Source organism: Cyprinodon tularosa, unplaced genomic scaffold (assembly GCF_016077235.1).
Source record: "Cyprinodon tularosa strain WSP-4 unplaced genomic scaffold, ASM1607723v1 ctg520, whole genome shotgun sequence".
NCBI classification, from domain to species: domain Eukaryota; kingdom Metazoa; phylum Chordata; class Actinopteri; order Cyprinodontiformes; family Cyprinodontidae; genus Cyprinodon; species Cyprinodon tularosa.
Genome location: NW_024039253.1, coordinates 501,572 through 613,303, shown reverse-complemented (window position 1 = coordinate 613,303; position 111,732 = coordinate 501,572). Strand labels below are relative to the sequence as shown.

At 37.7% G+C, this 111,732-nt stretch overlaps 7 protein-coding genes across 10 annotated transcripts; 4 read left to right on the top strand and 3 right to left on the bottom strand.

Annotated features, from left to right (window-relative positions):
* Positions 1 to 5,682: 5,682 nt before the first annotated feature.
* pnpla8 (patatin-like phospholipase domain containing 8) lies at positions 5,683 to 16,313 on the bottom strand. Of its 2 annotated transcripts, none has more exons than XM_038303924.1 (10): positions 16,247 to 16,313; positions 13,781 to 14,884; positions 12,868 to 13,017; positions 12,595 to 12,746; positions 10,726 to 10,820; positions 10,438 to 10,609; positions 10,275 to 10,332; positions 9,940 to 10,134; positions 7,139 to 7,334; positions 5,683 to 6,141 (listed from the first exon to the last, which is right to left on the bottom strand). In XM_038303924.1, the coding sequence occupies exons 2-10, from the start codon at positions 14,702 to 14,704 to the stop codon at positions 5,867 to 5,869; spliced, it is 2,217 nt and encodes a 738-aa protein (XP_038159852.1). In that variant the 5' UTR covers positions 14,705 to 14,884; positions 16,247 to 16,313; the 3' UTR covers positions 5,683 to 5,866. The 2 variants fall into 2 exon arrangements, with proteins under 2 accessions (XP_038159852.1, XP_038159851.1); XM_038303923.1 differs by having other exon boundaries at positions 16,179 to 16,309.
* On the top strand, positions 15,348 to 16,039 carry akap14 (A-kinase anchoring protein 14). Its single transcript, XM_038303925.1, has one exon. The coding sequence runs from the start codon at positions 15,375 to 15,377 to the stop codon at positions 15,912 to 15,914; it is 540 nt and encodes a 179-aa protein (XP_038159853.1). The 5' UTR covers positions 15,348 to 15,374; the 3' UTR covers positions 15,915 to 16,039.
* An 8,367-nt stretch (positions 16,314 to 24,680) lies between the features above and the next one.
* avpr2l (arginine vasopressin receptor 2, like) lies at positions 24,681 to 29,250 on the top strand. Its single transcript, XM_038303934.1, has 2 exons — positions 24,681 to 25,595; positions 28,357 to 29,250. The coding sequence occupies exons 1-2, from the start codon at positions 24,782 to 24,784 to the stop codon at positions 28,434 to 28,436; spliced, it is 894 nt and encodes a 297-aa protein (XP_038159862.1). The 5' UTR covers positions 24,681 to 24,781; the 3' UTR covers positions 28,437 to 29,250.
* Positions 29,251 to 32,902: 3,652 nt separating this feature from the next.
* Positions 32,903 to 38,662, bottom strand: LOC119795731 (THAP domain-containing protein 5-like). 2 transcript variants are annotated; one of them, XM_038303892.1, is made up of 3 exons: positions 38,459 to 38,662; positions 34,351 to 34,537; positions 32,903 to 34,210 (listed from the first exon to the last, which is right to left on the bottom strand). In XM_038303892.1, exons 1-3 carry the CDS (start codon positions 38,542 to 38,544, stop codon positions 33,500 to 33,502), a joined length of 984 nt encoding a protein of 327 aa, XP_038159820.1. In that variant the 5' UTR covers positions 38,545 to 38,662; the 3' UTR covers positions 32,903 to 33,499. The 2 variants fall into 2 exon arrangements, with proteins under 2 accessions (XP_038159820.1, XP_038159821.1); XM_038303893.1 differs by having other exon boundaries at positions 34,351 to 34,540; positions 38,460 to 38,592.
* A 706-nt stretch (positions 38,663 to 39,368) lies between these two features.
* LOC119795730 (dnaJ homolog subfamily B member 9-like) lies at positions 39,369 to 46,109 on the top strand. 2 transcript variants are annotated; one of them, XM_038303891.1, is made up of 3 exons: positions 39,369 to 39,508; positions 39,780 to 40,020; positions 44,756 to 46,109. In XM_038303891.1, exons 2-3 carry the CDS (start codon positions 39,804 to 39,806, stop codon positions 45,244 to 45,246), a joined length of 708 nt encoding a protein of 235 aa, XP_038159819.1. In that variant the 5' UTR covers positions 39,369 to 39,508; positions 39,780 to 39,803; the 3' UTR covers positions 45,247 to 46,109. The 2 variants fall into 2 exon arrangements, with proteins under 2 accessions (XP_038159819.1, XP_038159818.1); XM_038303890.1 differs by having other exon boundaries at positions 39,388 to 39,518.
* A 5,707-nt stretch (positions 46,110 to 51,816) lies between these two features.
* LOC119795743 (aldo-keto reductase family 1 member B1-like) lies at positions 51,817 to 57,856 on the top strand. The gene is made up of 10 exons (XM_038303927.1): positions 51,817 to 51,979; positions 52,413 to 52,580; positions 54,534 to 54,650; positions 54,823 to 54,900; positions 55,018 to 55,140; positions 55,241 to 55,347; positions 55,432 to 55,513; positions 55,899 to 55,982; positions 56,111 to 56,193; positions 57,489 to 57,856. The coding sequence occupies exons 1-10, from the start codon at positions 51,914 to 51,916 to the stop codon at positions 57,529 to 57,531; spliced, it is 951 nt and encodes a 316-aa protein (XP_038159855.1). The 5' UTR covers positions 51,817 to 51,913; the 3' UTR covers positions 57,532 to 57,856.
* Positions 57,857 to 57,998: 142 nt separating this feature from the next.
* On the bottom strand, positions 57,999 to 66,674 carry LOC119795742 (aldo-keto reductase family 1 member B1-like). Its single transcript, XM_038303926.1, has 10 exons — positions 66,516 to 66,674; positions 65,416 to 65,583; positions 64,604 to 64,720; positions 64,392 to 64,469; positions 63,133 to 63,255; positions 61,410 to 61,516; positions 60,350 to 60,431; positions 60,116 to 60,199; positions 59,910 to 59,992; positions 57,999 to 58,560 (listed from the first exon to the last, which is right to left on the bottom strand). The coding sequence occupies exons 1-10, from the start codon at positions 66,579 to 66,581 to the stop codon at positions 58,518 to 58,520; spliced, it is 951 nt and encodes a 316-aa protein (XP_038159854.1). The 5' UTR covers positions 66,582 to 66,674; the 3' UTR covers positions 57,999 to 58,517.
* Between the last annotated feature and the right edge of the window lie 45,058 nt (positions 66,675 to 111,732).

Sequence of the window (111,732 nt, the reverse complement as noted above, 5' to 3'; positions counted from 1 at the left end):
AATGTAACTTCGGGCACAATTGTTGTTTGTGTGTGTGGACAAAAATGGGACAAAACTTGTAACAAGCTGGTGCTATATTTACACTCTCATTAATGATAGTGAAATGTTCCACTAACAGCTCATTTAATCTTCACAGATCTCAATGAATCTTGTTAGACAGAGGCCATGTATTAAAGGTCTAGTGGAGGATGTTCTTTTTCTGGGTGGATCATTAAAATAAGTGGTCCTCCTAATTGTCAATCATTCTGGTGATATGTTTGCGTAAGGCCGTCCTACGTGCTCATCCCCATTTTCACTTACCGGTGGTGAGTCTGATATAGTGGAAAAATTGCAAATCTTCTTTTTGAAAGTAAGCTTGTATGAGCGATGCAAGCAGGAACTTTTAAACAGCATGCACCAGGAGAAATGGTACACACTCTTGCACACGTTTAATAGCCATTTCCTCTCGGGTGTGGTTACAGGGTTCTGCATCTTTTTTTTAAGTGGAGAGGGTGGGTCTTTTCAAATATGTGCAAAAATCCTGCACTATACCTTTAAGACTTCTGTCATTTAACACAGCGGTCCCCAACCACCGGGCTGCGGACCGGTACCGGGCCGCACATAAAAAAGTATATATATATATATATAGATATATAATTTATCGACGATCAGAGTCTGAGTGATGTTTTATTTTGAAAAATATTTAATAATAGCGGAATTCTCTCCTAATTAATTCAGTCGGTGCATCTGTGCCTCTTGACACAGGTTAATTCAGTTCAAGACTCATCCTATCTATAACATCCTATCTTTGTGAAGCGAGATTTTCTGCGATTACAGACACCAAAACAAAGCTACGGAGCAGACTGAACATCAGGGGCACACTTCGTCTGTCATTTTCTCCAATTACGCCTAGATGGGACCGGCTTGTTGTTTTATTTTTATGCTGTTTGTATGTGATTTTATGCCAGTATTTTTACTTGATCGTATCCACCACCCCCCTCCCCCCCTCCCCCATATAGCAGTCCGTGGTGCAAAAAAGGTTGGGGACCCCTGATTTAACAGACGATTCATCAATTCTGGCTGATTCCAAAATGTTTATCTGTCATTTTCTTTATAAAAATGGAGGAAACAACCCAAAAAGCACATCAATAAAGACAAATAATATAGATAAGCTACTGGGAACAGAAAATGATTCAGTTAGAAGATCTCTACATCAACTATGGCCGTTTACAAAATAATAAACTAACTCCATTGAGAACACACCAGCTCCACAGGCTGTTACTTTGCTTTATCTTTTACCTACATCTGACTGTTGAGTGATAAGGCTGTAATGTTTCCAAAGCCAGCCTGTTGGAGCCATGAGCACAAGCAGCGTTGATGCAGGTCAAATAGGATGCGTTTGTGTGTGCAGGTGTGACCCCGGACCAACCGACTGGCATGGAGGTGCCAAGCTCCACACCACTGCGCAAATGTTTCTGCTCAGACAGGAGACGAGATGGCGGCCACATGTTTTTCTTGCAGACATGCCATCCAAGTGCTACACGCTCTCTGAAGAGGAGCCTCCACCTTAGCCAAACCTTCGGCAGACGCTGCATGTAACAAAAAATAAATCACTTGAGACAAAACACTGACTTTCACCACGGCTGAACATTTATTGGATCCCCTCCAGGTTTTCTCAGGAGTTAGCTTGTTTAAACAAAGAAAAAAAGATAAATCAGGATGAGCCCATGTTGCTTTGACACTCAGCAGACTTTAGCTTGTTTACTCAGCAGCCACCTTAGCTTCAGTTGATAAACACGGACGATAAGCAGCCTTCAGTCTTCCTCAACATTAATATTAGCTTTATCTCAGAGGTTCTCCGAAAATTACTTTGTTAAGAGGATTGGGACAATCAGGAATAAATGCATTTACTTAACAGGTTTCAAACTGATAGCGGTTTATCGCAGAAGCCGAGATGGCGATATGTTTAACTTTAACTCCTGTTACATTTATTATTGATATTTTGTCACGCTATAAACCCAAATATTTATACATTTTGTCATAATTTAATCCGACAGAGGATGAAGAATGCGACTAAGGCTGACAGTATACAACCCTCACAGTAAAACATGGCGATTGGCATGCTTTTCTTCATAACTTATGGAAGATGATCAAAAATAGATTAAACGACATATTTCAATCTCTATACCAACCTTTTAGAGGCTCCTCAGGACTTGAGATTACTTCACATTTTGGATAAAGAACACAGGTGATTTGAAAGGGGTGACATTTTCCGACTGCTCAGTAAATGCAAATATATTCAAGAATGGACAATTTGATTAGTCGGAGTGCATAAACATAATTTTTTTCAGTGTAAATAATTAAGAGGGAAAGTATTTTTGTTGAAATGGGTTTGTAAGGCGTTTTTGTGGTTTTTCTTTGTTTTTTCTGTAAACGCATGACAGTGTTTGATTAGCCTTTTTGCTCACTGTATATAGTTGCACCTATTCCTTTAAATTGAATTTTTCTAAAAGATTAAAAAAAGGCAGCCATTTATTTTAAGAAAGTTGAACAGAGGGGGTAGATTCAGGTTTCAGCTCTCAAAAACCTACAAAGCTGCAATAAAGGTGATTCCTCCCCACAAAACAAAACATCTCGCCTGGGCAGCCGAGCCAACAACTGCCCCTAATGCCCCCCTTTCAGAGGCATAACCCGTTATTGGGTATTGCAAGCTAACAAAGAACCCAAAAACGACTCAAATTTTCTAAGGGGCGACCCCGTTCTTTTAGTTAAATTTGCACTTTTTCTAAGCCAAAATAAGTTTTTGGGCTACTATATTTAACGCTTCAAATTTAACACCAATTCTGACATTTTTAATTGAAAAAGCTTGGTGGATGGGAAGCGAAACGTCTTCAAACTTGGAATCCAAGTCCAGTGGATTGTTTTTTAAAACTTTTTTGGAATGACTTCAAGGTGTAGATTCAGTTCAAAGCACACAGAGTCCCAATGGATATGTTGACATTAAATTAAGTAAAGCTTGGGTTACATCTAAATGAGAATCATTTTAAGGTCTTTTATAGTAAAAAGTGGATAAAAATTTATGCTTCAAGAATTGCAACTTAAGTTTGTGGTTCTAACTTGACAACAGTGCCTGTAAGGATGCAGAAATTTTCTGCAGTTAGAGCGGAGAGGAATAGAATGAAATGCAATATAGATTTTGTTTTCGTTATCAAGATGAAAGCAAAACAAGAGTATATCAGATGCCGGATTTGCATGATAAATCTGGCTGACAAAATTCCACTTGCAGAAACAAAACATACCGCAGCAGACCGGCTGCGAGTCGTTTCTGCCAGATCGGGGACAATTATAGGCAAGCGTGGGTACACAGAGAATACTGTAAATAAGAAAGACTTACATCAGTTGCTAGGGAACGCCATTGGACCATACAATCCTAACCCTGCTTGAAGAGGAGGTGGTAAGGAGACAGACAGGTCCTGGCACAATAAGCAACGAATGGTGCAGAGATACAAAAGGCATCAACATACTTCTCTTCGCATAAACGATAGGAGTTTAATTTGTGCAGACATAAAGCGTATGTGTTTATCTTTTTCTTTACCACTTTAGGCTATCAACTATTTATTCATAAAATATAAATACTTAATAAAACTAAATTAAACATTTCACAAGCATTCATATGAAATCATAACAATCTTGTTTGGTTTTTTTACAGAGAGAAGCGAGTTGCATCTAAATTTATCTCTATAGAAATACATTCTAAAATGAAAAAGCATTAAAAATGAATAGTATTTTCATTCTTAACATGTTTTTTTATCTAAAAGGTTGCATTTGAAGCATTAAATGATTATACAACTGTAAAAAAATAAAATAAACAGCGGAAAAGGGTTCAAATTTAAGCAGGTCAAAGTAATAGACCTGTGTGGTGTAAAAACAGGCTGTTGTATCTCTGACCTTTACACAGGGATCAGAAGTTAGGATTTAGACCAGATTACTTTGAAGATATACTTGATATAATGCATTTTTTTTTTGTATGCAGAAATTGCTTCTAAAACTTGCATGGCTCGACAGGCTAAGACTTTTCAGCATAAAAAAGACTGCTATTATGCTGCAATCATGTTTCTGACCTTGTTGTTGCATCCAAAAACATTCAACCTGGAAAATTAAAGTTTATTTTGACAGACCTTAGCCTGTAGTATTAATTAAATATGCATATTGTTGTTACATAATGACTTACATATGTTTAGGTGAAATGTTTAATATATATTGTGCAATGAAGTAGTGGCAAAGTAACATTTTCACCATTACATCAGTCTAAAAGCATTTAGAATGCTGAGGTCAGTGATCCTTTATAGGTACAGACAGAATAGGCTTAGGGAAGTAAGAGATTAAGTGGCATTGTTTGGTCATTGCTTTAACATTCAGAGTTTTAAAGAAATATAAGGATTCCAACTATATTTGAGGAGGTTTTTATTTTTATTATTTTTTTTTTAGACATTATTGTGAACCTTAGGGACCAAGTAGAACAGAAACGTACATTTTCCACGTGCAGACCAGGTTTTGTTACAGCAACATTTTCCAAGTAGGAAAATATAAAACTAATAGAAGGAATAATGAAAGACACCTTCAGATTTTAGCAGTTGTAGTTAGGGCCAAATGTTGCTCTGTCACCAAAAGCAGCATTTGGACAAATAATACAGTAAAGTCAATCAATAATAAGCAGAGAATCTGACGTTGCTTAAAGAAAAGGCAATTCATCCCAGGAAGAGAGCCAGCATTGTAGAGTAAAGACTTTATTGTGTGTGTCCAACATAAGCAACAGTTCAACACAGCAAAGGCAAGAAGTGGAAAACCTTTTATAACAAGTTTTATTTTATTCCTGACATTTTCGATCGCTTTCAAATCCTGTTAAGGACTAAAGAAGGAAGGAATCACAACAGTTAGGGTTTTATCACGTTAAACATGCTCAAATTATGGAGACTTTATATAATAATGGGCAATAAGTTGATGCTTTAAGCAGAATAAACAGGCTTTGTAAAGATCAGAACTACATAAGCAAGTTGATTTTCTATGTCCTAAAAATTAGAAAGAGGAACGGATTGTTTCACATAGGAATAAATGTTCTCTCTAGGATTAAAAAAAAAGGTAAACCTACAAAGTGCACAAGTTTTCTTGTTTCTGTTGTACAGTGTTAATAATAGGCAGTCACGTTTCATTTCCCAATGTGCAATTACATATTTATTACACCGTAATGTATTCAAGTTAACAAGGAAGCATGCAAACATCACTTTCAGGTAGAGATTCACTGATCTAGCTCTTCTTGGCAAATATCTACTTGCAGTTTTCTTTGAGGTCCAACCTTCCCATTACAAAGTCTTTCCTGATTGGACTCTCAGGTAAACAAAATGTGCTGTCTGGTCTTGTGACAGTCTTTAGAATGTAAATATTGAGACAGTTTTAATCCATTTTACAGATGGGGAAGAAAAAAGATCCCATTTCTCAGTTTCTGATTGGAGCATCTCTGTTTTCAGGCATTGGTTTAGCGAATGTCCACTTGTAAAAATAGACGTTCTACGTCTATATATTGGGCTATGAACATGTTTCTCACCCATTTTTCATGTTCAAATTCATGTGCAGTGATAATTTTTTTTGTTTAGAAATCAACACTTTTTAAAACCTTAAATCAGCCAGACATAAAATAATCCGTTATTCTTTTCAACAAAGAATCATAGAAAACAATTTAACACTGTTTCTGTCACAATGATAAAATACCAATAAATAAACAGCTTTTAGTGTTGGGTTAATATTAGGTATCATCCCATGTAAACTTCTAGGAATTTATTTAATTCCACTCAAAAATGTGCCACAAAGGCATGTTTTACCTATAAACTGCTCACAGTTTGGATAAGAAAGGAATTCCCTCGTACATGTCGGCTTTCAGCTTGCCCCACTCCGCCAGCCTCTGGATGGCGCCCTTCTCCTGGCCCAGCACACTGGCCGCCTTCTTAAGTTTGGCCTCGTTGCGCTCGAGGTAGCGCTCCCCTTCCCCTTTGAGGAGGTTCAGCTTCTCCTGGCGGCTTTCGTTTAATGGCACGTCCTCGCTCATGTAGGGGTTGAAACGGAAGTAGGTATCTGGCGGCAGGAGGGCGTCCAGCATAGTGTGCACCTCTGAAATGAGACATTCATAGTATAACTATACCAAAATCCACTCTAGATACAGCCTTTCACCTATAGAACTAAATCCTATACTAATTCTAGAATTTTTTTTTTTGTATTTTCTAAGCCAACGCAAAGTTAACATTATTGTACTAGATTCATTTGAGAGAGCACTAAGCTAAACATATTAACATTTTTAGTCACCTGACAGGCAGTGTGCAGCAGCAGGTTGGGGAGAAGCTATACTTTAGCTGGAATACCTCCCATCCTTCAGCAGTGATCATAGCCCCATTTACACTACCCTTTTAAAACCGTGCGGAGATCGGTCCGAGCACGGTAACCATTATAAATCTTTGGGGTAAAAGGTGCGCAAAACTGAACCGGACCGTGCCAGACACAACTGAATCCCGCACTAACATGGTACTAGTTCATCAGTAGGGCTCGGCGTGGGTAAGTTCTGGCATGGTTCTCAGATAACATAAGCAGACTGCATTATCTCCTTACAGTCAGTCTCCGTAATCAGGAACTTTCAGACATTCAGAACTTTCGTAAAAATACTAGCTTCCCAACCGTGCCACACGATTTCCAGTGACAATTCTGCTTAACAGTGTCATGATCCTCAATGTCTGTCGTTGTTTCCTGCGTCTGTCAGCCCTGATTAGACTATCGTTTGTCGTATTCACTTCCCAAAAGCCGTCTGTCAAGTAAATTCACCAAAGGCTGCCTTCTTCGCCTGATTCTCCACCAACAACAAAATATCACAATGAAAACAAAACATAACTTTCTGAATGTTACGGGAGCCGCGCTGTTGCTGGTTTACCTCTAGAGAGCAGTAGTACTGTAGATTGCCACTAGGGGGCAAGGAACCGTGCTAGCGTGGTGTGTAAATGGTCGTAAGGAACATAGTTCAGCTTGGTTAACTGATCCAAGCTCTGCATTGATCGGTTTACAGAGGGTAGGGTATATGGGGCTATAGATTCCAATATAAGATGTTAGATACTGATTATACCTTCCGTATCTGTGGCACTGCTGATGACGTGAGCCAGCTTAGTCTTCAAGCTGGTGTAGCTCGTGCTGTTCTTGCCCACGGTCTCATACCGCCCCGTTCCCAGAGACAACACGCACTGCAGGGGTGTATTGGGCCACAGGCACTTGCACTCGTGAATGGCCAAAGCGGTTGGGTTGTTGATGAGAAGTCCTCCGTCCTTAAGAGGCAGAATAGAGATTAAAGTGAAGAATGGATGTTTGGTTTAAAAACAGCAGTTGAGGCAGATTTCTGAGGACAAACGAGGTGAAGCGGGCACGCCGTCACGGAGCGAGACACTGCTTTGGGTCGGAGATGTGCAACTCTGACGAAAATCAGCTCAACCAGAAGTAAACAAGCTCCCTAAAGCTTGTCAGAAATGACTTAATCACACAGCTGTGTTACTCTGAATTCAACTCGACTCATAAATTGAATTTCTTCCCCGCGACTGCTTGACTGCTTGGAGTGAAACAAAAATGAGGACTCCAAATAAAAGGCTGGACAGATTTAGCACTTTGGCCTTATCCAAGTCTTTCCCCAAATTCATGCCAGGAACTTATTTCCCAGAGACCCGACACACTTCTGATTGAAATCAGATAGAGACTACAGCTGTGAGGACTTATCTTCCTCTGCCCAGCAGGAAAAAAAAAACAGCCTCCATGCCTTTAAAGGTGAAGTAGGGGAGGTTTGTGACTTTTAACACACTAGGTCGTGATCTCAGTCTGCAGGAACTTAAAAACACTGTGATCCTGTGGTGCAATGAGACCCATAGTCGGCTCATTTATCCAATTTTTAATCGTTAATCACTCTGTGACAATAACACTATAACAAACACTTATCCAGTGTTCGTGACAAACGATTGGATAATGGAAAAACAGACACATGTACACACAGATGGATATAAGGATGACAAATAGCCCAGCCAGCTTCGTCCCAGCTAAACCTTTATTTTTCCTTTCTTTATGTAAAGAAAAATTTTGACTTTTACAGCAAAACCTGCCATTTTTAGAAGACTTCTATCAACTACTGTATCTGATGCTGTATTAGTCATTGCATTTGTTTTTTTTAGTGTGTCCATGTGGGTATTTTGGGTGTTTAGATTTCCTGCGGTGCCGTAAATCTCCTGAATAATAACTCTGCTAGGTGCTGAAAGGTAAATGTAAGCTTAACCTGAACAATAGCACAAGCACAACTTATCCATCTCAGACTTTTCATGCTAGTTGTCGTCCGGGAGCAACGGCAGCCATGTGCAAACAGGAAACAAGATAAAAAGTTGTTATACTAAGAATGAGGTGCAGGGTATGGGTTCTTCCTGAAAATGTTTAAGGAAAAAAAAACAAGAGATTAGGATCATTTATCGACCCGAAAATAATCAGGAGGCGCAGCTATAACAGCATTTGCTTTAGGAAACAGCCGAAAGAGGCGATGGGGACCAAACTAATTTAGCTTAAGTAGGTTATCAAAAAAGAAGCTAAGCCTGCAGCCTAATTGCTCTCTAAAAGGAGCAGCTAAAGATATCTGGCCTAATAATCAAACTCCATAGAATGATACCATTTGGCTTGGGCAGCTCCCTGAAGGCATAAACACACTTTGACTAGGAAGGAAGAAAAGACATACATGGTACCCCGAAAATTAATTATTTTGTTAAAACCACAGACTTTGTTTCTTCATTGGGATTATAAGTGAATGCATTCCTGTTCACTCTCCCTTTAAAGCACTACCAAAATAACTACAGTTAACTTGTTGAATCTTATTCTAACATGTGAAACCCTCCGATAAAAAAAAAAAAAAAGATAATGGCACTCACAATACTGACTATACTACTGCTTAAAACATGGTAGTAGCAGCATCATGCTGTGGGCAGGTTTTTCTTCTGCAGAAGCAGGGAGGCAGGTTCAAGAAAAGATGGATGGGGCTCTGGGTACTACATAGTAATAAGACATTTATTACTCACATTTGTCTGCAGAAGACTAATACACAGAAGGCCTGGTTTACATGGAATATGCTTGCAAAGGTTGAATGTTTTTTATCTCTTTTTTTTTCTTTTTTCAGAAAGAAACCTAAAATTTTGTATAGTTAATAAAATAAATCTATATCTTAGAAAATCTGACGTCTCTAGATAAGTGGTTTCATCCATTCGTGAATGGATGCTGCTTGTCAAAGCTGTTTATCCCTTTCACTAATGCATACTTTCCTATCGCGTTTTGTATTAATGTTCTTGGATAAAACATTCTGAACGACATGCTTCTTTAGCATGTGGTTTAAAGGGAGTCAATGACTGTCTTCTGGACATCTGTACAGTCAGCAGTCTTTCCCATAATGGCGTAACCCACTGATCCAGACAATGAGATCATTTAGGGGAATAGGTAAACTAGTTTTCCATTTAGGGCGTGATGACTTGAGTTTCACCCTTTTATGTTTGCCAATTATCAAATTTGCAAGGAAACTACGTTATAATTTCAATTATCTATAAAGCATTATCATTTAAATTACAAGAAATTGTGACCAAAAATGTTTATTAAAAAATATAGGACTTTCACTTCCTGAAATAATTAGGAATATTTTTCAGATGTACCTTTAAACATTGATCTTCTACTTGGTGTTGTTGCAGGTTTGAGTCCAGATAAAAGTTAGCTAATCTTTATAAAATAGAACCAGAATATCTTTATGTATAAAAAAAGATAAAAATAAATAAAAATCATATTTTTTCAAAGGTTTGGGCCATTTATTATTTCCTTAGAGCTGGACTAAACCTTGTCGACCTGTCTACCAGCTCCGTGCTGTACCTGATGAAGGTCTTTTCCCAGAACAAATTCCTGAAAGTATCCGGGGGCGGCAGACGAGGCCCGGATGGCCTGCCACATCTTGTGTTTGCAGTCTCCAAGGTAGTGTGACCTTACACCAGGCATGAGTCTGTAGTTCCTGAACACGTAGGCCTTCAGTGGCAACCCTCTGTTGACTATGGTGCTCACTGCTGCCACCTTGTGGACAAACACAAAAAGTAAAAGAAAAATTATCATACTAAGATCACAGGAATTATAGACGTATATCAGTTGATGACAATCAGTTATAAATACTAAATCAATGAAAAAATTAGAACCATAGAAAAAAAAATACTTACTTTCGGGCAGCATGGGTCCCTCGAACTCTCAATCATACGTCCCTCACCCATACGTTCTCTAAAAGAAGAAAAATAAAATCACAAATAAGAAATAGGTATATAAACTTTCCCTCCAATTAAGAATAATCAATTAACTGTTAGGAAACTAAAACATAAGACTAACTTGAGGATGCCTTCCCACATTTCGCTGTCGTAGAAAGCATGGCTCCAGCCCATCTTCATGGTTCCAACAATGACGTTCTGTTTGAAGATGTCTGTACCCAGTTTCCTGTACATATCCTCGCACTCTTCCAAGGGGATCTGGAAAATCCCCAGCATGAAGGCCAAAATGGCGCCTTTTCCAAAAAGAACAATAAGAACAATAAGAATGTTAGAGCACACAGGATGACAACATCTGGTCGTTCTTGATTGGATGTTGGATTGATGCGTCGCATAAATGGGAGCAGCTTACCTGTACTGACTCCGCAGATGTAGTCGAAGAGCTGATGGATTCGTTTTCCAGTCAGTTCTTCCAGTTTATGAAGAGTCTGCAGGGCCAGCAGTCCTCTGTAACGCAAATGCAAACCTTAGGGCCCTGTATCGCCTTGCCGATATAGCCAGCATATGCCTGACATCCCAGAATCTTCTAAAACTCTGACATACGCTTAACTTTCTATGTATTTTTTCAATTTTGGGCGCATACTTAGAGTATTCATAATGAGTCGAGAGTTTCTGTCCAACGACGGCCTAACTTATGCATTACACATGGCAGGGTAATGCCCATTAATTCGGGACTTACTGTATGTCATGGAGTGCCAGCGTGTTTCAGCATGTTCATAACTTATACAGAATTTCCCCGTAACTTATCCAACATATGCCGGCGTTTTTGCAAAATTTATCGTACGTCAGGCATACGCTCACTAAATCTGCAAGGTGTGACAGGGGCTTTACGTCTCAAAAGATGAACAAACAATATATATTTTAGCCAATATAGGAGAGCAACAGCCGTTTGGCCCTTTAATAAAAATTATCAACTATTACAAAGAAATAAGCGTTTTTTTGTGCCAACATCCAATTAGGAATACATCGTCAGTCATATTTATAAATAAATGCTTCTTTACCAATAAGGTGGCACTTATTCTTCTTTTACAAGCTAGGAATTGCACAGGAGGCTAATATGTCCATAGAAGAAGATTCATTTTGTGTATTGAACACTTAAAAAATAATGCAACCGCTTTTGGCTTTTACTTAACTTATTTAGTTAATTTAACACAATTGTTACACAACACCTAACATGAAACTATTGTGTTAAAGTAACTAAATATGATTAAGTAAAAACCAAAAATGCTGCATTTCCTTCAGTGAATGAGCTACATATTTACCACAAATTTAAATGCTCAGACGATGTTGCTTTTTATTTTTAAGCCACTGCCCTTTTTTTATATTTAAATGTCATTAATTTCAAATACTTCCTTTGTACAATTATGTACTTTTAACACTATTTCACAACAGCCATAACCATAAATGTTAAAATCATCACCAAGTTACAGTTAGTTCAGGGTTTATACAGGAAGGAGGAACTCTAATTTTACTTTCTAATGCTGTTTGAATGCTCTTAGAAATAATTTTAATGCCATCAATAAGGACTCCATTTTTCTCACACACACATTTATATATATATATATATATATATATATAAACACGGCCAAATCCTTCATAATCTTTACCATCGACAGGCTGCAGCCATGTCCCGAATTTCTCGTTTTCCACCACTTATGTTAAAATTTGCATTTTCCCATTCTCTATCTTTTTCTGTGCTTCAAGCTTTTTTTTCGAACAAACGGCTTTAGGATCAACCAGGAGCAGTTCCACGCAAACACGTGGAACCAGTTAAATCTGATATAGCTGACAAAACTTTTTTTTTATTTTTATAAAGCATTTTAAATGCCATGATAACCACATTTAATGAATTTTAATGCCAATTAAGGCCTTAATTTGAAAAATAATAATTTAATGACTTTTAATTATTTTTAATGACCCGCAGAAACCCTGTAGTTTTAAAATGTAAGAATTCCAGGCTATCTTTAGAGGTTCTGCACCACCAGGAATTCAAAATCAACCATGAAAGCATTTTCCTAATTTACTGAAGTAAGAATTGGGTTGTTCTCAATTTTACACAGTGTTATTATGCAGCTGCATTAAAAAAATTATATTATTCTAAATAATTTTCCATGTATATTGCTTAGAATTAGTAGGTACTATTTCAGTTTGGATTTTAAGAAAGGTGTTGGAAAGAAGATGGTTAGGAAAGTGAGAATCTGGGTAAAAAGAAATTGTTAACCTTGTGCCTCCTCCATCTATGGCTAGCACCCTAATTCCTCTGCCTTTGACTGGATCTGTGTAGCCAACCAGCGCCAGAGCTTCTCTAACAGCCGCCTGAAGGGGAAGATCCCTGGCCTGACGGAGCCGCAGCAGACAGGGCAGCAAGTTCTCCTAAAAGACACAACAATTAGAGAGCATAAGAGGAAAATGCCTTTAACGCCAACAGCCATCTGTTTGTAAAGCAAACTGCAGGAAATAAATTAAAAAAAGAAAGGTTTTAGTGAAGCCTTACCTGAACTGCCACTCCTCGGGTCTCTGGAAACTCCAGGAGGTGAAAGCTGAGCTCCCCGACTCGAGTGGTGAGGAGTTCCACGTCAGACACCCTCTGCAGACCCTTTACCAGAGCTCTGGTCCTGTTGTCTACGCTCACTCTGGCGATTATCTAAATGAAACATTATCAACAAAGTAAAAAATGTTTTAAACAGATAAGAATAAACGACCAAAGGTTTATGCTGAAACTACTAGTTAAAGGTATAGAAGAATATGTTCTTTTTCAGGGTGGATCACCAAAATAAATGGGCCGCCTACTTGTCAATCATTCTATGTTGACTACGTGCTCGTCCCCATTTTCACGTGGTGAGTCTGACATAGTGGAAAAATTGCAAATCTTCTTTTTGAACGTAAGCTTGTATGAGCAATGCAAATAACTATTAAACAGAGCGTGCAGGAGGAGAAATGGGCTCGTGCACGCTCTCGCACGCGCTAAATAGGCATTCGGCAGCGGATAGAGGGTTGTGGATGTGCTTTTTTTTTTTTTTTTTAAGTGGAGAGGACAGGTCTTTGAAAAAATTCTAGAAAATCCTCCAATATCCCTTTAGCTTTAAAATATAACTCCTGAAAAATAAATTAAGAACTTACAAAGTCAGCTATTTCATTTTCATTTTTATTTTCTTTAATATTGAAGTTTTTAAATAGCTTTTGCATATTTAAAGAATCATAATGCTGTTACTGAATGCCACCCTCAGCATATTATTCCTACTGTTAAACATGGAAGATAGCTAAACGGGATGAATTAGATCGAACTATTATTCATCTGTTAGTATGACCCAATTGAAGTAAAGATTTAAATCCTACTTAAATAAAGAAAATTGGAATATCTTCATTGATTACGTGGTACATAACAGGCTTTAACATTAAGTTCCCACCTTTTCTCTTTGACTTAGAAGCTGCTGTTTTGCCTTCTCGGCTTTGTCTTCTTCACCATCTGTCTTCTCCACTCCTTTGTCTACCACGTGTTCAGCCAAACCGTCTGTTGAAGACTTCTCTTTTTCCACCGCCAGCTTTTTCTGGTCACCTCGAAGCCTTGGAACCAGGGGAACAATGTAACTTCCAACGAAGGCCTGGACGCTGGGCCCGGGGTAGGACAGGTAGTGGGTGAAGCCTTTTTTAGGGGTGGTACTCGTATCAGGGACAGATTGGGCTGTGTTTTCAGTGGCTGGGATCACAGAGGATGGGATCTCTGCTGACGGACTGGGTTTTAGTGAAAGTGGCGAAGACAGAGGGCTTTCAGGAGCAATTTTCTCTGAAACTGGAGACAAAACTGGAATGTGATCTGCTGTTCTCTGGGTGGTGACCTGAGGAAGTGGCTTAGAAACATGCTGCTGCTGTCTGTTCTCTCCATCTTCTCCTTGTGTGTTTGGGCCAAAGTAGCTGTTGATATGGTTGGACAGAGTCTTGTACGTCTCATCCATGTTTGTGGACAGAGCTGCTGGATGGAACAGCTGCATGGTTTGCTTTGCCACGGTTGTAGAAGAGTTAATTCCAGGTGCGTCTGTGGCAGAAGCTAAAGTAGAAGACGACTTTTTGGCTGCAACAAAAGGCTTTTCTCTGACTTGTTCCTTCTGCTTATCGGTTTCCTCCACTGCTCCATTTTCGCCACTCGTCTTTTCCTTCATTCTTCCAGAACCGCTGTCAGTAGAAGTCAAGGTTTCCACTTTGGGCAGAGCTTTTTCAGCATGGGCGCCGTCAGCTGCAGCGCCGCCAGGCTTGAAGCGGGAGAACCTGGAGATGAGGTCTGCGCCTCCCACTGCCTTGGTTACACTGTCGATTGTGGACCTGAGCCGCGACATGCGTCTGAGGATCCGCTGGGAACATTAGTGAAGAAGAGACTGAAGAAAAGAGGAAAGGCTAAAACGTTTGTCTGGAACGAAGAAGCATCCTGTTATCTTGCATGGCGTAGAGATGCTTTTGTTCCATCTTCAAAAGGAACTGTTATTTGGAAGTAACAACTTTCCTGCAGTCTCCACTTCCTGAAACAAAAACAGAAAGTAGCTTTAAACACTTTTGTTTTTGTGGAAGAAAACCAGGGTACCCTGAAAATAATACCTGAAGAGCATGCAAACTCATTGGAGAAATACCCCAGAGGAATTGAACCAAGGACCTTTTTATTGTAAGTCAACAGTGCTGCAAACTGCACCACTGAGCTGCTGTATTTAAGAAATTATGTTTAAATATACGTTCATCTCAATGATAAACATCATTGAAATGGAAAAGTAACTCAATGTAAAATTAAGTAAAAAAAATAGTGTATGTAAACTGTTCAATAATGCAATTAGTTAGGTTAAGGTTATTAAAAATCTAATTGTATGGAACCTTAGACATCTTATTGTTTTACACAAATAACCCAGCAGAGGACTTTGTATTGGATTCTTTGTCATTCTACATTAGGGTTTAATTTTGTAATAACAGCCTTTGGCCACTAGGTGGCTCTCTTCGATTTTCCCTTGCTTTAGTAACCATATGAACCGCCTTAACAACCAAAACAAGATGGAGCGAAATTCATGTGAAATTAACGAAAAAGCAGAGTTCTCCGTACTCATTAAGGCCTTACAGGAGGAGAGACTTCGCGACAACAAGGAGGAAGTTGATAATGCTTCTCTTTTTACGTCGGACAACATTGAATGGGCCACATGCAAAGACTTTAATATCGAAGTGGGAAAGCAGCAGATCGAGGCGTACATCAAGACCTGGGAGATTCGGTCCTGTTGGATCTACAGCATAGAGTTTTTCCGCACAGGACAAGAGGATGACTTTACAATCTACCTCTACGAAGTCATCTTCATGGCACCGACGAGCAGAAAACCGATCTCGGAAAGAGTCAGCGTTTACTTCGCGGCTGAAATATCGAAAGTGGAGGCCGAAACTCGACCGGTGAAGGTTCGATTCATACTGGAGTCCTGCAGGGTTATACATACTCCAGGGAGGAACAGGTTCAACGAGAAGTGGCTGACGGACATCACCGAAACTAAAGCTTTATGGCAAAAAATGATGGACTTCTGACTCAGAGACTTGATGTTATATAACAGCCATTGTATGGACTTTGTCCTTCTTTCTTCAATCTGAGCAGAAACAAATATAATCCCATTAAAATATAAAGCTATGTTTGAGTAAAGTGTCATGACAGATTGACGCCTGAGAGATAACTTCGGAGATGAAAAGAATAAGGATATGTTTACTCGGTCATTCAAACCATCGTAATGAATAACTTTGTGTAACTGCTCTAAAATATATTAGTCAAATGATATAAACAATCTATCTTCTTACCCGATTAAAGAAAAAATTGGTTGCAGGAGTATTTCATTGATTGTAAAGATGGTAGATTTTGCTCCTACCGATGCTAGCTGTGAAATGGTAAACAGGAAATGGAACCCTTCTTCTTCTGCTTGTGTTTTTTATTGGCGGATGGTAACCAACTTAAGGTACATTTACCGCCACATACCAGACTGGAGTGTGGTTATCAATGATGTCAGAGGAAAGAAAATTTTTTATTTTATTTTATTTATTTTCAAAACAATTTTATTTGTTTCTGCAAATAACATTACAGAGCAACCATATTGCACTATAGGTATTCTTAACAACCATTTTTTACAAACGTTTTCAACAGGTGTAAATTTAGATGTTTACCAGTCAAGTAAACAGTCAAGTCCTCGTTTTGTGCAAAACAAGAAACAGTAAGGAAGAAAGACAAAAAAATAAAATAAAATAGTACATCTATATATGAAAGTTAACGCTAGGGGGAAACAGCTGTCTAAATAAGAAGATTAAAAAGGACAAAGGCTTCTCGAGTTTTGATTGCTTTCTTATTTTCTGATAATTGTATGGTGTCAATGTATTGTTTGAGTTTATGCTTAAAAGCAGTAACGCACGGTTTGGAGCCTCAGAGGAAAGTTATTAATACATATCTCAATGGTATGCACAAATCTGCATAATACAGTATCTATCAATCAACATCCATACATACTCACATATAAATTAGTATGTGTATATGCACATGCGTACACACACTTATATTCTAATTTTAAATTCGATTAAATAATACAGTAATAATACAATAATAAAGAATAAAGTCAACTGATTTCTATCAGAATTAGATTTACTTTCTAAAAGGTTTATTATTGAAAATCATATTTTTCTCTATTTAGTGTTGACTTTAAGTGCTGACGTTCCTGTGAATACTTATTACATTCTAATAATACACGTTCCACTGTTTCCATCTGATTACAGTAATTACAAGTCTCTGTTTCACGCTTCCCTTTTTTGAAAAGAGAAATATTAAGTCCAATATGACTACCTCTTCTTTCCTCCTTTCATTTGTACAACTATTACCCCCCACAGCATTTTGAATTTTATAAAAAAATCTCTACCAGTGTCATTATTATTCCATTGTTCCTACCAAACCTTACAGATTTTATTCTGAATTATAGATTTACGCTCAGTTTTGCTTAAAAGAATACTTAAGTTAATAATATCTGATTTTAAGGCCTGTTTAGCTAATATATTTACTTCTTCATTTCCTTCAATCCCTATATGAGCAGGAATCCTGACAAATTGAACAAAACATTTCTTATTATGAAGCTGAACTAATAGGTGATATATATCTAATAATAAATCTAATTTACAAGACTTGCCCGATTTGATACTTAATAATGTAGCTTGACTATCTGATGCAAGAACTTCGACAGGCATTTTAACAGCCTCACTACTGAGTCAAGATTTGGGAGTTTGTAGGAGAGTTACTGTCAGTTGGATAGAGTTTGGATATATTCTAAGAATAGATTGGTTGGAAAAACAACCAATCTAGTTGGTTAAAACTATTTTAGTTAGGGTTATCAAATAATGTAATGATCAAAATCTGAACAAGCCATTGGACACAGTAGTGTTAAGTAATATTGCTGTCTGTTTGTAAAGGTTACCAATGGCCGATGTTGGTGATGTCTGCAGTAAGACATTGTCTTTCACTTCTGAGGTCGATGGTTCAAGAACCAACTTAAACTTTTGAAAGTTGAGATTATGCTTTAGTATTTTGGCTAATGTGACTAATGTATTGGTAAAAATATAGATTGAGTAAAAACACTGCCAAATTCGATTAGCTCGTTTAGCCAAAAGATTGGTTGAACATATAACTTCCAACCCGATTAAAACCAAAAAACGTGCAAAAACTATCATGTTTGAATAAAAATGACTTTCATTTTGCTCATCATTGCCCAATTTGCACTTTCACTGTCTGTTTGACCTTATTTCATTAAAATAGAGGAAAAACTGTTTACCTTAAATGATTGTTCGCTTCTAAGACATTTTACACTTAAAAAAAACTTACAAAAGATTTTATCATACACACCAATCCCTAACAATGTCAAAGGAAAACACAAGAAAAACAATTGCAAAAAAATCACAGATTTTATTACAAACTGTAGATCTGCACTCCACCAGTAGGTGGGGACATGTTCACACGAAGCCTCATGAACTGTGGGTATTGTTGAAGCAATTTGGCCAAACGGTTCAATGCCTCATGAGGCTTCATCTCACCATCACTAGATAATCCACAGGGTCAAGAGGCAGATCTTCATCAAAGTCTTTGATGGACGGGTCAGAAATGGGTCAGGATCAGGCAATCAGAACACTATTAGTTTACGCTCACACCACAGCCTGAAGTGACCCAAATGCGTTTTTTTTTTTTGCCCACATGTGACCTGGATCTGATCTTTTTAGGCTGTCTGAACAACACAGATCTGATTTTTTCCAATGCGACCCAGGCCACTTGGCTATGTGGTCCTGAATCCAATACGAATCTGATCTTTTCAAATGCAACCTGTGTGTGAACGGCCAGGTCGCATTCATCCGACCTAAACGGCATTAGTAACCGACAAAGGTCACTATTCTGCTTCTTGCTACAAAGAAGCGGCAAGAAAAACAAACACCATGGTGGACGATTATGCGGAGAGCAGTATTTATGTTTAACCATCTTAAAAAGATTGAGGTTTTAAGGTTGGGAAAGATCGCTAGATGCGCTCCAGCACTAAATCCATGTTTACTCCCGTAAACAAGATTCACCTTGGCTTGTGACGTCATTGCGTCCTCTACTGCGCATGCGGGACACTTAAAGGTACACTATGCAACCGGTGTTGATTTTCCAGCGAGGCTCCCCCCAGAGGGCGAAAGTAAAAGTGCACTGTCGTAAATATGCACAGCTGTTCTCCTGGTTTCTCCGTCAAGCCAGGCGCGGTTGTTTTGAGCTTAGCAGACAGGCGAACGCAACGAATGACTAATGCTGCGTTCACACTGGACGCAGCTGGCGCGACAGAAGCACGAGTTTACATGCAAAGTCAATGGTTGACGCGCGTCAAGGCGCAGCAAAAGGTCCCGCGGAGCGTTTTGAGCAGCAGGCGCAGCGCGTCTGAGCAGCTGAAGCAGTGCGTCAGGCGCGTTTAATCATCTGACGCAGGGAGAGAGACACAGCGCTGATGATCAGAGGCTATGATCACTCCTCTTAAACAGTTTATTGACGCCTAAATTAACTTAAAATGCAGAAATCTGCTGGCATAATATGCAGTTTGGATTATTTAGATGAAAAACACCTACCAGCTGCCGCAGTGAACCGCAAGGAGGCGACCCGGCCAGAGGCTGCTGATGAAGGGATTCCTAGGCGCACCGCTGGTATGTGGGGGTCTGAGCGGCTGCGACAGAAAAAATATTGAAGGCAGGATAATAATCTGAATGAACTGACGGCACTGATTACGTTTTCAGGTGTATTTTCTCACTTAAACACATATTAAAACTACTTTATTCCCACTGATCACAGCAAATATAGCTGCAAGGCAGAGAAAGGATAGTGAAGCTCCGCCTAACGTGCGTCAGACACACTTTTGCACCGCGCAGCCAGAGCAGCAAAGCTGCTTCAGCCGCGCGTCAGAACTAACTGGTACAAGCAGCAAAAATGAAGCAGCAGACGCGATTTTGCTGCTTTTGCTGCGTGAACTTAGCATAACTGCACAAAGATCGCCACTGTGCTAGCAACGAGAATGCTTTTAACTGGGGGCGTGTAGCAGTTCTCGCCGTAAAGCAAGACTGACTCTCGCGAGACTTCTGAGCCTGTGGGTGCGGGTCGGTGCTCCTGTAATTGCAAGAGCGGTATTTCCCCCACAGACCACCAGGGCGGCCGAGAATACCTTTGTTCAACCTTAAATTACTCATTTAATCATCCAAAACGTTATGGAACACATTAATTAACTGAAAAATGTTGCATAGTGTGCCTTTAAGCTGTATGAATGCAGTTCACACAGGAGATCACATACAAGTCCCATATATTTGCAAATGTGAACAGCAATGCAAAAAATCGGATTTCACAAAAAAATCGTAATTGAGCATTAAGGCCTGCAGTGTGAATGTAGCCTTAGAAACACCACAAAACTCTCACACCAAAAGCTCAAGAATAATCTGGCACTGGCAACGGCAATGAGCAGTAATGACAAAACAGGCAGAGTTAGAAAGGTGAATGAAATGAGCAATTAAGCCAGTCATCAGTGCCAAGATCATGACACGCTCTTAATAAATTCCTTTCATTTTGTTCCCAAAGAAAAACAGAAATTTCTATTGATGACTTTACTTTCGGTTGGAATAATAGATTGGTACATTGACCTTTCTATTGAGTCAATATGACAAAAGTGACACCAAATTCCTCCCAATCAGATGCAATATGATCCATTTTATTGAGTTGCATATAAATTTGTGCAAGTTCTAACTTTGCATCTTTTTTAGAGACAAATCTCAGATTCCTGTCTTTGTCTGCAATTTCAGACAAATGCTACTTCATATGAACTTTGCTCCCTAACAATAAGCACATCACTTTCCCAAGTGGAAGCTTAATTTTCCACTTCAGTGTACAGTACATGAAATCAAGCCAGCATGGATTATTGCTGCCGGATATTAATAAACTCCACTAGACCAAATCTTTAGGCTTGAAAAGGTACTGGAGCTGGCAAAATGAAGATTATGTTTTCTTTATTTACCATTAATAGAGACAAAAACAGAAATAGTACTAACTTAAATCATTTAAAAGGGTGTCATTAAATATTCAATATGGTGATACAGCTTTATACATCGATTTTACTTTAGGTTTTTATAGATTAAAATAATAAGAAATTAAAAGAAGCTATTTTTGTGCTTAATGTCTATAAGACAATCTGTTCTGAGTTCCCAAGGAGCCATTTTCATACCTGTGTGGAGGAGAAATCTCAACTTCAGAAGCATGCATTCAATTTTTACAGTTCATAAGAAGGGTCTGCTCTTATCTGCGAGATAAGAAACAGCCAGAGTCTTGGTGGGAGTATCAAAAATGAAGGCCAAAGCTCTGTTGGTGAAGCTCCCCTTTAAAGTGAAATTATATAAATGGATCAAAAGACATTCACACTTTGAAAATGTCATGTATAGCTGATTATGCATGACATCAATCCCTGCTCATTTATTATGTGCCTTTTATTTTACTAATTTTTGATTGAAAGTTTTCTGTGTAAAGTGTAAAATGAAAAAGAAAGAAACGGATAGTGGTTGAAAATGAAGGATTTCAAGGATGAGAACAAAACAAGTAGTAAAGAAAAAAATGCAATCATAAAATGTTTTGTTCTTATAAAAAATTTTTGGTGTGACTTAAGCTTTTAAATTAGGTTGAAATCAAGAGTGCTTAAACTACATTTTTAAGGCTAAGTTACTTATTGGGTTAACATTTAGAAATGCGGTTTTATTTAAAAATGAGTTGTGCAAGTAAAGCAAATTTGGAATATTTAAACCTTAAAATATAGATATAAGACAAATCATTTCTTTTGCATTCTGTTGGCATGAAACTGGGAAGTGTTGCAAGATTTTTCCCATTAGCTATGACCTTTTGATATTAATAGTAATAATCCCACATAATTTGAAAAAGATCAAACAGAAAAAAATCAAAATAAAGGTCAATATAAAGCATAAATAAGTGATATTTAATAAGCAAATTGCTAAAAACAATCATTTACTTTAAAAAAAACCAAAACGTTTTTTTAGCAGATTGCAGAATTGATTCTCTACAAAGATGTTCCTATATGCAACGCTGGTGCAAAGTTTGTGAATAATGCTTTTAAAAGAAATATGAAATATTGATCTTTGATGGTTCAAAAGATAAAATTTGGCTCAGTTCTTTGAAAATCATGTGAAAAGAAGAAAAAGAGAGGGAAAGTGCAAATGCTATACTTATACCAGCTCCCTTCCATGAAATAGAGAGCATAGATTAGGTGTAATTTGACATGAGTGGAGTAACTGCTCCATGGTAGCTGCACTGTATGTATATCAACCACTGGGCTGAGATGTGCTTATGCTCCTCTTGTAACAGTAAAGATGGCACAAAAAGCAAGGTAAAAGCAAATTAAGCTTAATTGCATAAAATATTAAAATAAATCAAGATTTTTAGTCATCTAATCCAAACGGATTTGGGATTAAAACTAGATGAGATCTTTTAAATCTTCCAGTTGGTATTTTGCCAATCAAACATCTCCTTAATGGAAAAACTAAAAATCTCTGCCTCAAGGCTCTTAAGGATTTATATTTTCCAATCTTTGAATAGTGATTTTTTTTTAAATGGCTGACATTTGGGCAAATCTATAGTCCAGTAAAAGGCTGGCTGGCGTTTTCTGCCAGGTTTCTATCCCAGAGTTCTCAAAATCATCGAAAGATCTTTTATAACAACCTCAAGTGCAATTAAAGCAAACAAACCAACTAGCCATTAGTGTGATTCAGTAGATTCCCACTCATTTGCCCCTTCAGACGCACGTACAATAAAAAGCTGCAACTTACTGAAAGAGGACAAAAAAAAAGATGTCATTATATACAGTTAAACAAACAGAGATAGCGTTGGTTGTATTGAAGACTGAACACAAAAGGCTTTTATGCACCAAACTAATTTTAGGTCTACTTTGACATCCACCTGATGTGCTAACAATCAGGTTTAATCTACAAGAGAGAAGAGAGATCCAGTGTCCTACAAAACATATCTTATAGGGGATTTCATCTAAAACCACAGAGTTGCGTGCAGTTGTGAAAGAGGTAGGAAAATAGTTTTTTTTTTCTTCTACTCAAGCAAAAAAATTAGATGTGCACAATTATTCACCCCCTTTAATCCGAGCAAAGCCAACCATGGTGGTGGTGCTATTATGGTGTGGGGATGTTTATCCCAGCAGGGATACATGAAGCTTCTCACAATTTGTTGATCAATATAATTTAAAGAGATCCTTAATAAAACATTAGGATTGGGATGGAGGGTTACTTTCCAGGAGGGCTACACTGAACTTAAAGGTTTTTTTTTTTTATTGCACTTGTGAGAGCCTGAACGGGCTCATTTCTAGTTTAAAACTTGCTTTTCTCATAGCCAATACATGCTTACTGTGCCTGAAGTTCCACCCTAATCCCTAAATTCTTCAATTACTGTCTAGAGCAGAGGTCTTCAACAGGGGGTCCACGACCCCTAGAGGGTCCTGCATGGGGGTCGCGAAAATTTTGCTTGATTAGATCATTTTTATATTCCCACCTGCAATTTTTTCCACTATTTGAAATGTCTTTAAATCCACATTAACATGAATTCAACACACTGTAGTAAACAGATAATTGGAGGCAGAAGATGTCTTTCAATCATCAATGCACACATTTAGCGACACACAGGGGCTCTTTCAAGCTGGGCACCGTTTCATTCACAACACCTGTCCCATCAACCAGGAATCAGAATCAGAAATACTTTAATAATCTAAAGGAGGAATTACTTTCGTTACATTACTCCATCTGTAATAGAGTGACTATAGGACCAGTTTGATATAACACAATCTCATACAATATGTATAATTAGGGGGTCCCCGCTCCATCTTGCCAACAGTTTGGGGGTCCTTTGCCTAGAAAATGTTGAAGACCCCTGATCTAGAGCAAGGGCATGTAACACTGCACGGTGGCTACATCATCTTTGTTATTAGTCTTCTGAGGCCTTTTCTTCTGCTCATACACTTTTTCTCTTTTGACCCTCTGCCATTTTCAAAGAACAGCGGTGAGAAAGGTGGGCCTCAATGATTGGCTGAAACCGCAGCTCACCACATATATACGTACGCCTAAAGGCTGATTTATACTTCGAAACCAGGTCCTCTGTGGTGTCCCCCGATCCCACCGCCCCCACTTCCTCACCGCCTCGGCTGTATCTAGACCCACAGCGTATAGCACAGACCACGCTTCAATATTGAGCATAAATCAAAACTGTCTGCGTCAAGCTCACTGCGACACACTGCTGCAGTAGTATAACCAGCCCTTAGACGGCCTTACCTACACATACTTATGTATCATCAGAATGATTGACAATTAGGAGGACCACTTATTTAGATGATCCACCCGGAAATAAAAGATCAACCTCTACACCTTTAAATCTGGAGCAGTGTTTGGGTTTTTCTGTTTAGAGATTATTCATGTATTAAAATGTCTTAGTAAAAGTTCTTAAAACAGATTGTATAAAGTCTATTTTCTGCACAGAATACTGGGATTACATTTCAGTCTTTTGATGATCACAATCATGCAGTACTTTCACACAATCCTAGTAGAGTTTGTAGAAGTGCAAAGCACACATTAACTATATTATTTCCTGCATGCATTAATATTTTTTATTAATTTCAAGTCAATTGTGATCATTAAATCGGTCCTAACGTTAACATTACTCATCCTCCAGCCCCCTCCTTCCCTGTTTCAAAGTCACCACTCACACCTGCGACGCGTTTCAGTGGCGCGCACAAGAATGCTGCTCCCAAAAGGCAAAATAACCAATTTAAAAGATTATTGACCACAAATAAATCAGAAAGAGAAACATTTCCATCCAAATGGATTCAACAAGCGGTAGCAGCGCGGCGTCAGGGGAAGACGAAACCGTCCGCTTTGCGCTTCTCAGAGCCGGAGTCCTGGGGTTAATCTTTGTGCTTGCAACATGTGGAAACCTTTTCTTCTTAGTCACCCTTTGGAAAAGGAGGAAGAGGAATTCTCGGACCCAGCTCTTCCTCCTGCATCTGTGCTTTGCGGATCTGGTGGTGGCATTTTTCCAAGTCCTGCCGCAGTTCTCCATAGAAATTACGCACAGGTTTCGCGGGACGGACTTCCTCTGCCGCCTCGTAAAATACCTTCAGGTGGTCGGGATGTTCGCCTCTGCCTATATGATAGTGGCCATGGCTATAGACCGCTACCATGCAGTTTGTATGCCTATGGTTTCCTTTCTAGAGGGCTCTTTCAGAAGGTACGTCTCCATTGGCGCAGCGTGGCTCATCTCCCTGGTCTTCAGCTCTCCGCAGCTCTTCATCTTCTCCCTCCAGGAGGTGGAAGTCAATCTCTATGACTGCTGGGCGACATTCGTTGAACCCTGGGGGAGCAAGATCTACATCAGCTGGATCACCCTTGCAGTGTTTGCTGTCCCTGCAGTTATTCTGCTCTACTGCCAGATGAGAATATGCACAACTATCTACTTCAACATGAAGAGGAAGGCTCTGCAGTCAGGACGCACAGGCACCAAGGGGGTCTCCAATGCTATGCTCAAAACAGTGAAGATGACTTTTGTGATTATAATGGCATATACAGTCTGCTGGAGTCCTTTCTTTGTTGTGCAGTTGTGGTCTGCATGGAGCCCAAGCAGTGCCCCTACACAAGGTTGGTTTCCATTTTTTTCTACCAGTGCAGGGTTCATTGGGATGTAAAACCCTGGCCTGGAACCAAGACTTTTAATAAATGATGGAATTATTTCTTATTTCTCTTAAAGGTGCATTTTAAACACACATTTTTTTAGGAATTGATTATCTTTATGACAAAAAAATGCTCTAAACCTCCCCTGCAGCTTGTCTAAAATATGGTTAACTTCTTCCTCCTATAGCAGCTTTAAAAAAAAAAACAGTGGTATCTTTGTTAGTCTGGGCAGGTACCAAGTGTTGCTGGGACATGACATCAGCATCTCTATAAAAAATATTCAGTAGCTAATTAAAGAGACAATTGGAAGGTTTTACAAAAAATGTTTAAAATAGCCTTTTTATTTGACCCTTTACGACTAAAACATTGTTTGATGAGCAGACTGACGCCTCTATATTTAATGGCCGATACATCTATGAGCCTATTTTTCCTTTAATGTACTTTGGGCGCTGTTCTGCGGATGTGATGTCAAGCATCTCTATGTTAATTGATATATATTCAAGATGGATTTTGTGAATATTGAGAAGCGACTGGCATCCAGCTCAACTCCATATCAGTGGCGGAGCTAGATGGGGGGCCAGGGGTGGCCATGGCCACCCTTAGCCAATCATTGTCCACCCCTACCATTTTTTCCCCCCTCTAATACAGATGGAGGCAACAGTCAGAACTACATTTTAAGTTATATGGGGTAATGACAAAAAGATGTTCTCTACAAGTCATATAGGAGTATTCAGTGAAATCATAGATAACTATTTTGATAACAACATTAAATAATCAATTTATGTAGATATTATTACTTGTAAATATACATTTTTGGCAGAATGATTATTGATAAAAGTAAGTAATGTCAATGGCAATAACCAATGTAAACTGGATAGGCGCCAGAACCTCAGGGTTAATCTACACCAGGGGTCTTCAACCTTTTCCAGACCAAGGACCCCTAAACTGATGGTGAGATGAAGCGGGGACCCCTTAATTGTATATATTTTATGAAATTGTGTTATATCAAACCGATCCTATTGTCACTGTATGACATATTGAGACATGTAACGAAAGTAATTTCGCCCTGGGATTATTAGATTATTAGAATATTTCTGATTCGGATGTGCATTGATAACTGAAAGACATCTTCTGCCTCAATTTATCTGTTCAATACAGTGTGTTGAATTCATGGTAATGTGTATTTAAAGACATATTATTTATTGGAAAAAAAATTGCACAGGGGGAATATAAAAAAAAAGTCTAATCAACAAAACTTTTGCGACCCCCATGCAGTACCTCCGTGGGCCCCCTAGGGGTCACGGACCCCCTGTTGAAGACCTCCGATCTACACTGTTGCAACATGAAAATTAACAAGCACAACTTCCATATTTTCTAAATAAAGACAAACTATATTTTCCTACAGCCTTTGCTATCAAATAGACCCATTTTATTTAAACATCTGTGCTTCTTAGATAAAAGGTATAGTGGATACAATTCTTTCAGGTTTGAGTTCTGGGGCGAACATCTCTTCCTTTGTCATTACTTACCTACTTTTATCAACAATTATTCTGCATAAAATTGATATTTACAAGTGCTAATATATACACAAATTGATTATTAAGTTTTTATTAAAATAGTTATTTATCTATGATTTCACCGAAGACTCCTAGATGACTTTCAGAGACACATATACATATTTTCTCTTTATCCCATATAACACAAAATATAGTTCTGAAAAGAGCAGGCATTATCAGCTTTAATGTTAGTATACTGATGTGCATAATCAACCACAATGTTTTGTTGTCAAGTAAATGTTAATATATGAAAAATTAAAATGTTTTGAATGTTCCACTTGAGAGTATTACTGCTGCCACCGTCTGAATTAGAGGCGGAAAAAATAGTAGGGATGGCCACAGATTAGCTAAGGGTGGCCAGGGGTGGCCATGGCCACCCTTAGCTAATCTGTGGCCATCCCTACTATTTGTGGCCACCCCTGCCCTGAGTTTCTGGTGCCTATCCACTTTCGGCCATCCCTCAGAGTACATTGGTTATTGCCTGGCTACCCTTATAAAAAATTTCCGGCTACGTTTCTGCTCCAGACACCAGTGGCAGTTCCACATAAGGTGAAAAAAGTTATTTAAAAAAAGCCTTTTCAAATACTGGCAAGTACAATGAGAACGAGCAGAAGAGTGCTGCAGTTCTATGTTTTGGCCACAGGTGGCAGTATCATTTGAAAATGTCACAAAGCTTCTTTAGTAAAATAATATGTGGCAGATCTGGACACATACTCTTCCAGCTGAAGATCCAGTTTACATATAGCTCATATGCCTCTTTCTACCAGGTTTTCCTTCCACCTAACTTTCCATAAGCATAAGCAGGTTCTTGGACTAATGACATTTTGTTAGTCAGCAGTTTTCCCCATGATTAGGGGAACCAAAACATAATATATTTTTTTATTGGTCATCTTCTATATACATTTTCCAAGGGGGTACTTTTTTGAAATCCAGCTAAATTTACAGATATGCTCGGAGAAATAAACAAAAAAAACACTAAAACTGATGAATCTATGCCTTCATTTTCATGGAATACCTATAGTGAATAATTTTTTAAAGGATATTCTTGTTAAATAAGCTTTGCCTAAATGGGTGCTCTATCTAGCTTGTGCATAAAAGACCCTGCTCATTTGGGGGATGTGATATCCATGTTTCATCACATATTTTTTTTCTTTGTGTTTTCTGTCTTGCAGGTCCAATATTTTCAATTATCATGCTGCTCGCCAGTCTCAACAGCTGCACCAACCCTTGGATATATCTGTACTACAGCTGAAAAAACAGGCCTTAAATGAAAGGAGTCAGAAGAAGAGAAATAATTAACAAGGTCTCTGAAAAAATTCCCACCTGTGACAATCGGGGAGAAAACTTTCCATGTTCAGCTGCACGGAGAAGACTTTGAAGAAGAAAGGCACGTTTGTTGTGTTCTCCTTTTGTATAAAAATAAGCTCACGCAGCTTTTCTATGAAACAAAAAGGCATGGATTTAACAAGCAGCGGGAAACGAGCAAAGAAACAACACAAATATATTCCGACATGCTTCATATTTTCAGGAGGAGATGCAATGACTGTGAAGTAGCAAAACTGCTTCCTGTTTGATAAAGATGAAAAAGAAAATGAACTACGAGAGACATTGATTATGATTCCTATCAGCAAGTGCAGATAAACAGGACGCATGGAGGCTAGGAATAGAAACGGACACAATTAGATTGACACATGTAAATGATGAAAAATATAAAATATCAGATTAAGTAATTTTGCTAATGCCATTTTATTTTAACATTTATAAACGTTTTGTCCCCCCCTGCCCCAAGATCATAGAGAGTAGGAATCATTTTTTATTTTCTGCTTCTTTTACTATTGTCTTTAAAAACAAAGAGCCTTTCTTTCCAGAAACATATCAACCTATTTGCATATAAAGACCCATGGGGAACATTGCACATTATTCTTAAATTGGGTAAAATCTGAAAACTTCATCCAACAATTTTTACTCCTGAAGATCTGATTCTTCACCATACATACATTCATCAAAGTTGTTTACTTTGTAAAATCCTTCTAAAGCACAGAGAACAAAAATATTGTCTATAAAATATTGCCTATATAACTATATTAACTTCTATACAATTTCATATCCAAATATTTAAAGAAGATTTTACAATATGTAACAAACAGGATGTCATACCTGCTAAATAAAACATTGGAGAAGTCTGGGCATATTTTATAATAATAATATTTTAATTTATACTGCACTTTCCATCAAAACATCTCAAAATGCTACAGGTAAGAACAGAAAAAAACCCAAAAACATATTTTTTGTCTTTAGATCTTTCTCTTTTCTTCAGGAGAAAACAAAAGCTCTACCCAGTAACTAAAAGACACTCCCAGCATTAAATACAACCACAAATAGCACTAGCAATGCAGTTATTGTCACCAACAAGGGTTTTACAATAATGCATAAGTTTTCAATGTAGCTTGTGAAGGATCAAACTTAAATAAGGACAAAAGGTGTTTGAAAATAAAAAAAAAACAAACAAACTTATATTTAATAGTGTCAAAAATTGTTAACAAAGGCTCACAAGCAATAAAAAATAGCTTAAATAAATAAGATGGATCTGGTCCCAACTCAACTGAGGTCAACTGAAGACGAATCAACTCAAACAAAAACCCAACCTTCTGATAAAGCACATAGGCCACTTAAATAGGGGTGGAATAACCTAAACGTTCCACATGAGGGAGGCACAATATAACAGAGAAGCAATAAAAAAAAAAGTCCATGCAAACTAAAACATAAATAAAACAACTCTAACTTAACACAATTAATTAACTAAGGTGACAAAATAACTAAAGTAAACTAAAACAAAATTCCCCCCTCAGTTCTTGGGGAAGTGGTTTGTTCCTGGATTCTTCCATCTTCAACTGATCTGTATTTGCAGAACTATGAAATTAAATAAACTTTGCGATGGAGGTAGAAGGATCCACCACATAGCTTTAGAGCTTTCTTTTAACTGCTTCCCTAATGTTTCTGAAAAACACCTCCAAGAACCTTAAATATTCAATACATAACAACTTTCTATGGATTTAATCAAGGCAATGAATCGATCTGGTGAAGTTGGGCTGCATTATAACTATGTTTTTTTTGTTACGTATCTATCCCACAATATAATGAAACTTCCACCATGCCTCAATGTATAAAGGGTTATCACATGAAATTTAAATAAGCCATTTGGTTTACTTCTTATCAGTCAATGGATTCTCTTTATAACCTGCTTTTTAATTATAGCACCCATGACTATTGTCCATGGTATCTTGGCTTAATGGTTAGATATAAGAACTCGTCTTATTCCAACAGAAACTCTCAGCAGGCTTCTGGTTTTCTTGGGAATTTTATTTATAAATGATGTCTTTCCATTCCAGCATAGTGTTTTTATTTGCCTCACCTATTTTACACACGTTGCCGATATGTCAGATGATAATCTATCAGGTGTGGACAGAGAAGAGAAACGTCTGATACAAAATGTATTCTTATTTTCATGTCAGGTAAAAAAAAACAAGAAGATAAAAAGTTAGTGTAACCAAAGAGCCTGTGGCATTTTGTTTTATTTCTGCTTTAAATAAGATTAGCCCTCTCATGCAGCCAAAATACAACGGTGACTAACTCCGAGCCCAAGGGTGGAGCAGGGGGAGATAAATCCTGCAGCAGGTTTGTGTTCACGTAATTGCATCGCTTAAAACCATCACTGCAGATTTAATAGGAGAAAGAAGCTTTCTAAGATGCATGGGTTAAAAGGAATACAGCAGCAATTTATTTCTTAAAAGCCTGAATATGAAAGCAGAGTCAAGACTAGAAATAATGCAGCAAAGGTCAGTGAGGTTTCTAAGAAAGTATTCCCACCATACTTTCATTTAGCTTTTCATTACGTTTTTTTTTTCAGATGATGCATTTTTTTTAACCTATTTGCATGTTTGAGGTAGAGTTTTATATGAAGGATGCATAAAATGTTATCTTATGATTCATCCTGAAAGACATCATTAGAGCAGATGTGGCTACAAAGTAATACTGAGTCAATTGAGGACTTTTAATGCAACAGATGATTTCTTCACAAAGTTTTTCTCAAGACCTCGGCTTGACCTCAGCAATCCGCTTAGCCGTATCTCCTAACCTAATCGAATTGCAAACCGGCAGAAGCGGCTCCCTGGAAATGACTCGCTATCTTACAGCCTTGTCATGCTTTGCCGGCATCAATTATTCAAATTTCCAAAGTGTTTAGGCAGAAGCTCGGAGCAAGTCACTGCTGATTGGAGGGATGCAATGTGACATGTTAGTGTATTTATAACACATTTACATCTTGGTCATAGACCTTGCTAAAAAAAAAGAATGCTCTGGATTTAGTCAGGACAAAATAACAAAAAACAGACGTTTTTTGGTACAATGCTGCACAATTATAGAGCATAGATGAGATCCTGAACAAACTAAGGTTGGACCTGATAGTATGAGATGGGCAATCATGACGTCCCAAAGGTGTCCTATTGGATTTAGATTACTTAATTGAGGGAGCTCAATGGTAGCGGTTCTCTTATAATCCAGGAATCTCCTGCATGCTACACATGATACAGGGCATCATCATGCCCTGGAGAGAAACCTAATGGCATCTACTGTAGGGTCAGAGGTGGGTAAAGAACCCAAAACGTTTAAAGCAGCACTACTTCATTATGTCTTTACTCAACTAAAAATTAAAAGTAGCCGTTAAAATAGTAAGAGGCTAAAAGCCTACTCAACTGCTAACTGATCTACTTCTACCCATGATCATAAAAACTGATTTAATTTTTTTTACAAAATATTGTAAAATTGAACAAAATATTAAATAATGCGCATATTCGGGTGTTTCAAACAAAAATAAAAAGATATAAACATAAAATACAGTTACTATACAATAAAACGCAACTAATGATTATTTTGCAAATCGATTAATATGAATATTTTTTCAATGAATCGATTAATAATCAGATAGCCAAAGATTCTTTAAAGAAGACTTTTTGTGAAGTTAAACCAAGTGAAAATAAAGCTTTTCCACTTAAGGAATGCTGGATAGAACATATTGACAAATTAAAAAGATTTATATCTTAAATCCAAAATGTTTACACATTTTTATTTTTTAAATTTTGGTATATTACGGCTCTAAGGGGGTCGCTTTGTTAGTTAAAGGCACATTTTAGAGTCTCTACACTCCAGTTTATGATTATTCGATTACTAAATTAGTTGACGATTATTTCAATAATCGATTAATCACGATTATTCCAATTAATTGTTTCAGCCCAAGTGCAATGAACACTCTTCCAAAAAAAAATTTTGTGTTGTAAAACTTACAAAAGGAATAGTTTAAGTGTGTGAGAAAAGGTTCAATTACAGTAAACATTTAACCAATGTAACCAAAAGTTTGGGATCCGTTGGTCAAGTGGAAGAAATCAATCCAGGCATCTTTAAAAAGCCTAGATCCAGGCCCTTTCTGAGTCAGCTCAGCTGTCAAACTGTAAGTGCTCTTACATTTTTCAAGAAAGGTATTCCTAAAATGTCCAATTCAATACATAAAATGGTAGACGAAGAAAAAGATCAGATTATCGTCACTATGATCATCAGGTTGAGGTAAAACTGAAATTTAAAAGTGCAGTTTCTATTTTTTTGTGCCTAATTTATATATGTATATATATATATATATATTTGTTTCATTTATTACAAATGATATTTGACCAGAAAAGAATAAAACAAACATAGAAGCAAACATGTTTTAATACTCTTCATTTCCTCTTAATAAATTCTCAAACAGCCCTTAAAAGTTGTGAAATTAATACTTTCCCTGACATCACATATAAAGCTTGACAAAAACACACACAAAGCCTTTGGAGAAGAACATAATCAAAAAACTAAAATAAATGAACTTATCAATGACATCCTGAAATTCACCAGTAAGTATTCAATGAGGATAGTTTGGTATAAATAACATCATCCTGTTGACTGGAAATTTAGGACCTTTTTTGGTTTTAATTTTCCTGATGGATATACAAAAATTAACATAAAAGATCAAATCCCCACCCTTCCCTTACCCTCACAAAACAGCACATCATAGAACACTTTCACAATCAAGACAACATGATGAAAATTTAGGACCTTTTATGTAAAAATAAAAAAGTGCTGCTCATATTACAAAAAAAATATACATGCAATTGTAAAGGAGTGAAAAGGGAAACAGTGCCACCATGTGGACATGATTAGACCTGCAGTAATGGGTTACTTAAGCAGTTTTGCAGAAAAAGACAATTCACTAAGATGTAACAAAACACTGGATTAGAGTAAAATAGATGATATGTAATCTTCTAAAATCTTTTGCTTCTCTCTAAAAACAGCCTCATCCCTCTTCAGGAGCACAATCTCATTCTCCAAACAGTGAATTTTAGCCACAGTGCTCTCCTCTCTGCGACCCAGTTCCAAAATCTTTGCGTGCAGACTCAAGATCTTAGTCAACTGCTCATCTTTGTCAGTGTCTGGTCTGCAGTACGAGTGCTCATGGACCAAAGTGTGCTCTCCATCACTTAGCCTTGTCTCTTCCAAAATGCTCCCTGGATGTTTGTCTTTAATCGATTCTAGATTCTGCTGTGATTGAAAGGAAATGCCACCTATATGCTTCTTGTTGGTGGAGGAAGGGCCAAGTGTTTCACATCCAAACAACTCCACGATGGAGTCAGTTTGCTCTTCAGAAGATATCGATGATGTGAGGCAGGATGCTGCTGAAACTCCACTGTCCAATGTTACCTGACAAACAGTAGTGCATGTCTCAAGGAGACTTGACGGACAAGAGATCGCAGACTCTGGTAAAAGAGGGACTTTGAGTAGTGTTGGCGACTGTTTTGTAACAGTATTGTCATTTAAGTCTGGCTGTGTTTCTGGGTACGTTTTCCTTAAAACAAGGGCAATCTTAGTGGGGACAGACTCTGAGTCCTTAGTCTCTGAAGGAAGTCCGTCTTTTGGACTCTGAAGGGAAACTTTGTTTTCACAATCCTTGGATGAAAGAGAATACCGCAGTTAAATCAGGTCACCACCATCAATATATCAATTGTGGATTTATGACACAGTAAATATCACATTTGTAACTCATGCTAGAAAACATATTTTTATCATTTGTAAAAGTTGCTACATACGTTCCCGGTGGAGGGGAAAAGGGTGGGGATGGCCGTATTCTTCAGGTATCGGATACCCCAGCGAATATCAAAGCAGTCCTCACTAAAATGCTCGCTGCATAGATACTGATGTCGACTCGGGGTCCATTCCCCCCTCCTCATGTTGTTCACCCATTTTTGGAGCCTGGGCTTGTCCTGCAAAGGGAAACTGTGAAAGAAGAGAAAAACAAAGGAACTTTATAAATCACTGCAAATATGATGAACTGTAATTAAATAAATCCTTATATGTACTATCCTGGATTTTCTTTCTTTTCTTTAACTTACAGATTTCTTCTAACTTAATATAAATGCAGGAGATAGAAGTATGGATTATATATTCCATCAGGAATTAAACCCATTGTTTTGGAAAACAAAGGATGCTTTAGGTCACTGGTGAGGCTTATTCAGAACATTTAACTTGCAAAAAATGCTTATATTCCATTTTAAATTTGCTTATCTGATTGGAATATTTGCATCCTCTCTGTTCGTACAGTGAATAAAAAGGCAATTCTATGTCTGCATCTATTTATAAAGCTACAAACATGATCAGGAAAGTGGGATCACGAGTCTTGGTTAAACATTGTGCTGGCATGATGGGATGGGGTTATCAGAAGGGGTTATTTTCATGTTAGATGTCATACGAGGATTCTGAGGGATATTGGCTGGGCCTGAAAGGCCCTGGAGACACAGAATTGGTTGACATAGCAACACACTAAGGCTGAAATCTGATTGGACAAAAAAATATGGAAGCAGTGCAGGTAACAGAAAAGCTACAAAATTAAGAGAATGGATTCTTTGAAATAAATTAATACAGTTGGATAGAAGAAAATTAAAGTTTAGGTTGTGAATATAGGTTAGTGTTTCTGACCAATTTTAGGCTGGCATTGGAGGCTTTGACCGCCCACCACTAGTCACATAAGTGGCGTTGATCCCACTGAATTTAGACGTCTTTCTAGCTCTGTGACAGTAGCAGAAAAATCTCAATGTTTTGCCAGGTTAAGAAAAGTGATCTCTATCATATGAAAGAACTGCTTATAAAGAATAAGAAAATGATCCAAGATCTCTGTGGACTTCATGAACATCTTGACAAATTGTTTTCTCAAATTACTCCAAATTAAACATCAGATGAAAGTTGAAAAGTCGTTAAGCAGAAAGTTTGAAAAAAGGATGAAGAAGCTTCAGCTAGAGCAAGATTTCCAGGTTATCATTGAGAAAATGGTCGCAGAAATGAAAAAATTTCAAGCTCCATCCCGAAGAAATGCTGAACTTCACAACCAGTGGAATCAATAGATCCGATGATATTGAAATGTAAGCACAAGCTTATGAAAATGTTGAGAAAAGGTAACAAGAATTTGGAAAAAGAAGCTAACAGGATGACAGGCAAACTTTCATATCAAACTAAAATAGCTAAGACATACAAAGAGGGAGAGAGTGGATTGCAGAGTTGGACAATGTTGACAGAACTTTAAATAAAAGATTCAGGATTTCAAAGCAACTTTTGAACCTTGGAACTGAATAAGTTTGCCACTTTAAACTAAGAGAAGCAAGAAAAAATTGTAAAAGGATTAAATTCTGCCATGAAGAAATTCAGTGACATGAAACAGAAACTTGATCCCTACTTAAGAAAAGATACAGGGCGAATTAAGACCTGTAAGGCTGGAAATCTAGAAAATGATATTTCTGGTTTGATAGCGGTAATTGAGACACACCAGCAAATTCAGTCACAAGACACAAAAAAAAAAGAAAATGCAGATTCTGAAGAAACAAAAATGGTCCCAGTCCTTGATCACAGGGCACCCCCGCCTGCTGACCAACTAATCAAGAAAAAAGAACCTTTAGAGTGAGGTTATAAGTATGACAAAAAGTGTAAGGAACCAGGTGTGTCAACTGTAAATGAAACACACCAACAGATCAAATCACAGCCGGAACATATGGAGATACAGATACTGAATCAGAGGATGCAACAAAAACTGAATCAGAGGATGCAACAGACTAAGATGCAGATAGATAGATAGATAGATGTACTTTATTTATCCCAAGCTGGGAAATTGCAGTGTAGCAGCAGCTTTACACATAGTGACAGTCACAACACAATAAGATAAGAAAAAAGTAAAAATAACATAACATCCACGCGTATTTACATAATAAGGGTAATTTACATAATAAGGGTGCAGTGAACAGCCCTGAGGTGCAGTGAACAGATTATAAATAAGTATTAAAATATGGAGTGCAGTACAGTACAGTGCTGGTTACTGTATGCTGAAACAAGAGTTTATTTTTTATTGTACAGTGTGATGGCATATGGTAGGAAAGATTTCCTGTATCTGTCCCTTCGACAGCGGAGCTGGAGCAGCCTGTGAGAAAAGGTGCTCCGCTGTCTGACCACTGTGTGGTGGAGAGGGTGCTGATCATTGTCAATGATGGATAAGAGTTTATTCAGCATTCTCCTCTCCACCACAGTCTCAAAAGACTCCAGCCTGAGTCCAAGTACAGAACCAGCCCTCCTGATGATTTTATCAAGTCTGTTGGTGTCGCTGGCTCTGATGCTGCTGCCCCAACACACAGCAGCAAAGAAAATGGTGCTGGCAACAACAGACTGGTAAAAGATCTCCAACATCTTGCTGCACACATTGAAGGATCTCAGCTTCCTCAAGAAATAGAGTCTGCTCATCCCCTTCTTGTACACAGCCTCAGAGTTAGACCTCCAGTCCAGTCTATTGTCAATTATCACTCCCAAGTATCTATAGTCCTCCACCTCCTCCACCACCTCCCCCCTAATCCGTAGTGGCTGTGAAGACCTCTTCTCTCTCCTGAAGTCAATCACCATCTCTCTGGTCTTGTTGACATTCAGCCTCAGGTGGTTCTGTTCGGACCACTCCACAAAGTTGTCCACCAGTGTCCTGTACTCCCCCTCCTCTCCCTCTCTTATACACCCTACAACAGCTGAGTCATCAGAAAACTTCTGCAGGTGACATGACTCAGAATTGTACTGAAAGTCAGTGGTGTATATGGTGAAGAGGAAGGGAGAGAGCACAGTTCCCTGTGGAGCCCCTGTATCACTGACCACCACATCAGACAGGACACTGCCCAGACGGACAAACTGATTCTGATGACATAAAGATTCTGATGACATAAAATAGTTTTTTCTTCACATCCTGTCCCTGATTATAATGAAATCATGCCTTTGGACGCAGGGGCGGGGCTAGATGGAGGGCCAGCCAATCATTGTCACCCCTACCGATTGTTTCCCCTCTAATACAGTGGCAGCAGTAATACCCTTAAGTGGAATATTCAAAACATTAAAAATGTTTGTGGTTAATTATACACATCAATACACTAACATCAAAGATGATAAGTACAGAATTCTTGCTCTTTTCAGAGCTAGATTTTGTGTTATATGGGGTAAAGAGAAAATTATGTGTCTGCAAGTCATCTGGGAGTCTTCAGTGAAATCAAAGATAACAATTTTTATAAAAACTTCTCAAATAATCAATTTATGTAGATATTAATGGTTGTAAATATTAATTTTATGCAGAATGTATATTGATACAAGTAGGTAAGTAATGACAATGTAAAAGATTTACGCCCCATAACTCAAAACTGAAGTTTTATCCACTACACCTTTAATTTAGACATTACAGATGTTTAAATATATGCAACTATTTGTTAGCAAAGGAAAGTATAGTTTGTCTTTATTTAGAAACTATGGATGTTTTGATCGTTATTTTTCCTGTTGGAAAAGGGTCGATTGACCCCGAGGTTCTGGTGCCTATCCGCTTTCGGCCACCCTTTCTGGCTACACCCCTGTTTCGACTAACGCAGCAAGACAAAAGAACCTTTAGAGTCAGGGTTTTTAAGATGTCTGACAAAGTGTGCGGGAACCAGGAATGTCAACGATGAATGAAAAACACATTTTTAATACTTAAAATATATTTATATCAGCTAACTGCTCCATTATTACAGAAGTTTGTCTCGAATTTGTACGAAAAAAGGCTGTTAAAAGAATCGCATGGTGAACATAAAGAACAATAAAGTCTAATGGCACTAGTCAAATCTGCAAAACCTATGCCTAAACAGACAGAAAACTTACGGATAGAAACTGATTCTCTTGTTGTGTTGTTTTGATAAAGTGCCCCCACGGTTTCGGCAAAGCTTTACTGCGCAGTAGCGTGGCATTTTTTCTTTAAAACAACATAAAGAGACCTATACATATGAGATAAAAACACTAAACACCACACGGTTATGGATTTTTTAACGCGAAAATTCTTAAAAATGTACACTTCCGGTTTATGGTTCCACAAGATGGAAGTGACGTTCCCAACATTAGTGGGTTGAATCCGTAGCAGGCAGCCGGGGAGTGACCTAGCTGGTAGAGACGTGGGGAGGAGATGTTTGCTGAGAAAGAGTGGCGAACTACCCGGATATAAAAGATAACCTCTATAATGTATTTATTTTTCGGATGTACTAGCTTACAGCCGAACAAAATTAAGTAAAATGTTGTGCTGAGTGACCCTAACGGATCTGAACAGGCAGGCCCCGCATGAGGTTTTGTTAAAAAAAACCGCCACACCGGCTGCCTAATGGTGCGCACCCTCCAAAATGTTACCTAACCGTTACCAGGCAGCTGTGAAGATTTTTTCATTTTTGTTTTTAAATAAAGCAGTTGCAAAACGATTGTAAAACGTTGGAACTGAAATATATATATATATATATATATATATATATATATATATATATATATATATATATATATATATATATATATATATATATACGTTTAAATCTACCCCATTCAAAATATTACATTTATCAGCTAAAACATTTTAAGACGTCTATAAAATTATTCATTAATGGATAAATAAAAATGGCGCCCGAAAACGGGATCAAAACGTCAGTAATAATCTTTGTATCCCTCTACTCTTTTAGTAAATTCTGAAGCTCCACGTGCGCACGGTTTCCACCAATCACAGCCTTCAGAGTCAGTGTGTTCGGAAACGGACCAATAGAAAAGCGAGTCGTGTTGTTGAGGCTCAGGAACGCTTTTCAGGCTACAGCTGCTGAGTTTCGTTTTGCATCAGCTGGAGCTGTTATCGGCGGTTGACATAAGTATCCCCGAGGCTGTCCGTCTCTTCTTTTGCAGGTAATTGCAGGTAAATGTTCCAACTCTCTGATAGGGAAATACAAACACTCTCTATATTATAGGAAGGCTTTATTTGTAAGTGTATGTATCAATAAAATAGTCTATTAGCCTACTATTTATAACGGAAAGTTTCTAGTCTGTTCTGGAGTGTACTCCTCATCAGCTTGTTATTTCTTCCGTTAAAACTAACCGAAGTATAGTGAAAATGCTTTTATTCTCAAAAGTAACCACTGTTTAAGCCAACTTTACGCATTCTGTCCTTCCTTTATAGCCAAAGGGTGTGATAACAGTAAGTATGGCCACAGCTCAGTCCATGCTGCTGCTTGCGGTCCACATTCTGCTCATCTCGGAGTTCATCCTGGCCAAAAGAGACTACTATGATATCCTGGGGGTCCCCAGAGATGCCACGGAGCGCCAGATCAAGAAGGCTTTCCACAAGCTGGCTCTGAAGTATCACCCTGACAGAAACAAGGGCGCAGACGCAGAGGCCAAGTTCAGAGAAATTGCAGAGGGTAAGCCAGTGATTCATCATGGCTTTTCTGTTATGTCAAGGAAGTGTTTTGTTTTCTAGTTGCCCTGCAAATATGTTGTGTTTGTGTTCCTCTTAGGTCTTTGGAAGGGTTTTTTTTTGTGTGTGTGTGTGTGTGTGTGTTTGATAATACATATATTTAGTATAAATAATACCAGCACTGAAACAATTAATCGGATTAATTGATTATTGCAATAATCGTCAACTACCTTAGTAATTGATTAATCGTTAACTGGAGTATAGAGACTCTAAAACATGCCTTTAGCTCGGAGATCTTCAACAGGGGGTCCAGGGAGGTACTGCATGGGGGTCACAAAAATTTTGGTTGATTAGACTTTTCTTTAAATACACATTAACGGGGATTCAACACACTGTAGTAAACAGATAAAAGGAGGCAGAAGATGTCTTTCAGTCATCAATGCACACATTTAGCGACACACAGGAGCACTTTTAAGCTGGGCACCGTTTCATTCACAACACCTGTCCCATCAACCAGGAATCAGAATCAGAAATACTTTCATAATCTAAAAGAGGAATTACTTTCATCGCCTTACTGTAATAGAGTGACTATAGGACCAGTTTGATAAAACACAATTTAATACAATATATATAACTAGGGGGTCCCAGCTCCATCTCGCTATTAGTTTGGAGGTCCTTGGCCTAGAAAACATTGAAGAACCCTGCTTTAGCTGATAGAGCCACATACTTAGAGCAGTAATTACATCAAAATTGTAAATAAAATATATAAACTTTTTGTATTTAAGATAAATAAATAAAAAAAGTTTTCATCCGTTAACCCACTATGTTCTATCCAGAACTCTTCAATTAGAAAAGTTTTAGTTTCACCTAGTTTCATTATGTAAAAAATCTTCTTTAAGGAACCTTTCACTGTCCGATTATTAATCGATTTATCATAAAAAATAATTGACTGCTTAATCCATTTGCAAAATAATTGTTAGTTGCAGCCCTAAATAATACACTTAATAACTAGTTCTTTTTTTTTTTATTTTATATAGGAAAATTTCATAAGAAAATGTAATAAACACAATCAGCTGCATTTACCCAAATGCATTTTGCCAGGCTTTAAAATAGATTTGGTCTGGCATGGGATTAGCATTTAGTTCTGGATAATCTTGATTTGAAAAAAAAAAAGTACCTCAGTTTTTATTTATCATGTTTTTTTTTATCTTTAAAGTGATTGGTGGTATATCATGTCTCTGAAGAAGACTTGCAGTAAGATGAGCTTTGTGTACTGTCCCTTGATTAATGATTAAGAATTAGCTGGAACTTCTGTTCTAAGCTGCTACAATCTCAATTCCTGTAAATTTTTCAAAAAATATTTATTTTTTTTTTTTTCAAAATTGGTTTCTTCTACCAGGATGTTCATCATATAAGCCTTTATCTTTGGCATAGTTACTATTGTAAATATAGAACAAGCCTAATAAATAAAAAAGATTTTTATGGGGGGAAAAAAAACAACAAATTAATCACAATTCCAGAAGAAACCCTTTTCGTAGTTTCACTAACTAGTATTTTTTTTTTTTACAAACATTTTTGCATATAAATATACACAAAACAATTTTACTATTGCATAATTTCAGAAAAACTGACTAATATTTACAACCCGTACCTGGAAAATTCTGGTAATTTAAAAGAGGAAATGTGTATAAACCCTATGATATTAACGCTACATGATCTTTAAAACGCATGTAGAGGAATTACTGTCAACAAGAATTAACTGTGATGTGTGTTATTGCTCAAAGATACACTATATTGCCAAAAGTATTTGCTCACCCATCCAAATTATTGGAATCAGGTGTTCCAATCACTTCCATGGCCACAGGTGTATAAATTCAAGCACCTAGGCATGCAGACTGTTTTTACAAACATTTGTGAAAGAATGGGTCGCTCTCAGGAGCTCAGTGAATTCCAGCGTGGAACTGTGATAGGATGCCACCTGTGCAACAAATCCAGTCGTGAAATTTCCTCGCTCCTAAATATTCCACAGTCAACTGTCAGCTGTATTATAAGAAAATGGAAGTGTTTGGGAACGACAGCAACTCAGCCACGAAGTGGTAGGCCACGTAAACTGACGGAGCGGGGTCAGCGGATGCTGAAGCGCATAGTGCGAAGAGGTCGCCAACTTTCTGCAGAGTCAATCACTACAGACCTCCAAACTTCATGTGGCCTTCAGATTAGCTCAAGAACAGTGCGCAGAGAGCTTCATGGAATGGGTTTCCATGGTCGAGCAGCTGCATCCAAGCCATACATCACCAAGTGCAATGCAAAGCGTCGGATGCGGTGGTGTAAAGCACGCCGCCACTGGACTCTAGAGCAGTGGAGACGCGTTCTCTGGAGTGACGAATCGCGCTTCTCCATCTGGCAATCTGATGGACGGGTCTGGGTTTGGCGGTTGCCAGGAGAACGGTACTTGTCTGACTGCATTGTGCCAAGTGTAAAGTTTGGTGGAGGGGGGATTATGGTGTGGGGTTGTTTTTCAGGAGCTGGGCTTGGCCCCTTAGTTCCAGTGAAAGGAACTCTGAATGCTTCAGCATACCAAGACATTTTGGACAATTCCATGCTCCCAACTTTGTGGGAACAGTTTGGAGCTGGCCCCTTCCTCTTCCAACATGACTGTGCACCAGTGCACAAAGCAAGGTCCATAAAGACATGGATGACAGAGTCTGGTGTGGATGAACTTGACTGGCCTGCACAGAGTCCTGACCTCAACCCGATAGAACACCTTTGGGATGAATTAGAGCGGAGACTGAGAGCCAGGCCTTCTCGTCCAACATCAGTGTGCGACCTCACAAATGCGCTTCTGGAAGAATGGTCAAAAATTCCCATAAACACACTCCTAAACCTTGTGGACAGCCTTCCCAGAAGAGTTGAAGCTGTTCTAGCTGCAAAGGGTGGACTGACGTCATATTGAACCCTATGGATTAGGAACGGGATGTCACTTAAGCTCATATGTGAGTCAAGGCAGGTGAGCAAATACTTTTGGCAATATAGTGTAATAGGAAATATCTGAGTATGAAGAAAAGAAGTGGGTTTCTTTGTAATCTCATTTTGCTGCAACGTTTTTACTAACTTTAAGGGTTTTAAATTACATTACAACCACAAACTTTAATGTTTAATTTTACAGATAAGTTTGTTTTTCACTTTTAAGTGAAAGGAAAGGATCAATAGTTTTATTAAAACCTCATTAATTGAAACTTTTGGAAACAAAATGGCCAAACTAACTTGATTCATTAGATTAAGTCTTACTAGTATCAATAATTACATAAAAATTGTGAAAAAATATAAAGATAAAATAAAAAAGTAGCATTGTTTTATCTTTTTTTTTGTTTTGTTTTTATGAGTTTTTCTAGAATATGTAAAGCAGCAGACTTTTGAGTCTGGAAAGCTAGCAGTCCATCGGTCAGCCAGTTAAAGCCTGAAGCTGCTCCAAGTGTTTTTAATTTCACCGCCTATAAGCTGAACTCAACTGACAGCAGGACAGCAGCAACAATCTGCCGTAGTGACAGGGTGAAAACACGCAAAGCAGAGAGGGGTAATGTTAAATTCGCAGGTACTAAATCTTCAACTGTGCCCCAACTCCAAACCCACTCCCATCACTTGAACCTACTTTTCAGACTTTATCCCTGTTATATCTTATTATTAAAGACACTTTTATAAAACTCAAACAGCAGCTGTCAGGATAGATACCTCTGCAGCATTGGGTCCACTAGCCATAGGCTACCACTGCAGGTCCAAACCTGCAGAGAAATGGTCTATTTCTTACCATGATTCCCCTTTTCCACGGCAGGCAGTCAGGTTATCCTAAGGTCCGAGCTCTCCCTCACCATCCTGCAGGTTTTATTCCAGAAATGTCCGGTCTCTCTGATGTCTTCACTCAGCACAGAAATCTAAATGTGCCAAACATTGGTAATAGACAATCCGTCACTGTGGGCATCGGGGACCAGCATCCACACCTGGTAGCGTTGCCAACCCTCTATGCCCAAAACACATGTACCAGTATTAGTTGTTTTTTTTACCCTAGCAGGTCCAGATGACCATATCTATGTGGAACCAGTGGTGTGCCGGCAGTCTGTGCATTGCCTCACGATAGGGCGGATAGTCAGGAAACACTGCCCTTTCTCTCCTTACTAAGGTTTGAGTTTAAAGCCGAATGGGCTCAAAAGCATAAGCAATGGGATTTAGACACTCAAGGGTCCTTTCAGCTTCATCTTCCATCAAACCTAAATTTGTGTTTTACCGTTTTGAGGTATCGCCTTATATCCTACGCAGTCAACTGCTAGCTGAAGCATCAACCATCCCTGTGACATCACCACTGTGATCTGGTTCTGCTGGAGCTTTCTTCCTGTTAAAAGGGAGTTTTTCTTTCCCACTGTCGCTACAAGCATGTTTAGTGTGAGATGACACTTGTTGTGAATTGGTGCTATATATTTACATAAATTGAATTGAATTGACCACCACTACTGCAACATGGTGGCGCCTTGCCAAAAAATTATAAAAATCTTTTTATAAAAAAAGAAAAAAAATGTTTTTTTAATTTTCCACTTATATTTTTCACATTTGTAATATTATTATTGATAATAGTAAGACACAATCTCGTGAATTAACTTGCTGTGGTTAACCATTTTATTTCCACTTAAAATCTAGTGACACATTATGTTAAACTAAAGATTCTTACCTGAAATCTGTTTCTCTTTCAGCTTATGAGACATTATCAGACGATAAGAGAAGGAGAGAATATGACCAGCTTGGCCACGCTGCCTCATCAGGAGAGGCTTTCAGAGGAAGTGGAGCTGGCGGCAGCAGCGGCGGGGACTACAACTTTAGACAGCACTACCAGTCCTTCAATTTTAAATTTGATGACATCTTCAAAGACTTTGACCCTTTTGGTCAACAACAGCGACACCAACACCAGTTTCACTCTCATAATCAGGCACACCAGAAGAGACACTTTGATAGTCACTTCCAGGCTCATAAGGAGTCTATGAACAGGCAGCAGAGAGCGTTTCAGCAGCGGGGCTTCGGCGGAGGACTGTTTGATGACATGTTTGAGGACTTGGAAAAAATGTTTTCCTTCAACACGCACGCTTCCAGGACTGAGAGCAGATTTCAAGGCTCGGCGAAGCATCAGTGCAGGACGGTGACTGAGCGGAGGGGGAGCATGGTGACCACCTTCACCGACTGCTCCTGAGTTGAGAAGAAAAAACACTCTCCGCACAAATTTCAGTTACGGTGTTGAAATCAGATGTTAATTTATCACTTGGTTTGGCTTTTGTAATTCTTTGCGTATTTCTCTATCAACAAATTTCCAAGCTAGTTATGCAAGCAGCTGTTCTGAAGCAATAACTCAACCACTTTATTGTTTATTGCATGGGAATAAGTCGTAGGACCATCCAATTATCTCTCCACTATTCATCTTTTCTTGTTCATTGTGTTTGCTTCGGTTTATGACTGCATGGCCTGACACTCACGAAAAATTGAAATGATTGCTCTTTTTTCTGTTAGGAGCAGAAAGGCAAAAAAAAACTTCTCAGAATATATCTTTAATACAGCAGTTAATCAAGCAATGCACGTGTACTTTCAAACTTTGAATAGATCACAAATGAACATCTACTGTATTTTACTGCATAGAACTTTCAGGAAATTTAGCTGCGGTCACACGCTGGAAAGTGTGCAGGATGGCCACCATCAACTGTTACCTCATTTTAAGTTTCTTTCTGTAGGAATGCATCTCCCATCACTCAGTCAGGGTAGGAGCCTAACATCAGTCCCATGATAAAGACTGGGAAAGCGAGCAGCAGGCAGCTTATAGTGTTGCTACAGTAACTCATTTCTCAGTCAAGCTGGAAGGTCTGACAAGTTAAGTTTCCCAAACTGATAAGAATGTGCAATATTTAGCACCTTTGATCTTCATGTTGCCTATGATTGAAAGACAGTGCTCTGCAAATGTCATTGTCTAACGTCTGCACTTTGTGTATGATAAGTGTGTATGTGTGTGTGCTGAGTGTGGATTGCAAAATGTTTTAAAAAGTAATTAAAACATGAGAGATCATATATGTGTTTGTATGTTTTTTTCCCCTCTAACCAAAAAAACAATTGTACACATTGCATAAAAATCCTCTATAAGAATTTAGAAATATTTGCTAATTCTGGCATTAAATGAAGATACAACTATAGGGTAGGGAAAAAAGTCAGGTATATTTTTATGCTATTAATTTTATTTTTTTACCTCTGGGAAAATATGTGTTATTACTCTATGTTCAAGCTACTCGTTGTTCCAGAACATACCACTAGAGGTCGCAGTTTTCCAAACCTTAGCATTGCTTTATCTGGAAAAAACCCTTTTAAAAGAGGAAGGTGGTGCCTGGTGATCCTAAACAAATATCAAAACATAAAAATCACGTTACATTATTGTTTTTCTCCAATGTTTTGTCTATTTCACTTAGTATGGCAGACTTATATTTTAACTCATGTTTAATTTCTGATTTCTTTTAGTTGGTCAGGAAAGCTCGGATATATATTTAACCATGACCAAATAAGGGCAATAAAATACAAGTAGCTCTCATTTTGTAAAGCTAAGGAGATGTTTTAATAGAAACATAAGTGAAGTTCAACTTCTAAGCCTCCTCTGTGCTCAGATCTTTCTGCTTTTCTTCTTCTAACCAGAAAGGATGAAATTATCTGAAGGAACTGCACATGACCAAGAGGAAGAACTTTTAGCCTCAAACCATTACAGCTGATTGCACATGAGTTTTAACCTTAAAATCTGGTTATATAAAAAAAAAAGAAATAGGAAGGTCTATGAAAACTGCTTAGTCATCCACACTGTGCCACACCTAAACACAGTTCAGTTAAAGTAAACCAGATAAGGTTGCCACTGCAGATTTTACCTCCTTTCTGGAGTAATTGCGGAGTCATTACAGATCTGCAAACAGGCACTTGATTAATAAAAAACGTCAGAACACACAGTAAAATTCAGGAAAGTGTCATCGAATCAAAGCTGGGACATTTCTACCCACAAACCAGTAATCAATCCAAAATGGAAAAAAAGGTTTGTTTGTTTTTTGACAAAAGCTAAAAATACTTCCAAACTCAAAAACAAGACCATAGATTCTAGTTTGTTTACATTTTGTTCTTTAAGCAACAAATCTGAAAACATGCATACATAACTCAATGCAACCATTAGAAATGTCTTAAACCATGAACATAAGCAGACTGGGTGCTAAAGCAACAGATTTCTGCTAAATCATCCTTCCTCGAATTTATTCCTGATTAAACATTCATAAATCAGGTGACCCACATTTATTATCAGGTATGGCGCATCTACAGCAACAGTTACCCTTCTACATTTGCTGCACATCAATCTACAGGATTAGCTGAGCTATGACGAAACCTTGCATTATTTTTCTGTCGAGTCATGGGATGACTTTGATTTCAGCAAATGTCATGATCCGTTTCGCCCGCACACCTACGCTGGTCGTAACAGTTGTGAGTCTGTCAATCTTTTACCAGGAGCTGGCACATAAAGATGCAGAATAAGTGGTGACATCACAGGTGGACCTGGGTTAAACTCAAATAACTTGTGGCCTCATGCCCGTTAGATATCAACATGGCTTACTTTTTAGACATTTAATTGCCTTATGTTGCGTAAACCCAGTATGTGTGTAATTGCCTGTATGCCCTCTAGAACTTGTTCTAGAAAGGTCAGAACCTTGCAATTGGACCCAAATATATCTTGTGTTTTTGCATGAAATTCTAACCAAATTGCACCATTAAATCTTCTGCATGGTGTTATTGTTTTAATTTAAACTGTTTTCTAAATAGAAACCCTTTGGCGTTTACCATAGGGTTGCAGGTCAGGCCAGAGGGGTTAGCTACCATCGAGCCGGTCAGTAAAGCAATGAGGGAAACTGGGGAGCATGACTGCGCTTCCAGCGGATACCAGAGTGCATCAACTGACTTGGATCGGAATATAATTTTAGTTATGTTTACACCCCTGTAGTAGAATTGAAAATTTCGCAAAGAGAGGCTGATGTAGAACTTACAATTCTGAAGTATTTTTTTTGTTTGTTTAACCCTAGGTGTTTTGCCATTCTACAAAAAATTGAGAAATAGTTTAACGTTTAAGAAAACTTTTTGGCAAAAATATAGAAATGCATTGAGTATTTATTCTCCCAAACAAGGAGAGGGAGGGAACCCCATTTTTGAAATTCTGTCTCAATCTCAAATCCTCACAATAAAGATAATTAAAAGACCTGGCTATGTTAAAAACCAAGGCACTTAAATCCAAAAGGATTAAATTTGAAAGGAATCTCCAAGTGGAAGGGCTGCATCGCTAGCTTATTGACAGGATAGCATTCACTCTTGGCAACATTAATTTTATACCCTGAAAACTGACCTAATCTATGAAAGAATGAGACAATAGAGGGGCAGACTCTTACTGGATCTGTTACATATAATCACTTTTTTTTAGTAATCAATGTGGGAGTCTGTGCAAACCAGCCCAGTTTGCAGCATCGCTTAGTGTTATTCTTCACTTTGTCCCTTTACTGGAGAAAACCAAGAACTAAGCTGTTCATGCAGTAATACTTTTGGACTCTCTGTCTACCTATCAGAATGTTTTCCAGTCTTAATGCTTCTGTCTTTAATTATGTTTCTTAAGAAAGAAATTGTCTTCTTAAAATATTATCCAAAAGCTCCTGGCCTTTGGCTTCTATTTTATTCCATTGCAGTGTGTTTCACTCCTTTTTCACTACCATTGAAAAGTAATCCTGACTCAGAAAACGATGTCTTTACCCAATCCTTTTCCAGATGAAGCTATTGACAGAGCTGTTGCTGCTGTTTTCTTAAAGTAAACTCTTTTCTTAATTTACACTCTCTTTTTAATGTAAACTCTTCTAATGCTGACGGTGGTGGAGCGTCTGGACAGCTTTAAGTTCCTTAGAGTCCACATCTCTGAAGACCAGACCTGGATGACCAGCCACTCCAAACTCATCAAATAGACGCACAATGAGGAGCCTCATGAGGAGCCTGAAGAAGAACCATCTATCCTCATGAACTTCTACCGCTGCACCATCGAGTTTGGTAGGGGAATTGCTCTGCCTCGGACAGAAAGGCATTGCAGAGGGTGGTGAAAAGTGTCAGCGCATTGCCGGGGCACTGCTCCATGTAATCAAGGACATCTACAGGAAGCTGTGTGTGAAAAGGGCTAGAAAAATCACAAAAGACTCCACTGACTCTGAACATACACTCTCCTGACTCCTGCCCTCTGGTAGACGTTAAAGAAGCCTAAAGACTAGAACTACAAGGCACAGGAACAGCTTCTTCCCCATAGCTGTCATGCTCCTGAACGCCTCCTGACACCAACTACAAGGACTGCACGCACCCCCTCCACACACAAACACACACACAAAACAATAACATATGGACTATCCTTACACACGCATCCAAAGATCCAACACCACTTACATGCACTTCTCAACTATAGCTCTATATAATCTGCAACTCTTTGATCTACTATTATCTATCATTATTTATGCCCAATTTATATATATATATATATATATATATATATATATATATATATATATATATATATATATATATATATATATATATATATATATATATATATATATATATATATATATATATATATATATATATATATATATATATATATTAAAGATAACTCTTCCTCACCCATACCAGAAGCCTGGGAGCTTGAGGGTTCTGCACTGTATCTTTGCTGTTCTTAGAAACTGCCCTCTTGGATTCGGTCCAGAGAACTGGATCTCTGGACCGAGATGTCTGATGTATTTTCATGGATCTGCTTTAACCAATCTTCAAGCTTGGGGGTCAGTGCCCCGAGGGCCCCAATGATCACGGGTACCACTGATGCCTTGACCTTCCAGGTTTTGTCCAACTCTTCTCTAACCCCCCTGGAATTTCTCTAGTTTTTCGTATTCTTTTTTCCTGATGTTGCAGTCACTTGGTGTTGCTATGTCAACCACAACGGCTTTCATCTGCTTTTCGTCCACCACCACAATGTCCGGTTGGTTTGCCATTACCATTTAGTCTGTCTGTAACTGGAAGTCCCACAGGATCTTGGCTTGGTCATTCTCTACCATCTTTGGAGGTATTTCCCACTTTGACCTTGGGGTTTCCAGCCCATACTCTGCACAGATGTTCCTGTGCACTATTCCATCCACTTTTTAAGCTTTCCCTGCCAGCATATTACACCCTGTAGTTATGTGCTGGATTGTCTAAGGGGCCTCTTTGCACAGTCTGCACCTGTGTTTATTTATTTTAAAGGCTCTTACAATCACTCTGTTTTTAAATACCATTCAGAGTCAATACATACTGTACATAGTCTCTATGCACATATAAATATTTATATCCTGTATAGCACTTCTGGATGGATGCAAACTACATTTCCGTGCTTGTACTTCTGACAGTGTAATGACACTCAAGTTGAATTCTATTCAACTTGAGTTCTTTTTCCATAGAAAGTACTTCTAGGCAAAAGCTGTACAATTTATATGCGTCTCTATCTTGGATAAAGGTTGACTGAAGCCTCATGCATTGACTGAGCTACTTCAGCCACCTCAGTGTGCTCTTGGAGTTCCTCTATTTTTTAATCCAGTTAGTTATGGTAAACAGACGCTCAGATCAGACCTTTCATTTGACTTTTCCTTATGTTTCAAAGCTGTGCTTATATTCCACTGTCGCCACATGCTTTCTTCATATAAGGGACTGCTCAACTCAACAAAACAGGATTGTCTCACTTTGATACATGGCAAGCAGACTCTTTTTATTCTATTTTTTGTTTACTTGATATAAAGTTTAGATATATGAATATACCAGGTAATGTAGATCAATATAGACTGAATTTGAACCAGGCTGCTTTCAGTTTGATAGAACTGAGAATTTGAGGGTAATTTCAGGGTCCCTTTGTTATCATTTCAAACTAATTGTGGAATACAAAATAAAAAATATACAGCACCAAGCTTTTCTTTTTCAAACTCGGCCTTGGCAAACATGAATGGTACGAGTATACTGACGCTGCAGTAAACACGGTACCACAGAGAGATAACAAAAGCTGTATAATCATATCCTCTTTAATAATTACCTACCAACGTCACTCTGTACAACACTTTACAGCTTCAAATCTGATAGCCATGTTGAAGACATGCATAATGTCCATGATTATCAGGAGTAACTTTTCAACACATTATAAATTACTAGAATCACTATCTGTCCAGTCATCCCATTTTAATGTCTATCCCTGATCAGCTTGATGTATTTTATAGATCTTTGGGGAGTTGTTTGTCTCCTGTTCTGCCAACTCATGATGAAAAACCATATAGGTTATATTTTGTACCCAATGCTCCTATATTTCCATTGTTTTTTAGCACAGCAATGCAAATAAAATAATTTTATCTCAGATCCATTGCATAAAACTCAATCATATAAAAAGAAAGCATTTTAAGACTGCAGCTTATGAAAGTAGGGCATTCTGATTTTTTATTTAAGTTCTAATCAACATGACTTGAGTATCCAACCAGATTTATAGCACCTATATGTTTTTTATATTGATTAATAAATTAAGGTTCTTTTTTTTCTTCCCCCAATTAGCACACAAAAATAAGCCCATCTATACAGTCACACCCTAATTCAGATTATTCCCCACTGCACCACACAAGGCCAAATGTCCACGTTTACTTAACTCCTCCCATTTCAAAATCAGATAAAAAGCTGCATGCACAGTCAGTTGGTAGCAGAAATCTTTGTGCTTAACGGGTTGCTTGCTGATCAATAAGCTTAGACTGAACTTAAAAAAAATAAATAAAATCAAGATGATTCCTGCAGTTACGCTTTTTAATGGAGCAAAGATGCCCATAGTTGGTCTGGGAACCTGGAGGGTAAGACTAAACTTTTCTGTTTAACACTACATGCTTGTCTTTTTGGGTCCCGCCTTTCACAAAATGCCTCTTTTAAGGTTTCAGTGAATTAATCGGTTGTAAATTATCTGTTCATGTATTGAATCTACAGAACTCCTTGAGTAGAATCAAGCAATGCGATTGCTTCACTCACTCTGGGCTTTGCATTATTTGTGCAAGTAGCTAAATATTAACACGTTACTGCACGCTTGCTGAAGTAAATATAATATAAAGTACACATAGCACATGCTAAAAGTGTGGGTTTTATAGTTTTCCAAGTATGTTAAGTTGAAAGAAACAAACATCTAAAAGAGCTAAGATATGGGAATGATTATAACCATCTTGACATGCATGACAACTACTGCTTTACTTTAAAATTGTAATATCTCTTTTTTGTGCATTTGTGTCCCTTCAGGCTGAACCAGGGAAGGTCAGTGAGGCAGTGAAGGTGGCTATAAGCAATGGCTACAGACACATAGATGGAGCTTTTGTGTACGAGAACGAAGAAGAAGTCGGGGAAGGAATCTGCGCTATGATTGAACAAGGAGTGACAAAAAGAGAGGACTTATTCATCGTCAGTAAGGTAAGCCACATAATAGATGCTTGTTTGAGGGATAACATGGTTATACATCATTAAGTAACAACACTATATATAGAAAAAAAAGAATCTTCTCTTAAGCTTTGAATTGTTCTAGTAATTTTAATTATACTGTAGTGCTAATGTACACCATGCAAATAATTCTTCTAGAACTAGAACTGTTTAGTTTATGTCATAGATATTTCTCAACGTGCTACTATTTATCAAAACTACTATGTTTTTTTTTCAGCAGCTAATTCCTTTCTCTTCCATAATGCCTCAGAGCGCCTTTGCCCTCATTGGGAATAATCAATAAATACTAAAACCAAGTTTTTCAACTGGGAGATCAACCCTTAAGACACTGATTCCAGTATTTTTATATTACATCACATTTAAATAAACAGTATTTCCTTTTTGTTTTTTCTTTTTCTATGAATTTTGACTTTACAAAGCTCATGGGATGAGGTTTTCTGTGTTTTTGTTTTTTATTTTATGGCCATTTCCAGGCTTAGAACAAGCTATTCTTGTAACTTTAACATTACATCAAAATTTAAAGTACATCAACAGCCCAAATTTAAGAAACAACAGTAAGCACTCAATCGGGTACTATCATAAGCAACCAGTATTTTCTCAAACTTTAACATGTTTTTTCCAGCATATTTCTTAAGTATTTAAACTTTTCCAGTACAAACCAGCTCAAACAGATGGGGGATTGCAAACCACTGATCTCTATTCAATCACTCGACTGCTGATAGGCTGAAAAAACCTGAGGTCACCTGCTGCCATCTTGGTACTCCATACTCTCATGAAGTCGCTGCATAAGCCTGTAATGTAATGTAACTGCAGTAATCATGTAATCCATACATGTATATTACGTCATCAATTTAGCACATTTGGCACATCATCAGATTGTGTGTGTGTAATAATATTAATATACGACTACAGCATTATTATGCTCCATTAACACACTAATTTTGTTGTGATGAATTTGAATTTGTTATATTACATGATTTATAGACTTCATGGAGTTCATACTAAATATGCAATGTGATGCGTCTAGTTTTTATTACCTTTAATGAGAGTAATCTGCTGATGTTATGAAACAGCAATTATGTGTCAAAGTGATGACTTTATCTTTATTTCAAAAGTCTTAAGCCGCCCTGAAATTGAGAACATCATCATTCGATGCTGTAGCGCACACATTTTTTCCACTCCCGACCTAACTAAGGAGTACCAATATGGCGGCTGTAGTCTTCACAGCAAAGTGTACTACCAATGGGCTATCAGCAATCAGGTGAATAAATAGGGATTAGTGCCGCAAACACATAAGAGGGCTGTTAGTTAGCCTAATTAATCAGGTCCATTAACAAAACTCCAAACTAGTTCCTCTGTGGCTTCAAAATAAGGCTTTCGAACATAGAAAAAACCAGGAGGTCAAAGTTAAACCACATATTTTCATATCAGAGGATCATTATTATAACCAACACTAGAAACATTTTCATGCTGAAAGCAACAGCCCAACGCTAGTTATCATTCTTCCATTGATCTGACTGGAGTTTGGAACATATCTTAAGATAGGCTTCATACATAAGAGTTATATTATATTCATAGGACAAATCTATTAGTAAAATTCTGTTTATAATGGTATTCATCTCTATATTTATTCAGTAGAAACCCATGTCCTGTACTTATGGAACCATTATTTATCCTGCACTTGCTGCTATTGCACTTCTGGTTAGACCTAAACTGAATTCCGTTGTCTTGTACCTGTACCTGTGTAATGACAATAAAATTGAATCTAAAATCTAATCTAATAAACATCTTGTCTCTATTGAAGAGTTTGTCAATCATGTTTTACTTTGACCAAAACTATTGCAGTCACACAGTCTCATGATTGTTTCTGTCTAAGATATTTAATTGTGCAATCAGTTTCATTTTTGTGTCTATTGTGTTTTCCAGTTATGGTGCACCTTCCATGTCCCATCGCTGGTAAGGGGAGCATGTGAGAAAACTCTAAAAGACCTGAAACTCGACTATGTGGACCTTTACCTGATGCACCACCCAGTAGGGATGCAGGTCAGTCCATTAATTAACTTGTGTAAATTGTCTTGGCACTGATTACCTTACATTTTTGCTATTTAACTCTTGTTTTAAAGTCTACAAGTAATTTCTTTGAAATCTTAAGAACACTTAGTCATTAAATCCACAATAAAATTCTGAGTCTAATACTTGTTTTTCTCCCTCACAGCCAGGGGATAAGATCTTTCCAACAGATGAGAACAATGAAGCACTTACCGATGACAGTTCCTTCTTGGACACATGGGAGGTAATTCAAAAAAAGTCACTGAACGAACAAAACAGACTAGTTATGACTAGAAAATGGTCTGTTTTTTTACTTTTTGTTTTTAAAACTCCAATGTGTACTTTTTTTTTTTTTTTTAAGGCAATGGAAAAACTGGTGGATGATGGTTTGGTCAAAGCCATTGGCGTCTCTAACTTCAACAAAGACCAGATTGAAGCTATTCTCAACAAGCCTGGCCTCAAATACAAGCCAGCCAATAACCAGGTGGACAACTTTTTAAATATATAAAATAGTGAAATATCATGTAATATGTGGAAAATATAAAAAGTAAAGAGAATCTAGATTTATAACACTGTCTCTTTAGATTGAGTGCCACCCATATCTAACCCAAGAGAAGCTGATCAACTACTGCCACTCAAAAGGCGTCACAGTCACAGCTTACAGCCCGCTGGGCTCTCCAGACAGACCCTGGTGAGAGAATCCACCATTTGCAGAACTCACAGAAGTGGCATCAGTCAAGAAAACTAAATGAGCACAACTTGTTTCTTTTAAAAGGGCTTCCTCTGATGACCCCCGTCTTCTAGAGGATGCTACCATCTTGGCTATCGCTAAAAAGTACAACAAGACTCCAGCACAGGTAAGACAGGCACCAACAAACACAAGATCAAAAGTTCTTCTGCTCTTCTGTCAGAGACAAAAATAGGAATGTGACTTTTCAATTTTAAGAACATCATGCTTTTCAATGAGACGCCTCACATTTTACGCAAGATTATAGATTGCAGTAGTACAAACGACCCTTAGAAGTACGTGAACAAAATAAATATTGTACTCTAGGGATGCTTTGGTCAGTGGTGTACGATGAACTGAGTGAAAACATTAAAACGCTTAAGGCAGCTGATAAACATCTGAGATCACGTGGCAGAGAAACACGCACACACAAAAACAGAAAAAAAAAATGTTTGTAGTGTTTTAGGGAGAGAAAGGTTTGAAATTAAAATGCTCTTCTCATATTTCTTGTCTAGGTTCTCATGCGGTTCCACACACAGAGGAATGTGGTTGTCATTGCCAAGTCAGCAACCCCTAGTCGGATTAAGGAGAACTTCCAGGTAAAAGAAGACTTATTAATAATAAAACTGTGTGTTTCTGACTCATCATTTATCCGAGGAATTTACAGTAGGATCGGTAATCCCAGCAGTTGGGTCTACTTTTAATATCGACTGCTTCTTTTTTGTAGTTATTTGACTTTGAATTAAGCCAAGATGACATGAAGACTATCCTGGGTTTGAACAAGAACTGGAGAGGATTTCCAGCATCGTGGTGAGTGGAAATAACCAAATATATAGTCTTATATACTCTTGAAATTGTTCACCTTTTTTCATGTTACTACTAAAACCATAAATGTATTTAATAGAAAAAAATAAATATTTTTTAAACTCTGAAAACCATCTGAACACAGCACACAGGGTTAAAAAAGGGTTTCTAAAAAAACTCACCCAAGTTTTGGAAATCTCAAACAGCACCATCAGATTTCGAATGAAAATTGAAAAAGAATGGTACAACCGATCATGAAATTATACATGATGGTGGCAGCATCATGCTGCGTGAAAAGCTCCACTGTAAACATTTTTAAACTGGGGCTGATAATTATCGGATTAATCGATTATTGAAATAATAGTCAACTAATTTAAAAATCAATTAATCGTTAACTGGTCGATAGAGACTCTAAAACACGGCTTTAGCTGAGAGAGCGACCCACTTAGAGCAGTAATTATACCACAATTATAAGAAAAAAAAATGGAAACATTTTGCATTTAAGACAAAAAAAAAAAAAATTATCAAGCTCCTCTATCCATAACTCCGACAAGTTTTAGTTTCCCCTGGTTTGATTTCATCAAAGTCTTCTTTAAGGAACCTTTCGCTGATTATTAATTGATTAATTGGAAATATAATCAACAGATTAATGGATTTGCTAAATAATTGTTAGTTGCAGCCCTAATTAAAACAAATTACAAGCCACTTTATCTTTTATATCTCACAAGGTAATAATCAGTACTACAGCAATTGCAATTTAATTGACACCATCAGATCTTTAACTTTTTATTTTGATCAAATTCCACTAATTGGTGCATTCTTCAGATAATCAGAGGATGAAAAAATGTCTCAATGGAGTTTAGAGCCAGAGAGTAAATAGTTGCTGCTGGTCTTTCTTTGTAGTGTCACATCTTTTCAGCAATCCTTTGTCATCCTCTTACAGTTCATAGTGGTTTTGAGTCATGACTCTCCCAATATGGATCAGGGGCGTAACATTGAGAAATCAATTTTAACCCCTATGTCAATGTCAGCTGATCATTCACTGCATTCTGTCTGTTCAGTTTGGTTTCAATAAAGCTATTCTTCAAAGCCAAATAGGTAAAAACTAAACTCTCGAAGTATGCAAAGCTAAAATCGACACAATCCAAATACCTTGCAACTGTACTTGTGGATCAAAACAATATAAACATGTATATATAGTGACGAAAAGTGGAACGTTCTTAGAGCTTGGATAATGTGCAAAAGAAACGGTATAAAGGGATTGAAATGTCTAATGTTCCTTTTGCTTTTTACCCCAACAGGGCAGCGAAGCATAAAGACTACCCTTTCAATACAGAATACTAAACAAAATGAAGGCAGTTTAATTAATCAACCTTCAATGTGATAATTGCCCTTCTGTGGAGCCTGCAGGAAATCCTACATAAATGTGTTGGTGGATCAGTTAAAAGTAAAATATCTCTGATATCCTGATTTTGAAAGAAAATAGAAATATAAAAGGAGGTAAAGGGTTTAAATAGAGGCTGATCAAATCATGTTGATTAAACAAAATGCAACAACTAAAAGTAACCAGAATGTAAAATTTCTTTTTTGTGTTTTTTTTTATACTGACAATTGTATTTTTTCCCTGTTTACCAAATTTGTTGAGTAAAGACTCCCATTTTGAGATGTATTTTAATGTCTACGAGTCTTTTTTTTTTACTTGACAACTCAGCACCTCACAGAAATGAGACAATCAGTCCTCTTGGGCTTTCAAACAGTCAAACATTAACCTCGAGGTACATTTCTTTTACTACTACAAATAGAAAACTGCATTAACCTGTGACACATTACTTTATTGTACTGCTTCACACGGAACATTACAGGTAAAAGCTGGAGACTGATTCGCAAATATACAAGACTACAAAGCACCATACGATTCATCATAAGCTTTTAGACTGTAACATGCTCAGTTTTCCAGTGGTAAATGCTTGGAAATTAGCAAATTAGCTGCAACTCTTAAGATGCAGTTTGAAGGAGTGTATTTAAATGTGACAGGTCCTGTTAAGAAAGACCCGTCCTTTCAACAAAAAATTGATTTCGCTTGTCCACTTATTTAAAAAATAAATGTCACTCATTTTTAGAAAGAGGCACTTATTGCCCACAACTAAAATGATTCAGTAACTTAATGCCTCAATGAATGCAAGCTGTAACAGCAGAACTTAATATGCAATAGAACAAACAGACAGAAACAGAGCGGGGCAAAAGAAAACAAATCACACCCCAAACGAAAACTCTTCAGGAAACAGAGTGGGTCCAGAGAGTATGGAAGAATAACCGGACTTGGTTTCCTTTCAGAATTCAGTGTTAAATGGGTAGTCCTTGTGCTTTATACCCCTACAGAAAAAAAAAGAAGAAACCATTAACATATATTAGCAAACACCTTATTTAAAAGCCATTTTCTAACTGATTGACTTAATGATAAAGACTAATTGTACCTTTAGTAATATTTGAGACTAGCGTCAAAGTCGATGCTCTGCACATGTGCTTTTTCTCAGTTAAAATACATCAAATTGAGGTAAATTACTATTTTCATTACAATTAGTCTGTAACTGTTTAATATGAAAATTTTCAGAAGTGGGAAGGGTCTGCTGTCTTTCATAGAACCAGTTAAGAAGAATGAAGCACCACTTTTTTAATGTACCAGTGCTAAGCATTTCTCTGCAGTATATGAGAAGCTGTTATCTCCTTTTGAGTAAATCTCAGCGTTTTTGACACCTTAAATCATAAAACTTCAGGTACTTTTTCCAAGTTTGCAATGAACTGGCTGTGTTAGGGGGCTGAATAAGGCAGTTTTCTCCAAATTTGTACTCGTGAAACGTCATCAGCCTCAGCCCTAGTACTGTTCTAATTCGCAAAAACACAAGACTGAGTGCCCAAATGTTGCTCTCACTCCTTCCTCTTTACAGAGTATGCATCAGAGCAGACTTGTGCGTTTTTGACAGCTGTCCCAGCATGCAACGCGGCAGGAGCTCAGATTAAAAGTTCTCTTTTCCTATAAAAGTAAGTTTTAAAATCATTTTTAGATGAGAGCATTATACTTTTAAGCTTCACTATATGGCCCATTTGATGATTTAGTTGTAATTTCAACAAAAAGTTCTGATGTTAAGAGGTAACCGTGGCAACCAGCGTTCCTCTGAGGCTAAGCTCAGCCAGAGCTAACCTTAGCCTTACCGCTGGCTCTAAGTAGTATCCTAAGTAGTTTGTAGCAGAGATATAGACATTTTATAAAGCATAATAAGAGTTTGTTACTTTTATTTTGTTCTTCCCTATTACTAGACTTCCTCCTTAGTTTTTTGGGGATGGTTTGGGTCTGATCCAAACAGTGTAAAGAAGCCTTTTTTTATTATTTTGATAGTGATTGACTGGCAATAATTAGTAATTAATTTACAGGAACCTGTTGGATTCTGTAGATTAAAACCATTCCTACAAAACCTACAGTATATTATCTACTTTTTAGGTTTAGTTAACTCTAAAAATATCACAGCATCTGTATTTTGAATGGGTTTAATATTATGAATAGGTTAGTTTTAAATGACATTAAAATAAGATGACCATCAACATATTTTAAAACAGCCATCACTTAAGGGAAATATTAAATTAAATATTAATTTAAACCAATCTGAAAATAATCTAGAAAAAGGATAAAAAAAAAAAAAGTGTGTTTATATATTTTTTTTTTTTACCAATGCATGGGACAGGCTCTCCAGTTCCGGTTGAATCCTAATATGGTTTTCATTTCCTCCTGGGTTAGTTCAAAATCAAACACCTGATAAAAAAAAATAAATAAATAAAAAGTTTTTTTGGTTTCATTCAGCAAAAACACAAACAAACACAAACAAACTAATGAATACATAGAAAAAAGCAAAGTATATGCTGCTGAAAGGATAACCTGGAAATTCTCTTGAATGCGTTGCGGAGTGATGGACTTTGGGATCACGATCACATTTCTTTGGATGTGGAAGTGGATCAGGACCTGGACAGAAAAAAAGAAGGCAGGAAAGAGGAAGGATGTTAAGCTATGAATGTCAGAGCCAATCAAATTGAATAAATTCCACTTCTTGTCTGATTAAAGATTACTGATGCACAGAAAGAACAAATGGAGAAACTTAAATGTTTTCTGTACCTGAGCAGGAGTCTTTTTATGCTTGTCAGCGATGGCTTTAATGCTGGGATCATCCAAAAGGGAAGGGTCTTCTGGTTTAGCCCTGAAAATCATTTTTAAAAGGGTCAAATATAGCTTTTTAACAGCAATTGAAACAAAAGTACCAGAAACATGAAACAATTTAGTAACCAAGAAAAAAAATCTTTTAGTTGCTGAAGTTTAGTTGAAAAGTTTCAAAATTTCAAGGACAAGGAGGAACAAAAGTCACATGCTGAGGCTAACCAGAGGGAAATGACAAGCCAAATATCATAGATAAATATAGAAATAGAAAATCTTAGTTTAATTACAATATTATGTGATAAAAGTATTTATTATTATCGCTTCTGTCTCTTTTGAAACCACTTGCTAACATGGGTCAACATTATCATTGAATACATTATGTGCACTGAAATAACTGATTATATGTTTCTTTTCCAAATAAATTTTTTTTTTGTTCTTCTATGAAGGTTGTGTTTCACAATGAAACAATTCTGTTACATTTACAAGTTACAATTTTCTCGAGTAACATCGCATTAAGCAAACTGCAACAAAAACTCTTCGTCAAGGTTTCTCGTCATCTCTCGGCTGATAGGATTTTTTGCACATGGTTTGTTTTTCCACAACAATTGCAATTATTTGAGCACAGCTTGAACCTAAAGAGATTTATTTTACATCATTTTCATAGAAACAGTGTTTTGCTGTGTATGAAGGGGTAAACATTTGTCTAAAATTCTCACTAACTAGAGCATCCAACTCTGTCTATGTTCCCAATTGGGTTTCATCTTTAAAACATTTTCAAGGTTAGAATTTTTTACCCAACAACATTTTATAATATTTGGAGGTTTATGATGGAATTCCTAAATCATGTTTAACCCATTTTTGAATGATGGCGGAAGGGGATTGCTTTAATCTCATTTAAACAATAGTTAGAAAGAAATGGCAGCAAAAAAAAAAAAAAAAAAGTGTTTTAAAATGACTGCACAGCCCGAACCAGTTGGCTAATTTTAGCATTGCTTTTATGCAACCATGATGTCCAACATACCAGGGTCTATCAGGGGACCCAAGAGGGCTGTAAGCCGTCACTGTGATGCCCTGGGAGTGGCAGTAGTTTATAAGCTTCTCCTGGGTCAGGTATGGGTGGCACTCGACCTAAAGAAAAAAAAAAAATAGATAACATTCTGAAACAAAAGCACATGTTAGCAAGAGCTAAAGGTACAGAGCTGTGCAAACATAGGTAGTCTGGAAGACGTGCCGAGGAAAAAGGACTTATCTGCATCCTCAACATATTACATTACAACCATAAAGAGCTGCATGAAAAGGTAAAAGCGAAGTTGGAAACGTTAACAATGTGCATATTGTGAGCTAATTTCGTCTCCCGGAAACGGTCTGCAGAGGTTTCTGCCTTCATAGTTGAGCCAATCGATTTCCCCCCCCCCTACAGCTTTTCTGCAGGTGGGATGAAGAGAGGGAACGGATGGTTGCTAGTATGACGAGCTAGTTGAATGCGTAGCCCCATTTCTTCACCATGAGGCACCTACAGCACCTGTCAATGTGGTGCAAAGTGTGGCTCTGACGCTACTGGTCCTCATAGCTGCCTGCTTGGAGCAGCTCAGTTCACAGTTCAGCTGTCCGGGAGTCTGAGTCTTCGAAATGAGAAAACCCCAAGGTGTTTTGTAGATCAAAATGTTTTTTTTTTTTTTTTTTTTTTTTTTTTTTTTTTTTTTTACTATGGACATGGCATACCCATATCTTGAAAGTAGGACAGCAGCTGACACAAAATGAATTAATTTAATATAATCTGGAGTAAGGCTTTTACATAAAAAAGTAGAAAAAATTGAAGCAATACTTTCTGGATGCACTGAATCTATTCATATAGAGCTACAGATATCTTAATATTAGATACTTATTGCAGCTTTTTCTAACAATGCCTAACCATATTCTGCAGTATACAAAACATTTTGTATTTCGTGCAAAACAATTTGTTTTGGACTCAGGTGAATGAAGTCCATAGGTTTACTGTGTTTTCTAAAAGGTTTGTTGCAAACCAATCTTGCCGTTTAGAACTTTGAACAAAAGTCGTCTTCATACCACTCTCCCAGAAAGGTTAGATGTTTAGATAAAGGCTGCACAACTTTCCTCCTTTGAACTGGTGTTATATTGCAATTTGCTGCACTGGATTTTATGGATCATCATCGATGTAAAGAGGGTTGAACATAGGAGACACCTTATTTCTAAGAAAACTCAATAAAGCCAGTCAATTTATTATTTCCTTTTCACTGAAAACGAACTGCCTTGTCTTGGTCTATTATGTAGAATAGCCATAAAATACATTTCTGATAGTGGCAAAATGTAGACAAGTTTTAAGAATATAACACATGGATTCATTGTATCTAAAGTAGCACAGAGGACCTTTTGTCTGGTATAAATCAGGACGAAAGTCAGATGAAGTAAAAAGGGACCCTTTAATCTTATAAGAAAGCACAAGCAGGACAGTGATTGTGAACAATGGCTCTCAAGAAGCACAAAAACATAAGGTCACCTCAGCTAAATGGTGGAGCCTGAGGGTAAGCTGCTGTTGTACATTAAAAATTAGCAGGAGATTTATTTCTTTGAGAAGATTAGAAAAGACAGATACTGCATTTACTCGGATCCCTTCGGAGAGAAACAAACTGGACATGTTAGCCTTTGTTTGAGCATCTGGTGCAACATCATCTCCCAATGTTTGCTGACTGTTAATGAAGAGGCTAAGTTAAAGGCAAGCTCACCTGGTTGTTGGCAGGTTTATACTTCAGGCCTGGCTTGTTAAGGATGGCTTCGATTTGGTCCTTGTTGAAGTTGGAAATGCCAATAGCTTTGACCAAACCAGCATCGACCAGCTCTTCCATCCCCTTTAGCATAAATAACAGGAGAAAATACAAAATAAATACTTGTTTTATTATAAATGACAGTACAAAGCCATATATTGTTCCAAAAAAAAAAAAAAAAAAGCAGTACAGTGAACCCTCGTTTTTCGCGGGGTTTACGTTCCCAAAAGAACAGTAACCTTTACTGTTTTTACAAGTATTATCCTGGTTATACCCCTTGTCCTTAATGATTGCTTTAAATGTATTGTTCACAAACGCTTCTGATCCGGCGGTATTCACAGAGGCGGTCTCTCCGTGCAGAGAAACATTTGTTTTAAATTTGAAATCAGCCCTTGCTGGCATTAAATGCACTCAGGGCTGCGTTAACAACACCCGATGGTTCGGTATCTGCATCCTCCTCCACTCCCCTGTCATGTCGCTGTCAGTTTGATGCAGTGTTCTAGCTTTTGTGCAGGTAACGTTCGTATCCAGCGTAATGTTCTTTTTTATGCAGTCATTAATCCACAAAGCTAATGCAGACTCCACCCGTACCACGATCTTGTTGCGGACAATTGCAACCCTTTTTGCATCCTTAATAAAACTTGCTGCTGTCGAACGGAAGATTAATTAATTCCGTAATAGCGAACTACAATTGCATAGCTTCTACCCTCCTTTAGCATGTCCAGAAGTTTAGCTTTTTCCGCTATAGTTAGCAACTTCCTCTGCCTTTTGGGTCCGAAAATTTGCTCAATTAAATTTTGTAAGCTGTTTTCGTAGATGTATATTAAAATATCAAACTGTAAAGTTATTGACACCCAGTTAGAGAAGAAGTGTGGAGAAAACAATGCACAATACAAATCCATATGCTAGCATTATAATAAGCTTGTTTTTTTTATTTTTTTATTAGGAATGTTGGTTTTAAAATCAAACTTGCTCAAATTAAGGACTTTTTTAAAATAAATTTAACTTTGTTTATTCGTATTCTGGTTCCTGCTCTTCTCCAGACCAAAGGGCCACTCCTAGGAGCAGGACCATCTCTAAGTAAACGGTCATATTAAAACACGCACAGCTCTTTTTTTTTTACTCAAATTGGTTTCATACCTTCTCTTGAAATGCAATATTAGTCTATTTGGGATGTGATGTTTGCCTTTATCCAACCACATTATGTGTTACCAGCTTACCTCCCACGTCTCCAGGAAGTGAGTGTTATCGGTGATGGTCTCTCCATTACTATCCAGGGGAAAAAGATCGCCACCAGACTGTATAATGAAGAAAAAAAATATTTAGCAACTTTTAGAGAAACTTTTCTATGGATCAGTTAGTGTTAATGAACCTACAATGAATTCATGCTTATAGAGATGTAGCATTCACATGTAAACATTTTTTTTTTTACCTTAAAGCCCATGGGCCAGTGAACAAGATAAAGGTCTAGGTAGTCCAGTTTAAGATCACTAAGTGTTTTCTCACAGGCCTTTCTCACAAGGGACTTCTCATGGAAAGTGCACCACAGCTAAAAACAAATACATGTAGAGATCAGCAACATTTACTGTGCATCCAAGTCTTTGTGGCTACGTTCACACTGCAGGCCTTGATGCTCAATACCGATTTTTTTGCGTTCCCATTCAGATTTCCAAATATATGCAACTTGTATGTGATCTCCTGTCTGAACTGCAGTCAAAGACGCAAGTGTCCTGCATGCGCAATAGGGGGCGCAATGACGTCACAGGTCAGCGTGCTCTGTGTTTACGGATGTTAACATGGATGGTAGTGCTGGAGCGCATCTAGTGATCTTTCCCAACCACAAAAACACAATCTTCTCAAGATGGTTAAACATAAATACTGCTCTCCGCATCATCGTCCACCATGGTTGTTGTTTTTCTTGCCACTTTTTCATAGCAAGACCCAGAATAGTGACCTTTGTCGGGTATTAATGCATTCAGGTCGGATGAATGCGACCTGACTGTTCAGACACAGGTCGCATTTGAAAAGATCAGATTTGTATCGGATTCAGGACCACAGAGCCAAGTGATCTGGGTCACACTGGGAAAAAAAACAAAAAAAAACGGATCTGTTTTGTTCAGACAGTCATGAAAAGACCAGATACAGGTCGGATATGTGCAAAAACATCGACTTTGGATCACTTCAGGCTGCAGTGTGAACATAGCCTTAGTAGCAGATATCAAACTACTTGCAATGAAATCTTACCTTGCTGACTATAAAGAGATCCTCTCTTTTGACCACGCCCTCTTTGATCATGGCATTGACCCCTTCGCCCACCTCCGCCTCGTTTTGGTAGACGAACGCCCCGTCGATGTGCCTGTAACCAGCTGCAATGGCTGCTTTCACGGCCTCTGTGACCTTGCCGGGTGGAGACTATCATGAAAAAAATAAATATAAACAACTGGTAGACACAAGTTCCCCCCCCACTATTTTTTGACTGTGATTCATAATTTAGACCCATTTAACCCTTTAAAATATGTTTTTCTAACTCAAAACATGAAAAAAAAAACATATGAAACCTGCAAAAATGACAAACTAGACAAAAGAAGAAGGAAAAACAATAAATGGACCAATAGTTGGTAATATAAATGCATAGAAAAACAGCTAAATGGAGCAATGGATGGTAGAGAAAATAATTCATATGGATGAATAGGGGAAGGATTGATGAATGGATAGTAGGATTGTAGGATGAAAAGAAAAAAAATAGACTAAAGGATGATAAAAAAATGTACAAGATTATTTACACCAAGGGAAACAAGATCAAGTACAGAAATCCTGACATTTTTTTTATTTCTACTCCTTTTCCTCATACCAGAACTGGATTGTCTGGCTGTGATCCTTCAAACTAGTCATGTGTTGTTTCTAAAACCAGCAGATTGTTTTAATTCAGGCTTTTTAACTGTTAGAAAGAGGAAACGGGCTCATGATCGCCTTTTCTTTTAATGCAGTCTGGATCAAAATAGCTGTGATTTTGCACAGTCGCAGTTAACAACTTTTAACTTTTCTTACAGTTTTACTTTCAGATTTTGCACATGGCCTGCATGGAGTCAATATTAGCCACGGTCAGTGCAAGACAATTCATCAAGATGCGCTCTATAAAAGCAAAAATAATCACAAATATGCAGTAAAAATACACTTTAAACACTTAATATGTTTAAAAACACATTCAACTTAAGTAAAACAAACTTTTTTGTTTTGCCTTGTGCGGTGAATTATCTTCGTTATACTCAGCTAGCTTACTAAAACCAGGTAAACGTTTGGCTAAAGCAGATGCAAGTTATTTATTTAGTGAAAAATAAACTTACCTTCCATGTGCCCAGTCCCAGAATGGGCATTTGAGCGCCTGAGTTGAGCTTCACTGTAGTTGCCATTGTAGCAGACGTCGAAGGACAGATCCTGAATGTGAGCGTTAGAGCAGAGCAGAGAGCTAAATGCGAGCATCGGAGATCGATTATTAATGCCTGTTGGGAGACTTCATTGGAGCTGAGCCCCGCCACGCGCTGCTGTCACTCTATTTACAGGTGCTGGTCATAAAATTAGAATATCATGAAAAAGTAGATTGATTTCAGTAATTCCATTTAAAAAGTGAAACTTGTATATTATATTCATACATTACATACAAACTCATATATTTCAGATGTTTATTTTGTTTAATTTTGATGATTACAAATGACAACAAATGAAAATCTCAAATTCATCATATCAGAAAATTAGAATATTACTGAAGACCAATAAAAACAAAGGATTTATAGAAATGTTGGCCAACTGAAAAGTATGAACATGAAAAGTATGAGCATGTACAGCACTCAGTATTTAGTTGGGCCTCCTTTGGCCTGTATTACTGCAGCAATGCGGCGTGGCATGGAGTCGATCAGTCTGTGGCACTGCTCAGGTGTTATGATAGCCCAGGTTGCTCTAATAGTGGCTTTTAGCTCTTCTGAATTGTTGGGTCTGGTGTATTGCATCTTCTTCTTCACAATACCCCATAGATTTTCTATGGGGTTAAGGTCAGGAGAGTTTGCTGGCCAATTAAGAACAGGGATACCATGGTCCTTCAACCAGGTACTGGTAGCTTTGGCACTGTGTGCAGGTGCCAAGTCCTGTTGGAAAATGAAATCTGCATCTCCAAAAAGTTGGTCAGCTGCAGGAAGCATGAAGTGCTCTAAAACTTCCTGGTATGTGGCTGCGTTGACCCTGGACCTCAGAAAACACAATGGACCAACACCAGCAGATGACATGGCACCCCAAACCATCACTGACTGTGGAAACTTTACACTGGACTTCAAGCAACGTGGATGAAGTGCCTCTCTTCTTTTCCTCCAGACTCTGGGACCTTGATTTCCAAAGGAAATGCAAAATTTACTTTCATCAGAGAACATGACTTTGGACCACTCACCAGCAGTCCAGTCCTGTTTCTCTTTAGCCCAGGCAAGACGCTTCTGACGCTGTCTGTGGTTCAAGAGTGGCTTGACACAAGGAATGCGACAGCAGAAACCCATGTCTTTCATACGTCTGTGTGTGGTGGTTCTTGAAGCACTCACTCCAGCTGCAGTCCACTCTTTGTGAATCTCCCCCACATTTTTGAATGGGTTTTGTTTCACAATCCTCTCCAGGGTGCGGTTATCTCTCTTGCTTGTACACTTTTTTCGACCACATCTTTTCCTTCCCTTCGCCTCTCTATTAATGTGCTTGGACACTGAGCTCTGTGAACAGCCAGCCTCTTTAGCGATGACCTTTTGTGTCTTGCCCTCCTTGTGCAAGGTGTCGATGGTCGTCTTTTGGACAACTGTCAAGTCAGCAGTCTTCCCCATGATTGTGTAGCCTATACAACTAGACTGAAAGACCATTTAAAGGCTTTTGCAGGTGGTTTGAGTTAATTAGCTGATTAGAGTGTGGCACCAGGGGCCATCAATTTTGAACCTTTTCACAATATTCTAATTTTCTGATATGATGAATTTGAGATTTTCATTTGTTGTCATTTGTAATCATCAAAATTAAACAAAATAAACATCTGAAATATATGAGTTTGTATGTAATGTATGAATATAATATACAAGTTTCACTTTTTAAATGGAATTACTGAAATCAATCTACTTTTTCATGATATTCTAATTTTATGACCAGCACCTGTATTATTAGTTAGCGGGAATAGAAATGTGGAGGACCAATCCTGCCGTAATTAAAAATAAATACAGAAATAAATAAATGTTCCAAAAATGAATAAGCATACAATTCTTTCTCCCCCAAAATGCAATAAACAAATAAATGTAGGTACAAATTAAATTATATAGTGAGACATAAATATATATTCCTCTTTTAATTAGCTTATTTGTTTATTTGCCTTTGTAATAATTACCTTTATTTATTTATTGCCCGTTATATTCTTCAACTCTATTTATTACTTATTATTACTTACTATTTATTATATTTAATCATTATATTAAAAAAATAAATAAAAAAGGGGAAAAAAATGTTCGAACTGTAAATGTACAGTCATATATATATATATATATTTTATTTATTATACTTTTTTGCTATTTTTCCAAGGCTGTACTTTAAAATTGTCCAGAGAGAGCTGATCAAAATTTATTTTTGTTATACACAATGACAAATAAAATCTGTCTACGTCTACTTATTTCTTTATGTGCATGTTATAATATTTTTTGTCTGGTTTATTCTTTCCTTTGTAAATTTTTACCCTCTTTATTTCTTCCATAGTATTTGTTTGTGCCTGTCGTATTTACATTTCTTTATGCATTTCTGCCTCATTATGCAAATGAGGATGTCAGTGGGCTAGGACATTTAGCAACATTTAGCAACTGTTAGGACATTTAGCAACTGTTTTTGAAAACAATGCTAATATTTGGGTTTCTGAAAAGGCGGCTGCGGCTGCTGACTGGACCAAGCGGGCATTCGAACCGAGCAATCAGCTCCGGGTCTGGTCCGGGCAGGATTGGTCTTCCATATGGGGAAAAGTAGCCTCTATAAATAATCAGAACACACAATGAAATAGGTATTTTATTTTGTCTTTATAATTGTATTGATGTTACAGAACTACTTCAAATCTACAACCTTACTGACAGTATGAGAGCTTTAAGGTCATTACAGATACATAAAAAAAATATTAAATAAATAAACTTGTATTAAAGGACAAAGACAAAGACAGTATCTGTAAATAGGTTATTTATATATATATATATAAAAAATCAAAATTATCCACACCATCCACTCAGATATGGAAGCATATTACTTTCAGATGTCATCCATTAAATGTCAAATTGACTATAAATCACTACTACTCTGTTGTCTTAAGGCCTTTAAAAATAGTTTCCTGTAGAATTGATTTGAAATTGTTATATTATATTAGAATTTATGAATGTCTGTTTAAGCATTCATCCATCCGTCAATCTCCTGCCGCTTGTCAGTGGGGGTCAAAGGTGGTTGGTGCCTTTTTTTAAGCAGTCTATGTGCAGAAGGTTGGGTACAGTGGTGATTCTATACCAAATTTACTGAGGGGGGGCCAGTGTTCTTTTCATTGGGGAATGTAACAAAATAAAAAATGGGACAATAGCACATAATTTAGTTTAAGTGAGCCAAAAAACAAAGGTTGCAGACCCCTGATCTAGAGTAACATATGAAAACTGTGATCTTATCTTAATACGTCTGAGACTTAAAGATACACTGCTTAATTTCTCCATTATTGTTGAAATAGACTGATATGATGAAACATTAAAATGATCCAAGAGGCTGAGCAATTATAATCTCCTGTGTTAAAAAGTAAAACAAGAAAAAGATTTAGTATAGTATAGTATAGTATAGTATAGTATAGTATAGTATAGTATAGTATAGTATAGTATAGTATAGTATAGTATAGTATAGCATAGTAATGTATAGTAGTCAATGTCCCTATTGGCCCCTATCTAGAACCGAGCATTGTTGGGTACACCCTGGACAGGTCACCAGCCCATTGCAGGGCAACACATTGATATACAACTATATACACCATCAGCAATATATAGTAACACATCAATCTTTCACTCATCTGTTTGCACTGTAGGAGAAATCCATGCAGAAAGTGCCTATAGGGCCTAGACCTGGAATCAACCATAGTTTCTTTAAGGGAGCGGGGCTACAGACAGCTTGGTTTTGGATTTTTTTCTGTGATTAAAATGTGGTAGAACTGCAAACCTATCAAGTCAAGGTTGTCGATATTAAAATGCGGAGGAAAAAGTTAATAATTCACAGAACAAACAAGATAACCATGAGGATATTGGAGGAGCTGCAGAGATCTACATGTCAGGTGAGGGAAATTAATGATAGGAAAGTTATTTGCTGTATAGCTTACGTATTGGGCTTGTATGGAAGAGTATTATTTGTTTTTCCATGTAATTAAACACCTCCGGAACAAGCAGTTGCCCTCTAACAGAGGGTGGAGGAGTGATACTCTTAAGCAGAATGTCCTACGTAATTTGATATTGTAAATACAGGTGCTGGTCATAAAATTAGAATATCATGAAAAAGTAGATTGATTTCAGTAATTCCATTTAAAAAGTGAAACTTGTATATTATATTCATACATTACATACAAACTCATATATTTCAGATGTTTATTTTGTTTAATTTTGATGATTACAAATGACAACAAATGAAAATCTCAAATTCATCATATCAGAAAATTAGAATATTACTGAAGACCAATAAAAACAAAGGATTTATAGAAATGTTGGCCAACTGAAAAGTATGAACATGAAAAGTATGAGCATGTACAGCACTCAGTATTTAGTTGGGCCTCCTTTGGCCTGTATTACTGCAGCAATGCGGCGTGGCATGGAGTCGATCAGTCTGTGGCACTGCTCAGGTGTTATGATAGCCCAGGTTGCTCTAATAGTGGCTTTTAGCTCTTCTGAATTGTTGGGTCTGGTGTATTGCATCTTCTTCTTCACAATACCCCATAGATTTTCTATGGGGTTAAGGTCAGGAGAGTTTGCTGGCCAATTAAGAACAGGGATACCATGGTCCTTCAACCAGGTACTGGTAGCTTTGGCACTGTGTGCAGGTGCCAAGTCCTGTTGGAAAATGAAATCTGCATCTCCAAAAAGTTGGTCAGCTGCAGGAAGCATGAAGTGCTCTAAAACTTCCTGGTATGTGGCTGCGTTGACCCTGGACCTCAGAAAACACAATGGACCAACACCAGCAGATGACATGGCACCCCAAACCATCACTGACTGTGGAAACTTTACACTGGACTTCAAGCAACGTGGATGAAGTGCCTCTCTTCTTTTCCTCCAGACTCTGGGACCTTGATTTCCAAAGGAAATGCAAAATTTACTTTCATCAGAGAACATGACTTTGGACCACTCACCAGCAGTCCAGTCCTGTTTCTCTTTAGCCCAGGCAAGACGCTTCTGACGCTGTCTGTGGTTCAAGAGTGGCTTGACACAAGGAATGCGACAGCAGAAACCCATGTCTTTCATACGTCTGTGTGTGGTGGTTCTTGAAGCACTCACTCCAGCTGCAGTCCACTCTTTGTGAATCTCCCCCACATTTTTGAATGGGTTTTGTTTCACAATCCTCTCCAGGGTGCGGTTATCTCTCTTGCTTGTACACTTTTTTCGACCACATCTTTTCCTTCCCTTCGCCTCTCTATTAATGTGCTTGGACACTGAGCTCTGTGAACAGCCAGCCTCTTTAGCGATGACCTTTTGTGTCTTGCCCTCCTTGTGCAAGGTGTCGATGGTCGTCTTTTGGACAACTGTCAAGTCAGCAGTCTTCCCCATGATTGTGTAGCCTATAGAACTAGACTGAAAGACCATTTAAAGGCTTTTGCAGGTGGTTTGAGTTAATTAGCTGATTAGAGTGTGGCACCAGGGGCCATCAATTTTGAACCTTTTCACAATATTCTAATTTTCTGATATGATGAATTTGAGATTTTCATTTGTTGTCATTTGTAATCATCAAAATTAAACAAAATAAACATCTGAAATATATGAGTTTGTATGTAATGTATGAATATAATATACAAGTTTCACTTTTTAAATGGAATTACTGAAATCAATCTACTTTTTCATGATATTCTAATTTTATGACCAGCACCTGTAATAGCATCATTTACATAAATATAATAAAATACAAAAATAAATTGGTATGCTGTAATTAAATATAAAAAATACAGAATGAATGCTCTTTTCAGGACTAGGTTTGTCTGGTCTCCTATTTGAATAGAGATAACTACTAAACCCACTCATATGTTTTAATATTATGTTGGACTGTAATTAATTAAGAGTATACTTATACTTGGGGATTTTTCAGCAAATTTAGGTGGTAAATGACCAAAACACTTTTACCGTACATGTGAAAGACCAAACTACATTGTCTTTTGGCATGAAGGAATCTATCGATACGCTCCATTCTTTTTTCTAAGGCCTTCCGGTTCTTCTCATAAACTTGTAAGGCCAAGTTCAACTGAATAAACTGATTAATCGCCTTTATCCGCATACGACACAGCCAATCAGCTTTCAACCAAGCCTCCACGAAAGCCAATCAGCATCCAAAGTTCATGTCAAATGGCCTACAATCCGCAATCTGTCTGCAACTGAGTGCGCAGGCAGTGGTTGCGCTGTGTGACTTAATTCAGATGACCTTGTTTCAACCCACCTCCACTTCCTCCTCCACCATCGTATCTAAAACTTCATCAGAGTTTCATTCCTCCAGGACTCTTACTTCATTCTGCATCTCATTTCAACCAGTCCGGCAGAAGACCGCCATGTTGAGCCTGGTTTCTTCCCAATAGGGAGTTTTTCCTCTCCACTGTCTCTTCATGCTTGCTCATCATGGACAGGTTCTCTTAACCTGTGTTATCCAAGCTGGACTTCCATCTTCCAGGTCCTTGAGTGAAGCTCTAGTATCAGCTCACACAGTCCACTGGATCTCCCCATAAAGCTCACCATACCGTCACACCAACCAGCAGTCTACAGACTGACCAACTTAATATATCTCCACTCCACCATTAGTTCAGACCTGGGGGGAAACAGCCCTGTTCTTTACTACTGTCCATGCATATCAATCAAAATTCAGCGCCAAAGACTAATGTAACTGTGAACTATCAATACATTTCTTCTGATTGTCTTTTCTCTCCATGTGAATTTTTCAGATTGAAATGAGGCAAGAACAGTTGAGCTGCAATGAATGGCTGAGTCCAAAACTAACAGGATCCAAACATTATACAAGAAGTCTATCATACCTTTAATTCAGACTTCCCTTACAGTTGCAGGCAAACTCTTGCAACCAATGCCACTGTCTCCCAACCAAGCTTTAATTAAAAAAAAGCTATCAAGAGAGTGCCTCCACATTGGTGATCAAAGTTGGTCAGGATTTAAGAATTAATCTACTTTTCTATTTAACAGGTAAAATGTCAAATATTTTGCTTTATAACCCTTTGTTATGGTCATGCCTAAATATTTTGTGTCTTCTTTCACTGGAATCCCATATACTGTAAGGTGCTTCATTGATAATCATGTATTATTACTAACTCGCATTTTTATATCTTTAAGTATAATCCACAGGCTCTAGCAAAATGTACCTTTCTTATAAAAAAAAATGGTATATCATCCGCGAGCTGAGTTATCATCAGGGGATAATCAAATATATTCAATAGCTCAATATCTTGGCTTTTCTTGGGAAAGATCGCCAATAGCTCTGCAGCTGAAATAAATAATAAACGAGAGCCTTTTGCAGTTCAGATCTTCTGGTTGCTTGAGAGAGAGGGACTGAACTATTCATATCCATTAAAGGAAACATGTTTATAATCTTTCACCAAAGCCAATTACTCTAAGTATTTAATTAGGAAGGGATGCTTTATAGAGTGAAAAACTTTGCAGAAAATAAAACAAAGCTTTATCTTCAATAAACCAATTATAGTTTATTAAGTCAAGAATCAACTTAATATTTTTGTGTTTGGACCTATAATTAAACAATCCTCATCTCCTCACTCACCATCTGGTACTCTGGTGCCACCACCAAGGACAAGGGCAGACCGCAGCGTTTCACCTGGTCTGCAGAGAAAGTGATTGGCTGCAATCTTCCATCTCCCTAGGAACTGTACGCCTCTAAGACTCTGAGGCATACAGGTATGGTTGTGGCTGATCCCTCACACCCCAGCCACGAACTATTTCAGACAATTCCCTCTGCCATGAGACTGGGGACCAAAACCTCACGCCACAAGAACAGTTTCTTCCCATCCGCTACCAGCCCTTTCAACAAGGTCTAGAGACCCCAGCGACACTGACACTGCCTCTCTCCCTCACCCGTTCAGGACCTAGAAGCTACACCAGCGTAGCATCTACAGACCTCCTGGGTTACATTAACGCACAGTCAACTGTGTATATACACTCACCGGCCACTTTATTAGGTACACCTGTCCAACTGCTCGTTAACACTTAATTTCTAAGCAGCCAATCACATGGCGGCAACTCAGTGCATTTAGGCATGTAGACATGGTCAAGACAATCTCCTGTAGTTCAAACCGAGCATCAGTATGGGGAAGAAAGGGGATTTGAGTGACTTTGAACGTGGCATGATTGTTGGTGCCAGAAGGGCTGGTCTGAGTATTTCAGAAACTGCTGATCTACTGGGATTTTCACACGCAACCATCTCTAGGGTTTACAGAGAATGGTCCGAAAAAGAAAAAACATCCAGTGAGCGGCAGTTCTGTGGGCAGAAATGCCTTGTTGATGCCAGAGGAGAATGGCCAGGTTGGTGGTGGTGGTGTCATGGTGTGGGGAATATTTTCTTGGCACTCTTTGGGCCCCTTGTTACCAATTGAGCATCGTTGCAACGCCACAGCCTACCTGAGTATTGTTGCTGACCATGTCCATCCCTTTATGACCACAATGTACCCAACTTCCGATGGCTACTTTCAGCAGGATAATGCGCCATGTCATAAAGCTGGAATCATCTCAGACTGGTTTCTTGAACATGACAATGAGTTCACTGTACTCAAATGGCCTCGACAGTCACCAGATCTCAATCCAATAGAGCATCTTTGGGATGTGGTGGAACGGGAGATTCACATCATGGATGTGCAGCCGACAAATCTGCAGCAACTGTGTTATGCCATCATGTCAATATGGACCAAACTCCCTGAGGAATGCTTCCAGCACCTTGTTGAATCTATGCCACGAAGAATTGAGGCAGTTCTGAAGGCAAAAGGGGGTCCAACCCGTTACAAGCATGAGGTACCTAATAAAGTGGCAGGTGAGTGTAGTATAAACATAGCTATATACTATATATTGTATATAATGTATTGTTTGTTTTATGTTGTAGATTTCTCTGCTTGGGATCACAAGGGGACACAAAAGTTGAGAAAGTCTGAGAATTGTATATGAGTTTGAGATATTTTATGAAACTTGATAGGAGACTTAATCAAGCTTTAGTACATTTTATCGCTCCAGACAAAAAAGAGACATAGGAGAAATAAACCTTAGTCTCATATTTGTGTCACACATTTATCTAGGAGAAGTACATGATTTCATTTCAGATTTTCCTTTCCTCTGGGCTGTTTTATTAGTTTTTATGTACATTTTGTGTTTGGTTAAGATTCTTTCCCATGTCTATCTGTTCTGGTCATTACTTGAATCCCCCAGCACCCTCTGCTTTCACTGGTCTCATCTGTACATCACTTTCCACCTGACTACTTTTAATTGTTTTTGTCATGCCTTTTTCACGCTCCCTTTATTTATGTTCTTGGGTTTTCACTGATCTTTCACTTGTTAGTCACATTTCTCTGTTTGGGCAACTATTTCTTTACCCGAGTTCCCTTCTCAGATCGTCTTGTGGCAGCATGCAAGTTTTGAGGTTTTTCCACAACAATTATAAGTCTAGTCATGCTCTTTCCTATTTCCTGTCTATACTTTGGTCCAACTTTAAACAAACCATTGCAGACAGAAAACAAAAAGCAAAAGACTTGTAACAAGACACCAATCATTAACATATAACCAGAGTCAAAATAAAAATATTGTTGTTTAAACCTTAGCTTCTATTGCAAAACCTAAAAAAGGCTTTTGAACTTATGCACACAATCCATCCAGATTGAGTGCATTTGAGCTATTTATGAATAAGCACTGAGCTACAACATCTATTCTGCAAATGAGTCCTGGTCCCTTATAACCTCATAGAAAACCCCTTATTTCTCTGGTAAGAGTTATAAGGTAAATATCACACTATTAGAAATCCCTCCTTCAGTGATAGAGATTATTATTAGACTAGTAGGAAACATTTGATACCAATGCAATTCTTCTGGCCAAATCAAAATGTTAAGGTACAATATGAGGACTATTAGAAAAGGTAAAAAAAGTATGGTTTCGTTTTAAAGAACTGCTGGTAGAAAACTTTTTTTTTTCTAAGAAAATATGCAACATAACTAATAAAATCATCTAAATCTCAAGGCAAAATGAGTCCCCTGTAAATATTTCTGGTCATGTTACACACTTTTTAGTTTATAAAAAAATCCAGTTCAAATCAGCAGAATCACCTCACACAAACTGTAGAGCACTGTCATGGTGGAGTAATAATTAAGGTTTATTTTACAGCCAAAAGACTTGGACACCTTTAGTCAGTCTTAATCCAATTAAAAACCAAGAGACATTTCCGGAAGTGACTAAACTTCCTCTTTCGCAGCGTAGGTGTAAAGTTTTTACACCATAATTTAAAGCAATAGAAATATCCCTTGTACATTTTTATCAACTTTATAAACCTTTATTCATGGCAGTGACTCAGCCAATTACACAACAGCAAAGCAAAGTGAACTTCAACATGGTTTTTGGTAGATGTTGGTCAGAGTATTTCAGAAACTATTAATACACTGATTCTTAACAGTCATAAAAAAGAGAAGTTATTCAGTGACTACATAGATTTTTTTTTCTTATATCCCTAATTTAATTTCTTAATACTCTGGAAAAATAACAAGGGACCCAAATAAAAGCTGCCTTCAACTTGGTTAGTTTTGCTGTTGAACCACTAGAGGGCATAATTACACCTTCAAAACATGTCAGACAGTCCCTTTACCAAGAATCACCAAAAGTAAATATCACATTAAATAGTGACTAACAGGGTGCATAAATTCAGTAAGTAACAAGATTGATCACTCAATTTTTTTGGTTCCTAAAAAAGTAAAAAAAAAAAAAAAAAAAAAAGAAAAAAAAAAAAAAAAAATGAACGCTTACTTTTTATTTGAAAATGGATCAATGGGCTCTTCTTTATGAAGAAAACTGGCTAGGATCAATTACTTGCACAGAGATAAAAGAAGTATACTGTTTTCAATTATACATTAAATGTGACTTTATTCCTGATGTTTGAAGATGAGCGTTATTGTGCAAACCTCAAGAGACTGCTGATGGAGAGCACATGTGACTTTTTTGGGGAAGCAATCTGATAAAACCTCAGAGACCTTTAACTGAGCCATTCAACATTCATAGGAAAAGATAAGAGACGGGAAAGACAGCTGTATGAAAAGATAGAGAAAGGGAAAAACACACACAAAAGGAAAAGTTATGGGAGCTAACAGCCGTCGTGTACCTCACAATGGCTCTCGCTAAAGTTAGAGTCTCTTCTGATCTTCTCCCAGCTGGACACCTGCTTTTCAGTCCGTCTTTCTCTCCTCTGATCTGACTTCAGACACTGGAAGGCCTTTTGACATCCCCCAAACTGTCAAAGTACCCCAGAAATCAAACATGGTCGCATACTGTTGGGATCAAAGACCCGCAGGTAAACCAGATGAAGATGCAGCCACATACAACTTTACCTGAAAGGGAAGGCTTCTTATTTTAAGTCTACGCACAAATGCTGCTTCACTGTACCAAGGGTATTGATTAAGACAAAAAGGAAAAGGGAAGCAACCAAAAAATTTGGAGAGATAACAGAAGCTCAGACGGACTATTTAAGGAGACCTTTGTTTAGATCACAAAGAAATGTTGTGCCTGTTCTTCATCTGACACAGACCAAGCTTCCACCGGCTCTCCATCAGATCAGACAGTCTGCCAGTTACTTAAATCCCATCCCAAAGACATCAAATATCCCCCCACTCCCCACGTCTACCCAACTGTGCTCAGCTAGTCTTTGTCTCAGTTTTTTTTGAGAGTTTCCTGGGTCACAATCCTACCTGTAAATGTAATGTCTGCAATATGTTGCATATTTCTGGGAAATTGTCCCCTCCAAGTAACACATAAAGGACTTTATGTTGACTTACATTTGTTTTAGTTACTGCATTTATAGCCTGACAATTACCCTAATGGTCAAGGTAAGGCATACATCAGTTTTGCCCTAATTGTTCCTAATTTCTAACATTAAAAGTGGCCGTCCACCACATTAGGACTAGCCTTTGCTCTCCACTTGGCCTGTTGGTCCTCAGAAGGTTAATAAATATACTAAAAACACTCCTAAATAGACATAGTTTGGATTAGCATAACATAAACAATACAGCAGGATACGGGAGAGATATCCCCGGCTTAAGTAAATCACAGTGATAAAACAAATGCATTTTGCAGTCATGAAGGAGAAGCAAATCATTTGAACAGATATAAGCTCAGTTGAAGGGGTGTCATTAATAGTCTCTCACGTAAAGATATAGTGAAGTTTTGCGAATTTTTAAAATATTCGCCCTCTCCACTTAAAAAAAGAAGCACATGCACAACCCTGTACCAGTTCCTGAGAAGGAACGCTTATTAAACGTGTGCTAGAGTGTGCACGAGCCAATTTCTCCTCGTGCACACTCTGCTTAAAAGTTGCTGTTTGCATCGCTAGAACAAGCTTACTTTCCAAAAGAACATTTGAAATTTTTACACTATGTCGAACTCACCTTTGGTAAGTGAAAATGGTGATGAGCACGTAGGAAGGCCTTACGTCAACATATCACCAGAATGATTGACAATTAGGAGGACCACTTATTTTGATGATCCACAAAAAAAGACATCCTCCAATATACGTTTAAGTACAAGATTTGATTCAAGATTTGCAGGATCCACATTCAAAATTATAGCTATAGCCAAAATTCCTATTGTTTCTTTGAGGAAGCATAATCACAGTCTAATGGCATCCATTATTTACACCTTTAGCAAATTATGGGAAGAGTTTTTGTTTGTTTTTAATAAAAATTTCAAACATTAGGAAGTTATTGTAATTTGCCTAAGTTGGAGAAGTCACTCTCATTCTTGATGTGTCTCCTTATTCTACGAGGGCTTGTATTCTGATAAAGGCAGTTTCAAAGTTCTTCAAAGAGATAAGACTCGCTGCAGTACTGCTGTATTGGACCTCCTACCTTCAGCTAGGGTTGTTGATGTACCCAGTTTTGTTCATATTTTATATTTAGACCATGGTACTTTTATGAAATGCCCGGCAGGGAGAGGTTTCTTACCTACTTTAACACTTAATGGTTTAAAGTGATTTGTTTCTCTGCTGTGATGAACTGTAGCCTTTTCTCTTAGTTTGATAGCCTGGCTCTTCTCCATTCCACCAACTTTGAAAGTGTTTCCAGTACGGGTACCAACTTTTTACAGTCCTATTCAGCTGTGATCATAACTGATTCTGAGCAGGGACAAAAAAAGGCAGTAATGGTACTGAAAAAAAGTAAAACTTTTGATAAATATTTGCTGCCTTCTTCTCATTACACTACATTTACTGCACTTACCCACCTGCAATATACAATGACACAAATTGCTGCCAAAGGGGCCCTAGAGCTGCAATCAAAGCACTTAAGGTGAAACAAAGGTATCTAAAAGCTACTTAAGAGTAAAATACCAGATGATGGTAAAAAAGAATTATGTCCGCTATTTGGAAGTATTTTCAAGTAAACGAGGACGACAAAAGTAAAGCTAGTTGCAAAATATGTAAATCAAACATCTTAAGACACAACACCACGCTGAACACAAGCAGTTCTCTCATGCCATTGGGAAACTACAACAACCAACTTTGCCGCAAACGCTGAAGAAGTGGGAGAAGATGTCCAGAGACAATCCACACGCAATGAAGATAACAGAAGCTATTACCCAATGCATTGCCCTAGATGAACAGCCATTGAAAATATTGGATTCCAACGTATTCTTAGCATAACTGCGGAATGGGTTGACAAAGATCTTACCCTGCAGAGGGCTGTCTTGCATGCAAAACATTTTCGGGGATCACACACTAGCCAACCATCATGGATGTGTTTGACGAGATGCTCCGGAAGTGGAGAGTTCCCAAAACTTTGATTCATGTTGTGCTACGTGATAATGCTAAAAATATGATCAAAGCCATGACGGATGCCTTCCAATTAAAATACACAAGTGTAACTCTGTTTAATGAGCCAAATGAAAATACAAATTTTCAAATTGATTCTGAGGAGTTAATGGCACTTACCGGTAATAGTACACGTATCTGTACTCGGTATCGGCAAGTACTGCATTTGAAGTACTTGTAATCTGGTATCGGTACATCCCTAATGAAACTTGTCAGAGTAGTCTAATCCACTCTGATAGAGTGAATAATAATATACCAGGATATGACAACTACAAAACTTATAGATGATTAAGATACTAAACATAAGGATGAATCAACCTAGGCTTAAAACCAGCCCTTCTCATGCTGACACAATCACAATGCCTGCAGGATATAGGATAATAGCATAACATAACACAATGGAATGAAATTTTCCAAATATATCATTACAGTTCCTAAACTGTTTGACATATTTATGGATACGGGAATAAGCCGGGATTGGATTCTGTTTCTTTTTTTTTTTTTTTTTTCTGTTTGTTTAGACTTGTGCTTCAGATTTATAAGGGTTACGAAAAGGTCATTTGCTTTAGGTTCGGAATCTTTTCAGAATAAAAATACACTAAAACTTATAACGCTCCTAAATCAGTTAGGGTAATGCTAATAGAATCATAGTGCCCATGTTCCACACTGGAATATTACATTACAACATTCAGTTTGAAACAGCAGAGAGTCTGTGCTGTCAGGGTCTCTGCCAGCAGAACAGTCCAGACAGCGTGTCTAGTTAATGGTACAGAATGTAAGAAAAAAAAAAAAAAGGGGTTTCTATACAAAGTTAGCCTCAAAGAAGTTTTCCCTAACTTCATACATTCCATTTCTTGACAGCAACAGAGACATACGTATGTATTCATGCTGATAATTTGGAACAATTCAATTTTTGACTTTGTGAACGCTTCCAATTAAAAACGCATCGGAATGTCCCATTGAAATTATTGACATGAATTTCTCCGGTTGTGCATGTAAGTTTTTATCTTGCACATGAACCCCAGGAGCTGCCTCACTGGCTCTCCTCAGATGCTGTGCAATTTTTTGGGCTTGATTAACCACTTAGTTCAGTCTCTTAGACACAAGATTGCAGGGAAAAAGCATGTAATGAAGTGCTTTTGAATTTGCATTCTTAAGAGCCTTAACAGATGCCTTGATTTGCCTCTCCCCTTGCTGTTTGTTCTCTGTCAAGAGACGTCTGCTATTTTAACAGTAACGCACACCAAGTGTCCATCCAGCCTCCTCCATATTGCTCCCTCATCAATGTAACTGCAATGAATAAACACAATCAACATGCATCTGAAGGAGAATTTGGAGGCTTTTTTCAATCGCTGATAGCTTGTTCATCATTGTCATTATGCTGATGAGCTTGACCGCAAGCGTCACATTGGAGCCCTTTTTCTCTCTGTATTGAAATTTCCACAGATTTATAAAGCTGACCAAAAACACTTCTGTGTTTTCTTCTTCTTAAACGGTTAACAGTGATGCTTGGTTTTGGACAAACTGTCTCAAGGATTTGAAATTATCATACCACCTGTCTGCTCTTCAAAGTCAAGTTGTTGTTTTTCAATATTAAGGCACATCTGTGAGCTTTTTTAACATATTTTCTTACATTACATTTGCATTACTGGTATTTTATGTAGACCAACATAGAAGGACAGATGCAGCTGTGAATAAATATTATAGGATAAAGAGTTTTTAGGTTTTTTTAAAACAAAAAAAGGTACGATGTACATTTGTATTTCCTTTCTGACCCACCCAGGGCCGTGCACAGAGCTAAAAAATGACTGAGGTCATGAGTTAGAACTTCTAGGCTGGTTCGGCAGCATGCACCCCAGAGATGTTATTTATTCCATTATTTAAATCTGGCCAATTTCAGAGTCTTAAGGAGCAAAAACATCATTGTGAGTTTTTAAAAGGTTCCGCTGTGAATCTCTTCTCTCCTGTCTCCCCTATCAGACATTTCAGACATTATAAACCAGATTTTTATGCACTGAAAAAAATATTTCAACCATTTTTGGCATTTACTTAATCATATTTAGTTACTTTAACACAATTGTTTCAAGTTAGCAGGGTAGCATATAAAAAAAGTAACTAAATATGATTAAATAAATAGAAAAAAACGGTTGCATTATTTTTTCAGTGCATCTTTCTTTTAAAGCTTCTGTCTACAACTGGTTAGAAAGGTGAAACAAAAGACATTCCAGTATAAATAAGATTAGTTGCTTCATATTTACTTGAGCTTTCCCAGACCCTGTTATACTAATATGTTAATGACGGTGCCTAATATAACATATTCCTATTATAATCTTACACATCACTTCAGATATAACGCATTTTATATCCAACTTTCGAAACAGTTAAGGTGCCGTACCTGCTCCTCCTCAGTGCTCCTCCTGCTGCTTGGCCCAACGCTTGGTTCGACTCAGCCTTTTCCTCCTTATCCTGTTTTCCCTTAAGTGAAAAAAATCAACACAGGCAAACACTAAAATTATAGAAATCAAAATAATAGGCATTTCAAAATCATATTTCAATTAGTTTTATTTGCCATTTCAAAGGCAAATAAAACTAATTGGTTTCAGAGAAGCCCATTGTCAAAGAATAAAATCGTCAAGCTAGATATTATTAAGTATAAATATTGTACAAACTAGATAAACATGCAAATTTATTCATGTATGAAAGATAAATATAGGAGTCTACTACATGACAGCATTTCAATTCAGTTCAATTCAGTTTATTTCTATAGCGCCCATTCACAACACGTCATCTCAAGGCACTTTACAGTTCACCAGATCATCAAGTCAAATTGCTTCTGTTTTCTATCTAAGGAAAACCAGTTGATTGCATCGACTCATTGACTCACACTAAGCATGCTTGTAGCAACAGTGGAGAGGAAAACTCCCTTTTAACAGGAACAAACCTCCAGCAGAACCAGGCTCAGTGTGAGCGAACATCTGCCGCGGCCGACTGGGATTTAAGGAGACAGAAGCAAAGATACATAAAAGGCGCCCCCATCCAGGAACCACACAGCCAGGCAGACGAGCTCTGAGCCAGCTCCCATGTCAAAGGATGAAGAGAGCACATCCAGCCAGTCACAGTCAAAAAGAAGATAAAAATAGGGCATTTTGAGGCTTTTTGAAGAAGCATGGTGACTCTTGAAGTATGAGCAAGCTGTCACAGAAAATTATTGAAAATGACCGGATGATTCATTTTGTTTCTGTGCACGACTTCCACAGTCTACTCCTTGCCATCTGCATTGAGTAGACAGTTCAACATCCAACAGTGAGTAACCAATGCTGAATAAACATTTCATTTTCATCATTCGCAATGTGATCAACAACTTAAGCCGCTCTCCACCTGCATTAGCAGCTCAATGTGCTCCTCTTCAAGGGACTGATAGAATCGCGTGGCAGTGGCTTGTGTGTGGCAGTTACCATAGCAACAGTGCATGTTGGCTTAGCATGATTATTTTTTATTAGATAGTTGTGCTAATTTTCGCTCTTCAAATATAAAACACCTCACAGTTTAGTGGGAGACCAAGGTCGTCATCCCATGGCCAGTTTCACTGTAATATATTGTAGTTTATATCACAATTTAAGCAATAAGTAAATTGATAAAATACCGGGGACAGGGCCTCAGTGTCCTCAATGGTAGTTACAGCCCTGCACCCACCTGAATAATCCCCATAGCCACCAACTAGTTTTAGTTTTTTCTTATTTGTATATACAGTCCATGATTTAGCATTGAACCCAATCATTTTGGATTTTTTAGGTGTGACCAAGAAGAAAGCTACTGTTTAAAAAAAAATCACAAGAACTACTGTTTGAAATTTAGCCAAAATGTATATTTTGAAGTTTTTTTTGGGGTGGAACATGTTATACTCATTATGACGCAAAGTGGTGGTAGCATAATGCCTGGGGAAACCTTTTCTCCATGGGAAGATTGAAATAAATCCTAAAGGAAAAAAATCTGCTTTTGGCTGCAAGAAACATGACAATAGCCCTAAAACAGCCAGCCAGAGCTACAAAGGAACAATTTTGAATAAAACATATATATTAGACAACAGACTACAAGATAAAACCTAATGCTAGCTGGCCATAATTCAAACAGCTATTCAACACTTGCTTCCTCCAGCTAGAATGACATACACACATTTTGCAAGGAAAATTGGGAAATAAATTGCAGACTCTGGGTGTGCTAAGCTTGTGAAAACATAAACAAACAGTAGTAACTGGAGAGAAAAAAGGTCCTAAATAGAAGCAATAGTAAATAGAATATTTAGATGTATTTTTTTTGTGGTTAAATGAAAATATGTAGAAAACTAAAACAAGCATCCAACAAAGAGCATCTGCATACCATGTTTTTAGTTGAAGAATCTGTTGTAATTTACTAGGTAAGTACCCTCAATATGCTGTAATTTCCAGAAACAAAAACAAAAATTTTAAAGCTAGAACAAACACAGAATGATTGGAATGATTCTCAGTTTTTTTCTTTCTTCAAAATAATGTATTTTTTATCATGACTAATTTATCACAAATATCGGTTTTTATGTCACTCAATGACTTGCCAGAATTACTAATTATTTCTGCCTCGGGTATGCGGAGGGCTGACGTAAAAGTTTCCCTTTGCACCTCGCTCCGGGGCACTAAAGAAAAAGAGGAAATATAAATTTGGTTTAAATCTAGGCCCCTTTCACTTGCTCATGCTTCCAAGATTGATTCAGACAACAATAGGAGGCACTTCAATTTGGACCATTTGACGCCAAGATCAGAAATGAAGATAAAGCACTAAAGGGCTGCTATTTTCCGTGGACTGAAAACAACAGGTAAACTGAGAACCAGAGAAAATTTTTTAAATAGAATTTCATGCTAAAATTAAAAAAATTCAGCCTGGTGATGGGATGGGTGATGTATAGAACACTTGCATTGTATGCTCATAGTGTGTAGTAAAAATACAAGCTTGTACTTGAATTACAAAATTCTAATATATATATATATATATATATATATATATATATATATATATATATATATATATATATATATATATATATGAAAATGAAAAATTTGAAAAACTAAAGAAATTATATGATTTGATTCTTTTATTAGACAAGGCAAACAAAAGCACTTATTTTTTTAATTGTTGCTGAATAAAGCATGTTTCCTGTTATATCTATCTAGTGTTCTTATATATATATAAATAATAGAATGCTTTCTAAATTTATTTGTGGGCTCCAAATGTTGTTTGTGTTGAATTGCTTATATCAGCTGTTAAATTCTGCAGGTTCTCTCTTTAGATACTCAGGCTGTAATTGGGCATTTAACATCTGTTTATTTGTATTATTTTAATAGACCATGTAGAATGCAGAAGGTTGTCCGAATAACAACACCAATACACCAGAATAGTAGTATGAAAGCCAGCCAGCATCTGGTTGCTTAAAAAACATGCCTGTAAGAATAAAATGCACCACTATAATGTGTCAAAAGATGCACTCTTTAAGTTTCCATGCATCCTGATCAAAATGTTTCAAATCTGCCAGACTCCAGTTTGCTCTGTCAGAGAAGTAAAAGTGTAGCTGCCCTCATTCAGCTAAATGACCACCACTTCAGAGCAACAGGTAGGGTAGGGGCAGCATTATAATACTTTACTCCTTTAGACGGGATTAGACTTAGACTTAGACTTAGACTTAGACTTCTTTATTTGTCATTTTGTATGCACAGGGTGCATACAGAACGAAATTGCGTTACATACAGCTTATGAACGTTGCATTGATATTTCACAATGGCACGAGTTATAGAAAAATACAAAAAGTGCAGCAGTGGTCAAAGTGTGAACAGTGCAGAGGATAAGAGACAGTGTGCAAGTTGCAGTGGTTCAGTGCAAAATGGCATTTGTGCAAAAAATGCGTTATTGAAAAATACAATGAGATGAACAATTTAAAGGGCTAAAAGTTAAAAGTTCAGCAGCATTTGATGCCCGATAATGTGCAATAGGTGCAGAGTTCGGATTGTGGATCAAAGGTTCAACAGTCTGATGGCAGTGGGGAAGAAGCTGTTGCACAACCTGGTGGATCTGCAGCGGATGCTGCGGAACCTCTTTCCAGAGGGCAGCAGGGAGAACAGTCCATGGTGGGGGTGTGAGGGGTCTTTGATGATATTACGGGCTCGGGACACACAGCGCTGTGATGAAATGTCCTTAATGGAGGGAAGAGGAGCCCCAATGATTCCTTCCGCTGTCCTCACCACCCTCCTCACATTCTTCCAGTCAGAAGCTCTGCAGCCTCCACACCACAGAGAGAGACAGCTGGTCAGAACGCTCTCTATGGTGCTTCTGTAGAAGGTTGTGAGGATGGGCGGGGGCAGGCGGGCTCTCCTCATCCTCCGCAGAAAGTACAAGCGCTTCTGTGCCCTCTTCACTAGAGATGAAGTGTTTACAGTCCAGGTGAGGTTGTCCGTGATGTGCACCCCCAGGAACTTTGTGCTGCTGACCACCTCCACAGCTGAGCTGTTGATGAGCAGTGGAGCATGGTGGGGGCGGTTTTTCCTGAAGTCGACGATGATCTCCTTCGTCTTCTCCACGTTCAGGATCAGACTGTTTTCACTGCACCAGTCCACCAGCTGCTCCACCTCCTCTCTGTAGTCCCGGTCGTTGTCGTCCCTGATGAGGCCCACCACCGTGGTGTCGTCCGCAAACTTCACGATGTGATTGGTGGTGAACCTGGGGACGCAGTCATATGTCATCAGGGTGAACAGCAGGGGGCTCAGGACGCAGCCCTGAGGGGAGCCCGTGCTGAGGGTGATGACATCAGAGGTGTTCTGACCGACCCGGACTGACTGAGGTCTGTTGGTGAGGAAGTCCAGCAGCCAGTTTCGAAGGGGTGTGTTGAAGCCCAGATGTTCCAGCTTTCCCACCAGGCGCTGTGGGATGATGGTGTTAAACGCTGAACTGAAGTCCAGGAACAGCATCCGCACGTGGGTGTTCTTCTCCTCCAGGTGGGCCAGGCTCAGGTGAAGAGCAGAGGAGATGGCGTCCTCAGTGGAGCGGTTTCGCCGGTAGGCAAACTGGAACGGGTCGAGTGTTGGGGGGAGACTGGAGACGATGTGTTCCTTTACCAGCCTTTCAAAGCACTTCATCATGATGGGAGTCAGTGCGACGGGCCGGTAGTCGTTGTAGCAGGTGACTTGAGGTTTCTTTGGCACTGGGATGATGGAGGCAGACTTGAAGCATGCTGGCACTGTGGCTTGCTCCAGCGAGGTGTTAAAAATGTCCGTGAGGACACCAGCTAGCTGACCTGCACACTCCTTGAGCACCCGCCCAGGTATGTTGTCGGGACCTGGGGCCTTCCGCGGGTTGACCCTCCTCAGAGTCTTCCACACGTCGGCTGTGTCAAGGCAGAGAACCTCCTCTTCCTGATGTGGGACAGCCTTCACTGCTGGAGTGCGATTTAGTGCCTCAAACCTCCCAAAGAAGTTATTTAGTCCGTTTAGGAAGTCAGCATCAACTTCATCCACCGGGGCAGGGGGCGTGTTGTAGTCTGTGATCGCCCGTATGCCTTGCCACATGCTCCTGGTGTTGTTGGCGTCGTGGAACAGATGCTGGATTTTCTGGTTATGGTTCCGCTTTGCTAACCTGATGGCACGGTTCAGGGTGGCTCTAGCTGTCCTCAGTGCCTCCTTGTCACCAGACTAGCTCCTTGTCACCAGACAATTATCAGTTTTGAAACTGTTTACCTGTTTTTGCTTGCAGTGCTGCTTTTGCAGCTCCATACTACCCCAGACATAACATCCCAAAAATGATCAATCTGGAACAAAACTATATTTTTTCTATCATATAATGAAGCATATGCAATAAAATACAAAAATGCACAAATATGTGAAAATATGTTTGTACACTGTTCATCTAAAATTGTAAAGATTTAATAAATTGGAATAATGAGAGAATAAGGATGCTCACCATTTCCCTAGGTAATCTTAAATTAGATTTACAATTTTATTGTGTTTCATGTTAACATCCATACACTCATATCATTTTTAAGAAAAGGCATTTAAATTATAATAATTAATGGATACACCCCCCCTTACATTTTGTTTATTTACTCATCAGATACCATGCAACTCTGTTAAATACATGCTGCACATGACATTACAGAACCCCATGGTGTCCTCATTTAACTTTTATGGGCACTCTTGTCTTCAATGTTTGTCTGAGAGCAGCTTTGAATGATCAGAATGACACAGCTGGAAAACTTCCCTCCTAAGGGAACTTCCTCATTTCTTTAGTCATCTGATTTTATTTACAATATTTCAAGAAAAACTCAGGACTTCTCTAAATTGCATCACGGGGATGTTGTTTTTTTTTTTTTCTCATTATTTTGGAGCGTTGCGTGTGCAGACTTTGAGCAGAACGAGGGGAAAACTATGTGGAATAAAAATCTGGTAATCAGTGCAGGGCATATGTAGAGGACTCATAAGACAATGACTCACAACTGAGATGACTAAATGTTTCTGATAAATGATCGAATGTCAATTAATCCTAGAAAGCACAACTATGTGCTGAGCAACTATTCAGGAGCTGAGTCTGGAAAATTTACCATTAAGTTCACATCCTTTAATGAAATATATGATTAAAAATGCTGCACACCTCTCTGTGCTGTGTGGTGTGCAGCTGCAGAGAGGTGTGCAGCAAAACGCGTGGGGTGCAAAGTTCTGCAATAGGGTGTCATATTGCAAAACCTAGTGCTACTTTGACATTAAGGTTAGTGCACGACACAATCCTTGTGTTTTGCAATTTTCAGAATCCCCATCTGCCTGAGTCATCACATGTAAGTTGAGTCATTTGGGATAGTAAATGACACAGGCACCATCCAAAATGTTTTTTTTTTTTGTTCCATTTATAGATCTTATGGGCATCATTTTTCAGTTTCAAAATGAAGAAATGGGATTTTTCCCCCCTTTTATTATCTGGAAGAGCTATTTATCACCCTCTTGTGGATGAACTCGGAATGTCAGTGACAATTCAATTTACATTTTCCATTTACATTTGGCTCTTTACAGTAAGGATTTACCTCTTGTAAATCCTTTATGTCCCATTATGGGACAAACATTTTTTTATTTCTCATAATGGAAACAGCTGGGTCTTAAGAAAGATTGTGTTTAGTAACGGGAGAGCATGCATTGCACCTTAGGAAAAATACTCTTCACTGCTTTTTTTTTTAACACATTCTCTTAGACTCAGGGTGAGTATGGTGTTAATTAATAATAATACACACATACACAAAATTGTTGGTACCCCTCGTTTAATGAAAGAAAAACCCACAATCACAATAATTAAAAATTCTATAAAAAAAAAAACAGAAAGTTAGACATTGTTTTTCAACCATCTTAAACAAGACTGATTTAAATAAATAAACTCATAAAACAGGCCTAGTCAAAATAATTTACCCTTAACTTAATATTTTGCTGTATAACCTTTTGAGGCAATTAGTGCAATCAAACGATTCCTGTAACAATGAACGACACTTCTGGTCCTCTCAGCAGGTATATTGTCTCACTTCTCATGAACAAACAGCTCCAGTTATCTCAGGTTTTAAGGGGGCTTTTTCCAGACACCATGTTTAACCTCTTTCTAAAGATGCTCAATAGGATTCTGGTGAGGGGCTCAGGGAAGGCCATCAGAATATTCCAGTGTTTTAATCCAATTTTTAATATGAATTTTTGGTCATTTGCAAAACCTAAGAACTGCAACTGAGACCAAGTTTTCTAACACTGTGCAGGACATTTTTTTCTAGAATCCCCATGTAGTTTTGAGACACCATGTACCAGATAAAGCAAACATAACATATGCTTTATTTTTCTGTTTGTGAACATAGAGCTGGTGTTCCTTGGGAAAAAGTTTCTGTCTTATTTGCCCATAGGAAATTCTCCCACAAGCTTTGTGGCATTTCAAAATGTATTTTGACAAATTCCAGTCTGTTTTTTTCTTTTTTTTTAATGGTGTCCTTGGTCGTCTCCCATAGAGTCCTCTTTGGCTCAAACAACAATGGATAATATGGTCTGACACTGATGTTCATAACTTTCCCTTTAATCTCTTTAGAAGTTTTTCTGGTCTTTTTGTTGACATTTTTGTCGTCTCTTTTGTTTGTCATCAATTTTCCTCCTGCAGTCACAGCCAGGGAAGTTAGCAACGAGGTTTTTAGATTTCTGAATAATATGTGCAACTGTAGACACAAGAACATCAAACCACTTTGAGATCGTGCGATATCCTTTATATTAAACCAATTTGTTTATAATTTACCTTCTATTCTCCTGAGATAACTTTCCTTTGCTGGTCCATGTTGAGTGTGTTACACACCATGTCACCAAACAGCACAGTGACGACCTGTAGAAATATATATCAACCCACTGACTGATTACATGATTGTAGAGCCCTGTGATGCTAACTACAGGACACACCCTAATTTTCCTAGGGGTTCCATAGTGTTTATCCAAGCCTGTTTAATTGGTTTATTATATATATATTTTTTAAATCATTCTGTTGAAGCATGGATGGAAAATAAAGTCTGATTATCATTTTTTTCATTTTCATGCAATTTTTCTTAGTACTTTTGTCAAGTTATTTCTGTGACCATTATGCGATTTTCTTCCATTTTGTCCATGCACGTATATAATCAATACATCAGGATTTACTAATGCAGACTTGTATTTCTTTTCGGAGTCACTTTCAATAGAATGTAATTACAAGAAAAAGATAATTCCATTTCAAAATAATGGCAACTTACATTTTAGTTTTATAATGTGGTTGTTTTAGCAAAAGGCAGTTTCGATCACAATATAATGCTACTTGCTCCCACATCTGTGTAAATATTATATTTCACATTATTGTATCAATCTATTCATTGACATTATTAAAAACAAAAAACTTTAATCAGTCAATGTCCTTTCTTGAATTGATAAATTTGACACTGCAGGTTGGCACAGTAGAAAGTTGTTCAAATTAGCCTTATTTTTCACGTTGGAAAAACAAGAATTTATGAAATTACATTTTTATAATCATATGGGGTTAAAAAAGTAGACAGTTCTGTTTTGGAGTTGTCTAGTCAAAGTATGGCCTTCAATCCAATTAGGATGCTTTCACATGAGCTCTCCTTAAAGCCCCTTAAGTCTGAGTAAATTAAAACAATAATGTCAGGAAAACAGGTGCGTAATCCACAGCTCTTTATGATGATGGCAAATGTTAGAAACTAACTATGTATTTTGCGTGTATTTGAAAAAGGGATGATTTTTTTTAAAAACAACAAAGGTAAAGAGCAAGTGAGCTACACTAGTTCAAAGCACAGCCCTGAGCTGTGACCTCAGCTCTTCAGACGACCTAAATTGCATGATTAGTGATCGAGACTGAATCGGCAGCATGTCTGAGCTTCTCATCATTATCTTGGTCCAGTGATTCAAGTCTTTAGCACAGAGAACAAAACTTTAGAGGGAGGCTCTAGTTCTTGACGCGGCAGGTCGCTGGGAGATACAATAAGAACGCATTAGAGGTTTAAAAAGGAAAATAAATACATGACAGACCAACGACAAAGAGCCCCGTGGATGAGAGAGAGAGTGAGGGTGATGAAGAGAGCAGCCTTGATGAAAATAAAATGTGGAGCGCAAAGGATAGGCAGGGGCTGAATGGATTGGAGGTGATGAGGAGTGAAAAGCTGTACAAAGTGGAACATCTTTAGGAAAGGTTTTAATGAGGAACACGTCAGCATGTGTGTGTCTGGAAATTCTACGCAATAACACAAAGAACCTCTTGCTTCCATGTGCATGTCTGAAGATTTGAAAAAAAGTGTGGAGAGACAGAAGGACAAGTAGGTATAATAAGGAAGACGGAAGCATTAAAAATCAGATGAATAATCATAAATACAATACAAACTGCTTTTCATCTTTAAAATAGTTCCAATTCTTCCTAAACAAATGTTGTGGCTTTTGACATATTCTAAAACTTAACTTTTTCTCTTTTTTAAATTTTTTTTTAAATTATAGCCTCAAAATACTAATTTATTGTGTCTAACAGACTGACAAAACAGGGCTCTGAGGCTCTGCAGCCACATGTGGCTCTTTAAAGCCTCTACAATGGCTCTTAATAGTGGCTAAATATGATATAAAGAACTAACTAATTCTCTACACATGTGAATAAATATTAATATCCTTTTGAGCACTTCAGGATAGATGCAAACTACATTTCGTTGATTTGTACTTGACAGTGACAATAAATTGAATTCTATTCCAACTAATCTATTATAATATTAAATATAATTCTTAGGATTTAAAGTGTTTTTTTTCTTTTAATAAAAGATGTGTGAATAGAATGTTTCTTAAAAGAATGAAATGATGATGGTGACGATGTTATCATTATTTATTTTATTTTTTTACGTCAAATTATACGCTAAATTAGGTAGAAGAAAATCCATGCTTCATCTGTATGAAATGTTTTTCCTTATTTTAAAAGTTAAAAATACAAATGAACTGTTGGTTATTTGAAATGGCAACATATTTCCGATTGCAGACATTTAACAAAAATAATAGATTATGTTTTATTTAAAAGTCCTATTCTGCGGTTCTAAATGAATAAATCAGAAAACTATGGTTGTATTTATATATTAAAAAAATGTATGTATACTGACACATGATTGCATTGTGAAACATAGTGAGGCAATGGGGGGAAATGAGACTTGAACTGGTTGGTGTTGAAAAGATGCAGGTAAATGTAGGACAATCATGGTAGAAAACCAGCTGGGGGGTAATAAGACAGGAGACTGGAAAAAGGTTTCTGTGCAGAAACTGTTTAAACAAAGTATTGATTTAAAGGTGATGAATTGCTGGATGCATGCTACATTTCTCAGAATTTATTTTCAACCAAAAGCCCTCCTAACAGATAAAATGCACAGGTGTTTTCTTCCATAATGCACAAAAATTGTTGAAAGGTTGAATGAGTTTTTATAGTTTTGCGAGGCACTGCAAGTAAATCTGATGGCTTAGTTACTGATGACTTTGTGAAGAATTTATTTTCCTTTGTGGCATTTGTTGAAAAACTCTAAATTATGCAGAAATCTTTGCAGAGAGCTGCAGATGCTTCTGTGCTTCTTGCATAAAACACTCTAGTGTTATCTACAAAAAACATGTTCACAAATGCTTTAAAGGATTGTCCTTCCTACAAAGTCATCATTGCAAATAATAATTAAATGTCTAAATTAGCTAAAGTAGCCTTACAATGCAGATGTGCATGTGTGCAGATTATGTTTTTCTTAAGCTTTGTAGATACAGCTGTTTTTCATAAAAATGTACGCTGTTTAGATTATTAGGCAAGGTTTCAATGTTTCTAATTACACTCTGTAAAAAAAAAAGAAAAAAAGTTTATTCACATAATATAAATCACAAAATAAAAAAACAAACAATTACCAGCAAACAAGATATATTCATATATCCATATGTAGGGAGACCAGGAATACCAATTTTAAAGAAATTGGAAGATGTATTTCAATTATTATTTAACTATATGATAGAAGTATATGAAATATTATATAAAATAATCTAGCATTATCTTTTTCTAGAGTGATTACATTTATCACATATTTATAGTAACTGCTTGTTCATAGTTCGTATGTGCATTTCATTGTTTTGCACTTGCCACAAGATGGAATGACAATAAGATTAAATCAAATTGAATCTAATCTAATCAAACCTAACCTAATCCTAAATTGTGTGAATTACAGGAATGTTCTGGTTTTGACTGTGAGATTGTACTGAGGAAACTGGATTTATACTAAGGTCTTTTAAACCTCACTAAAAGGATAGCCAAAACATATGTATATATATTTTTTATAATACATTAATGGAAACATTTACAAATAAACAAAATGGTCACCTGTCAAGCCTGAATTGGAATGTAAAGGGACAGTGCAGCACTTGTTGCTCACATTTCCCCCCCAAGGCTTTGTGTATTTGAAGGCTGCATCTACACAACAGCAGGGGGCCTTTAACCTGATTGTTTAGTCTCAGCTGGAAATAAAGCAAGTGAGGCAGACTCAAGCAGGGTTAACGACTGTTGAACAACCAGGAGATCATACGGGCACAGGTCTTATGAGATAAGTACATCACAGTAAAACGGTTTACGTGGTCATAGCATTACATGGTCATTCACATCATCAATAAAGACCTAATTAGGATGGAAAAGAGAGCACCTGACTGTCTCTTTAAAAGTTTCCTTGAGGCGTTAGTAGAGCTCAGAAGTCAAAACAAGAGTTATATTATAAAAATAACAGTAGCAGAATAACATTTGATGTGTAATATAACATTTTTGTAAAATTACAACCACAAAGTTAAACGTATTTTGGGATTATTTTGATGGACCAACACAAAGAAATACAAACATTTAAAGAGGCACAAAAAGGATTAAGAGTCAAACAATTTACCAATCAAATTCAGGAGGGTGGGAAGCACATTTTTCCTTTTTAGCCTTATTCAATCTGTTACCCCAAAGTAAACACAATTCATCACAACCAAATGGCTTCAGCTATCAGCCAACTGCCATATGTTGGCTCTATTTTATTTAATCCCTTTATTACTTTTATCTTATACCCAATTTTATCGAGTTGATTGTGTGAATGTTATTTATTTTACCATATTTTAGCTGTTCTATTTTTTTTTTTTTTCTGTACAGCACTTTGGTCAGCTGTGGTTGTTTTATAATTGCTTAACAAATAAAATTGGATTAGATTGGACTGGATATAGTTAATGCATGTTCTGTGAAGGCCTCAGCAATTCACTTAACAGCAGTTAACAGTATCACAAAGACCATGGAAAACAGCAGACATTGCAATGATAAACTTATATAAATGTTTTGGAGTTGGTTTGGCTTATGAAATAAGCCAAAATAAAGGTAGGCAAGGAGAGTAATAAACAAGAAGAAGCAGCCAGGTAAAAAAACATCCATGCACATACTCACACCTAAGGAGAATTTAGAGAAACCAGTTAACCTAACAGTCATGTTTTTGGACTGGTGGAGGAAACTGTAGTACTCTGAGAGAACCCACGCATGCAAAGGGAGAACATATAAACTCCTGACAGAAAGACCCCGGGCTGGGGACCCGGAACCTTCTTGCTGCAATGCAGCAGTGCTACCCACTGCGCACCATGCAGCAAAAACCAAGCCAAAAAATAAGAACATTATAGGCAGTTTTACCACAAACCATGTTGAGAATGTAGCAAGGTTAGGGGACACCGTGTATCTCCTCTTTCAAACACAGCTGTGGTAGAAACACACTCTGGAGAGGTTTTATTTAAATGGGAACAAATAATCTAATCAGAGAGTAGGAGAAGATGGATGGACCAAGAAAATAAACAAACAAACAAAAAACTTTCTAGTAATACTGTGAGTCTCCATATCTACAATAGAAGTATTTAGGTCAAAGCATTTTAAATTTTTCTGCAAATGAGAAAATTATTAGTGTTTTGTTTTGCATATAATGAAAAAGCAACTGCAAAAAAGTTTTTATACTTTTAAAGTTTCCAAGTAAAAACAAAATATTTCCTTTTTTTATTAACTCATTCTTTGTGAAAATAGTCCATCTAGCCAGCAAATCAAATTACACAAACACACACATAAAAAATGTGCAGTATTGAGGCATCTTCTTGGCTGTCATCAATTTGATCTTAATCGACACTTGTTGGATAGCAGACGAGAAGGGGTAACTGGGTGATTGTCATCCCAGAAAGAAGCCTTGCTTATAGGCTAACAGAGATGCTCTCAAATCTCAGACAAAGACTCAGGCTTAATCCACAGACAAACCACTTGTTCAGAGATGACAATTTCTGCTGGAATTCAGCTAGGTGGACAAATCCCTATCTCTGCAGTGACAAGAACCGGCTTTCACGTACGTTCGCAATTTTACACAGGGCACAGAACCACGGGCCAAATTCTGCTCTCAAGGTATTTTACCAGATGGAGAAAGAATAAAGCAATTAAACTCTGTTCTCACCATGCTTGGACAGCCATATGCCATGCCAATTACCCTCCCACGTCAGGAGGAAGAGGGGAAAAAAAGTGAGACACATTGAGATTATAACAGCATGCATTATTTACTTTCTCACCCTATGAGCTCTTTCTCTTCCTGAGTTCCTTAAACTTGTCTTGAATGGTTTAGTTTATTCTAATCGATCTGCAGACAGCTAATTCAGAAATAAAGAGCTTCTTTTCTGTTCTATGCCCCTTTTATATGTAATGCTCCGTTTTGGAGCATATACTGCTGATGGCTTCTTATTTCCTAAACTCTTCTGCTTTACATGGATTTAGAAAGGACAGGAAGGTTACTTTACTTTAAGTGCAATTAGAGGGAGAGGGGGTATGAAAAATAAGTTTAATTTCTTCATACCACTTTTCCAACAATTTACATTACTCAATGTCAGTTCTCTTGCTATATATACCGACAGGTTTATTTAGTGGAGTTTTTTTTTCTATTTATGTTCAGGTGAATTTAGTTTATTTGAAAACTGGAGTTTGGTTTAGGTGTCTCTTTTGGTGTGTATTTGGTTGATTGGTCTGAAATAAATTCATTTTCATTCAGAAACCTAGGACTTCCATACAACAACCATAAAATGGAACTGCAAAAACGCTCCAAGTAGCTACGCACTTACAAATTATCACAGTGTTTACTTTATTCCAAACCTAACTGATTTGCATCATTCAACAATTGTTAATATCACTCAAAAAAAAACCCAGAGTTAGCACTAAATGCAATTAAAAAAAAAAAATGTTTCTTTAGGGATCACGTACAGCAGCCCTAACCATTTCACTGGAAAGTTTCAGCACAATAAAAACAAAACATTGTGACACAACACAGTGAAACACAGTAACTATCATTATCCTTGGCTGCTTTTCGGAGGCTTTTGTCCTGGTGAATCTTAGTTTTAAGAACACGAGGAAGCTGCTATTTGTCGGTATCAAAGGGAACCCAATCACAAGTTCATAAGATCATGGCGATCACCAGAAGACAATAAAAGCTTTCAACAGACGAGACAAATCTCAAAATAAAATTAAAGAGGAAATTTAAAAACAACTCATCAGGATCTGAGAGATTTAACAAGGGAACAAAAATTGAGCAAACTGTACTACTCCATCTGATGATCAATAGAAACTCAAACAGAAACATGCTTTGATAAAAATACCCTCTCATTAGTCTGTCTCCCCTTATGCTTCTGTCTCCTAAAGAAGTTATTCAAGATAGGCCAGCTTATACTGTGATTTAATAAGCATAATACAACTATTACATTACATAATTAGTTTATTCACTGACTAATTGCTGTTTCCTCTGTCTTGTTAGACCCAGTTTTGCTTTGCCAGAGATGTTTCAGTCGTGTTCCGGCCCAGACAGTGAGTGGATGATTAGTGAGAGAGATGACTGTCGGTCTTTGGATGAATGTGGACCACATCCGCATAGCTGGCCTCAGATCTATCAAAGCGGCGGCGTCCATCATTCTGACTTCCAACATCCCTACGGTGAAGTCTACACCAGAGCACACGCCCCTACCTGGTGGCAGTATAATAACACGTGGAAGGTAGGTGGTCAAGAAACAACCTAAAAACCAAAAAAAAAAAAAAAAAAAAAAAAAAAAACAGTATAATGGTAGTTAATAATGATAGAGCCATGTAAAATCCAACAACAGGACAGAATATATGGCTGTGCTGATGATGAGTGAGCTTCACTACCTCAAGTTTTCTTCACAGGTTTTAGTGGCATTTGTTTCTATGGTGATAAAGATGAAACCAATAGTATTTTAAAATAGTCCTTTTGACAGAAAATGTGTTACAAAATACAGTCAGTGAATATTTTATTCAGTACTCCCCAGTCAAAATATGAAAGTAGGTTGCTTGGCAACATACATCACAAATCCGCCAATAGAATCACAGCAGCACTATGTATCTTAAGGTGTGGGATAATTTTTTTTAAGGTCAAACCAAACATTCGAATGTCGAAGAAAACAGGATTCCAATTACGGTACTTTGATTGTTGTTAATAGAATCTCAGATATGATAATCTACTTTTGGGTCATTAAAAAAAACAAACAAAAAAAAAAAATATCCAAAAGGTTGGAGCTGCATAAGTAAAAAGCCTTGTTGATGGTAGATGAGTATGGGGAGACTGCTTTAAGAGTATAGAACATAAACACTTTCGAATAAAACATCAGAATATCAACTTTTATTTATCCAAGAAATAAATACATTAATCTGAAAAAAGCCAAAAAAAGTGCCAAAGCATATTTTTAAGCCATACTAGAGTTTCAAAGGTATCACTATAGATTGTGGTTTGATAAAGTACATATCTAATCATTCTAACTGGATTTTATTTTAGGAAATCACTGTAAAGGGGGCCAAGCAAGTAGAAAATACATGCAATTTTTTTGACATTATTATTATTTTTTTTATGAAAACTTCAAAAACAAGGTATCAGTCTAAATTTACTGTGATAATTCAGAACAGCTGTGTTCAAAATCTGGCCTTAACTGCCTCTATCATGGCTGTAATTTTTCCCCCCATAAACACTCCTGAATAAATAAATGGTCCATCTCTATAGAGCTGGAATACATATTAAGGAGATATTTCAGCCTTTTGTTTTATATATCTTAGAATAGGGACACATCAGGCAGTCCTTTTTATAGACCCCAAAAAACAACAGTTTGATGCTTTCTATACCATCATTAAAATTACTAATTCACATATGAATGACATAACTGTCAAATCTTTTTGGGATATACAGTTTGTTGTTTCATGCATTTTCTATCTGCCCATAAAATCTATAAAAATAGACAATCGGCTCAATAGACGCTTTAATACAAAGTGTAGCATCCAGTGCAATTAGAAAAGGCCAGAACTGATGGTTGAAAGGTTTATTTGAGCCATCCGTGCCTCCAACCAACTTAAGAGCTTGTTCCTCAATTGACTGATGCTTTAAACTTTACAATTATATGACTTTCCGTGGTCCTTTCATCAGTTTCTCTTCCAACGTTTTCTTGCTAACTTCCGGTTTTACGGACCGTTGTGTGTTAAGCTAACTTCCGGTTTTACGGACCCCTTTCAAAATAAAAGCATAGTCCTCTAATGTAATCGTCAAAAAAAAAAAAAATTTTTTTCTTTTTTTTTTTAACCATACTCTTCTACCGTTACACTCCCACCAAATTATTTGCTGATAAAACATATAAAACACAAATAATTTCCTCAAATTACGGAACAAAACAAAACAAAAAAAAACAATCACCTTATAAACAACTGTCAACTTTCAACATTTCCTGACACTTTTAGCATAGTACATTTACTTTTCACAGTCTTCTAACAGCAGAACTAACTTATGTACTGGGCGTTCTACTACAGACATTTTGTTCACACGCTGACCCTTGTTGGTAAGATCTCTGTCTGCAAAGGCTATTTTGACCTTTCTGACAAGACCATCTGTGTCCTTTACAGTGTCCAGGATTCTTCCAAGTTTCCACTGAGATCGCGGTTGTGTTTCATCTTTGTCCATTACTATGTCTCCTATTTGCATGTTCCTTTTTGGCGTGTGCCATCTTTGTCGGATCGTAATATTCTGTAAGTATTCCCTTTTCCATCTGCTCCAAAACTGCTCAACTAAGTACTGTACTTGGCGCCATCGCTTTTTTGCATACAAGTCCTCCTTAACAAACTGTCCAGGAGGAGGCAAAGCAGTGGAGGTTTTCATTGTCACAAGATGATTTGGAGTAAGCGGCTCCAAACTGTTTGGATCATTGAGATTGTCTGTCGTTAAAGGGCGGCTGTTTACTATTGCAGCTGCTTCGTACAGGAAGGTTCTGAGTGAAGAATCTGTGAGACGCCCTGTAGTAAGAGCCAATGTTGCCTTGAGAATGTTTCTCACAGTCCGTATTTGTCGTTCCCATACTCCACCTGCGTGACTAGCATGAGGTGTGTTTAGGACAAAATCACACTGTTTCTCGGCAAGGAAGGATGTCAGTTTATCAGTGTCTATTTCATTTTGTGCTGCGTTCAGTTCGTTTTTGGCACCTACAAAATTAGTACCCTGATCACATTTTATTTGTCTGACAGAGCCTCTTAAAGCAATAAAGCATCTGAATCCATTTATAAATGCATCTGTTGACAAGTCCTCTAACATTTCAACATGGACTGCGCGTGAGTAAAAGCATGTGAAAAGGAGGCCATACCTTTTGTACTCCTTTCGTGCTTGTTTGGTCAGAAACGGGCCAAAAACGTCCATACCACAGTATGTGAAAGGTGGAGAGGGCTCAATTCTTTCTGGAGGGAGATCTCTCATTTTTTGTCCTTCCACAGGTCTCCTTTGTCTCCGACAAAACACACACTGGCGAATGTAGGATGCAACTGTTTGGCTTAATTTTGGAATCCAATAGCCATTGGATCGGATCTCATTCATTGTGAAGCCCTTTCCCTGATGATTGACCTTTGCATGACAGTGGGCAATTATCAGTTTTGCTATGTGATGTTCTCTGGGAATTATTGTTGGATGTTTGAGTGAGTGGGGAAGAGATGAGTGCCGTAGCCTTCCTCCCACCTTGAGCACATTGTCCTTGTCCAAGAAAACGTCCAAGTTGTTCATTTTGTTGTTCTTTGATAGTTGTTTGTCTTTGCTTAATGCTTCTATTTCATTTTGATATGCTTGTCTTTGTAAATCTTTGATAATCACCATTTCCGCACTTTGTCTTTCGGTTACAGTAGTGAGTGTCTTTGATTTGTCTTTGAGTAGGAAACGTCTGAGACGTGCTACTGCACTTACAGCACGGGACCAGGATGAGAACTTTAAGAGGCGATCACTAAGGCTTGTATGTTCAACTGTTTGTGTACTTAGTGTTTGCACCTTTCTCACTTCTGGGTCTCCGACTGGAAGTTCGATAGTCTCTTCACTTGGAAGATGTATCTCCTTTTCCCACAGGAACTGAGGGCCTGTGAGCCAGTTGGAAGAAAGCAGTTCATTTATTGTTGTGCCCCTGGATGCCAAGTCTGCTGGGTTTTCACTGGTAGGCACATAAAACCATTGTTGTGGAGTGGTAGTGTTGCGTATTTTCTGCACTCTATTAGCAACAAACGTGTGAAAGCGTCTCGCTTCGTTATTTATGTATCCTAGGGTGACCTTTGAGTCTGTCCAAAAGAACTCCTCGACACTGTCATAGAGCAGTTCCTCTTTTAGCATGTTGCTTACAGCGACTGACACGGCTGCCGCAGTAAGTTCTAACCTTGGTATTGTGGTGACCTTTGTGGGTGAGACCCTTGCTTTGCCCATGATGAAGGTACAGTGAACATCTTTGTTTTTGTTTATGAGTCTGAAATAAGAACATTGTCCATATCCTGTATTACTTGCATCAGAAAAGTGATGTATTTCTCTTTTCACAACATCTCCGAAATCTGCAGGGACATAACACCTGCTTATTTGCATGTTTTTCAGATTGTTCAGATCTCCTTTCCAGCACTCCCACAGTGGCATAAGGTGTTCAGATAGCGGGTCGTCCCAGTCCATTCCTTGACGACACATCTCTTGGAGAATTCCTTTTCCTTTGAGCACATATGGAGCTATAAATCCAAGAGGGTCATATATTGCTGCGACCGTGGATAAGATGCCACGCCTGGTTGGTGGTTGATCCTTCAGTGTGATGTTGAATGTAAAGCAGTCTTTCTCCACATTCCAATAAATGCCGAGTGCCCTTTCTGTTTGTGTTTCATTAAATGTTAAGTCCTTTGCTTTAGTATCCGTTGCATGCTCTGAACTTGGAATACTGTTAAGAACATCAGTATTGTTCGAGACAAACTTGTGCAACCTTAATCCACCCTTTTCACATAGTTCACGTGCCTCCTTTGCCATTTTTATAGCACCTTGAACAGTCTCTACGCTGGTGACTCCATCATCTACGTAGAAATCTCTGGCTATGAACTGCGAGCCTACAGGATATGCAAGGCTGTTCTCTTTGGCTAAACATTTTAGTCCATAGTTTGCACAGCCAGGTGATGAGACGGCACCAAAGAGGTGTACTGTCATCCTGTATGCTTGTGGTTGACTGTTTATGTCTCCATCCTTCCACCATAAGAAGCGCAAGTAGTTGCGATCATTTTCTTTGACTTGGAACTGGTGAAACATTTTTTCAATGTCGCACATGAGAGCTACTTGATGCTTTCTGAAGCGCACAAGAACACCAGTTAGATTGTTGATCATGTCGGGACCGTTAAGTAAATGTTCGTTTAGACATGTACCTTTGTGCTTTGCAGAACAGTCAAAAACAACGCGCAACTTTTCAGGCTTCTTTGGATGATAGATGCCGTGGTGCGGTATGTACCATGTCTCACCGGGTGGTCCATAATCATCAGTCTCTTCAGCATCACCTCTTGTGATGATGTCACTCATGTATTTAATGTAATCTTCTTTGTATTTTTCATCCTTCATGAGTTTGCGTTTGAGGTGGTTGAGTCTGTTTTCAGTGAGTTGTCTGTTATCTGGCATTTTTGGCCTTTCTTTAAACGGTAATGGCATTTCCTAATGTCCATTTTCAGTTAGTGTTATGCCTTGCTCAAGTTTGTGGAGGAATACTAAATCCTCTTGTGAGACAGTCTTTTCATTTCTATCAGTCTCTTTGAAATCTCTTTCCAGTGCACGTATTGCATCTGCTGGAGTGGAGGGCGGGATTTCCTTAATGGTGACTCGATGACAGAGACTGCTCGTCATGTCTGTTTCATTGCACGGTGCTGAGTTGCCGACTATGCTCCATCCTAAATCTGTATAAATGGCATAGGGCTCGTTATCTTTGCCTAAGATTACTTGTTTGGGTGCGAGAGCTCTAGGACAAGTATAACCTATGAGAAGACTTACTTCACAGCTTAGGAGTGGAGGAACCTCATCTACAATAGGCAGCAAATGACTCCACTTTTTGGCCGTGTCACATGTTGGAATGTGCTCTCTGTTTGCAGGTATGTAGTCCCTAGTGTATGCAGTGGGGAGCTTTATGACTGTGTCTGAGTCATAACCTCTTACTATGAGATCGGACACCCTTTCACTGATTACAACTGCATTTTTATCCATCATGGTAGTTAGTTTCAGCTTTACTGGACAAACATTTGCTTGTAATTCATGTGCAACATCCTGATCAATGAAGACAGTGTCACTCTGTGTGTCTAATAACGCATAGACCAGTTTTTCTTTGTCCGGATTGTTAGCCGTCGACAGCCACACTGGAACAATCATCGAAGTGCTGATTGTCTGGTCAGATCTGGCAACATTAAGTGATGTGGCTGTTGCTGTTTCAGCCTGGTGCCTGTGAGAGGCATTGTCTGTACTCACTCGTGTTTCTCTTTGTCGACTGTTACTATAGTTATCATCGTGAAGACAGGTTGGGTGTCTCTTTGAGCAGGTTTCGCAAGTGTGGCGGCGTCTGCAGTCCTTAGCACTGTGTCCTTGCTTTAAGCAGCCGTAACAAAGTTTATTATCTTTCACATGTTTCTTTCTATTTTCTAGAGACATCTTCAAGAAGTCTGGGCACTTTTGGAGCTGGTGTGCACCCTGGCACAACATGCATGGAGAGCCATTAGCTGTTTTTGTTGTTGTCTGTTTGTCACTTTGTTAAATTGTGTTTGTGTTTAATACACTTGCCTTGTTCCTTTTGATGTCCTTTGTGTTTCTTTTATCGCTGTTTGTTTCAGTGTAGTGGAGTGCATGAATGGAGGTGACTGGGTTACAAGCGACTTCTGCTTCTAAGGAGAGGAAGGAGGCAAAATCACTGAAGCTTGGAAACTCACCACCTTCCATTAATGTCTTTGTAACTTGTCTGTTCCATCTCGCATTTATCCAGTCTGGTAGCTTGTGCAACAGTTTTTGATTTTCTTCACAGTCGTCAAGTATTTGTAGGCCTTTTACGTGTGGCATCGCGAGCATGCATGCATTTATGAAATCTGCGAATGTCCTTAGTTCTTCAGCATCTCTGGGCTGCACTTTTGGCCAGTTAGATAACTTTTCTCTAAAGGCCTTCTGTATTACAAATGGCTGGCCGTATCTTCGGTTTAGTTTGTCCCAAGCATCCTTATATGCTTCTTCATCGTTTCTAAAGAAAGTTCCTTCAAGACATTTGCGGGCTGGGCCAGTCACATATCGTTTCAGGTAGTACAGTTTATCTGCTGCTGAGATGCTCTTTTGTTCAATGAGTGACGTAAATGTGGATTTCCATTCAATAAAGCTTATTGGTTCACCACTAAACACTGTTGGTTCTGGTGTGGGAAGTTTGTTCATTTTTATACTGTCTTGAACTGCTTGTGCTAGTTGACTAACACTAGAGGATGCTATTTGCTCAGGCATGAAGGAGAGTGTTGGTATGATCTGTTGGGGTGTGAAGCTTTGGCTCACCTGTTCACCTTTTATTGACTGCGCATCACTTATACGTGCTAACTCTCGGTCATATGCTTCAAACCTGGCTCGAGCTGCTTTCACTTCCTTCTGTGCCTTTAAACGTTCCATCTCAGATGTTTGAGCTGCCATTTGTTTTTTGTGCTGCTCCTCTAGAGCTCTTATTTTTTCTCGTTGTCTTTGCTCCTCTTTTTCAATCTCAAACTCAGCCATTTTAGCTGCTAGTTCTGCCGCTGCATCGGCTCTTTTTGCAGTAAGGTGTGAAGCTGAGGACTGTTGGCTCTGATTTGATGCTGCGGTTGACCCGTATATGGACAAGGCGTAGTCATGCTCTAAAACTCCACGTAAGCGAATTCTTTCACGCTCTGCATCAAAATCTCCATCAACACCACTTATTCTTTCCAGAATTATTTTTACCATGTCGTGAGTTACTGCATCACAAGCATCGGTCCTTCTCCTTATGTCAGATGATGGTGCCATTTGGTTTCTTATTTCAGAGTAGAGCTTTAGGACATCATCTCTCTTTTGTTCTATCAAGTCTGCAAGTTCAGCCATCTCCTTTTCAGTGATATCTGACTTTAAGCTTTCTCTTGTTTCGCGAACTTGCATTTTCCATTTTTCATACAAATGTATTAGTCTCTTTTCCTTTTTACTTATTTCTTCCTTTTGATATGTCATCATCTTCTCAGTTTGAACTTTAACTCTTTCTGAACGTCTTGGTAAATCTGACATGCTTTGACCTTTATCTTGCAACTCACTTAACATTTGTTCTTTGCATTTGATTGAATCTTTAATGTCTTGTCTGTCCTCACCTTCATTTTGAAATGAGTGCTTTAAATCTTGAATTTCTTGTTGTAAACTCGAGATTTGTTCATTTATGTCTGTTTGACTTACTGTTGCTGCCTGTAAACTTTCCATTTCGAGCTGTTTTCTTTGATCCATTTATTTTCTGACCAACTTCTGCCATCTGCTGGACGTTGTGGGTACTGCCGTGCTGCAGTTGACACCTTGAGACCACATCGTGCAGCTGTGGCGGCGGTCAAGCTCTTACTGTAGCATCCAGTGCAATTAGAAAAGGCCAGAACTGATGGTTGAAAGGTTTATTTGAGCCATCCGTGCCTCCAACCAACTTAAGAGCTTGTTCCTCAATTGACTGATGCTTTAAACTTTACAATTATATGACTTTCCGTGGTCCTTTCATCAGTTTCTCTTCCAACGTTTTCTTGCTAACTTCCGGTTTTACGGACCGTTGTGTGTTAAGCTAACTTCCGGTTTTACGGACCCCTTTCAAAATAAAAGCATAGTCCTCTAATGTAATCGTCAAAAAAAAAAAAAAAAATTTTCTTTTTTTTTTTAACCATACTCTTCTACCGTTACACAAAGAATTTACCCATGGATTTATTGTTGCACGTCAAATTTGAATTGATGTGCAACTTCATAAGAAAGTGGAATAACAAACTCTTTTAAAGGTGTGTCGCAAATGTATCTCAACATTTAATTATGTTATATTCATGTATTTATTTTTCTTATCCAACTCTAAAACTTTGAGTACAATGGGATTCATTCCTGAATATTTTCAAGCTTCACCCTTTTTTGTTTCTGTTGATCTCTTTACATTACAACAGCCATAGCAATATAAACAAGGATGGCCTCTATTAAAGAAGACCCCACCATTCGGATTTCTTTTCCACACAGCCCTTCTCATGCAAGCTATCCCCACAGGTGTATAATTACTGAATTGTCAGGATTAAAAAGAGGTTTTGACAAGTATAATTACAGAGCTTTAGCATATGACATAAATTTAAAACCCAAGCAGGTCATAAACACAGAGGGACACCTCTAGCGATCTCCTCCTGCCTGCTGCATTTCAATAAAAGCCCCACAATGTCGTCCATTCATCACAGCTTTAAACAAAAAGGACTGTTTTAAGAAAGTTAAATTAGGCAACTAAATAAGTTATTTTTTGCACTATAAATCTCTTGAAATCACATTTGAGGCATGTAACATAGTAGCAAGTTTTTACATACTTAAAATGTGTATTTTTTTATTTATGTTTGTATTGCACAGAGATTGCACACTTCATGAGGATGAAAAAGAAAAAAAAATACAGCATTATGCTTTCGGGTGTGCTTTGATGCAAAAGTAAGGCTGAAAGTGATGTTTGGAATACAATGGGATTGCCAAATAACTCCCAGAATGGAAATAGCCGTCTCTCGGCTGTAGAGTAGGAATTTCCAGGAGGGGCATATGAATCAGACTTTTAGAAGAGGAGAAACAGAAAACATCCCTACATTAGATGGATAACTGGTGGACTTCAAAGCATTGTTGCACTATGTTTTCCACTTCAGTAGGAGGCCTTTTATGCGTTAACATTGCTTTGGTGTATGTTTGTGGATATGCATAAACTTTTGAGGATATTTGTGATATGACATCAGCCTCCAGGTACAGGCTAACCCCCCCCATTTTATAGGAGAAACAGTTGAATGGAGTTCATGGTTCACCTGGATGGCTTTGCAAATCTATGTCCAACTTCAGTATCTGATTTGACTATATGAATAGAAGAAAGAAAGCAACAGGAATACATGAGCTCTCGCACCAATTATCTGTTTAACCAGCAAGGAAATTACTTTGTGGTTAATTTCCCTTTTTAGAATGTCATACTTTTTAAAATAAAATGCAGTCATAGCTAAAACAGCTGGTCCGTGGATGTTTTTGATGTCTCTTATCATACTGGATTTAAATTGTAATGTTTTCAAATCTAAATATATACAAGTATTTTATATCTGTGATCAAATATATCTTCATTTTTCACTTTTCTTTTCCAAACTCTCTATGCTGTAGGGTCTACTTCAGCTGGCTTGCTAGATTCCATGATTTTAGAAACAATAAAGCTTTAGTTTAGACTTAAATTTGGCTTCTATGAAGAGAGAAGGTTACACACAACAATTAGGAACTTTTATTCTGCTTTGTTTATGAACATAAAATATTATTACTGACTAAATTCACAGTTTATGCTGTGTAATTATCCAGTCTGTCTCTCAAAGCTCTGAAAAGGACATCCATATTTGGTTATAAAATATTATCTGCAGCCTTCATATCTTTTCTAGTTGAATAGAAAATCCTTGAATAAATGATAGATCCCCTGTGACGACTGCAATATCCAGATGCTCATGCTGTAATATGGGCAGAGCTAAAGAACCAAACTAGCAGCACTCCATTAGTGGCAAAAAAAATCCTACTTCGGAGAAACCAGCATGTTGCTGAATAGAGAATTTTACATATGATCGTAGCACAACAGCAAGACATCTATATGATTTTGCTGGCAGGTTAAGAGCCAAAGATAACAGCGACTCGTAACTTTCTTTTTGTTTTTTGTATTCCCTTTATTTCCAAGTTGATGAAAGGAAATCTGGAGTCTTTGGCTGTGTCCGAACCTCCTCCCTAACCTCTAAATCTCTCAATCACTATTTAGAGCGGGGACTATATAGTGGACTTTATAGTAAACTCAGTTAACCGACCATTCAGATAGATGATCACTACTTTTGCTCTCCGTTGGTTGCACAATTCTGCCTCCCGGCACAGTGCTTGCGCCAACTTTGTTATTTTTCACCACTGTCTGTTAGCACAAAGAATTCTGGAATATATATCTGCTCATCTAGTGACCATGGATGATCATTACTTTTCAAGGTGAGAAATTTCGAGTCCACTACTTTTCATCCACTAGATGTTCAAACACGCATCTAAAATAGCCTAACCACTATATACTGCCCTGTATAGTGATTAGGGCGGAAATTCGGACACAGCCTTTATGTATAACGAAATAACTTTTTGGCTTTAGAAAATTCAACAGGCTGTGTGAAACTTCTCAGTTTGGTAGATATTGCTTAGAACTTTGAAGATATTGTTTAATATTCTAAGGTGTTGACATTAAATGATTCTTAGTAAATGGTGCATTTTAGACTTGTTATTCATGTCTATCCTTTGGATTAAAATGTCTCTCTCCATGCTGATCTTAATTCTTGTACAGGTAGTAGCAATGAGGAAATGTTAAAATTTGGTTTTCATATCTTATTTCAAGTGCTGTTGTTTATGCAATGGAACAGTAAAAGATTTATCCTTCAAATGGGTCTTTAGCAAACATTAAGACTGGTTAATTTTTATAATGCACATTAACATGGTTTATAAGAGATACCACTGAAATAGTGATGGAAAGGCAAATTTTTAGATTGCCACATTGCAAAAAATGATCAAGTCTTCCAGTCTGATCCCGTTGATCTTGTTTTTGATAACGTTCATTGAAGGGGATTCCATTACTCTCAGCCTTAGCAGAGACTACTCTTCCTGGTGCAATAATCTGCCAGTGCAGTAAGATCATTACTTTTGGTATGACTTGGTTACAGTATTATTCCAAGAAGTCTTAGCAAGTCCAGCTGTCTGTGGCAGATTGTTCCACTTATTTTACATAGAATCTTCTCATTTGAACGTTAATAGTCTAACAGAATCTGCTCTTTCTCAATCTTTTTGGTGTTGTTTTGAGATCTATATACTATCTGGCTAGAGTGTAAGGCTTGGTTAGATGGAAAATTCCTGCAGTGCATGAAATTAGCTTAAACAGAAGTGTAAAATGTCAAGTGTACAGCAGACTGAAAAGATTACAACCGGTAAATACAAGTTATTCCGAGGCCATTTTATTGTTGGTGAGAATAAAAAAGGGAATTGTGTAAGTTTCTAATTGGCAGTTGCTGTTGATTAAAATGAAAGTTGAACAAGGGTAAAGCAAACATACTACATACTTGAAATAACTCAGTGGCAAAGCTCTGGAAAAGGAGAGCACCAGGGTTACCTAATGAAACTATGAATAAGACAAGGGAATAGAGACAAAGAATACATGGGAATGGGCAGTTTTTAACAAAGCAGGGTATTAGGGCAATGTGGACACTGGCAGGCCATAGACATGGTTGACATGGACCACCCATCAGGTCTGGCTGACTGCCTGGGCTGGCTTCTTTAAACCAACAAAGCACAGTGCCTACATGAAGGCATAAACAGAGACAAATCCTGTGTGATAATTCTGGTGCATGACTAAATACAATACGTTTTTTTGGAGACTGCGGTTTCTTCCCAATGTTTTGCGTTTTAGGAAATGTTGCAATTCTAAAAATGCAAAAACGAAGATTGTGCAAACAAATGATTTCATGGTTAAATCAAATCTTCTGCAAAAGCAAACAAAAAAAAAAAGACTTGCAACACCTAAAAAAAATGGAGTGACATTTACTGTTGCGGCAGGGTGCAGCCATATTTACAACACAGACTGGAAAACGGTTATTTTTAGCTGAACTTTTAATTTCCATTAAACGATTTTATTGTGCAACCAAAGGCAATTGAAAGTTTAAATTTATACTCTAATTGCAACGTTTTATACTCAATAACCCCTAACTGCTCTTTATAGAGATATTTAAGCATTGTTCTTTGTTTAGTTAATCATCTATATTTTTTGCCAATAAATGTTCTGTCATACTAAAAAGTTTGCATTGGAGATTTTAGAGGAAAATTAAACCATAGATCAGTGAACTTAATGCCCCAACCAAATCTAATACCTTCGCTTATCCCCTCAGAGTTAATCTAATCCAAACATAAGAGGAGAAACCTAAACCTAAGGTAACTATATAAATAGGACCTCATTAAATTTTAGCCCTTCAGTACGGTACCCTTGATAAAAATGAGACTAGCAAACACCAAAAGTTTACTAACACAAACACACAAAGCAGAGGAAAAAAGCTGCAATCATAGAAAATAGAGAGCGGCAAAATGTAAATGCCCTGCAGGCACAAACGCTTCTGCCAATACATCATTTATATTAATACACAATACACATGCTAAGACACAATGCTGCAATAACAACTACCAGCTAAAAAAAGGTCTTTATAATGGAATTGCATCAGTCCACTATGGAGAGATTATGATCATGTCGATTGGAACGAGAACGAGATCTAGAGCGTCGGGCCGTACATGCATCATGAGCTGTGAACTCACACTGTACGATGAAACCCTGCGGATTCGTTGTACAGTGTGAGCTGCAGCTGCGTGCAACAACTAAATGTATTGTACTGTACAGTTCATAGGCGAGATTGTCAGTAGGCTGCCTTTTTTTTTTTTTTTAAACATTTTTTAGTTTTTTAATAAAAATGGTGTTAAATGATTTTCTGATTTACTAATTTTTATTCTCTGATTTATTGAGTTTGACCAGTAAAAACTGAAAACAACTATACTAAATATATATTGCTTGCATAAAACATTTACATACTGCATACTAAGAGTGGAAGTTAAGAGCACACAATGAAAAAAAGACTATGTTTATTTGTAAAGAAACTTTTAGCACATTTTACAAAGTTTAAATAGTCTCAGTGATCAAATCTAAATTAGATCTCTGGGAACCAAAATAGAAACAACACCTGTTTTTGTTCCCCTGAAATGTGACCTTTTGCCACAGCTTTGCTAACAGTTTGATCTACACCTTGTCCTATAAATGAATTTAGCTAATATAATTAGGTATCACTTTTAGAATTCTGTTTACTACACGACCTGTGACAATCCTCATTTAAACAACAACTACTTGTCTGTTCATCTTTTGTTAGCCTTTTTTACCAATACACCCATGTACTGTATTATAACTTGCTGGCATCCAGGGGTCATTACCATAACTAAAGAGAACTTTGTTTTCTTCTTTTTTTTTCTTCGTAATTTTGTACTTACTATTGACCTAAATTAAATTTCACGCTCTCTAAAAAAACAAGGACCTCTGATATATTTGT

Coding starts and splice junctions, on each gene's coding strand:
- akap14 (XM_038303925.1), top strand. CDS start 15,375: ATGAACCGCCTTAACAACCAAAACAAGATGGAGCGAAATTCATGTGAA.
- LOC119795742 (XM_038303926.1), bottom strand. CDS start 66,581: ATGGCAACTACAGTGAAGCTCAACTCAGGCGCTCAAATGCCCATTCTG. Junction 60,432..61,409: donor GGGTCCCCTGATAGACCCTG/GTATGTTGGACA, acceptor AATGATTTTCAG/GGCTAAACCAGAAGACCCTT. Junction 59,993..60,115: donor GCATTCAAGAGAATTTCCAG/GTTATCCTTTCA, acceptor TTTTTTTATCAG/GTGTTTGATTTTGAACTAAC.
- avpr2l (XM_038303934.1), top strand. CDS start 24,782: ATGGATTCAACAAGCGGTAGCAGCGCGGCGTCAGGGGAAGACGAAACC. Junction 25,596..28,356: donor AAGCAGTGCCCCTACACAAG/GTTGGTTTCCAT, acceptor TCTGTCTTGCAG/GTCCAATATTTTCAATTATC.
- LOC119795743 (XM_038303927.1), top strand. CDS start 51,914: ATGATTCCTGCAGTTACGCTTTTTAATGGAGCAAAGATGCCCATAGTT. Junction 55,141..55,240: donor ACAAGCCAGCCAATAACCAG/GTGGACAACTTT, acceptor CTGTCTCTTTAG/ATTGAGTGCCACCCATATCT. Junction 55,348..55,431: donor GGCTCTCCAGACAGACCCTG/GTGAGAGAATCC, acceptor TTCTTTTAAAAG/GGCTTCCTCTGATGACCCCC.
- LOC119795731 (XM_038303892.1), bottom strand. CDS start 38,544: ATGCCACGCTACTGCGCAGTAAAGCTTTGCCGAAACCGTGGGGGCACT. Junction 34,538..38,458: donor AAGAGAATCAGTTTCTATCC/GTAAGTTTTCTG, acceptor CTTCTTTCACAG/TTTCCCTTTGCAGGACAAGC. Junction 34,211..34,350: donor TTTTCCCCTCCACCGGGAAC/GTATGTAGCAAC, acceptor CTTTCATCCAAG/GATTGTGAAAACAAAGTTTC.
- LOC119795730 (XM_038303891.1), top strand. CDS start 39,804: ATGGCCACAGCTCAGTCCATGCTGCTGCTTGCGGTCCACATTCTGCTC. Junction 40,021..44,755: donor GTTCAGAGAAATTGCAGAGG/GTAAGCCAGTGA, acceptor TTTCTCTTTCAG/CTTATGAGACATTATCAGAC.
- pnpla8 (XM_038303924.1), bottom strand. CDS start 14,704: ATGTCGCGGCTCAGGTCCACAATCGACAGTGTAACCAAGGCAGTGGGA. Junction 13,018..13,780: donor TTCTAAGTCAAAGAGAAAAG/GTGGGAACTTAA, acceptor TGTTTCATTTAG/ATAATCGCCAGAGTGAGCGT. Junction 10,610..10,725: donor CATCTGCGGAGTCAGTACAG/GTAAGCTGCTCC, acceptor TTTTTGGAAAAG/GCGCCATTTTGGCCTTCATG.